This window comes from Podarcis muralis, chromosome 13 (assembly GCF_964188315.1).
Source record: "Podarcis muralis chromosome 13, rPodMur119.hap1.1, whole genome shotgun sequence".
Lineage (NCBI taxonomy): Eukaryota > Metazoa > Chordata > Lepidosauria > Squamata > Lacertidae > Podarcis > Podarcis muralis.
The window spans coordinates 27,229,936-27,358,146 of NC_135667.1; the positions used below are offsets into that span (position 1 = coordinate 27,229,936).

General features: G+C 44.7%; 8 protein-coding genes across 17 annotated transcripts; 5 read left to right on the plus strand and 3 right to left on the minus strand.

Moving 5' to 3' along the window:
* Positions 1 to 12,818: 12,818 nt before the first annotated feature.
* Positions 12,819 to 13,763, plus strand: LOC114582088 (olfactory receptor-like protein OLF3). Its single transcript, XM_028702866.2, has one exon. It carries the CDS (start codon positions 12,819 to 12,821, stop codon positions 13,761 to 13,763), a length of 945 nt encoding a protein of 314 aa, XP_028558699.2.
* A 1,886-nt stretch (positions 13,764 to 15,649) lies between these two features.
* Positions 15,650 to 21,551, minus strand: LOC114581777 (butyrophilin subfamily 1 member A1-like). 5 transcript variants are annotated; one of them, XM_028702341.2, is made up of 5 exons: positions 21,411 to 21,551; positions 20,790 to 21,267; positions 19,076 to 19,493; positions 17,592 to 17,702; positions 15,651 to 16,991 (listed from the first exon to the last, which is right to left on the minus strand). In XM_028702341.2, exons 3-5 carry the CDS (start codon positions 19,350 to 19,352, stop codon positions 16,483 to 16,485), a joined length of 897 nt encoding a protein of 298 aa, XP_028558174.2. In that variant the 5' UTR covers positions 19,353 to 19,493; positions 20,790 to 21,267; positions 21,411 to 21,551; the 3' UTR covers positions 15,651 to 16,482. The 5 variants fall into 5 exon arrangements, with proteins under 5 accessions (XP_077773363.1, XP_028558177.2, XP_028558174.2 ...); XM_077917237.1 differs by lacking the exon at positions 20,790 to 21,267 and having other exon boundaries at positions 15,650 to 16,991; positions 19,076 to 19,399; XM_028702344.2 differs by lacking the exon at positions 21,411 to 21,551 and having other exon boundaries at positions 15,650 to 16,991; positions 19,076 to 19,399; positions 20,790 to 21,401.
* A 1,892-nt stretch (positions 21,552 to 23,443) lies between these two features.
* Positions 23,444 to 31,578, minus strand: THAP7 (THAP domain containing 7). 3 transcript variants are annotated; one of them, XM_028702339.2, is made up of 5 exons: positions 31,459 to 31,578; positions 28,772 to 28,851; positions 26,735 to 26,827; positions 25,750 to 25,866; positions 23,444 to 25,401 (listed from the first exon to the last, which is right to left on the minus strand). In XM_028702339.2, the coding sequence occupies exons 2-5, from the start codon at positions 28,849 to 28,851 to the stop codon at positions 24,846 to 24,848; spliced, it is 846 nt and encodes a 281-aa protein (XP_028558172.1). In that variant the 5' UTR covers positions 31,459 to 31,578; the 3' UTR covers positions 23,444 to 24,845. The 3 variants fall into 3 exon arrangements, with proteins under 3 accessions (XP_028558172.1, XP_028558169.1, XP_028558170.1); XM_028702336.2 differs by having other exon boundaries at positions 26,675 to 26,827; positions 31,459 to 31,577; XM_028702337.2 differs by lacking the exon at positions 31,459 to 31,578 and adding an exon at positions 29,203 to 29,740 and having other exon boundaries at positions 26,675 to 26,827.
* On the plus strand, positions 31,283 to 45,436 carry LOC114581775 (vomeronasal type-2 receptor 26-like). The gene is made up of 5 exons (XM_028702335.2): positions 31,283 to 31,414; positions 40,011 to 40,302; positions 42,109 to 42,336; positions 42,998 to 43,124; positions 44,423 to 45,436. Exons 2-5 carry the CDS (start codon positions 40,141 to 40,143, stop codon positions 45,322 to 45,324), a joined length of 1,419 nt encoding a protein of 472 aa, XP_028558168.2. The 5' UTR covers positions 31,283 to 31,414; positions 40,011 to 40,140; the 3' UTR covers positions 45,325 to 45,436.
* A 6,978-nt stretch (positions 45,437 to 52,414) lies between these two features.
* On the plus strand, positions 52,415 to 70,478 carry HROB (homologous recombination factor with OB-fold). Its single transcript, XM_028703056.2, has 10 exons — positions 52,415 to 52,577; positions 53,148 to 53,198; positions 53,436 to 54,551; positions 56,390 to 56,473; positions 57,509 to 57,649; positions 58,605 to 58,713; positions 60,800 to 60,885; positions 61,841 to 61,990; positions 63,528 to 63,771; positions 69,779 to 70,478. The coding sequence occupies exons 1-10, from the start codon at positions 52,575 to 52,577 to the stop codon at positions 69,850 to 69,852; spliced, it is 2,058 nt and encodes a 685-aa protein (XP_028558889.2). The 5' UTR covers positions 52,415 to 52,574; the 3' UTR covers positions 69,853 to 70,478.
* Positions 70,479 to 73,130: 2,652 nt separating this feature from the next.
* Positions 73,131 to 80,072, plus strand: ASB16 (ankyrin repeat and SOCS box containing 16). Of its 2 annotated transcripts, XM_028702509.2 has the most exons (5): positions 73,133 to 73,591; positions 74,649 to 74,916; positions 76,022 to 76,514; positions 77,103 to 77,216; positions 79,486 to 80,072. In XM_028702509.2, exons 1-5 carry the CDS (start codon positions 73,276 to 73,278, stop codon positions 79,669 to 79,671), a joined length of 1,377 nt encoding a protein of 458 aa, XP_028558342.2. In that variant the 5' UTR covers positions 73,133 to 73,275; the 3' UTR covers positions 79,672 to 80,072. The 2 variants fall into 2 exon arrangements, with proteins under 2 accessions (XP_077773364.1, XP_028558342.2); XM_077917238.1 differs by lacking the exon at positions 77,103 to 77,216 and having other exon boundaries at positions 73,131 to 73,591.
* Positions 80,073 to 81,869: 1,797 nt separating this feature from the next.
* On the plus strand, positions 81,870 to 87,990 carry TMUB2 (transmembrane and ubiquitin like domain containing 2). 2 transcript variants are annotated; one of them, XM_028702510.2, is made up of 3 exons: positions 81,870 to 81,982; positions 84,088 to 84,740; positions 86,187 to 87,990. In XM_028702510.2, the coding sequence occupies exons 2-3, from the start codon at positions 84,193 to 84,195 to the stop codon at positions 86,539 to 86,541; spliced, it is 903 nt and encodes a 300-aa protein (XP_028558343.1). In that variant the 5' UTR covers positions 81,870 to 81,982; positions 84,088 to 84,192; the 3' UTR covers positions 86,542 to 87,990. The 2 variants fall into 2 exon arrangements, with proteins under 2 accessions (XP_028558343.1, XP_077773369.1); XM_077917243.1 differs by lacking the exon at positions 81,870 to 81,982 and adding an exon at positions 81,994 to 82,657 and having other exon boundaries at positions 84,092 to 84,740.
* Positions 87,991 to 89,324: 1,334 nt separating this feature from the next.
* Positions 89,325 to 117,120, minus strand: ATXN7L3 (ataxin 7 like 3). 2 transcript variants are annotated; one of them, XM_028701896.2, is made up of 13 exons: positions 116,768 to 117,120; positions 106,380 to 106,503; positions 104,617 to 104,749; positions 103,578 to 103,749; positions 102,448 to 102,545; positions 101,624 to 101,646; positions 100,413 to 100,458; positions 99,274 to 99,305; positions 98,967 to 99,035; positions 97,556 to 97,599; positions 95,043 to 95,081; positions 93,200 to 93,333; positions 89,325 to 92,764 (listed from the first exon to the last, which is right to left on the minus strand). In XM_028701896.2, exons 2-13 carry the CDS (start codon positions 106,428 to 106,430, stop codon positions 92,613 to 92,615), a joined length of 993 nt encoding a protein of 330 aa, XP_028557729.1. In that variant the 5' UTR covers positions 106,431 to 106,503; positions 116,768 to 117,120; the 3' UTR covers positions 89,325 to 92,612. The 2 variants fall into 2 exon arrangements, with proteins under 2 accessions (XP_028557729.1, XP_028557728.1); XM_028701895.2 differs by having other exon boundaries at positions 95,010 to 95,081; positions 116,768 to 117,118.
* Positions 117,121 to 128,211: the final 11,091 nt, after the last annotated feature.

The window sequence follows — 128,211 nt, forward strand, 5'->3', positions numbered from 1 at the left end:
GACCACTGGTCCTGCTAACTAGGGATCATGGAAGTTGTAGGCCAAAAACATCTGGAGGGCCGAGTTTGCAAATGCGTGATTTATGCACAAAGATGGAAATAAGAAACAGTCCCAACCAAGGAGGATTGGCAGATGAAATTGATGGACTATGCAGGGATGGCTAAACTCACATAAGGAAACAGGAAGAAAAAAATTCAGTAAAGAATGGGAAAATTTGTGGACTATTTGAAAAATTATTGCGAACAACTTAAATCATTAGCAGGCTTAGCATAAACTGAGCAGTTAAGATATAAATGAAATAGAATTTTTAGGTGAAAAACAAATTAATAAAGAATTAATTTGGATATGTAGCAGTAAAGATAAAATGTAAGGAGCCAAAGAGAGGAAATATAATCAAATTGTAGGTTTGTTCTCTTTCTTTCATCTGTAATTAAACTTGTATGTTTGTTGTAAAACTGAAAAACTATTTAAAGAAAATACACTGACAAATGAAGAGGAGGACACAGAGGAGTAGAGAAGGGGTATATTTTCAGCTATATTGGAAACCTAATATTGGAGTCATCCTCTTAAAAAGTATAACAGTAGGGATTTTCATCCATTTTTATTCATTCAGAATCAAATCAAATTCTGCTTTATCTTGGGGTAGGGTATGTGGCTTCCCACCACTATCTCCAGTGCCCCAGAATGACACAAGTTCTAGTGGCATTCTGGGAACGACCTTCTCAGCCATTATGTCATTTTTGTTAAGGTTCTGATCATGCCCATTGGGTACCATAGGTTGTGACCAATATTAATCATTTTCAGAATAGACCTATTGAAATGAATGCCGATCATTAATCTAGGTACATTATTTTCAATCAGTCTACTCTGAGGAGAACTTAGTTTAAGACAACCCCAAGTTATAGAAAACTATAATTATTGTCTTCCTCAATCACTGTGCATTTTTTATTTTATTTTTATTTTTTAATTCATTTTGTTTCTCAAGCAGTTGCTTGAGGTTGCTATTATGTTTCCAGTGGTACATAAACTCACAATCACAACTGCTTTTCATACTTAACACATTTCAACATGGTATAAATACAACTATTTCTTCACGAAAGGAATAAGTTGGTTTATTATTTTAACCAACAGAAATTAGAATCCAGACTAAAGTATCAAAATGAATACATGCCATCACCAATAAATAGAGGATTAAAATGCTAAAGCCATAAACGAACACAAAGCGTAATTGTATTTTGGCATACTTTGAAAACTAATATGATGTACAACTGTGCTAAAGAATTGGATGTTGCTTTAGTAATGCAGTAGGTACCAGAAGGCACAATTTCAGCAAGTGCTTGTTCAAGTTAATCTTTCTGTAAGAGATCTAACTAGATTTGAAAGATGTGCTCTAGAAGCTATTTTATGCCAAGTTTTAAAAGCATCTTCAATCTGTCAGTGTGCATCTTTTGGTGAAGAAAGTATTGATCTGACGTGTAAAGATCTTTCCTATTCTAATTGATTCAAGAGGGTTCTGGAAGCTTCCCTGTGTGATACAAACTAGTGCAAGCTGGAAGTTTCTAGCTGACACGTAAGTTTCTATTCTGCCTAGAAACAAGCAGAAGGTTCCTGATGTTTGGGTTCTTCCTTCAGAGAAGCTGAACAGCTGGTTTAAACTGATTCTATTATCTCTTCCACTCGTGGTCATGCTGACTATAATAAAAGGCCAGAAAGAGCCTGAGTTTCGCTTTCTATCTTTCTCTTTCCTTCTGGTGTGGTGTTCTGTACATAGTATGCTTAGTGTTAAGGTTTTAGTCTTATTATAAGTTGTTGTAAGTTTAGGTTAAGTCTGCTGCAACTGGATTTCTTATGGACAGTACCAATCCTGAATGTATGGATTTGTGACCATTAGGCGCATTTACCTTCAGTAGCAGTAGTAAAACTCTGCTGGATGGAATATTAATTGCCTGTGGTCTATTTTGGGGGAATCCTGCAAAGTGCTATGTCTTTTTTACTCTGCTAACTATACGCTGGAGTTCTGCTCTGGATCAATATGAGCAGAATTCATGACACAATCTTGACATTAAAACTATGGAGGTGGCCTAAGAGCAAGATATTTTTTGTTGGAAGAGAGGACTTAGCTAATGTTGCAGTGGACAAGCAACATTGTGAATGACCTTAACTTGTAACAATACAAACAAAACTAAATTTTAAACAATACCTTGCAATCATTTTGTGAATAAAAACAATAATAATTTATTATTTGTATCCCGCCCGTCTGGCTGGGCGGCTTCCAACAAAGATTAAAAATACATTAAAATGTAACACATTAAAAACTTCCCTGAACAGGGCTGCCTTCAGATATCTTCTAAATGTCAGGTAGTTGTTTATTTCTTTGACATCTGATGGGAGGGCATTCCACAGGGTGGGTGCCACTACTGATAAGGCCCTCTGCCTGGTTCCCTGTAGCTTTGCTTCTTGCAGTGAGGGAACCACCAGAAGGCCCTCAGAGGTGGACCTCAGTGTCTGGGCTGAATGATGGGGGTGGAGACGCTCATTCAGGTATACTGGGCCAAGGCCGTTTAGGGCTTTAAAGGTCAACACCAACACTTTGAATTGTGCTCAGAAGCACAATTCTTTACCTCTCAGTAGCTGCCTGGTGTTTACATCCAGTCTCATAACGATAATATAGCATTTGGGAAGAAAAATGAAGTCCGGTAATGCAATATTGGAGACTAAGGTGGAGAAGATCTCCACAGTCACCATATATTTTCCTTTGGCGCTGAAGTAGCAATGCAGAAACCACACACGGACACACTGGCGGAGGAAGGGGTGTGTGGTGAGTGTGGTCCACCCCTGGTGTCATCACTGAGGGGGGATGACATTGCCCCCCCGCCCCCCCTGGGACACTTACCCCGCCCCAGGTGTGCAGCTAGCTCCACCTCTGCGTGGACATAGGAAAAAACAACCCCAACCGCTCCCCCCCAAAAGACCCACATGCTGAAGGAGATAAACTTGAATCCCGATTGAGTCATACTTTGAACCAGTGCTTGGAAAGTTAATTTTTAAAATGAATTTTCCCCCATTCCCATTCTTCCCTCCAAAAAGGAATTCATTCCAGTTCAAGTTCACCCCCTCCAAAAAGGAACTAATCCTGCTCCAGTTCAATTCACAATTCAATTCACAATTCATCCATGTGGTCCTTGGCAGGTTTTTTTTCAGTCTTCAGAATTTTGCTAGCTGCTCTGCTAAATTACAAAATATACTTAAGAATATCAAGAAAGCATCAACACACACACACAGTGTAATGTGAACAATGGTTTTATTTGTTTTCCCCAACAATTGATCTTTAAGTTTAAAAAAATCACTTTTCAGAGAGATAATAATAATAATAATAATAATAATAATAATAATAATAATAATAATAATACCACCACCCCACCCATCTGGCTGGGTTTCTCCAGCCACTCTAGGCAGCTTACAGCATACATAAAGAATTGTAAAGCATCAGACATTAAAAATTTCCTGATACAGGGCTGCCTTCAGATGGCTTATAAAAGTCAGATAGTTGTTTATTTGGGAGGGTGTTCCACAGGGCAGGCACCACTACCGAAAAGGCCCTCCCTCGTTCCTTGTAACCTCATTTTTCACAGTGAAGGAACCACCAGAATGCCATTGGAGCTGGACATCAGTGAACTGAACGATGGGGCTGGAGACGCTCCTTCAGGTATACAGGGCCAAGGCCGTATTAAATGGTAAATACAATGGTCACAATCAAACACAGAGCTAAATCCGATGAAATTTTCTTAAGTTTTAACAAATTAAAACTTAAATTGCATTGAATTAAAAATTGTCCAAAGTTCCACTGCTAAAGGAATTTAATTCTTGTTCAGTTCACCAGGAAATTATAAGGTACTTTCAGGTGTAATTAATTTTGAATTATTCAGTTATTAGTTAATCTGCATTAGTTAATTCCTAGGACTAACTTGAATTCAGTGGGGCTAACTACTGAGTAGACATGTATGGGAATGTTCCATAACACAGGAGTAACATAATCTGGATCCAGCCCAATGAAATGTTTACATATGCATCATAAACTGTATATGTAAAAGGATATTTAACAGTTTATGTAAAAGCTTAAAAGATAAACCAAATAAAGGAATGGATAAGGAAGATCCCACAAGGTATCACAATGTCTCCAGGGGCTAAGGCTGCTGTGGTTTCTAACTTTTAAAACCCAAGATGCTTCATAGATAATTGCTCAGTGGGGAATAGGGAGGGCTCAATATAGCTCAAACATGAGAACCTGAACTTAAGTAACTTTTACCCAAAGTTCTTAAACGTTTCCCATGACTAAACGTTTTCTTACTTTTTGCAGGAAGATTACACAGCAGTGGAGGTAAGATGCATGGAAGAGATGGGACCCAATTTAGAAAACATCAGTCTTGTAGGGGTTTTTTTAGGATTATTTTTTCTCTATGTTTTTAGCTTGGAAGGACAAATAAAAGAGTCTCTCATGGTGAAAATGCTCCTAATTTTGAGAGCTAATTCCGAGAGCAGTAAGCTTCATTAAGCACCTGCCAAGGACCACAGTCATTTTATTTTAATATGTATTTTTTTAATAACTGCTGGTTTTACTTGCATTTTGAAAAATGTTTAGGTTGCCTTGTTTTAAACATCTGATTTATAAATCATTGTCATTTTCTTTGTAAACTGCTTAGGTTTTTTTAAAAATAATTAAGCAGTATATAATTCCTGTTTAATAAAGAAAAAAAACCACTCTCTTATCTTTTAAAACTGCCCTGGAAATCCTGATGAAGGCATGTATATAAATCTTTTAAAATAAAGCAAACATCTTGAATTCAATGGCAGTTAAATATGCCTAAATCTAGATCCAGCCAATTGCATTTTTGTGAAACTTTGTGAATTGCTGTTGCATAGCTATAACTCCCAAGTCAGTTTTTGCAATCCTTGTGAAGAATTTCACAGCTTTGCCTATACTACTAGAGGATATTGGTTTATTTTAATTTACTCCTAGAAATTTCAAGACCAGTTGTTAACAATCAACTTTAGGTGCTAACAAATGGCCTGTTTATAATTATTTGCTCTTGTCAGGAATGAGTATGGTTGCTCCCGAGGTAAACAGCCGACCTGCCTTTTACAGGTTTTATTGGTTGCAAAAACCATGTACAGTGCAGAAGTCCAAAATCCATGTCTGCCTCTATCACTAGCAGATTCTGAGAGTGGTTTCTTCCGGTTTCCCCTCTAGCACCAAAGCCGAGACAACCCCCTTCTCCTCCTCTTTTCCTTACGTTTAATTCCCTGGCGAAAACTATGCGACGGTAGCTGCACTTCAATCTCCCTTTCTGTTTGCCTGGGTGCAGCGCTGTGGCTCACCTGAGCCTGTGTGAGCCTTTGCCCCCCCCCCATCCGTTTCTCCTGAGGCTTCACCTTCACCAGTCTCTGGCGAGGTGCTTGTGCTTTCCTGCCTCCCTCCCCTCTCTTGATGGCAGTCCACTGGCAGCTCTCTTTTTTAAAAGTATTTTTATTAATTTTTTAACGTTCATTTTCAACAATTATTAAACATACTTTTATATCTTATGCAAATTTTTTTGACTTCCATCAATCACATCTGAAATTTTTCCAGTCTTTTCTCTTAATATACATTTCTTACATTCACTATTACATTTAAATCTCATAAATAATGTCTCTCTTTGCAATATTTCATATATTTCTCCTTACAAAACTTCTTCTAATCCTACTAGCGTAATTTATTGATTACAGTTGCTCTTCAAATAGTTTGGCTATTTCTTCCAATCTTCTGTAAATCTCCGGTCCCACAGGTTTCGAATCCTTCCTGTCATTTTATCCAATTCTGCGTAGTCCATTAATTTTGTCTGCCATTCTTCTTTCGTCGGTATTTTTTCTTGCTTCCATTTCTGAGCCAACAATACTCTTGCCGCTGTTGTTGCATATAAGAACAATTTTACATCCTGTCTATTAATATACTCACCTATAGTGCCAAGTAAAAATGCTTCTGGTTTTTAAAAAAATGTATATTTCAACATCTTTTTCATCTCATTATATATCACTTCCCAGAGGTTTTTTACTTTCTCACATTCCCACCACATATGATAAAATGTTCCTTCTTTTTCTTTGCATTTCCAACATTTATTATTTATCTTATACATTTTGGCTAATTCCACAGGTGTAATATACCATCTATACATCATTTTCATCATATTTTCTTTCAAGGCATTACAAGCTGTAAATTTTATTATTTCTTTCCACAACCTTTCCCATTCCTTAAGCTGTATGTCGTATCCGTAAAACTAACATTTTAGTCTTTCTTTTGTTTAATTTAAAACCTGCTACTTGTCCAAATTGTTCTATTTCTTCAGTAACCTATTTGTCTTTGTTTAATGGTTCTTGTATAGTTAGTACCAAGTCGTCTGCAAAGGCTTTCACTTTATGTTCTTTCCAGTCAACTGAAATTCCTTTTATTTTCTCATTTTCTCTGATTGTCCTTAGGAAGACTTCCAGTATCGATATGAATAGTAGCGGTGAAAGTGGACACCCTTGTCTTGTACCCTTCATAATTTCAATATTTTCAGTTATTATATTATTTACTATCAGTTTTGCTTTTTGATCAGAGTATATCACTTTTATACCTTTTATAAATGATTGTCCAATATCCATTAATTCCAAGTTCTTTATCATATATTCCCAAGCCTTTTCCGCATCTGCAAACATTAACATCGATTGTTTATCATTCCTTGCCATCAGATATTCAATTATGTTCACAATATTCCTTATATCATTTTTCATCTGACAGCCAGGAAGAAAACCTGCTTGATCTTTATGTATTATCTCATTCATTATTTTTTCAACCTATTTGCTAATATACTTGCAAATAATTTATAATCATTATTTAACAGTGAAATTGGCCTATAATTCTTCACTTGTAATAAATCAGAGTCTGGTTTGGGTATTAATTAAATATATGCTTCTTTCCATCACTTCTTTCATTGGTACAAGTAGGGTGTGCTTTCATTCTTTATAATATTTCACTGAAATGAATAATATACTGGGAGGGGAAAATATACCACAATCCTGGAAAGAAGCACTGATCACTCTAATCCCGAAACAGGGAGTGGAGTTGACAGACATGAAAAATCATAGACCAATCTCCCTGTTGAATACAGACTATAAAATCTATGCTGGGGTGATGGCTAATAGATTAAAAAAGACTCTAAACAAAATAATCAGCAGAGACCAGGCGGGCTTCTTACCGGATAGACATATAAAAGACAATACAAGAATAATAATTGACCTGTTGGAGTATGTGGAAATGAAACCAAGTAAAAAGATGGCCATGTTATTGGTTGAAAGCTTTTGATAGAGTATCATGGAATTTCCTACTGAAAACTTTCAAAGGTCTGGACATAGGGGAGAAAATAATTAATGGAATTAGGGCGATATATGATAACCAAAAAGCAAAATTGCTAATAAATAACGAGATCACAGAAGAGTTCAGCATCGAAAGGGGGACAAGACAGGGGTGCCCTCTCTCCCCACTTCTTTTTATTGCCACCTTGGAACCACTTTTAATAGCAATAAGAAAGGATAAAAACATAAGAGGAATTAACCTAGGAACTCGATACTACAAAATTAGAGCCTTTGCAGATGATGTAATTGTAACCACTGAAAACCCAGTGGAAAGTATCCAAAAAACGCTTGCACAACTGGAAGAATTTGGGAAGGTCTCTGGGTTCAAACTGAATAAAGGAAAATCCAAATTATTAACGAAAAATTTACATAAGTCAGAACAAGAGGAACTGGAAAATACAACAGGTTTAAAGGTAGCCAATAAGGTAAATTATTTGGGGGTTTGGATCACCAATAAGAATATAAACTTATATAAGGACAATTATGAGAAGAAGTGGAAGGAAATGAAACAAGAATTAGAGACTTGGGGGAAATTGAATTTGTCCCTGTGGGGGAGAATATCCACAGTTAAAATGATGGTACAGTGGTACCTTGCAAGACGAATGCCTTGCAAGACGGAAAACTCGCAAGACGAAAGGGTTTTTTGTTTTTTGAGCTGCTTCGCAAGACGATTTTCCCTATGGGCTTGCTTCGCAAGACGGAAATGTCTTGCAAGTTTGTTTCCTTTTTCTTAACACCATTAATACAGTTGCGACTTGACTTCGAGGAGCAACTCATAGCACGCGGTGTGGTAGCCTTTTTTGAGGTTTTTGAAGACTTTGGTGATTTTTGAAGCTTTTCCAAAACTTTTCCGACACCGTGCTTCGCAAGACGAAAAAAATCGGAAGACGAAAAAACTCGCGGAACAAATTAATTTCGTCTTGCGAGGCACCACTGTATTGCCAAAGATGATTTTTATGTTCCAAACAATACCTATAAATAGAGGCATAAAGTGTTTTAAGGAATGGCAGAAAGACCTTGCCAAGTTTATTTGGCAAGGGGAAAAACCACGCATAAAATTTAAGCTACTAACAGAGTTGAAGGAAAAAGGAGGCTTTGTGGTCCCTGACCTTAAACTGTACTTTGAGGCAGCGTGCTGGACATGGATTAAGGACTGGATATTAATTAAAAACACGGGAGTCCTAGATCTGGAGGGATGGGATATTTTGTACGGGTGGCATGGCTACATAGGCTATGACAAGGTTAAATCCCACAAAGGATTTTTAAATCATATTGTGAGAAGGGCATTATATGGAGAGGAGTAAAAAATCAGTAGTAACCAAAACACCATGGTGGCTGTCACCAATGGAATCTATGTCGGTTCACAGGATAAATATGAACTGCGATTGGCTAACATATAAGGATTTAGTAGAGGAAACAAGTAGTGATCCGAAAATAAAGGACCTAAGTGAATTGAAACAGAAGGGAATAACCTGGCTGGAGTATTATCAACTAAAAGCCGCCCTTGAAAAGGATAAAAAAACCAAAGGATTTGACAAAAAAATATCCTATCTGGAGAAGGATATTTTATATAATAATCAAAAGACACTTTCAAAAATATACAAACTACTTTTGAATTGGCAAAGAAAGGAGGAAGATATCAAAGAAATTACAGTAAAATGGGAGAGGGACCTGTGACATATGATCAAACCCAATATTTGGAATGAATTATGGACTAAAAATATAAAATTCACGGCTTGTTTCCTTATAAGGGAAAATCTTATGAAAATGTACTATAGGTGGTACCTGACCCCTGTAAAACTTGCAAAAATAAATAAATCAGACAATAACAAGTGCTGGCAATGTAAGGAACAGATAGGAACATACTACCATATGTGGTGGTCCTGTCTAGAGATACAAAGATTTTGGAACATGATTTATGAAGAGATAAAGAGATTGATAAAAACTACATTTAGCAAGAAACCGGAAGAATTTTTACTAGGAGTGGTTTCAGATAATATTCCCAAAAACAAAACTAGGCTATTTGTGTATGCAACGTCAGCAGCAAGGGTTATAGTGGCAAAACACTGGAAAGATAAAAATACACCCACTAAAGAGGAATGGGTAGTCAAATTGTGCGAGTACTTGGAGCTCACAAAGCTGACAGGTGCAATAAGAGATAAACCTAAAAAGTTGGTGAAAGAAGAATGGGAATGTTTAAATAATTATTTAGGGGACAAGGGCTCAGCAAGACAGATCTGGCTATGTTTAGAATGATACCGCATAGAGAAATGTTCCCTGATGCCAAGATGAGGGATTCCTCTGGAATGCAGATAGAGATAATTGATAAGAATAATGATCTGTTGTGAGCTTGACGGAAGTGTACAATAGATGAGCTTTCCTGCTTTGGCTCATCTTCCCTTTTCTTCTTCTTCTTTTTTTTTCTTTTATCTTCCCCATAGTTGCTTATGTTCTGTGTCATGTACTTCGATATTTTTTTAAGTTTTTTTAGTTTTTTTGTCATTGCTATTAAGGAATTTTCCTTTGTAATTTTGGTTGTCTATATTTATATGTACCTGTTTAAAGCAAAATAAAAGTTTAAAAATATTTCACTGTAAATTCCTCTATCTTCTTTGCATCTTCTTTTCCAGTTTTTTTAATACAATTGTTTATAAAAATTAACAAATCCTTTTCTGATTTTCTACTACTTTTCCGTCCAATATTATTTTATTTATTGTGCTTTGAGCTTTTCTTTTTTTAATTCGCCATGCCAACCATTTACCTGATTTATTGGCATATTCAAAATTCTTCGGTCTTGTAATGGGAATTGGGGTTGCTTGTGCGTAAACTCCAAACTGCTCCAAGCTGGTTGTACAGCTAAACCTTTCCCTGGTTTGACAGCCCTTACAACGCGACTGTCTCAGTCACTGGCAGAATCTGTCAGTGGGCGTTTCCTAAACTTCTTCCAACATAAGAATTCCTTGACTCCAAGTCTCCTCCTAGATTCTCTGCGCGGAAGCTTTCTGCGCAGTGTGGGCGTGCCAAGCGGAGGTCCTGTGCTCTCCCCGCTGATCTCACTGGAAGTGTCTCGGAGCCTTCCCTCCGAAGTACTCTCACCCTCCCCTTTCTTCCTGGTGTCACCTTGATTCCCTTCCCCAGCGGAAGCTCTCTCTCTCTCCTTGCTAGTTCCCTCCCCTGCATCATTGGGGCGACTTCCCTCTCCTCTTGTCTCTGATGGCAGTTCCCTGACAGGTCTCATTCTTTTTATATTCCATTCCACTTCTTGATTAATTATCATTGCAAATTGGCTTTGTAACATCTTAATGTTCTGATTAATTTTTCCATCTTTCGGATTTTTTATTAGCTTTTTTTCATTTTCCATAATCTGATTTAAAATCTCTTTTTTCCCTTTCTCTCTAAACTTTTTTTCTGATTATGTTTTGTTGTATAAAGAAACCTCGCATAACAGTTTTACTAGCGTCCCAAACAACATTCATTTGGGTTTCTTTATTACAATTATTTACAAAATACTCTGTTAGCATCCTCTGAGCCTCCTCATTTATTTTTTCATCTTCTAACAAATTTTCATTTAATCTCCATCGAAAAGTCTTTTCCTCTAATTCTTTTAATTCACACTTAATTGCATTGTGATCTGAAAGTATCTTTGGTTGGATTTCTATTTTTGTAACTCTAGGTGTTAGTTCACTGGATATCCACACAGTCAATTCTTGAAGCCGGTTGATTTGGTTCTGAAAAATACGTAAACTGCTTATCTAATGGGTGTCTCAGTTTCCAAACATCTATCAAATTGCAATTCTCTATCATAAAGAAAAAAAGTCTTTGGTAACTTCCCTTCTTTTATTTTCTCTTTTTTGCTTGACCTATCCATTTCCAACGAGACCACTCCATTCATATCTCCCATGATTATAATTTTTTGATCCATAAATTCAAACAGTTTTTCTTCCAAATCTTTATAAAATTCCATTTTACTGCCATTTGGTGCATAAATTCTGACAATTATCATTTTTTCACCTTGCCAGTTGACTTGTACTGCGATGATTCTGTCTTCATCTTTAAAGATCTGCTGAGCTTCTAATTTTTTACATACATCACCACTCCTCTCTTCTTACTTTTATCTGATGAGACAAACACATTTCTTAATTTTTTGTTGATTAATACACTACTGTGTTTCCTGGCTACATGAGTCTCTTGTAAACAAATAATGTCCAAATTCTTTTGTAACAAAAACTGTCCAATTCTATTCCTTTTAATTTTTTTATCATTTATGCCATTAACATTCCAAATCCATAATTTCAATGCCATTTTGGCCTTCTTTGGTAAGTAAAACTGTTAAAGTTCTTAAACCTGTCCTCCTCCTCCTCCTCCTCCTTCCTCTTCTTCTGATTTATTAATATCTACTCCCTCTGGCGTCACTGCTGCTGCCTCTTCTCCCTTTCCCAATTCTTTGTATCTTCTCAGAAATTTGTATGTCTCATCCACATTTTTTAATTTAAATTTCTTTTCTTTGTAATAAAATGAAACTCCTTCTGGAAATTCCCATTTAAATTCAATTCCATTTTTTCTCAAAATCTGAGTTAATGTCTTATATTGGTCGCGTTTTTTTAACAAGCGAAGTGGGACGTCTTTAAATATGATTGTGAATATTCCATCAATACATAATCTTTTTTATCTGTTTTTCTGCAAAATCAAATTTCTCATTTCTCTATCCTTAAATATAATCAAACAATCTCCTGGGAATTTTTTTTGCCTTTGTTGTCTTCGTTTTAATCCTGAGTGCATTTTGTATTGTTTTTGCCACATCTTCTACCTCCATATTTAGCCAATGCCTGTATTCATTGAGAATTGTAAGGTATTAAGCAGGGATGAGGAACCCGAAACGTCTAGATCCAGGGTAGGCAACCTAAGGCCCGTGGGCCGGGTGCGGCCCAATCTCCTTCTCAATCCGGCCCACGGGAATCAGTGTGTTTTTACATGAGTAGAATGTGTCCTTTTATTTAAAATGCATCTCTGGGTTATTTGTGGGGCCTGCCTATTATTTTTACATGAGTAGAATGTGTGCTTTTATTTAAAATACATTTCTGGGTTATTTGTGGGGCATAGGGATTTGTTCTTTTTTCTTCCAAAATATAGTCTGGCCCCCCACGTGGTCTGAGGGACGGTGGACCAGCCCACGGCTGGAAAAGGTTGCTGACCCCTGTTCTAGATGTTATTGGATTACAACTCCCACCATCCCTGACCACTGACCTTGCTGGCTGTGGCTGATGGGAACAGGAGTCCCACAACATCTGGAGGGTGACAAGTTCCATATCTTAGGTGTAAAACCATCCCTGTTCCAAAACTTCCCATTTCAATCCTGATTTCATTCTCTTAGCTCAAGCATTGTGTGTGTGATGGAGCAATACAATCAAACAATTGTCCTGGAGTTTGTGTTTCTGGGATTTTCCAAAGATCAAGACACCAACCTTTACCTCTTTGCAGCGGTCCTTTTCATGTACCTCATCACCCTGACAGGTAACACACTCATCATCGTGGCCATCCACATAGACCCACGGCTCAGCACACCCATGTACTTCTTCCTGAGCTATCTGTCCTTCCTGGACATCTGCTACACAACAAGTGTGGTGCCTCAGTTGTTAATCCATTTCCTGACCAGCTACAAGACCATCTCCTACAACAGGTGCATGGCTCAGCTCTATCTCTCATTCGCCTTCGGAAGCATTGAATTTATCCTCTTGGCAGCCATGGCTTATGACCGATATGTGGCTGTCTGTCATCCGTTGCATTACAAGGTCATCATGAGCAGGACAGTGTGTATGCAGTTGGTGCTAGCATCCTGGACAGCCGGATTTCTCAATGCTCTCCTGCATACGGTGTTCACTGTGCGCCTTCACTTCTGCAGCTCCAACATCATCAATCACTTTGCCTGTGAAGTCCTGGCTGTTATCAAGATTGCTTGTTCAGACACTTCCATCAATGAGATTCTGTTTCTGGTGACAGGGTCCATTGTGCTGGTGATCCCCTGTATTGTGGTCACACTTTCCTACGTCTATATAATCCGTGCTATCCTACGTATCCAGTCTTCAGGAGGTCGTCAGAGAGCCTTCTCCACATGTACCTCTCACCTGACCGTAGTCGCCCTCTGCTATGGCACAGCAATCTTTGCTTACATGAGCCCCAGATCCAACACTTCGCCCAACCAGGACAAGATGCTGGCTTTCTTCTATGCAGTCGTTACTCCGATGCTCAACCCTATAATCTACAGCCTAAGGAACAAGGAAGTCAAAGGAGCCCTGGCTAAAGCAAGAGGGAAAAATATCGTTTCTGAAAGGCATTGATCCATTTGTGAATTTGTATACGTCCAGTAAGGTGGCAGAGCAGATGGAGACATGCAATTTGCTTAATCACTTAATTATTCCACACAATGGACTTGCATAGAAACTGAATCTAGGAGGAAACATTGTTTTGATACAAGATGAACATTTAACATTGCCAAAAAAGAAACAAAAGCATTGAGGAAGTAATGGGCATGAAAAGGAGAGTCACTGAAAGTGTTGAGTGATCTTCCCACCTCAAAACAATTCACCTGCAACCCCAAGAGGAGTGGTTTGGAGTTTGATTTTGCCCCATTTAGCAGATTATCAGGTTAATCCAAATTTGCAGGGGAAACACATTGAGGTTGGTGCTGCTTGCGTGTAACATCTTATGGACTAGGTAAGCTAAAGGGGAATGTAAACAATAAATATGCCCCAAGGTATCTTCTCTATATCTCCTCTTTGCCATCTCTCTCACAGGCTCTTGCTACCTATCCTAACTCCTTCATCGGACACCTCTTGATTCCATACTTTTAAGTCATCAACAAGGAATGTCACAAAGGAGGCATTCCATTGTTACCTTGACAATCTACCTACCTGGACAAGTCCTCTGCTGTGTTGCCAAAAGGTTTTCTAATTCCCCCTGCCCGCCCTCTCAAATGTGGCAATTTATATATATTAAAGTCAAGAAGACAGTCATGGAAAATCATGGTGAACAGATGTTGGCTTAAGGAGATGGTTGACTTTAAGATTTAAAAAAAAAAAAAATTCAGAGGAAGAGAGTCTGAAATGAGGTGGTGGAGCATCCCTACAGTAAGAAGCCACAAAGGGAAAGGGAGATAGGCTGGGAATAGAGATGGTACCCTTATGCTGAACTAGAAGCTTGATACCTATAGAATATTTTGGATATTAACAAATCCAAAATAACTGTTGTGAATGGACTCAGTCCATTCACACATATTGTTAGCAGCAAAGCAGCTGCTTTTTCTCCCATGAGAGATGAGGTGTTGCTGAAGTAGGCATTTGAGAGTACTGAAACCACAAGCCAATATTGGAAGTGCAAAGGTGCATTGGAATCTCCCGTGTGTGCTAAAGAGCGGTGGAGCGAATATACCCATAAGCTACCCTCTTTTGCACTGGGGTGGGGAATATATGAGAGAAATACAGCAAATTGTCAGAGGCAAATCTCACAGAGTTGAATGGGACTTACTCCCAAGTAGGTGTGCTGCACCAACACTGACCAGGGCCACTTCTCAGTCATGTCACCCATCCTGACACCAAAATATAGCTTCTTTGTTTGCTGTATTGTTAGTTGAGGTGATGTTATTTTGAGAAGAGAATCACAGCAGCTGCCATTTGTTTTTCACACAAAGCCGCTTTCTGAGGTGGTTTTTCGATTTTTGAGAAACTCAAAATGGCTGCCTCCTTTGACACTCACCGGGGACCACCGTTGTGGTGGGCTGCAAATGAATATGTACAGAAAACCACACACCTTTACTGATTGGGCCAACTGTGCCTCTAAGCACTGTCCTTTTCTCCGAGAGATGCAATGTTAAATATCCCTCCAAAGAAAAGACAGATTGAATCAGACATGTGAAAAATATAAAATCACAGTGTTCTGTTCCACATAACCCTATTTTTAAACTTGAAGTATAAAAACAACAAGAACATTTTACACATTTGGATTTCTTCTCGTTTCATAGTAGAATGTCTTGCAAACCCCCTCAATGTTTTTTTTATTTCACAGCAGATAAAGAGGTTTAAAAGGCAACCCATGCCATTCTTTGGGGTGGAGGAATGAACAATGTAAGCATATTCATTTCTCATCAGAAACTTAGGAGACCCACCAAGCTCAATAGGACTTAATCTCAAGTAAACACGCCAAAGAAACAAATGTGTGTGAGGGGCCATTTCTTTTCTTTTCTTTTTTTGATAATTTTTTTTATTGCAAAGTAAATACATTAATACCAAGCCACACATAAAGAATACTATAAAGAGAAAGAAAAAAATGAAGAAAAGGGAGGAAGCAAAAAAGACAGTAAAAAGAATAAAGAAAAGTATAATATTTCAATACAATAAACACTATTTTACAAAATAATAATAGCAATAGACTTCCATCACCCTCACAACACTTAATTTCACATTTCATATTTTATCTGTATTTCAGTATTATTTTCATCTTAATATATAGATATGTATATATGTATGTTTCCCTTTTTCCATTCACGAGGTCATTCTAGACACAGCCTAATTTTTACATTAGAACCTTGTCTTTCTAAATAATCATTCAAACACTTCCATTCCTTCTTGACTGTATTCATTGGCTTTAGTCTTATTACATCCATCAATTTGAACAGCTCCAAATATTCACATAATTTACATAGCCATTCCTCTTTGGTCGGTACCAGGAACCAGCTGAGGTGCCATTTCACCAACTAATCTCTCCTTAAATTACCGGCTCAATTTCATAATTGGTTGGTGGATTCACTGTTTCTTGCCACATCTAAGGCTGTGTACACATTACTAGGTTGTCCTGATTCCTCAATTTGAATCCAGGCAGGTTTGGCGGGAAACGCATCAAATTGTGATTATTTCCTAAGAAACCACATATGGATTGTAACTAATGTTGTGTACACACTGCTCCCAAGCCAGTGATGAAAGCACACTGGTTGCGGAGCAAACAGGAACCGTGTACACAGCCCTAGTGCAGGATTGCAGCCTAAGTCATCTTCAAAATGTGCCCTTATGAGATTTTCAGGGGGATCTCAGTATCCCAGACCTGGAAAAAGGGAAACATCCTCTCAGAGAAAGGATAGTTGAAAGTATAGATAAGTTCCATGGAGTCGGCGTCATAAAAGGAGAGGATTTCAAAATCGTACTCCAGGAGTATCTTGATCCGTCGCGGGGATTTCCACAGTGAAAGGACAGTGGAAGGAGAGGTAGAGGCCATGTATTCTCCCTCAATCAGCTGCAGTGCCCAAAACCCCTCAGTAACTCTGATGCATTGGTACCATTTTCTCCCTATGGATTCCCGGACTGCCCCGATGGCCCATGCTTTGGCCTTGCCCACCTCTACCACCCATTCCATAGTCCCAGAGGTGATGCCTTCTGCTCCGAGGACACATGGCGAAAAATTGAAGCGCTCAGGGTTGTCAGGAAGAACCTGGGCCTGGCTGCCCAGGTACACACTTTTCCGGTCTTCAGAAAGGATGAGGGTAGGGAAGGCTGTCTTGGGATCCAGTATGACTTCCACTAAAAACAGAGACGGAGAATAGTTTGCAAACAACCTTACCAGCTGAAGAAATGACTTTCTACTCTAGGGGTTGAGAACCTTTGGCCCTCCAGATGTTGCTGAACTACAACTACCATCATCCCTGGTCATTGGCCGTGCTTCCTGAGGCTGATGGGAGTTGTAGTTCAGCAATTCCCAGAGGACCAACTGTTCCCTATACCTGTTCTACTGCTTTAGTGGTAACAGTTTCCAGAGCACAGACATCTCAAGGTGAAGAACAACGTTTTAGGAACAGTGAATGTTATTTAACGGTACCTTTGCTAACCAGAAAAAAACATGTACCATTTTCCTTCCTAGGATAAGTTCTAAAAACTAAACAAAAAACAACTTTGTAGATTTGGGCATAATTTCAGGTTGAACCCAGGAAAGCCTTCCTTGAAATATTACAGGTATATTTTTATGATAATTACAAACTCATATTCATAACTATATCATTGCTGTTAAGAAGAAGAAAAAGGCCCTGATAATTATAATATGGTAAGTGTAACTTAAAATTGCACATTATTTTCAAAATTACCATTCCAGAAGGCGTCTTCTTCTATTTGTCCCCGTAAACTAACCTTTCTTTTGAGTCCCACAAAACTTGTCAGTGATACTGGACAGCAACCTTTCTTCCCGTTTTCTTTTTTCTTCCCTCGTCGAGGCCGCTGCTTTTGTAGGCTGCAGGAAAACTGTTGTTTTTAAAAAAAGGATGCTCTTGTTAAAAATAAGTAAATAAAAGAAAGAAGATTTCCCATCCCCTTTTTGCTCCCCTTACACTGCATGTACAAGAACAGTGTCCGTTTGCGGAAGTCCCATCAATAAACTGATGCAAATAGGATCAGGGTCTGCATAGTATTGCAGTAGTTAGGGCTCCTCCAGACTTTGCATCATTGATATAGGGCTCATGGAATAGAAATGTGCAGTATAAAGTCTGAGGCTGTTCTGTGGGCAGAATTCCACCCATCATTGGAGGGCTGCAGTCACATAGAAATATCACAATAAGAAACTGCTGGAGACCCAATGTCACAGCTGGCATAGTCTTGGATCTGCCAGGGCCCCCAGCCCCCAGAAGCACATAACAAATATGGTGGTATGTAGCTGCCCATTGGCTAAGCCTCCATATGTGTTTGGACTTTTTCACAAGGCTAGTACAGTGGTACCTTGGGTTAAGAACTTAATTTGTTCTGGAGGTCCGTTCTTAACCTGAAACTGTTCTTAACCTGAGGTACCACTTTATCTAATGGGGCCTCCTGCTGCCACCGCGCGATTTCTGTTCTCATCCTGAAGGAAAGTTCTTAACCCGAGGTACTATTTCTGGGTTAGTGGCGTCGGTAACCCGAGGTACCACTGTACAGCTTCCTGCAACTGTGAGGCTCCATCATACAATATGGAGCAGGGAACAGCATGTGGCCGCTTTTTTAAAGGGCCAGGCAGCCACTGCTACTCACTAAGCCCTCGTCAGCTGCACTGAGGTAGTGGCAGTCCCAGTGATGTCGCCATGGGCAAGGAAGGGAGAATCTCTGCTGCCAGGGAGGCAAGGGAATAAAGCATGAGTTTGAGGTATCAGGGACAGTAGTGAGCTCACCAGGCGTGGAGGACAAGGGCTCCACTGCAAGTATGAGGCCCTTCAAGGACTGTTGCAGGCCCTATACTGCTGCATTGGAGAGACAGGTTTTCATCTTAGAATCACAGATTCATAGAGTTGGGAGGGACCCGCAGGGTCATCTTGTCCAACCCCCCTACAATGCAGGAATCTCAGCTAAAGAATCCATGAGAGATGGCCATCCATTGTTGCCCACCCAGGCACACAGCAGACGAGCGAAGACCGTTTGGTGCTCACAACCACACCATACATTTAAAGCACACGGATTCCGCCCAAAGAATTATGGGAGCCATAGTTCGTACCTCTGTGATGGTTGAACTGCAGTTCCCAGGATTCCATGGGCAAACTCTATGGGCATTTCTCAAGCATGTTTGATACATGGATGAAGCGCAGGATTCATAGCAAATTGGACAAGAGACGTACGAAGCCTGGAATGGTGGGGCTCCTTTGTTTACTTACACGCTGGCATCTCTTGTTTGACTTTTGCCGACAGATCCTTTCTATTTATTCGGTCGAGGATGTTGACTGTCATCTGCAATGCTTTTGCCTCCTCGTAGGCCCTGACCATGAGCCGTGCTATTTCAGTGAGGTCAGCCTTCTCGATCTTACAGTGCCGGATCGGCTTGTAGCCTTGCTCCAGTGGGTAGTCTTCGAGGTGCATCTTAAATCTCTTGAATTCCTCCTCTGTGAGCTCGTCCAAGTAGTCCACCAATTTGCAGCAGACACTGTTGGACATCTTGGCCCCTCCCAGTCAAAGGTTTACGGAAGGAGGAAAAATGGTCTCTAGGAGAAAGAAGGGGAGTCAATTCTCTTCTGATTGGATTGAAGAAGCAAAGATGGGGCTGACCAGTTTCTGCAAAGTGTCATGAGCTGTGAGCTGAAGGATGCACAATAATTTTACAGAACGATTTCAGTTTCATAAAAGGAGACTCCTCAACCCATTTATTATTATTATTATTATTAAGCAACTTAATGACAAAATGCAAACGGGAAATCAAAAGCCATTGAAAAGAATGAAACAACAAACAATACCACATTCCTAAAATGCTCATCCAAAAATATAGTAAGAGGGACAAGTTTCTGGAAAAAAGCATAATGTCAAGGGGAACCAGTGGTTGCAAATATCAGTTAAAAAAAGGTAAAGGGACCCCTGACCATTAGGTCCGGTCGTGACTGACTCTGGGGTTGCGGCACTCATCTCGCTTTATTGGCCGAGGGAGGCGGCGTACAGCTTCTGGGTCATGTGGCCAGCATTACTAAGCTGCTTCTGGCGAACCAGAGCAGCGCACGGAAACGCCGTTTACCTTCCCGCCGGAGCGGTACCTATTTATCTACTTGCACTTTGACGTGCTTTCGAACTGCTAGGTTGGCAGGAGCAGGGACCGAGCAACGGGAGCTCACTCCATCGCGGGGATTCGAACCGCCGACCTTCTGATCGGCAAGCCCTAGGCTCTGTGGTTTAACCCACAGCGCCACCCGTGTCCCAAATATCAGTTACCTCCCTCTAAATAAAGGTGAGCCCAACCTCACGCCAAAATGAATACTAAATAGGTAGGAGTCACATAATAAAAATAGATTGGCCCCATTCTGCTCAGTTTTCCTTTTGCTACAAAACAAATATGCTCCATCTCCACACAGCTCTGTTGAAGTGATGTCCTGCCTTTTCATGCTCTGTGAGTATCAAATATACCACAGAGTACTCCATTATGTGTGCATATTGGGTACATTCAGGTCAAGTTCCAAAGTCTGTTTGACAAAAACTTAGAGGGGAAGCTGTGATAATTACAGCAAAAGCAAGAAAAGAACTTTGCAGCAACTATGTCTGTCCGTATTCAGGAGTAAATTATATTGAATTCAATGGGGTTTTTTCTCCCAGGTAAGCGCAACAAATTTATTTTCTAGTGCAGAAGTTGTGTTGTGGGTGCCTATCCCACTTCCACCTGACACAGGTATATATATTGCATATTATAAACAGTATGTCACCCTGCTTCCATAGCCCTGGCTCAGGTTTGTTAATTATTCTGTAAACCCAGCCAAACCTGTTTGATCAGCGACGACGGGAGGACAAAAGAGACATGTATGTACAGAACAAGAAGCAAGGCGCCTTTCAAGTCAACAGCCCAGGCTCAACATTTAATTTGAGGGAGGGTTCAGAGTTTGGGGGAAAACTCACCGTTCCTTCCTTGCTGCGGTTGTCCTCTTTGGCATAGCACAGCAAATGAAAGTGAAAGTTCCGGGGAAGGTAAAACTCAATTCTGCCTCCCTCCCAAAGCTGAAAGTGTCGTCATAGCTTGCTTGTGCCGCGCAGACTTTGAACACTGTTGCTTCCTTCAAAGTTTACAGCTAAAAAAAGGTTAGAAACCTTTCTCAAAAAACGAGCTGCTCTGGCTCTATAGGAAAACAAGCATACATTAGATAGCCAGCTGCTTAAGAGGAAATAATCCTTGAGTAACTTTAACAGGAGCTCCATCTGCAGAGATCAATAAGGGAAGCTTTTCATGTCCTGGGGGTTCGTCAGCTGTTAAAGTAATAGGAGCAGGGGTCTTATACATTTTTTGAAATCTAAACCACACACATACACATATGCACATTCATTTTCTTGATGTTCTTCTCCTTTGCTGATTTTCAGTTTGGTAAGACTGTGATCCACTCTGCCAAAGAAGTGAAACAGGAAAGTATCTGAATACTGGGAGCCGGGGCTGTTATTTTCTTAGCGCCCTGGTAAAGAGTGTTAGAAATTTAATTAACTTATGAATAGAGCAGGGATCCTGGCAAAAGCTTTAGGGGTCCGTACCTGTTTCTTTGGTGCATCCCCCCCCCCCCTTTGGTCTGTCATTTTCCGCCACTCTTCTCAATAGCTTGGGATTTGAAGGATAAAGCTATCCAATTGTTGCATGCTGGGAATCCCAGTTCTCCTCCATTAAAGAAATCCCACCCTCGTCCTTCTCGTTACAGGCTCCTTTCCTGTGCTTGTGCTGCCCTCGTGTGGTCCCATTACTCTTCACTGTAGGTATTGAGTCTTTTTCAGTATAGGAGCACAAGGGGATGGGGAGGCGTGGATGGGGTAGCCTTTTCCTCTCATTCCATGGTCTCAACAAAAATGCCAACTGCCTTTAGGAAAGGGAGGGAAGCTCCCATCCCAATGCAATAGCTTTGGTGGGGGGGGAAAGGTGATTTTCAACAGGGCTATAGTATTGGGGGTGGAACAAGTTAAATCCCACTTCCCAGTGCACCACAGGCTCAACTAGACCATCCAGCAGCCAGGTTTTTTTTTAAAATGGGGGGAGTGGAGATTTATATTTCTTCATGTGACATCTTGTCATGTGTAGCATGGCCCATAAGTCTACACACTAAGAAGAAGAAGAAGAGTTTGGACTTGATATCCCGCCTTTCACTCCCTTTAAGGAGTCTCAAAGCGGCTAACATTCTCCTTTCCCTTCCTCCCCCACAACAAACACTCTGTGAGGTGAGTGGGGCTGGGAGACTTCAGAGAAGTGTGACTGGCCCAAGGTCACCCAGCAGCTGCATGTGGAGGAGCAGAGATGCGAACCCGGTTCCCCAGATTACGTGACTACCGCTCTTAACCACTACACCACACTGGTTCTACAATGAGCTCAGCTTTTTAGACTTAATGAGTATGAGTCAGCTAAAGTTGACCACTTTAAATTTCCATTGATTTTAGTGGTATTTAAGATTGGGTTTAATTCTGCCACTGGCATCCATACGAATTACGTGTTTCGCTCTGATGATTGTAGCTTGTTTAGCTTTGGTGCCTGTTGTAGACATGTGCTTCCTTTATAGGACCACGACACAGCACATGCCAATTTGCTAAAAAGTAAGTTTAGCAGGTAACCCAAAGTACTGTAGAGCTGGCAGTTAACAGATACAAGTCTTTTCTGCAGTTATAAGTAAACTGGGGGTGGGATTTCCCAGGCAGTCACAGCCACAGCCTATGAATGTGAGGTCACAATGGGTAGATGAGGTCACAAATCCAGTCTCTGGTGACGGTCATGTTGCCTATGGTGATTAATCAGGTTATCCCTGCATCCCATTGCTAAGGTGCAGTTGAGGTTGAAGGATTGAGGAGCAGGTTCACTTCACTCATTGTCTCAATGGCATTTCGGCACCAGGACATCTTCAGAGTACCGGTACTCATTTTCTCAAGGTGCATAGTATTGCTGAATAAGAAAGGAAGGATTCCTGTATATTTCCCATTCATATTTTATCCCATGTCTCTTTAGGTCTGTATCTTGTGCTTTACTATAGAATTAGGCTATGTAACAGCTTTATATAGCACTGTTTAAAGCAGGAATAGGGAACATGTGGCTGCTACTATCATCATCAATAAGATTTATATGCCACTTAATATACAAAATACCTAAGTGGTTTACATAAAGCATAGTAAGGTAAGAAAAATAAAAATGTATGTACAACATTTAAAACCAAAAATACAAAGAAATACATGAGTAAAAACAGAAAAGCTATCAATAAAGCATTCAGTTAAATATCAATAAATAATAGAACATGGTGAATCTGATGAGCCTGGGAATGCCAGCTTAAATAGATGGGTCTTCAGGAAGTGTTTAAAGTTTGAAACTCTTTCTGCCTCATGAACTGTGCATGGAAGCGTGTTTGACCACTGGCTATGTTGACAATAGCTGGAGTGGCACAGGTTCCCTGGTTTAAAAAATAAACCCAGCAGCAGGATTTTGGAGGTTCTCAGACAAGGCATCTCTGTGGGACCCCTTAACTTGAGTTCTCCACATTTTATGGTAGATCATTGCAGCTATTCTGTAGCCGGACATTTTATTCAGGACAACCAGAATATCAGTTGGAGTACCCCAGTATATTTATTTTGCTTCATAGTGTTAAATACAAATAAAAAGTACAAAAAAATTAAATAAGGGCTTAGAGCTCATCAGTTATTCCGGTGCCTTTTCATTCATTAGCCAGAAAACAATAGAAGGCAACAGCAATTTTATTTTTAGAGAGCAACTGGACAAAAGTCTGTCTGGGTGCTTTCCAGGAAAAAAGACTAGAGACTTAGGTTTTTTTTATTTAAAAAAACAGCTGAACATTCAGGAGAGAGGCCAGGAATATTTCTGAGGAGCCACATCCTTGTTCCACCCACCCTTAAGGGTTGTGATAGTCATGATAGGCATGTAAGTGGTTCTGTTCAGGCAGCTGAGTCCTTGACGGGTGCCAGCACAAAGTGAAATAACCTGCAACCGTTGCAAACTATAGAAATCATTTTGGTTCAAGCTGAAGACAGTTGCCCCAGTCCAACAAGAGATCCTTACAGGTAAGCAGCCTTCTGCATGCCACTAATGTGCATTTTAAAACTGTTTTCACTCCACTCTTTGAGCTGAAAAAGGCTCCGAGAGCAGGTTTCAATTATCAGTAATGAGACTCATGTTCACCCATGACCCTCCAGCATTTTGAATAAAACATTTTTGCAAAAGGCTATTTGAAGAGCACAGATGGTTGTGTTTATGAGTGCACATGAGAAACGCCCAACAAATGGTACTTATTGTTCCTGTCTTAGCGCTTCTGTCCTTTTCTTACATACACCAGGCCTAACTCAGCTGATAGGCGGACAGGTTTTGCTTCGCAGCAAGTCTAGCGGCCCAGACTTCACTTAAGCTTTTGGCTTACTTACTTAAAACCATCTGAGTGGTTTTACTGAACTGTTCCTCAAAAGATAGTGCCATCTCCAGCATGGCGAGTTTGCTCTTCTCCTGCTGATGCACATCACTCCACCATATATATTTTATGGATGAGCCTCAGTGGGATGAGGATGCCTTGGCCCACAGGATCTTAAGATCCTTGTAAACCTATAATTCATCAGAAAACAGGACAACCTTTATCCCATACACCCCCTAATTCAATCTCCTTGTGAGCAAGGCTGAGCCAAAACTTGCTAGAAACTGTATGATCCTTCCTATGCCTCAGGCAACACCATGCTGAAGGCCGCAGGTTGACAGCTGTTGCAAATCTGCTGTAAAAGGTGTCTTTCAGACGAGTAGGAAGCATCCATCATACAAAACAGTATTTATTTACAGGTACAGATTATATGCAAATGGTGATAGGGAAGGCGGCGAGTGCCAACCGGCCAGCCAAACTGGAGGACCCAGAGTTCTGGCGCACAGCTTAGCCGCAGGGACCATCACACAGCCTGAGGCTGAGAGTGCACCAAACAGGGAAAGGTCAGTTTTGGCCCGCCCCAAAGTTACTCAAGGTCATTGAGGAGCTGCAGTTCAAAGACCTGCAGGTGTTCCTTGAGCCGTCGATGTGCCTCGGCGCTGTGCGGCCGCCGCTCGCGCTGAAGCTCACAGATCCGAAGGCGGAGTCGCTGTTCTCGGCGCCGGCAGGCCTGGAGCTGCCGCTGCGCCTTCCCCAGAGCATCGAGGGCCGCCTCCGCTCGCCGCTTCCACAGCAAGGCACTGCCGACCTGGTAGCTGTGCTCGTTCTGGATGTAAGCCCCAGCTGGGGGAGGAAGGCGCAACATATAGAGAGAGAGGGAAACGGGGTGGGATGAATCCCCCACAGGCTCCGGGAGGGCCGGAGAAGGAGAAGCTTCTTCCTGGCCAGTAGCAGCGGGTGACTGTTCCAGGGGAATGTCTGACAGGGTGGCCAGGCTCTCTGACGCCGGCCCCGGGAGGTCAGGCTGGCTTCGAGGCTCGCCGCTGGTGGGAGCAGCCCCAGGGCTTGGCAGCTCTTGTGCAGGGAAGCAGGAGATGTCCATGCACAAAGGACTCGACTCCTCCTCCAGGCAAGGGCTGCAGCTGTAGGCAAGGAACAGAACCCTGGTCAGACAGGAACCGAGTGGGGAAGATCTGCCACACTTTTATGACAGGTATAGTGACAAGCAGAGGAGGACAAAATTGGACATGCCCTTGTTCCAGATGCTTCCCGAAATAACCCAAGCATGCCAGCATGGAGCAATAACTGTGGTCCAACTTCAACTGGAGGGCGGCAGCTTCCCTACCCCTGCAGTAAGGCAGCAATTCTCTGTGCACACTTCCGAAGAAGCAAGCCCCACTAAACATCATTAACATTCACAGGATGGTACAGGAAGGGAGGGAAGACCTTCCACGGAGCATGGCAAAAGAAGCCAGAAGGGCAGTACTCACCTCTGCTTCTGCTGACGTTTCGCGAGTTTCGAGTTGCCTAGCTTTGATTTTTGGCGCAGTTTGGTGTGAAGTTCAAATATTGTGGGAACAGCACCCTCTTTGAGCCGATGGTAGCCACTGCAAAAAGGAGCATCAACACTCATAAGCCATCATCTGAACTACAGACCTTGCAGCAAGACATCTCTTTTTGGGGAGCTGCTGGGTTCTGAGAGGTGCTAGCTGCACCTGCGGTTAGCCAGTTATATTTCTGCATTGCAATGGTTTCCCTCTAGATCTCTGCACATGCAACTGCATGTGCGGAGTCCCAAATAAACAGAATGAGCTTTGTAAGTAACACATGCTGCTTAAATTCTGATTTCTCTCCACAAATCTCAATGGAGATAATCCAGTGTGACCTCCACAATACAGCACTCCCACTTGCTTATTCTCCTAAGAAGATATAAAATTGCTTTATAAGGAGTCGGACCATTATTGCCCACTACTATTTGCTCTCAGTGATACTTAAGTAGTATGTATTGGGAAAAGCCTCTTCCTGAGTCCTTAAGATCCTCACACACCTTCATTACTTTATCAAACTGATCTAACAGGTCTTGGTGACTTGGGTATGTCTAGGTTTATCTACATCTACACAGCATCTACACATTGGATTCTGCCCTCACCCCCCAAAAAAGTATTTAAATTGAAAGCTGGTCACCCTGAATAAACCACAGAGCGGGTCTTCCATGACAGCTTTCTGGCCATCAACAATTGTTCCCCCCACCCCGCCGGCCTTTAAGTCATTTCTAGCTCCCTTCTCCACCCCCTCTGCAAGCAGCACCTTTGCCAATGGCAAATGTATAATCTAAGACATTGTATAATCTAAGACATATCCACCTGTTTTAATTCTGCTTAACTGTTCATGCCCTTTCATATTCCAGTGACCTACCTGGTGCCCACCAGTTCGAAGCAACTCTTCTCAAAGTGCTTGGAGCAAAAGTAAACATACTTGGAAGCAGGGTCCCAAAGACCCTGGCCGCTCATGTCCTTCCTCCGACAATTCTCCAACCACATCGCTCGCCGGGGGTTGTCCTTTGGAAGTCTAGGAGCACACACAGGAGGTGAGTCAGGCAAGGATGAGTAGCAGAGTGCAGCAAAACAATGGAGGCCTTCTTCCCAGGCACAAGGACATTTGTCTAAAAATGTCATCCCAGGAGCTTCCCTGTCATGTGGACTTATGTGCATCATAGAGCAAAAGTATGATTTGATTGCATGGAATAACAATTGCTCTGAGTGAGTTGCTTAATGTCAAACTGAGTCTGACTGATCCCTTGGGACTCCAGATCCTTGGCTAACATAAGAGTCTTTCCCAGGCTGGAAAAAGAACTACAGCATCATTCTAGCCCTTTAACGCTAGGAGACACTACAAGGATATCTGAATTACTATTTCCAAAGATTATGGCTGTTCTGCCAACAGTATCACTGCGGTGCAAAAGGAAAGTAAGTGTAGCTAGGTAAAATATTCCATAGTTTTTGGTGAAGCCACCCTACAACTTGCCCTTCCCATTCACATTTCATGCCAACAAACCCCTATCTTGAACACTTTTTTTGGTGAGGGAGAGGGCAGGACATGATTGTTACTTTAAAAAAGAAGTATGCATATTACAGCTTCTGTTTGTGCGAAATCTGCTTAAGGTACCATAAAAAGGCACTGTGAACTTCAGAAATGATAACAGGGAAATACAGTGGTACCTTGGTTCTCAAACACCTTGGTACTCAAACACCGAAAACCCTGAAGTAAGTGTTCCGATTTTTGAATATTTTTCGGAAGCTGAACATCTGGTGCGGCTGTCGGCTATTGTTTCTGGGGCACCTGCACCAATCAGAAGTTGCGCCTTGGTTTTTGAACATTTTGGAAGTCAAACAGACTTCCGGAATGGATAAAATTTGGTGCTTTTGTTTTTGCTATGTATTTTGCATTTTTGTTTTTTAGGCTTTTTCAGTTAATTTGTTTTTGTTACTGTGTGGAACCCAGTTTAGCTACTGATTGATTGACTGTGTGACTGCGGAAGTGGATAAAAGCCCCCCATCCAAACAATGACTATCATCAGTGCAGGTAAGAAAAAAAACTAATTTTAATTTTTATCATCTACAATACTGTCTTATTTATTTTATAGTATAGTGCGTTGATTATTGCTTTCATTTTATGGATCAATGATCTTGTTAGATAGTAAAATTCATGTTAAATTGCTGTTTTAGGGGTTGTTTTTAAAAGTCTGGAACAGATTACTCTGTTTTGCACTACTTTCTATGGGAAAGCACGCCTTGGTTTTGGAACGGACTTCCGGAACGGATTAAGTTTGAGAACCAAGGTACCATTGTAATGGAAAGATCTTCAACTAGTCAAAGGAGTGACAGCAGGAATCTGGTAGGTTTTCTTAGCCTTTCCTCTGCCTTGTGACAGCTCTAACTTTGGATCAATGGCTACACACACACACACTTTATTTTCTGCCATGAGCTCCTCAAGGAAGGGTGGGACAGAAATATAAGAAGAAATACTAATATCCCCAGGAGACGCGGGTGGCGCTGTGGGTTAAACCACTGAGCCTAGGGCTTGCCGATCAGAAGGTCAGCGGTTTGAATCCCCACGACGGAGTGAGCTCCCATTGCTTGGTCCCTGCTCCTGCCAACCTAGCAGTTCGAAAGCACGTCAAAGTGCAAGTAGATAAATAGGTATCGTTCTGGCAGGAAGGTAAACGGCGTTTCCGTGTGCTGCTCTGGTTCGCCAGAAGCGGCTTAGTCAAGCTGGCCACATGACCCGGAAACTGTCTGCGGACAAACGCCGGCTCCCACGGCCCATAGAGCGAGATGAGCGCCGCAACCCCAGAGTCGGTCACGACTGGACCTAATGGTCAGGTGTCCCTTTACCTTTACTAATATCCCCAACGTGATATTCCTGCAGACTAGTACCAGCCAGCCCTCAATTCAAAATGGGCACCATTTTAAAAGGGAGATTGGGTGGGCCCAGAATAGCATCAACTCTCACCGATGGAAGGAAATGCCTCGGTTGCGTGTCTCAGGAGTGTCACGGGTGCAGCAGCCAGTGGCAGAACAGTGGCGGGGCATCTATAAGAAAAGAGAGGAACTTTAAGACCCACACTATCCTGAAGACTCAGGGTAAGCTATAGAAGCTATTATATTTGTATTTTAAGAGGAAGGGGCATGCTGGGTATTCAGAAGCCCCAAGAGCTGACTAAGTGTGCTAAGAAAGTCCCAAAGTTCTGCAACAAGTTATCATAATTCGTTGCCAAAAGCATCTGAATTCTATAAGCTGCATAAATTATTCTAATCAGTACAATTTATTCGCATAATCTGCTAGTTTGTCTTTTTTAGGCAGAGGTTAAGACAAGGAGCTATATAGGGAAGCGAAGTCCCACCCCACAATATAACTACTGGAAATCATCTTCATCCACCCACCTGGTTTATGAGATTTCACCAGCATCGCAGACAAAACTTAAAGCCCACCATCACAAGACATCTAAGATTCTGAAGAAGCAGGATCCCTTGCACAGGAACACAGTAAGTTTTTCAGTCTGGCATGGAATACACACAAGCTGACTCTCAAGTCATGTAGGTTCTTCCTTTTGTTATACTTGATGAGCACCTACTCTCTGTTTGCATCTGTTTCAATTATTTTTCAAGGTACCAGAAATAACGAGGGGGAGGGAAAAAGGAAAAGCCCCCTCATATTTTCTGGGCCTCTGTATCTCTCATTGTAGAACAGCAGAAACAGCAAGGCAGCACATAACATCCTTATAACACTAAAGCAATATCCCAGAAACCATTTAAGTAAATACACTTAGGGTTTGGACAGCTAAAAGCAGAGCAACCATCTTCAGGAATTGGCATAAGGCAGCGCAAGCCATGTATCCTTTGGAAGAAGATTACTGAAGCTCTCGTCAGAGATTACTGAATCTCTTGTAAGGGTTTGGGGTTGTGGGGGGAGACAAAGCATCAGACCAAAATGTTCAAAAACCAAACTAGGAATCTGAAGCGAAGAGAAAATTACTTGCACAAAGCAATATAAAATTATGAATGCTGAGGAGGAAAGGATACTAGAACAGGGTCACCTAATAAAACTGATTTGGCAGTAGGCCAAGGACAGGGAAAGGAACGTGCTTCTGCACACGGCAGATCAATGCAGTGAATTCAATACCCAGATGTGATAACTTAGTACTTAGTACTTTAAAAAGAAAAGAGCATTGAACATGTTCATGGAGAAGACCATCAACTGCTATAAGTGGATATTATTCTTCCACAGCCTCTTACATCCATATTTGGATGTACACCTCTTCCAAGTTCTCTCCAGCATTCTCTGTTGTTTGCTTCCTGCTGTTAGTTTTAGATTGTCCACCCATTGTATATGTGGCCATACCCTTCGACTTTTGAAACTGAAGGCTTCCAGTTACCAGATATTGACACAAAGCAACAGGGAATGAGAGTTGCTTTCATCCACTGCTGGGAAGCATGGGGCATTCCAGAGGATCTACTTGGCCAATGATGCATCAGTATGCTGGCCTAAATAGATCCAATGTAACATGGTAGCTGAAGTATAAGCTCTCAGAGATCTTAACTCTCCAGTTTTTGGCTTAGGCATTATTTTCATTTGCACGGCATTTCATTTTATGATGCTAGGGCTGAATTTTCTTCCCTCGCAGCCAAGTTGGCTCACATTTGGATGTTGCAGATATCACTTAGGTTGCACTAGAGGCAAGGTGGTGCCCAACAACAACGGAATCCAGACAAGGATACAAATAGGAATACGGAGAGCAGAAGCTGATGCTGAGAAAATACAGCGGTACGAGATAGGAATGAGAAAACACTGCTCTTAAGTGAAACAGAGAGAGGCCTAGACAGAAGGTTTCATACATCTCACAGCCATTCAGCTCATTCAGCTGCTGATCTCCTAAGGGGTTATTTATTTTTAAAACCTGTATCCCACCCATCCCCCTGGGGGTTCATGCCTCCGGCGCTCTTCCACTTTCGCCACTCACTTCAACCCTCACAAACAACACAGTGAGGTGGGTGGCTAGTTCAAGGTCACCCTAACCAGCTTCAGAGCCAAATAGTGGGGGAATGAAGCCAGGATTCCCACCCCACACAACTCCCCCCCCCCCCACACCCCAAGGTCCTAGTCTGACCCTTTTAATACCAGCCCACAGGCAGCTGAAAACAGACTGGCGACGCCCTTACATTCACACGCTTTCACCCACCCGACCGTGGAAGTCCTAACGTGCATCAGTAATTGGGGGCCAGCGGAGGGCAAGGAAAGGCATGGAGGGTTTGGGAGGTTTTTTTGCCAATTACGCCCATTATTCCGGGTTAGCTAATATGGAATGAAATGGGAAGAACGTTTGAGTGACAGGAACTGAGGACCATCCCAAAGGGACGGGGAAGGGAATGTCATGAGCCGCCTCCTGCCCCCCCCCCCGCAAGGAAAGGGACATTCCAGAGTTTGAAATGACTGGGGGGGGATGTGCAGAGCAAAAGGGGCGGGGCCACAGCAGGTCTCCATCTCTCTCTCCCCCCCCCACCGGGAAAGGAGGAAAAGCGGCCAAAATGCCCCTCCTCCCCCTGCCCACCGCCGAGAACGGAGACGCAGAGGAAGGGCTCGGGGCGGAGAAGTCGGGTGAGCGGGTCACTAATTTTTATTTTATTGGTTTCTCTCCTCACCTCCCCACTCCCATTGCTCGGGGCACCGCCGTCGCGGCTTCGAAGCTGACAGGGGGAATCTCAGCACCTTCTCGCGAGAATAGGTGCGCGAGCAAGCGAGGACCTAGAGATAGGAAAAAGTAAAGAGAGCCCCCTCGGCGGCGGCCATTTCCGCTCTCGAATCCCATTCGCTCAGGCGTTCAGAATGCAAGGATTGCTTCCCCCGTAGAGCAAAGAGCCAACGCAAGAGATCACAACGCTTTTATGAAAAGCATTTTAGTCTGCAATCCTAGACGTCTTTGCCCGAGGGTAGGACAACCTAGGGGGTTGCGTCTTGTGCATTACAGGAAGTTCAGGCTGCGCGCTTTTCTCACCTTTTCCTATCTCTAGGGAGCGAGATTGCAGCTCCTACGTATCACCTGACCAATCCCCCTCTCGCCATTCTAGGCGCTTGTGGTGTTGCTTCCGGGCAGCCTGGCGCAACGTAACCTCCCGCCTCCCTCCTCCCAACCCCACCCTCAGTCATTACAGCCAATCAAAGACCGCCCCCTTCAGATCAAATGCGGGTTCTAAAAGAAAAGAAAAAAGCATAACGGATTGCGTGCGCATGAAAAGGCGGGTACCGTCGCCCCCTGGGCCAATCACAAGCGCGCCAAAGCACCCCGGCAGGAGGCGCGCGAGCCTGGGGGCCAACTGTCAGTGGGCCGGTTTGCTTTTAAAGCGGTTCTGTCCATTTAGACAAGGCAGCCTTTGCCCAAAAGTTCACAAGCTGATAGACATGACACCAAAAGAGGGGAAGAGAGAAAGAAGCAGACTCGAGTGACAGTTATTAAAGTTAGAGAGCAAGTTCCTATCTACCAATTTCGCATGGGTCCCTCTACCTATGGAATATGCAGAAATGGCGAAACTTACCGCGAGAATAAGAAATCAAGATAACAGACTTTTTATAAAAGAGTAGAAATTATTGAATATTTACAGATAAATTGCAAACAGATAAAAACATTAGCAGGATTATTGTAATAACCTGCAGTTTCATAAGAGTATATATTTAAAGTAGATAATTAAATGGGCAAATTAAATGAATTTGGATATGCAGAAGATATTAAAACAAATTTCAGGAACTGCAGAAAGAGGGGAAAGGAAGTCAAACTTCGAAATGTTAAATTGATTGTAAAACTAATGAAATGTATAAGCTTGAAAAGTATAAATAAAAACTTTTTTTTAAAAAAAAGCGACTCCTACCTATCCAGAAGGTCCCTATCCCTGCTCTTGCATTCCCTCCCTTTAAGCTATGTAAAGGGCCACAGACAAGAATATTGTTATGGGTACATGGGCTTCTTAGCCATGTTCAGATTTTTTACTGCAGTTTTTGCTAGGGGAAAATATGTTTACAACTTCAATGAAGCCAAATTTATCACCCTCAGCATGTTATTATTTTGTAGTGTTTGGATATATTCTAGCTTTTTTATTCTTCCCCCACTCTACTGGAACTGAACAAATATGCCATGCTTTCTTCAGAATTTATGGTTGGGGTATTATAGTTTCAGTGGTGTACAAACTCATTATCTTGAGTATTGCCTCTTTTAACGGGCCTCTTTCAATCGGACTTGAGGTGTGTTGAGTCAGTCTGTGATTAAAAATGAAAAGTTCTGCATTGTCAGCTTCAACAAACTTTGAACTTCCAGAAGTTAAACAGTGGTGAGATAAAAATATTCTTGTGTAACCCATCTCAATACAATGGTACCTCTGGTTGCAAATGGGGTCTGTTCCGGAGGCCCATTCGCAACCTGAAAAGAACGCAACCCACGCCTGCGTGTGCACGGGTCACGATTTGCCGCTTCTGCACATTCGTGTGATGTCATTTTGTGTGTCTGTGCATGCGCAAGCGGTGAAACCCAGAAGTAACCCTCTCCGGTACTTCTGGGTTGCCACGGGACGCAACCTGAAAACGCACAACCTGAAGCAAACGTAACATGAGGTATGACTGTATATGGAGAAGGAACCAGGGATACCATCTTGTCCTCAGGACTGAGGGTGCCTACCACTGCAACGCGGATGTGCGACATCACACGCATATGTACAGGCGTGTGTGTCATCGCACATCCACATGGTGATCTCTCTTCCTCCTCTCTGCAAGCAGGATCCAACACCCCCACCCCCCACCCCGGGAAAGGATGCCTTGCTGGCTGGGTGCAGAGGATGGAGCTGAACTCTCTCAGAGGCAGTGCCACTGACGCTGCCGGGTTTTCTCATTGACTTTGTGGGTGCCCAGCCCCCACAATTATAGTATTGTGCCTCCCTGGAGTTGGCTGCTATGCAAGGAACTTTTGGGTTTACTACTACTAACTGCCCTTTTGGTAAAAATGCGGAATTTCTTCAGTTTTAAAAATATCAGCTTCCACTTCCTTCCCAGGAAAGAGGAGGAGTATTGAAAGAAACTAGACCAGAAGGCCTGATCCCAGCAATTAAGTCTTTGAAAACATTTAAGATATGGGATGTGGCAGTAGACAAGGAAATATAGGGAGAGAAGAAAATTATTTCCTTGATCCTGGCAATCTAAATTATCCTAAACATGAAAATTGTGAAATTAGAATGCTCTCCTTCTCGCACTATACCATATTCAACTATATGATCATAAAGCAGTTTCAGCCTGGTGCCAATCCTGAGCCCTCCTCCTCCTCTGATCACTCTTGGCAAGAAATATTGTCTTCCATGAACACAGTCTTAACAGTGAGTCCATAAGTGACTGGAGGCCAGTTCTGGATCCACAAGTCCTTCCACTGTGGGGATGTAGGTTTTCTGGCAGGAGTTGATCATGGTGAGGGTTTGTCAAATGTGCCTTACTCTTGCTGTTTCTCCTTTTGCCCTGAGCTCGTGCTTATTCTAAGTCCATGACACGCTTGGTAAAGGATGTTCTCCAGTTGGAGATGAAGATAATTCCACTACCGAGCTTCAGGAGGAGGGGGGGTTGCGGGGCTCACGACCCCGCCCACACTCCCGCGGGGCTGTCGCCAGCCTCGCGGGAACCAGGGGATTCCCTTGAGTCACATCCCCCCGCAGCGCCAGCCAATCGGCTGGCGGCGGGGGCGGGCCTACTAGAGGCCACTTAAGGTCGGGGCAGCCCTGGGCTCGCCCCTTTTCTCCCTCGCAGCCGACGTGGTTTATTCTAAGTCCATGACACGCTTGGTAAAGGATGTTCTCCAGTTGGAGATGAAGATAATCAGTAGAGTTGGGGCGATAACACATCCCTGTTTAATGTCTGATCCCACTGTGAATGGTTGACTTTGAGAACCATTGTTATCCGCGATTGCTGCTGTCATGTTATCGTGGAGGAGCCAAAGGATATTCACAAATTTATCTGGGCAGCTGTTTTTCAGAAGGATAGCCCGCAGGGCAGTACAATTTACAGTATCAAAGGCCTTAGACAGGTAGAAAAACACCATGATTTTGTTCTCTGCATTTTTCTTGAAGCTGTCAAGCAGGGAAATTCATACCCACTGTCCCCTAGAACGTCGAAAACCATTTTGGGATTCAGGAAGTGTGTCCTCAGATAAAGGTAGGAGACAGTTTGCTAAGATCCTTACAATAATTTTGCTGGCTGTGGCTAAGAAAGAGATGCTTCAATAATTTCCACAATCTGTTCTATAACCTTTTTAAAAAAGATTGATAATTTTGGCATCTCTAAAGTCTCCTGGCATCTCCCAGATTTTTTTGATGAGCTTGTGAAGTTGTTGGGTAAGCTCAATTCTGCCCACTTTGAAGACTTTGGCAGGTATCCCATCAGGTCTGCTGGCTGTGTTGTTTTTCATTTGGTTAATAGCTGTACACAAATCTCCAGATTTGGAGATACAGCAAGTTTTGGAGATACATGCAACACTAGCATGCTGGGGTAAGATTTGAGGTAGATGGGAAAGGTGGAATGAGTTTCCTCTCCTACCCTTAAAGACCACCACGTTTCTTGTTCCAGGGCAGCTGTTATCTTGAACATTATCACTCTTTTTAGAAGGAAAGGTGTATTGCAGTATTTTGAGCAAAAAACACGATGGACTAAAAAAATAATGAGTGAAAATATAACCTGTGCATCAGAACTTGAAAGATGAAGAAAAAGGTGACCAGCAGACTTAGACTTGAAAGATTAGCAAAATGATGACATACGGGTCAGAACTCCAAAAAAAGAACGAAAAAATAACCTGTGGGTGAGGACACCAAAGCAAAATTTTTTTAAAAAAATGACAATTTTGGTGATATTCTAAAGTATTTGGCTATCCTTTGTTCCTGAGTACCAAATGGCTGTGGAGATCTTCTCCACTGTGGCTTCCAGTACTGGCTTACTAGGTTACATGTTTGTTTGCAAATGCTACATTATTGTGTGAGATCTACTGTAAATCTAGTCAATCAATAAATATTCTAAAGTATTGTAGAGTCTGCAATTTCTGCCATAATATTCTTCTCTATTGAGGTGGTGAGTAAATGGACATAACTTACAAATTAGCATGGATCATCATTGTCACTTTCTTCACTTCTATCCACAAATCAGAGGACATTTGTGTGATATATTACCCAAAATAAAAGATAATGGATTAAAAAATGTTAGTTGAGTGAATCTCTCCAGGTTCTCCAGTAATATATTTTGGCAGGGACATTTGGACTTCCATTTTTGGCTCTCCATTTGATTTATCCTACCCCAAGTTCATGTGTCACATTAGCAGACACTGGCATTTCCCCCTCATTCATCTGCAAGGCACAAAAATGCCAGGATATCATGTGACTATTTAGTGGTACCTAACATCTGGCAGACAAATATAGAAAAACCCTGCTACAGCAAGCTAACTTCAGAATTGTCGAATTGTTCCTTAATCCACCAACCCAACCAGCAGATCCTTTTCTTTTATTTTTTTTGTAGAAAGAACTTACAAAGCTACCCAGTCCAAGTGTTTTGTTATTTCAACCTGTTAATAGTCTGATAAATCTCTTCCTTCAAAATATCTCTATTCATTTTGGTCTAATGTGTCCCACTTATACATTTTACATTAGATATGTCCTCACCTCAATGTTTCATCAAGCTATTGAGTTTTAGTAATGATAAATTCCCAAATAGGGAATTTATTTTTGCATTATCATAAGTAACACTCCCATCTTTTTGTATCAGTGAATAGATTTTTTTAGACATCTGCTTCCCCTTTATCACATGTGCTAAACATTTGAATGCTCATATAATGATTCATATACTAGCATATAGGGAGAAATTCGATTCAATTCTCATTTAAAGATGAAACTTCTCACCAGCGAAACAATATGTGAACCAAAACAGCCATCAATTGAAATCTGAAGTTCTAAAAATTTTGCAGTGCAGTTCAAGCAACTCTCATTGAAGGGTTGTGTGAAAGAAACATTCCTACAGGAAAGCTATCTGTGTTCTTTCCTTGACAGGAACCTAAGGGAGATGTTTGTTTCTCTAAAGTTTTATTGAAGATGGCATTAAGATATATTGAAATTATTCTATCCCCTGTGGCAAACTGTAAGTGTTCCTTAAAAGTTTTGGCCAAGAATGAGAATTGATTGGAATTAGGAGCATATTGTAGCACCCTGCTTGTGGTTAACGCTTAGCTGGAATGAAATATTCAACGCAGCAATAGAGAAATTAAAATAATAATTTATTTGTCAGACAAATAAATGAGAGGCACAGTGGTATATGGTTACCAAGCTCTGGCCTGGCCTCCTGCCATTATGGCCAGCACTTATATTCCCTCAGCCCAGCTCCCTTGCTCCTCCTTTGGCTGCCTCTGTCCAATCAGCCTGGTTGAAATTCCTATTGGCTGCCTGCTATATCCAATCCTAAAAGATACACCCATATCCTCCTGTCCTTATATGGAACACAAAGAGCTATATATTGTTACATCTATAAATGACAAATAAGTAGTAATATATCTTACATGTGTCTCAACAAGGAATCTTAATTACCAGCTCACCTCTTGCCCTCCTTGCCCTATTGCCTTCTAAAACAAATGGTTAATCTTAAATTTTTATCTTAAACATATGTCAAGGATCTTGAGTTCACATCAACATTGAAAGATCTCCTTCATTTGAAGGTTTCTAAACAAATGCCTGACAACTATATATCAGGAGTGCTCGCTGGCGTCTCCTGTCTGGCAGGGGGGCTAGGCTGGTGGCTGACTTAATTTCAGGATAAATACAACTCTTACAACTATATGAAATAAGAATCTAGCATTTCTTAAATCCTTTGCATAATTACATTTAAGCCAACATATTTAATACATAACATAGGTAGCCTTTTAAAAGGAATAAGGCCTTTGTAAAGTAAAAAAGGAACTCAGTAAAAAACAGCTTCAAAAGAAGCCTCTTCAGTTTACACCCCCCCTTCAGCCAGCTGCTTTTCCCATTAGCTCTTCCCAACATTTATTGCCCTTTAACTCTCTCAGTTTAAGAAAGAAACAGCTTTAGAAAAGACTTCCCAAAAATGCTCTCTTTCTGCCAGCTAGATGCTTCTCCATTGCTCTTGGCCTTTTTAACCTTAGGAAGAAGATCTGGCTCATTTTACTGGGAGGCACATTGGTATTATTTTACTATTTACTCATTCCTAATTATGTTTATCTCTGCTTTTTTTATCTTCTGTAACATGTAGGGTCAGTGTCGCTCTCAGCCTGTAATTCCCCCTTTTACGACTTTGAGAATTGTTTTCTGCTATAAATCAAGGGGCCCCTTGTCTAGGAGGAAAACATTGCCAAGGTTCTCTAAGCAGCTGGTCTTCTGCCTGGCATGAAACATTTGAAAATCTTTAAGCTCTCTCTTTAATATACAAGCCCTGATCAAACATTAATAAAATGCAGACTTATGATTAGATGCCTCAATATATCCTATATGGTCCTGAAAACTGAATGTAAGATTAGAAAAAATTGAGAAATGGAGCAAAATCATAATGGAGAGATTCACCTATCCCTATCAGGCAGACATACTTCCACCCTGACTCAGTCCCAAGGCCCAGGATTTATACTTTTGTTTGTCCCATTACAGCATATTCTCTATACACTTCATCTGTTCCACAACAACTACTTATTATGGTTAAGATATGACAAGTATTCCCCCCCACCCCGTTCTTCCAACACACCTGCTGCTTCAGATTGGATAACCGATCATTAACTCCCCTATAATTACTGTATCAATCTCAAGATGACTGAATGTGTTTTTCATGAGGCCCCAGTGCATTTCCAGAGACCACTACTAGATATCTAAATGCAAATGCAACCCCCACTGTCTCTGGCATTTCAAGTAAGAGAGGAAAGCCAGATTCTGTAAGTCTAATCTCAGATCTTTTCTTGATTTTGTAACCAAGCTCCCAGGAATTCATCTCTTGCTTAGGTAGCATGTAGTACCATTCAAGATAACCTGCTTTGTGACTGATCCGAAGACCAATGTTGTAAATGGAATACAGGGCTCTCTGTCTAGAAGGAAGATGAGCATGATATTTTTTGTGATGCTAGTGCTCTTGTTGCTTCCATGGATGATATGTAATGGGAAAATGATCAGTACGTGCACCATCAGTGACCCATTCCATATTCCGCACAAGTATTATCAGCCAGGTGACCTGATCATTGGTGGACTTACTTCTCATCTCTTTCCTTCTCTTAACTCGGAAGACTTCAAGAAATACCACACCTTCCAGCAATTACTTAACGTATTGTAAGGACTTTATTTGATGCTCATTAATATCCAGATCCTAACCCTGTTTACCGGTGTTTCCATGTGCTGCTCTGGTTTTGCCAGAAGCGGCTTAGTCATGCTGGCCACATGACCCTGAAAAACTGTCTGTGGAAACGGACAAACACCGTCTCCCTCAGCCTTTAAAGTGAGATGAGCACCGCAACCCCAGAGTCGTTCGCGACTGGGCTTAATTGTCAGGGGTCCCTTTACCTTTTAACCCTGTTTACACAGAAATGAAGACAAATACTCTTTAATGCAGTTTGAAGCAGAGACTGCTCTCATTTAAAGATGAACCTATGTTTTTAACAGTAATGAAACAATAAGCAAACCAGAACCCAGCTATGCCTTGAACTTCAAACTTTTCCAAATTTTGCAGTGCAGTTCTCCAGTCAAGTAATGCATACTAGGGTAAAGTGTACATAACAATGCATATTTTAGTGAAATAACATTTAAAAATGCATTATATCTGCAGACATCACTTTGCAAAATGTATACACTGGGCAGAACTGCATACAAAAATATGAATATTAGGAGAAATTTGCACTAAAATGCTGGTGGCCTTTTTTTTTTTTTAAATCACAAACTGATATCAGAATGTAAACTTAAGATTGGAAAAATGAGAAACAGAGAGAAATAAAAACTGACAGATCCACCCATATTTATATCTTTGCCTGCCAAAAATTGAGTATTGGTTTGAATCAGGAACATGTATCCTATATGCGATTGAAAACAGAATTTAAGATTTGGGGGGGGGGGGGGGAGAGAGAAATGGAGAGAAACCCAAACAGACAGATTCACCCATCTCTATGTCACACAATGCCTGGTAACTCAATATCAAGTAACTCTCATTGCAGGGTTGTGCCAAAGAACTACCAGCATATTCTGGCATTGGTATTTGCTGTCAAGGAGATCAATGAGAATCCTGAGATCTTGCCAAATGTCACCTTGGGATTTCACATCTACGATAGTTATTACATTGAAAGGATGACCTATCGGGCAACTCTGGAGCTTCTATTCACACAGCAGAAATTTGTTCCCAACTACAAGTGTGACACTCAGAAAAGTCTGTTGGCTGTCATTGGGGGACTTGATTTTGAAACCTCTCTCCATATGGCAGCCGTCCTGGGTGTTTACAAGACTCCACAGGTAAGATACAGGTAACTTCATGAGTCATTTGCATTTTCCTTTTCTACCCAGAAAAGTTTTCCGGTTCTGAGAGACAAAGATCACGTTCACACAATACAGTTAAAGCACTATTATTCCACCTTAACACTCAGAATCCGGAGAACTGTAGCTTGTTAAGCATGCTGAGAATTGTTAGGAGACCTGTTACAGAGCTACAATTCCAGCACTCTTAACAAATCTCCAGTAAATTTTAAACATCATTTATTACGGCCGTAGGCCCATACAGGTAAAAACAACACATAAATAACAGTAAACATTATTGGTTACATGAAATATTTCACAAGCCACAAATCCACTATGCTAGGACCACACTCCACTCTTACAAAAGCTGAAGCTGATGACACTCTCAGGAATATCTTTGCATTCGAGATGCACAGATTTTGCAGTGATGCCATCAAATCAACTTGCTCCATCCTGGATACTTTGGCCTAGCAGGAGAAGTTAATCCCAATCGCAATTGCCCTTTCACTGCAGATGCATGTAGCAATTCTCTCTATTACATTGACATAATATGCTTCCTTATTTATTTTTAGCTCAGTTATGGCTCCTTTGCTCCAGAAGACAGTGATCAAGTCCAGTCTACTCCCTTCTACCGGATGGTTCCAAACGAAGCCCATCAATACACTGGCATTGCTCAGTTGCTTCTGCACTTTGGATGGACGTGGGTTGGGTTTATCGCTATAGAGGGAGAGAGCGGGGAGAGATTTTTGCAGTCCATGCAACTTCTGCTTTCCCAGAGAGGCATCTGCTTTGCTTTCTCAGAGAGAACTCCAAAAAACACATATTGGAGAGTTTTATTTTCTTTAAGTCTCAAGTGGCTCCAAATCTACAAAGTTATTGCGGGGAGCAAAGCCAGTGCTGTTGTTGTCTTTGGAGAAACCAAGTCCATGCTTTGTTTACGAACAATGCTCATCATAGGTGAAATAACAAATGGCGCAAATACACCAGTAGGAAAGGTGTGGATTATGACTGCTCAGCTGGAGTTTACAGAATTCTTCTACCAAATGACCTTAAGAATGGAAGCCTTCCACGGTTCCATCTCCTTCAGGGTTCATTCAAAAGAGGTTCAAGGATTCAGAACATTTCTTCAGCTCTTAAATCCTCTGGGGACCAATGAAGACATTTTTCTCAAGTTGTTCTGGGAACGAGCATTCAGATGTTCATTTCCAAGCTCTAAGACAAAGAAGCAGGTTTATAAAATCTGCACTGGAAAGGAGAAGCTTGAAGATCTCCCTTCATCTGGCTTTGAGACGAGCATGACTGGCCACAGCTACAGCATCTACAATGCAGTCTCTGTTGTAGCACATGCTTTACATGCCATTTTCCAAACCAGGTACAAACGCAGAACTATGGAAGACAAAGGGAGGTGGGTGCTTCGAAATCTGCAGCCTTGGCAGGTAATATCTTTCTTGAGACTCAGCTCTATTGATATAAGCAGAGGAATGACAACCCAGGGGCATATAGAACAGTGCCTTTATAGGAAGCTACCCTATACTAAATAGGATCTTTAAGAACATCATATTCAGTATTGTTCACACTTACTGTGACTTTCCTGCATTCCAGGAAAAAGTCACTTGCAGCCCTACCCAGAGATGCTTGGGTTTGGAGACTAGCACTTGTTTATTTTCTCATTCATCTTTCAGCTGCCAACAAAAGCTTCAATCTGCCAAGTTCCCTCCCCTGGAAATAATTGTGTGTGGAAAAGATCTGAGAGATGTTCGAGTTTTAATCAATTGTTCCTGTCCTTCTGTTCCTCTTTCTACTCAGCTCCACCCCTTTCTTAGGAGTGTCTCATTTAACAACAGCGTGGGAGAAACGGTGTCTTTTGGTGAGAGTCTGGAATTGAAGAACGGATTCGATATTACCAATTTTGTCATTTTTCCAAATAAATCCTTCCTGAGAGTCAAGTTTGGAAAAATAGATTTGGAGGCTCCCACAGGCAAGGAATTTTCAGTTGATGATGGAAAAATGGTGTGGCACAGAAGCTTTAAGCAGGTGGGGCACAACTGCGATTTCCAGGCTCTATAGGGAAATTGAATATTATTGCACCACTAATAAAACAGAGCAAATGGATAGCAGTCTTGGTGCACTTCTTGCATAACTCAAATCCTGAACCCGTAATTATGGAAGCCTAGAACACCATGTTTCCATATATGAAAATTATCCCTATGTATTAGTCTATAAATCTGTAAATTTAATGCTTATATTAAAAAAGCATAACACTGTTATAAGCCACTCTGCGTTCAACTGGCTGTGCATGCATACACCTGCAACATCACATGCCTCTATATCATTAAATGATTAGTAAGCATTAGGCTACAAATGATGTAAAATTAGTATTTTTATGAAACAGTACACAATTTTGACGCTGCATTACTAAAAGTCTGGGTTTTGTCCCATTGGCAACGGAGACCATCAGCAACTCTTAATCCTGTCTAAAACCTTATCATGTACAGTACAAGCTACTTTATATCCATACAGTATTTGATAGGAATGCAGCCAATGTATTCCAACCATTTAACAGTCAATCAAACCTCAACCACCCAAAAAACCTGAAACAAGTTTCTCAAAAAAACCCCACCCAACACACCTTGAGTTTGCATCTGTTATTTTATTCTCGGTGATAAACTATTCGTGTGTTTATTCAAATGGACAGGTTCCACCCCTTTCTACATGTAACCCAAAATGCCCTCCTGGCTCCAGCAAGAAAAAGAAGGAGGGGGAGAAATTCTGCTGCTATGATTGTTCTCCATGCCCTCAAGGCAAGATTTCATCCCAGAAGGGTAAGAGACAAGAACTACTTCAAAGATAGTACACATTGTAACATACGTAAGGAGACGGTTTCAGCAAAAAATGAACCAATCATTGATGCCAGTGTTCTTTCTATAATAGCTGAAGCTCAGAAGCTTGAGGCTTTCAATGATAATAATTGTATAAATTTTCATATCTTATTGGAGCAACACTCAGAAACCCAACTAGTATCTTTTTATGATATTCCTTCTGATTCTAAGTTAGAAGCCATCTTTCCCCACCCTAGTGATGTGATCTGCATGGGACTCCTATTGATGATCAATCAGAGGTTACCACTGACTTTGAATGGTGTTGGTCTCTTTTGGCAGCATTTCTACACTTTATCTAAACTTTTTCAGAAATCGAAATTTCGCCCTCATTTTCTGGTGTGTTATGCAGCAGGAGATAACTGAGGATGGGTCCGTAAGATAACTTACACAGGAATGCATCCAGTGCATTTGGACAGGACTTACTAATATTATTATTAATTATTCAATGTATGAATCGCCTTTTAAGAAGATTTCTTAGGTGAATGAACAATTTAAAATAGCACATAGGAAATATAAAAGCATACAAATTCCATAGTTAACAAACAATAATGCAAGCTGGTGAGCACACAAAGCATACCCAACCTACAAGTGTCTTCTCCCACAACCATGACTTCATCACTACAAAATAATCTACACCTTCAACTCAATCCCAGGAACAATGACATCAACATTCAAATGCCTGGGGAAACAAAAATGTTTTTGCTTAGCACCAAAGTCATGTCAAAGTTGGCCCCAAGTGAATCTCTCTGGGGAGAGCATTCCATAAATGAGGGACACCATTGAAAAGCCCCTTTCCCCTGATGCCACCTTCCAAACCTCTTTCAGAGGATACATAAGGAGGAGGGTCTCTGATGGGGACCTAAACATCTGGATAGCCTGATATGGGAGAGGAAGAGAAGCTTGCAATCAAGCAGTTGATAGAACTCTGCCCTAAATGTATCTCCCACTTTATGATTAATGCATGGGAGATTGAATATATGTCTGAAGGAGCCACTCCACTACAAATGTTCTTAAATCTTCAAACATCATTGTCTCCACAGCAATCTATACAACAGATGATGGCCCCTGTGAAGTTAGCATAACATAGGCAGACAACCCAGCAAATTATGCTGATTTCTGGTCCAAAGGTCATAGTGTATTTGTTCTGTCTAGGAATCCTTTTGGTACTCCAGTTTAATGTTAGGATGTCATAGACAGTTTCTGTCCGGCACACCCAGAACCTGCATCTCTTCTTTTTCCAGACATGGACAATTGCGACAGATGTAGTGAAGATCGATATCCAGACAAAGGCCAATCACAATGCATTCCAAAGGCAATAATCTTCCTGTCTATAAAAGAGCATCTAGGGATGAGCTTGGCTTCCTTGGCTCTTTCTCTCTCTCTGCTCACAATGTTGGTTCTAGCCATCTTTATTAAAAACCAGGACACGCCAATCGTCAGAGCCAACAATCGGGATCGAACCTACGCTCTCCTCACTTCCCTCCTGCTCTGCTTTCTCTGCCCTTTGCTCTTCCTCAGCCCACCAGAAAGAGTGATCTGCCTTCTCCGACAAGTTGCTTTTGCTGTCATTTTCACAGTGACCGTTTCTTGTGTGCTGGCCAAAACCATCACCGTGGTTCTGGCCTTCATGGCCACTAAACCAGGATCCATAATGAGGAAATGGGTGGGGAAAAGACTGGCAGGCACCATTGTGTTTTCTTGTTCTCTTATCCAAGCAGGTATTTGCACTGTGTGGCTGATAACCTCTCCCTCATTCCCCCAGCTTGACATGCACTCCATGGTGGGAGAAATGATACTGGAATGTAATGAAGGGTCCGTCGCCATGTTTTACTGTGTTCTTGGTTACATGGGCTTCCTGGCTATGGTCAGCTTTGTTGTGGCATTTTTAGCTCGGAAACTGCCAGACAGCTTTAATGAGACCAAATTTATAACCTTCAGCATGTTAGTGTTTTGTAGTGTCTGGATATCCTTTGTTCCAGTTTACTTGAGCACCAAAGGAAAATACATGGTGGCTGTGGAGATCTTCTCCATCTTGGCCTCTAGTTCTGGCTTGCTGGGTTCCATCTTTGCTCCCAAATGCTACATTATTGTGCTGAGGCCCTATTTGAACAGTAAGGAGCAGTTAATAAAGAGGAAATTCTAACATATTCCAAGACCTGCAATTTCTGCCATCATGCTTGCCTCCAGTGAGATGTTAATACTGTTGATGTGGTGGACAAATGAACATGTCTTACAAATAAACATGGATGACCTTAGTCATTTTATTTACTTTCTCTCAACAAACAAATTAGGACAGTTGTGTGATATATTATTCAGAATGAAATATAATGGATTAAAAATGTTAGTTGAGTGAAACTTCAGTGTTCACCACTGTATGGAGTTCCAGTTTTGGTTTTTCATTTGATTTAGCCCACCCCAAGGTTATTTGTCACAATAGCAGGCATGGACATTTTCCATTCCTTTATTTCCATGGCATAAATATGCCAGAATATCAAGTGACTATATAGTGGTACCTACCACACGGTGGAGTATGCAAAGAATACCGCTATGGCAAGCTAAATATTCAGAGTTATTCTTTAATCCACAGCTCTACACTCTAGCGCCTTCCTGGGCTGCATAGCGCCTCTCCCACAATAATACATTGTTGAAGTGTCACTGCTCCACTCCAGCATTTAAATAGACACCAGAGGAACATCTTATTAAAACCTCTTACTGAAGAACAGAACAGGACCCATATATTTATGGGAAGGCTTCAATTGGCCTTGAGGTGTCTGTGTATCTTTAGTTGAGCAATTGATTAAAAAATGAAAAACACTGCATTGTCAGCTCCAACAAACTCTGAACTTCCAGAATCTACACAAATTTTGAGATTAAAAAATATTGCTGAGTAATTTATTTCAATGTCTGGAGAAGGAACTCATGGGTTTACATTGAAGATCAAGCTGCCCTTTTTCATAGAGATCCAGGATCCAGGGGCATCTTGCCCATAGAGGCAAGTGGCGCAGGGTGCCAGGCCGCCAAGTTCTGGAGGGCGCCAGGGAAGAGGTGGAGGCTGGACACGGCGGTGCCTCCCGGCATCAGCTCCCCGCCTTCGCCCACCTCTCTGAAGCAGCACTATGCCCAGAGCCTCCGCCTCTTCCCCGCCAGAGGAGCCGCCCTCCAGCCGCTGCCCGCCTCCTCCAGCCCCGCAAAGCTGCCGGCAGCACCGTAAAAAGCTCGGCAACTCTGGGAAACCGGGGGGGGGGGATCTTTGCACCATGGCGCCGGATATACTTAAGAAGGGCCTGCCAGGATCTATTCAGTTTTTAAATTTTCCTTTCAGGAAAGGAGTATTGAAAGAAACTGGATCAGAATGTCTAGCAAATAAGTTTTTGAAAGCATTTAAGTTATGAAATGTTGAATTGATTGTTCCAATGTGGCAGTGGAGAGGAAAATATAGGGAGAGAGGAAAGCAGGAGGGGACAGATCCCTGAGCCAAAGAGGTAAGTAATACAGGTGCTTTGGTTGCCTGGTATGATGACCTCTGCCAATCCTCTTGAGCACATTGGAGTAAGGTTTGAGCCAGATGGGATTTGGGGAAATGTCTTCTCGTATCCCTAAACACTATCACAAGTCTCTTGCTTCAGAGTGCTGGTATCCCAAACAGGCAGCACCAGTGTTTTTAGCAGCAGATTTACTGCTAAAATATTACGGTATTTGAACAAAAATGTGGTATGTGGGTCAGGATGCCAAAAAATGACCGAAAGCATAACCAGATCAGGTCTCCAAAAAATGACCATAAATTTGACCCATGGGTCAGACCGCTGAAAAATAACAAAAAACATGACCGGGGGTTAGCAGCTGAAAGATGACCAAAATTGTGTGCTCAGAGTTCAGGACTCTAAAAATTGACCAAGCTCTCCAATCTGTTAATATCATCATATTGAATCCTGATTCTGCCTTCTGCAGCATTAGATTCCCCTCCCAGTTTGGTGCCATCTGCAAATTTGATGAGCATCCTCTCAATTCCTTCATCCAAGTCATTGAATGGGCCCAGGACAGAACCCTGCAGCACCTCACCTGTCACAATTTTCCAAAATGATGATGAACTGTTAGTAAGTCCTAAATGAGTTTAAAAATGCATTAACTTTCTGTTGCAACCTTTTATTTAGAAAGTGATCAGGGCATGCTGCTGCCCAACCACAGCCACACTACACTAATAGATTTTACAAATGATTTCTATGATTGTCAGCTCTCACTTCCATCCTAAAAGGGCAGGGGCTAACATTGTTGTGAAGGTGGGAGGGGGATGATTAACAAAATCAATCCTCCTGGCAAACTGGGAATATCACCTCACTCACCCAAGTTTAGGATATTCCACCATTCTTCAGCAGAGTTTCTTTTTCTTTGAGCAAAATTAGTGGCTCACATAAATGTGAACTAAGCTTTGATAATAAAGAAAACTGTAACAAAATAACACAATGAGAGAAACTAAATACAACAACATGGGGCAAGTCTGAGGCAAGAAACAAGAAGAGGCAGTTGGTCCCTCTTAACTGACACTCTTAACAGAACACACACTGAAGGGAGGGGCTGATTCCACAGCAAAACACACAAGCCCCGCCCACCAGATACCAAGCACTCTACTATTCAAATTAGGCTCCATTACAAAAATAGCTTCAAAGCCAACCTGGATGTTCAAAGCCCACCCCCGCATCACAATATGCCTGTCCAATATTGAACACAATATGTTCAAGTGGAGGCCCTTTTCTTCACTTTTCTCTACTACCAACCTTACTGTATGCTTGTGAAACAGGGACCATTTATAAACGCCATCTCCAACTCCATGAAAGATTCCATCAACGATGTCTCCGAAAAAATTTACACATCACTTGGGAAGACAGGCAAACTAATGCCAAGTGTACTGGAAGAAGCAAAGATCACCAGTGTCGAAGCAATGATTCTTCAACATCAACTTTGTTGGACTGGTCATGTTGTGTGGATGAAGGGCAGGGGGACAGGAGAGAGGGACTGGGGTGGCAAAGCTTATTTAGTATATGCTTGGGTTTTTTCTGTCAGCGTCACCTGGGGAAGTTCTCTTTCTATACGCTTGTTATGTTTCTTTGGTGGTGAGAGAGGTTGGGGTGGCCTAGGGTGTGGTTGATCGTCTTTGGCTGGCTGGAGTGGGATTTGTTTGTGCGTGGGTGAGGGGGGTGGTTGGGTTAAGTTAGCCATATGGAATCGTATGCTGTCGGTGGATTATGAGCTCTTTCTAGTGTTAGTGGGCATTGTTATCTTGGAAGATGTTCAGTAGGGCCAGTTCTGGGATGACTTCTAGTACTTGTTTAGTTACCATATTTTTTCGTGTATAAGACCACCCCATGTATAAGACGCCCCATGTATTTTTGGGGACTCCAAATTAAGAAAACACCCCTCAGCACTACCCGCGTATAAGACGAGCCCCAATTTTAAACCTAATTTTTTGGTTTAAAACCCTATCTTATACACGAAAAAATACGGTATTTTGCTTATTTCTGGTATGACTGTGCACACTCCTTTTCTGACTGGGTCCTTGATTACTTGGTTTGGTGGGATCTGCTGGTTCAGACACAGCATATGTCTGAGAAGGCCCCACAAGGGATCATGGAGATGAGTGCGAGGGGAAAAACTGTTGTGACATTGATTTCTTTAGCAACTTGGAAGGGCTGTGGTGGGATCCAGAAACGGCAACCTGGAGCCCCACTGACCACTTAACTGCTCTCTTCTCCATGAGCTTGGGAGCTTTTTCTGAGACGCTTGCGGGGTATTATGGGATCCTTTGTCTTTTGAGCATCTTTATCAAGATGCTAACAGATCTGCCTGCCTTTGATCAGTTGTGCTTCAAGGGAAGCTCACCAGTCCTCTGATTCTTTAATATTTTTCAGCCCAGACAGATGTTAACCAAAGGATCTCACAATAGTCATCTCCTTGCAGGAGCAAGGAAGCATGGGAGAATCAGATGCACCACAAGAGCATCTTGGATGGGATGGCTTTCAAAGAGGGCTAGACAATTGCATGGAGGAGAGGCCTATCAAAGGCAACTAGCTGTGATGGCTATGCTCAGCTTCTGAACCCCTTCCTTCCCTCTGTCCCAGTACCTAAGGGTTGTCATGTGTCTCCAGGGATTTGGCCAGAACAAAGTATATGTTGGGGAAAGGCTCCCTCCCTGCAAAGAAAATGGAACAATCAGCAGGCACCTGGCTCCCAGCCATGCTAGCAGCAGTCTGGTGCATAAGGGTGGGGGACACAGGAAGGAAGCATTCCTATAGTATAAGGCACTCAATTGGCATTGCACCTACCTGAACTCTGAGCCTTTCCCTCCTTGTTCTGGCCTGCCTATCTCCTTAGGAAGATGCAAGCTCTTGCTAGAAGCCACTGGTGGGAAGAGTGTTCCTATGATTTCCAAATGTTTCAGAAGCATCTTTTTGTTCCTTTAGTTGCTTGATAGAATCATAGCATGGCAGGGTTGGAAGGGATCCCAAGGGTCATCTAGCCCAACCCCTGGCAATGCAAGGATCCTGCCCACAGCCAGGACTGGCTGGGCTCCAAACTCCAGCATTCTGGTTACCATTGCAATTCCGCATGGTGTGAAGAAAGGGGAGAGGGAAATGTGTTGCTTACACTTTCATAACACTGATATGAGATCCACACCATGAAGCCCTTTCAATAACTAAAGTCTAAAGGGCTGTCACATGGAGGATAGGGCAAGCTTGCTTTCTCCTGCTCCAGAGGCCCTTAGGGCCTGAAGCAGTGACTCTCCTTCCTTGGAGGTTTTTAAGCAGCGCTTGGATGGCCATCGGCCATGGATCATCTAGTTGAGATTCCTGCATTGGGACTAGATGACCCTCGGGTCCTTTCCGACTCTACAATTCTATGATGCTATGTTTTAAAGCTTCTCTGAGTTATTCAAGCCCCTTCGCCATGGTAAGGCAGTGTTCTCGAAGCTACAAGCATGAGTTTGACCAAACTGCGGGAGGCAGTGGAAGACAGGAGTGCCTGGCGTGCTCTGGTCCATGGGGTCACGAAGAGTCGGACACGACTAAACAACTAAACAATAACATGTTTTAAAGAGCATCCAATGTGCCTTTAAAGCACATGACTTCCACTGAAATGATTTGTGCCATTGTGACTTCCCTCTCACAGACCTACAATCCCCAGAACCCCTAACAAACTGCAATTCCCAGGATCACTTGGGGGAAGACACCTGGTTTTTAGAACATGGATGGAGAGCCTGCAGTTTGCTCACCCCCAATTCCTAGGAACCAGGAATGGGAAGCTCAAATGCTTCTAACAGTATGGTTATAGGGAGCAGCATGTATAAAATATTGAATGTAATAGGGCTATTAAGGTAATTATATCAGAATTATTATGGGACTGTTAAGGAGGGAGGGAGAGGGAAAGGGAGAGTGTGGAATTCTGGTGGTGAGTGATGATTGTATGAGGATTTGAAAGGGAGTTTGAATGTGAGGCAGTTGAGAGTGAGTTGAGAGCAGTGGGTTCTGGAGGGGCTGGTTGGGCAACTAACTATTCAGTTTAGGATCAGTAGTCTAGTCGTCATTTTTGTAATAAAGCAGCATATAAGATAAAGAGAATCTGAGGCCATAAGCTCAGGTACACATGTCATCCTACGATCATTTAGTAAATCATCCATACAGTCTCCTTTAGTGAGGGTGCAGTACCTAGGATCTGGACCAAGCATTGATATATATTTTTTGCTCTTTTTATAGGTTCATAGGTTTATGTTCTGGTTCTAATGATGTAATAGGGGTGGGGGCTCTTTAAATACTGGGGGCTGCCACACACTCCTTTTCTTCTTTAAAAGAAACAATGATTTCCCCTCGTTTTCAAAAGCACATGCATTGTCTCTTTCTTCAGGTTCTTCAGTCACATTTGTTGTGAGACATTGGTGTTATATGCAGCACAGTGGTACCTCGGTTTAAGAACAGTCCGGTTTAAGAACAATTTGGTTTACAAACTCCGCAAAACCAGAAATAGTGTCTTGGTTTAAGAACTTTACCTTAGTCTAAGAATGGAATCCGAACAGTGGAATGGCACTGGGAGCGGCAGGCCTCGTTAGGGAAAGCGCGCCTCGGTTTAAGAACGGTTTTGGTTTAAGAATGGATGTCCGGAACGGATTAAGTTCGTAAACTGAGGTACCACTGTATAGGGTTGGGAAGAAAAGAGGGGATGCCTGATTATAGTCTTCCAAAGCAACTACTCTATTCCGAACTTTAAAATGGAGAGCGTAATTCTGGTGGTCAACAAGAGAGGTTCAAATACTTTCTTCAAGGCAAATCTAAAAAAATGTAGTATAAACACCGACAATTGGGAAACACTGGCCTGCAAGCGCTCCAAATGGAGAACAGCCTTTACCAAAGGTGTCATGGGCTTTGAAGACGCTCGAACTCAGGATGCAAAGGAGAAACGCACTAAGAGGAAGGCACTCTTTGCAAACCCTCACCGTGATCAACTCCCGTCCGGAAACCTATGTCCCCACTGTGGAAGGACATGTGGACCCAGAATTGGCCTCCACAGTCACTTATGAACTCACTGTTAAGACCGTGTTCATGGAAGACAATCTTACTGGCTACGAGTGATCGCCAAAGAAGTACGTGCTACTCAGTGAAAGAAAAAAACTTTTGATATGCTCCGAGGCACAGTGCTTCACTTACTCCAGAGCTGCACTTTGATATTTAAAAGATACACCTTGGCCCACGTTAAAGCTTAATCTGATGACATAGAGTCCAAACTGCTTAACACTAAAGGTAACTTTTAGAAACGAGCTCGACCTCTTCCCAACGGTCTTATTTACGTCCGTGTGGGGAGAAACACTCTGACAGAGAACGGACACGAGCCGCGGAAGCTTGGCGCCTGCGCGCTAAAGACAAACGAGGTTATTTTAACAAGCGGGCAAAAACGTGGAAGATCCCCTCCTTGCCTAAAACGAGAGCAGGCGCTCTACTACGCTTACGTTGTCTCCCCGCCCACAAAAGGGCAAACGCTTCGTTTCCTTGACTGCGTAACCGCCTAGAGTTTTCGCCCACTCAGCCCCCGCTTACGTAGTAGAAGAGCGCCGTATTATGACGACGGGGCGGGGGCTGAGTGGGCGAAAGCTCTAGGCGCTTGCGTAGTCAAGGAAACGAAGCGTTTGCCCTTTTGTGGGCAGGGAGAGAACGAGCTATTGCGCAGATGCAATGAAGAAGGGCGGAGTCGGAGGGCGGCTCGTCATCTTTGAGGCGGCCAGTTCGAATGCAGAGCTCGGTGAGCGGAGGTGCGGGCCTGGATGCTGGCCTTCCCTCTCTCGCTGCATCCCTGCGTCGTCCTTGTTTCTTCACACCGTATTAACCCTGGAGTTTTGGTTCTTCTGCCTCCACGATGGTAAAAGAGGGGCAGGAGGGACTGGGGAGGAGGGCAGTCCAGAGGGAGGACAAATGCCTTATAAAAACATAGCCACAGCCCGTGCAGCAGGACTGTAGCCCGTGACATTGTAGCCCATAATAAGAGGGTTGGCCTGTAAAGGGCCACAGGGCTCTCTTGTGTTTGCTGCAGCAGACTGACGAGGCTATTACACTCCCCCCAAACCCCGGGAAACATTGTTTCAACACAGTGCAAGATATAGTAATAAAAAACGTTAAATAAATCAGGCAGTCTTTTGAATACCTCAAAACTTCTTTGTGGGTGGAAGATAATCAGGTTAAAAAAAAGGGCAAGCCTGTTATGTATGTATTTGTTTAGAATGCTTGGATTCTCCTTTTTTCAGCCCAGAGAGACACTTGAAGTGGTGTACCAAAACAACAACAACAACAACAATTTAAAAAACCTCCAAATCCCACTCAGGCTTGTGCTGGAACAAAAACTGCATGTAGCTAGAATAATTCAGATAGTATAAGTTCAGGCAGTATACAATTTTTTTTTAGTTATTATTTCTCTCCCCCCCCCCCCCAACAGGCCTGTGGTCTACAGAAGCTGTTTGCTGTGGAGGCAGACTTTGAAGATGAGGTAAGAGAATATTTGTGAATCTGGGTGTGGTGGAGAGGACAAAGGTTTCTACTTACTTGTCGAAGGGTACTTTGGATGACTTCAGATGGACCTGTGATGGAAGAACTCTGTTGGCCAAATGGCAAACAGAAGATACCTTTAAGCCAACCATGGGCTCTCAGGCTCAGAATTCTCACGTAGTACAAAGCTGAGGGATGGCACCTCATGACAAGTATTCTATTTCTCTGTTCTTGGTAGGATTTTCTGTCAGCTGTGAATGATGTCGAGAAGCAAGCCCTGGATCCACCTACAGATAGCTCAAGATGTCTTAGACCCCTCTCAACTGGATTGAGAGCCCCCAGCACCACCATTCCGGTCTCTGAGGGGCCAAGGGTGACCATGTCCCCAGTCTTGCAGGTGCAAAACTGCTCCAGACTAAGGTTTGGAGAAGGTAATGTCAAAAGCAACCAGAAGACTCCTCTGGTGACCAGCTTCACAGTTCAGAAGGACCTGGCACCCACTGCAACTGAATGTAAATCGAGCGGCACTTCAGGAACAAGGTTCAGATTTGTGAAGCAGCCTCCAGCTAAGATCCCCACTGGGGGTGCCCACTGCGATGAGGAAATTGACAATGAGCTTGTATTGGCTGCGTGCATGGATCTGGAAGAGTCTGATACACAGTCGTATCCGGGATCCTTCAGGTCCAACTGTGTGTCCTGGGAGCAAATGCGAGATAATAGTGTAGCAACAGCGAAGAAACCACGAGTGGTAGATTCGCTGGCATTGACTGACTCTTTTGGGTCAGAGACCTCACAGTTGCAAAGGACTTGGAAACAACCCGTGGTAGAGGTCATCAGCCATCTCCAGCCGGCAGAGACTTCTCCGAAGTTGCCGTTGAGGCCTCCTGCTGTAGACTCTTCCTTGTCTCAGTCTCGCCTAGGGTTGAGTAGCAGCACATGTGCCCTTTCAAACTCCAGCTGCCAGGTGCTCAGGCCTTTCCAGGCATCTCTGCAAAAACCCACTGCCGCATCCAACAGCCCATGCTTGCCTCTGGTTAGACCCTGCTCTTCTTTTCAGTCAGCAAGTACCCCAACAAGGCCGCACAAAGCATGGATGCCCAATCAGAGCTGCTCTGTGTCCAGAACGGCCAATTGTGGTGCGCAGCTGCTTTCTGCATATGGTCCCCCAGCAACCTCTATGGAGACTTCACCTGCCAACCCTAAAGTTACCGGAAACCTCCAGTCACCTGTGGTCACCAATCACCTTGTCCGTTTGGTCACAGCAGCCAACAAGATGCCAGAGCCAGTGACCCAAGTTCCTTTGCGGGCTAAGATGCGGCGCTTCCCGGGACCTGCTGGCATTCTGCCACATCAAGTAAGAGGAACAGCATGATAATAGGGCAATCTTTATGTTGGGGATGGGAAGTGTATGGCTGTCCAGATAGTAACTACAGCTACCTTTGGCTCTAACCATTGGCCATGTTGCCTGGGGCTGAGGGGAGGTGCAGTTCAGCAGCATCTGGAGAGTCACAGGTTAGCCACCCCTGCTGTATGTACAAAGGAGTGAGGATACTTTGGAAGTACCATACTTTTCAATGTATGACTAGGTTTTTTACTCTAAAATAGTGTTTAAACCACAGAGCCTAGGGCTTGCCGATCAGAAGGTTGGCTATTCGAATCCCCACAGCGGGGTGAGCTCCTGTTGCTCAGTCCCTGTTCCTGCCAACCTAGCAGTTTGAAAGCACGTCAAAGTGCAAGTAGATAAATAGGTACCGCTCTGGCGGGAAGGTAAATGGCGTTTCTGTGTGCTGCTCTGGTTCACCAGAAGAGGCTTAGTCATGCTGGCCACATGACCCAGAAGCTGTACGCCGGCTCCCTCGGCCAGTAAGGCGATTTGAGCACCGCAACCCCAGAGTCGTCTGTGACTGGACCTAACGGCTAGGGGTCCCTTTACCTTAATGTTTAAAAACAGGGGTCGTCTTATACACAGGGGTCATCTTCCCCCGTTTTCATAAATTTGAGTCCCCCAAAATAGGGGGCGTGTTATACACGGGGGAGTGTTATACACAGAAAAATACGGTATATGTGTGTTGTGAAATATTATTACCTTATTTCCTCCACTCCACCCACAGTTGCTATGTCACAAAAGGGGCATAAAAGCTGCCATCCTCCCTAAGTTTTCTCTGCTCCAAAATGCTATATGGTTATCCTAGTGATGGGGATTACTAATTATCTCCCTATATGGATTCACTGAATGCTTCTTGGGGTGCCTGCAGGTGATATAACTTTTTTTGCTCTGCTTTGCTGATACAAATGCTCTGTGGTGGCTTAGAAAAACAATGCTAATGAAATTAATAATATAGAAAAAGGATAAAATATTAAATTGAAACCTCAGTTAAATATTTTTGCTGAAATATTCCGCATCCAAAAATCACTAAAAAGTGACCTCTGACTGGGACTGAAGGGAAATTGAATATAGAAAGAAAACTTGTACATTCTCTCCTGACTTGGGACATAGCTTTGACTCAGGGAGGACAGGAAGTCAAGCTAATAATTTTAGTCTATGCCAATGGTTTCTATTAATAACAACAACAACAACAACAACAACAACAACAACAACAACAACAACAACAACAACAACAACTTTATTATTTATACCCAGCCCATCTGGCTGGGTTTCCCCAGCCACTATGGGCAGCTCCCAACAGAATATAAAAACATGATAAAATGTCAAACATTAAAAACTTCCCTAAACAGGGCTGCCTTCAGATGTCTCCTAAAAGTCAGATAGTCGTTTATTTCCTTGACATATGATGGTAGGGCATTCCACAGGGCGGGCACCACTACCGAGAAAGCCCTCTGCCTGGTTCCCTGTAACCTCACTTCTCGCAGTGAGGGAGCTGCCAGAAGGCCCTCGGAGCTGGACCTCAGTGTCCGGATAGAACGATGGGGGTGGAGACGCTCCTTCAGGTATACTGGGCCGAGGCCATTTAGGGCTTTAGGTAGGGTTGTGTAACTGCCTTGGGAGCACAGAATTGGGCCCAGACTACCACATTCAGCACTCTGAGAATCTCAGCTTTCATTTTTTAAATGCGGCTGGGTGGGAGGGAGGGATCTACCTACCTTTGGATATCTTACTTTAAGGTGAGTCCGTAACTCTGGCAAGAATTTGTGTTCATTAGATTTTCTTCCTTTCCTTGTTCCATAAAATAGCCAGATGGGAAAAACTTGGAAGAGATTCTCATTACAACTCCACAGACACCAACTCATGGGGCTCTAGCGAAGCTGCGGACGGAGGTAATTCATGGTTCTACTCTTCCCTTTCTTAATAGAAGAAGTCACGCTGCAGAGGGGGATTGGAAATTCTGCATTGCCTCTGAGAACCCAGCTGTGATGCTAAGCACACGATTACAAACCCTGTTGGGTGTCTCTTCATTTAATGGGATATGAATTTCATTGGAACCAAACTTCATGGGAATGGGAGATTTAGCCCCTGCCTTTCGCAGTCCTGATGCCAATAAAGAGTTCCTTACCGTGTAACTACTGTATTAATGGTGATGGTCGCTCCCATTGGTGCCACAGGGTGTTGCTAGCCAAGCTGGGGGGGGGGGGGTAACTTTTATCAGGCTCAACCACAGGAAGGGAATGGTTAAATCTCACCCCTCCATACACTGTAGTCCTAGTAAAAATTGGTGCCCTGTACTGGCTATTAATTTTTTTTAACCCCAGCTCTGAAGCAGCGGTGCAGAATGACCTTCACAGGAGAAAACTGCAAGTTTCCATCCCTTCTTTGTATTTCAAAAAAGAAAAAACTAACTCATCTGTGGAAAATCTTGAAATCTTTAGTCTAGTACTTCCAGGCGTCACTTGGTTATTCTTATTGCACAGATAAGGTCAATATTAAGGATGATGAATTGCAGAAACTCACCTCATGAGCCAGAGCAGTCCTGGAAACAACATTTAACAAGCCTTGTCAGGGAAGGGTTCAGGTAGCTTTAAAAGATGCCTCTGAGCATGTGCTGAGTAACCCAAACCAGCCCTTGCATGTCTTGGACTACAGCAAGTTTTTCATACGTCTGGTCGTGGAGACACTTTCTTGTTCTGCTTCAATAGAGATGTTTCTTCTAACTAGACTTTTATATATTTTAATGTGTGTGAGAGAGGGTGAGGTGGTGAGGAGGAGATTCTGGAGTGAGCAGAGGAAGGAGCATAAGCAATATGGCCTTCACAAAAAAGCTCCCATAGATAATGTTGTCTCCAAATGACTAAGTGCTTTACCCGAAGGTAAGGTGAAAAGTAAGCTTTAACCTGGAATTGTGTGTGCGACTCTAGGAGATGCCTCCTTCCCAGCAGCCAATAGAAGACGAATTTGGAAGAGGCCCTTGGGCTGCCATGAAAACGGAGCTGGGATTGGACGAGAGAGATCCGTCCTGCTTCCTTAGGACATACAGCGTTGTTATGGTGCTCCGTAAGGTAAAGGCTGAGTTTGGTTTTGCAGGTGGGAAAATTCCACTTCACTTGAAGAAGAATCTCATCTTGAAGTGCAAATGCCAAAGATGATAAAATGGTTGGGCCTGGAAGCAAGGAGGTATTGCAGTATTACTGGAGCCATGGATAACCTTATCAGTAATCTGGATGGGATATATACTGTGATCCATCTGCAAGGGTACAGTATACATATAAACATATTTTCTAAAGAACATACAGAAGTTCCTCCATAACACCTTGGAAGTGTTGGTGACTAGTATTCACTCTAAATCCAGCCCAGGGAAGGCCAACATCTGCTCCACGCAGCTGGGAATAACTGTCCACACCTCTGGTAGGACCACTTGCACCAGGTTTGCATGCACTGGTGAACAAAGGTGGGGTGGGGCAATCCGCCCCAGGTGCCATCGGGGGGGGGGGTGCCATCGTGGTTACCCCCAGGACGTTTGCTGCACACACCCCGGGACGTGCACTGCTTGCCACGCACCTCCCTGACACGCACCATGCCCCCGGATGTATGCCAGAGCCGGAGCAGGTAGCTTCGCCACTGCATGAGGCCTAGTCTGGTAAGAAGGTAAAAATGGCGGGTTGCTAGGCAACTCCCACATGCCTCTCCCTCCTGCCTCTTTTCCTGCTGCGCATCAAGTGATAAGTGAGGTGTGGGCGGTTGCTTGATGTTCACCTGTCATCCTCTCCACCAACCTTGAGCCACCAGGAAGCGAGCTACGAGGCCTCTTTGGCCAGCTGTCCTTTCGCTGTGTGTCACTGTACAACAAAGGGCAGAAAGAAAGCTATATTAGAAGGCCTCTTCCATATCCTTCGCTGCTCTTGCGATCAGGCACCTTTTTCTCAAATCTCAAAAGTTAATACAATCCTGATTCAGATTTGCTACCCAGACTTCCCACAAATAGCGTGTTTCCCTTGCTCGTTCTCTTTCACGCAGGCAGCCCTGAAGCAGCTCCCAAAGAACAAGGTTCCTAACATGGCCGTAATGATTAAGTCAGTAATGCAGACCAACGTTGACGCGGGTGTCGTGTTCAAAGACCCTACTGGTAAGGATGAAAAGAGTTCAGTGTAGTGACTTACTTATTCTGCATGCATTATTGGTGGGGTGTTTTTGCTTTGCCTGTGGTGTCTGGGCAAACCTTGTTTGTTAATGACCACCGTCTGACTCATTTCTGGATGCTTGAATTGATTCCTACTAAATATGTTACAGTCCTTTAGGCACATTGTGCTACTGGGAATTGTTGCAGGGGCTTCCACTAGCTTAACAATAGAGCTTGTATATAGCCCTGAGCAAATCTGTGTGTTTTGCTGACCCCTTGTGTTGATGGTGAAGGATGGAGAGGGAGAGTGCTGCCTTTTCGTTAGATTGAGGGAAAGGGACTGGATAGTTGTGACATGGGGTTTCCCCCAGAAAAACTTATTTGGAGCCAGCAGAGAATTGGACAAATGTTTCAAATTCTTAAGTAAAATGTTTTAGGTGCTTAAACAAAATTTGTGAATAGGTATTGGGTGGGAGAATTGCCTAGACAGGCTGGCTTCTCAACCCAGAAGTGAAGAAAGAAAAAAGGCAATGGCTGGAGGGAGTTAGTTTTCAATGGACTGCTCAAATATTGATTAAGCTTTTTTCCCTTTGCTATTGGAAATATGTAAAGGGAAAAAAGCTTAATCAATATTTGAGCAGTCCATTGAAAACTAACTCCCTCCAGCCATTGCCTTTTTTTCTTTCTTCACTTCTGGGTTGAGAAGCCAGCCTGTCTAGGCAATTCTCCCACCCAATACCTATTCACACCCAATACCCTTTGCTATTGGAAATATGTATGTTGGGACGCGGGTGGCGCTGTGGGTTAAAGCCTCAGCGCCTAGGACTTGCCGATCGAAAGGTCGGAGGTTCGAATCCCAGCGGCGGGGTGCGCTCCCGTTGTTCGGTCCCAGCGCCTGCCAACCTAGCAGTTCGAAAGCACCCCCAGGTGCAAGTAGATAAATAGGGACCGCTTACTAGCAGGAAGGTAAACGGCGTTCCATGTGCTGCGCTGGCACGCCAGATGCAGCTTGTCACACTGGCCACGTGACCCGGAAGTGTCTGCGGACAGCGCTGGCCCCCGGCCTATAGAGTGAGATGGGCGCACAACCCTAGAGTCTGTCAAGACTGGCCCGTATGGGCAGGGGTACCTTTACCTTTACCTTTATTGGAAATATGTATGTAAAACATATTTGCATTGACCATAACAAAAAAATAAGACTGGGTAAAAAGCAACTTGCACCGAACAAAAACACAAACAAAACAAAAAAATTACAAACACAATTTAATTCTTGGCATTTCCAGTTACAATTGATATTGGCAGTAATCTTTTTGTTCATTTTTCAGCTTTGACTCCCATTGGTACCTCTGGCTCTCCAGATGTTGCTGAACTCCCACTCCCATCATCCCTAACCATTGGCCATGCCGGCTGGGTCTGATGGGAGATGTAGTTCAGCAAACATCTGGAGGGACAAAGGTTCCTCACCCGGTTTAAATCCAACATCTGCCAGGGAACAAGCAGTCCAGCAAATATTGAGGCAAGTTCTCAGTTGAGCTAGTCCCACAAATGCACATGGAGTTTCCAGACTGACATTTTGGCACCAATTTTTTGTGGGCATAGTTTGAAACCTTGGTGCTCTATGCTACCAGGTAATACTAACAGGGCATTAAAAAAAAAAAGTAGGCCATTTGGGATGGTTTGCTTTTTAACTCTCAAGCATAAACATTCACTGCAAGCCTCTCCAGTATAGTTTGTTTTAGTTGCCACTCCCTACACAGCCACATTCTTGACTTCCTAGGATATGTTTTCATTTGACCATCACAAGGAATAAACAGGCAACACTGAAGTTGTCCTTAGAAGTCCCAAGCCTAGGTGGGGCTGATATGTGCATTTGCCTGGGACTAATTGTTCTTTGCTCCAGGTCACTGGCAAATTATGTGGCTGGTATTGAGTGCTTGGGACCCTTCCTTCGCTGGGCTCTCCCTCCCATCTCTGTGTTCCTGTATAAAGGGCAGTGAGAGCTATTGGTGTGTGACGCTCATGTGTTTCCGCTTTGACTTCACTGTATACTTAGTGCTCCTGTACCTGATTGGTTTGGCCTTCTGTCATGCAGGAGAAATGCAGGGCACAATACATCGCCTGTTGCTGGAGGAGAAACAGAGTGAATTTAAGGCTGGTTCAGTCCTTCTGCTAAAGCAGGTACTAGAAAACAAGAAATCAAGGGCTGGGTGAGCTTTCATTTCCATGCAAAAAAATTATAGCGAATAACTGGCATTTAAGACCTTCTGCTACAGGGGATCCAGAGACATTTTTGAGTGATAGTTCTGCTTGTTTGTGCCCCTGCTGGTGCAGTTATCACCTCCAGATTAACACAAGTTAACAAAAACAAGTTACCCCTTCTAGTTTTGTGTCAAATAGATGCAACCAATGTCAGTTGAAAGCAGAACTGACAAGTCAGGAACCATCTACCAAAGACTGTCCATTCAATGGTGGAATGTTCCTCCTTCTACTCCCAGAGAGCTTTCTTTACTATTATCTGGGTGCTCTTTAATGAGGTCCATGAGAATATGTAGAAAGGTGTCTTTTCTTAGAATTCTTTGCCCTAGAGACTCACTTAGTCCATCTTACTTCTGGAGATTGTATGCGTCACTTTTATTCAAACCTCTTGCACTCTTTAGATGAGCTGGTCCAGGACACCAATTAAATAATATTATCTCCCTCCTTCTTTTTAGAAGCTGGGTTGTATATTTCATTCTTTGGTTGTGAACTACCCCTTTCCAGCAATGGAACATCTGCCCCTCTATTGTTGTTTTTATTTTTTATTTACTTTATTTTTTACTCTTTGGGGGGGGGGGGGAATCAATAAGAACTAAGGTGTGCCTTTGCTGGGGGAAAAAATCCCCTCTTCCTGTTCCCTCCTCTTATGTGAGGACAGGATATAGTGCTAAGAGTTAGTATAACAAAGAGAGTCAAGTGTTACTTCATCTGGAAAGACTTTCAGCTAACTTTTGGAGAGCAAAGCTTTGCAGGGATAAGTCTGAGCAACTTCAGCCTGCGCAAAGACCATTTAGGAGATGTGCACACAGTGGCACAAAGTATAGTCAATTGTGCCATGTACCATAGGCAGTATTGATACCTATCTTGGGTTTCACAGGTGGGTGTGTTCTCCCCATCCTATCGCAACCACTACCTCAATGTGACACCCAGTAATTTGGTGAAGATATATCCTCCGGGATTCAGCAGTGAGAAGACCCCTCAGTTATGCCGAGAGATTGAGGGAGGAATGCAGATGGAGCCACCACAGGTAAGGAGCAGGCTCTCCTTGGCACAATTGCTAGGATATAGGAGAGGCTGTGTGTACTCTGGATACTTAAAAAAAAAAAAGGTGTATGGAGGCACTTGTTCTTAATTACTGGGAGGCTGCATTTCATTAAGATTGGCAGCCATATGCAATGTATTAACTGTTAAAATGTGGGGTGGGGGGTGGCACTGGCTTTGCATAGGTCCCTTCCTCCTCCCACACCTAGCAAATTCTTTGTAATAGTTTAACTTGGAAAAATTGCCTAAATTCCTATTTTCCTTAGTTTACATAGGTGAGTTTTGAAGTGTATCTTGATGCAGTATTTCCACCAAGTGCTGATTTCTTTCTTGCTCTCTCTTTTAAAACTTTGTCAGCAAATTCTGTAAAATGGGAATAGCAGCTGCTAAGGTGAAATGCATGAGCAAATGCTTGAATGTTAACAAAACGTTCAAGATGAAAGTAAAAAAAAGAAAGCAACAGGACAGCTCCCTCTTCTCAAACATGCCGTGCTCAGGTCTGTCCAAAGTCAGGATGGATATGGAGAATGAGGAAGCAGCCATTGCTGCCTTGGTTAATTCTTATGCAGCTAAGGGCCTGCTCTGTGAGAGGAAATTGAAGGAGTAAGGAGGAGGACACTGAGAAACCAGTCTTCTATCAGCTCAGACCACTAGTAATCTAGATCAGACTTAACTACTCTACAGTGACAGGAACTGGCTCCCCAGGGTTGCAGAGACGTATCTTGCCCTGCCTGAAGATGCTGGGGATTGGACCTGAAGCCCTTTTTTACACTTAAAGTATATGCACTGACCCTGAGTTACGCCACACGAGGGAATTGGCTTGAGTGAGTGAGATAGACAAGGGATTCCACTACACCCATCAGTAGATGATCATTCTGTTCCAGTTGTAATCACTGTTCATAGACTCGTAGAGTTGGAAGAGACCCCAAGGGTTATCTAGTCGCACCCCTGCAATGCATACTTCTTCCTTCTGATTCTCTTCCCAAATCAAATCTTCCTTCTGAAGTTTAGGCCGTGTGCGATCACATGGAGAAGTCATGCTACTTCACTAGTAGAGCACATGATCTTTTACTGAGAATATCTCTGGCTGAGCCTCTGCCTATACTAGCATATCAAGGACCCAAACTCCATGCTAGATCTCACCTGCTTCAGACCTCGGAGAGCTTTAACTCAGGTGTGGGCAACCTTTGGCCCTCCAGACATTGCTGATCTGCAACTCCCATCATTCCTGTCCATTGGCTTTGCTTGCGAAGGCTGTTGAGAATTGTAGTTCAGCAACATCCCAAAGTCCAAAGGTCCATACACCTGTTTTAACTGAGCAGTGCAGACCAGGGTTGGGGTGCTCCTTGTGATGATGTTGGACTCCCAAATCTTACAGGGCTGTACTAGATTTGTTGGTGTCCTTATAATAAGGCAGCTCCATTTATCCTTTCCTGTAATTGATATCAGGAGCCAGTTATGATATGGGACTGTGGCTTGGTGATCAAAGTATGAAGGATGCTAAACTCAAACATTCTCTGCAGCCTCTTGGAAACTTGCAAGTGCAGCCTGTGCCGGAATTCCAGCAGGATCCTCCCACCAACGCCCCCGTTGCCATGACTACAACAGACAACAGGAACAAAGGAGGACATGAGATGGATAAGGACCGCTGTCAGCAAGTATCAGCATTGGATAAAGGGTCATCATCAACATCAATTCCAGGGGTCTCTGGAGCAGGCAAATCAGTTTTGCACTTTCCATCCTCAAAGGCTGAAACAACTGATTTGGGTAAATAGAACTCTTAAGTAGCAATGGACTAATAATGCCTTTCTGTCTCTCTTTTCCCACTGCCTCCTCCAGAACAAGGAAAATAGGATGGGGAACCTGTGGCTCTCCATTTGTTGTTGGGTTCCCTTCAGTTCCAGCCAGCATGGCCAATGCTCTGGAAAGATAACCAGCAAGATGGACTATAGAAAAGTCCTACTGAGCCAGGTGCAGCTTACAGGACTACATGTTGCCAACCTCCCCGCTGCTCCCCAAGCACTTAATGACTTTTGGATCAGCAGATGGCATGCAGAGCCCTGTGTGTAACCATTCAGGGGCCACACATAGAGCACTGCATCCCACCTGCTGATTTGAGAGTGTGCGGCAAAAGTGGATACAGTGGTACCTCGCAATACGAATGCCTCACAAGACAAAAAACTCGCTAGACGAAAGGGTTTTTTGTTTTTTGAGCTGCTTCGCAAGACGATTTCCCCTATGGGCTTTGTGATGGGATGATGAGCTGCTTGTGCGTAAAAGCGTAGTCCCTCAGAGTCTGTGCACGTTCACAAACCTCTGTCTGTGACGGAGCCCCTCAGACATGGCTGCTCTAGTCACTTGCAGATTCCGACAGTGGTTGCTTTCGGAATCGTTTCCAGCATAAAAGCTCCTTAACGGAAACACGTCTTCTGGACTCACGGCGTGACAGTTTCCGGCGAGGCGTGGGTCTCCCTATGGGAGCTTCAGATACCTCCCCACTGTTCTCGCTGGAAGCGTCTCTGAGCCCTCCCTCCTGCTCGCATTCCCTCAGAGATCCACTCCTCCCCCGGCTGGTTCCTGCTTCAGCTGTTGAGTCTCTCCCAGCCTCCCTGAGCCCCTCCACCACCTGTTCCTCCGATGGCAGTTCCCTGACATCCACCTCCCCTCCAGGGCCCCCTTCACCCCCTCCCGTTTCCTCTCCTCTGAGAGGTGAGGAGGTAAAACCCCAAAAGGAATCTTCTTCATCTTCAGACGTCTCGAACATTTCCCTCCATCGGTCGCCGTCCCGGCTCGCTGAATCCTCCTCCTCCTCGGACTCTGTGAACCCCTCCAACTCCTCTTCTTCGTCGGTGGTGGCAAAGTATTCCCTCCGGAACCTCGCTACAGGCTGAGGCTTGCGTGGGAACCTCTGATGAAAAGTTTCTATTAAAACCTCGTCATTGACATCCTCTGCCCTGACCCAGGTGTTTTCCGACTCCGGTTCCCCTTCCCACATTACCAAATACTCTACTTGATCTCCCTTCCACCTGGAATCGAGGATCTCCGCTACATGGTAGCTTTGTTCCCTTTCCTCCATTGCTGGTCCCCGAGTGACCCTCCCTTCTCTGTCCCCTTTATACAGTGACAGCAATGACCTGTGGAAAACTGGGTGCAGCTTCATGTGGTTCGGTAACCGGAGTCTGAAAGCCACTGGGTTGACCTGTTGTGTGATTTCAAATGGGCCCAATCTTTTGGGTCTTAACTTTTTACAACCCCCTTTGAAGGGTAACCCTTGGGTTGACAGCCACACTTGGTCCCCCACCCTAATGGTTTCACCTTCTCTCCTGTGTTTGTCTGCCTGCCTCTTATATTCCTCCTTGGCCCTGTCTAAGTTAAGTTGGAGCTGGCGATGGATCGCTTCCATTTCTTCTACGAACTGTTTGGCAGCTGGAACGCTCCATCTCTCCCCCTCCCCTCCTGGGAAAGCCCTGGGATGGCACCCGTAATTAGCCAAAAAGGGGCTCATCCCCGTGGACACGTTCTCCGCATTGTTGTAGGCAAATTCCGCCAATGCCAACTTCTCCACCCAATCATTCTCTCTGTCATTGACATAACACCTCAAATATTGCTGGAGGATGCCATTGGCTCTTTCCGCCTGCCCATTGGTCTCAGGATGCCGGGCAGTCGAGAAATTAACCTCTACCTGCAGTAATCTCATGAGCTTCCTCCAGAACCTGGAAGTAAATTGTTTCCCTCGGTCAGAAACCACCCTCAAGGGGGCGCCATGCAACCTAAACACATTTTCTACAAACAATTTAGCTGTTTCTTCTGCCGTGACAGCATGTGAGCAGGCTATAAAGTGTGCCATTTTGGTTAACAGGTCTACCACAACCATGATGGCTGTTTTCCCTCTGGACCTTGGCAGATCAGTCATAAAATCTATGGCCACTGCTTCCCATGGTCTTTCTGGTGTGGGTAGCGGTTCTAATAACCCTGCCGGCGCCCGCCTTTCCCCTTTGGCTCGCTGGCATTGGTCACAACTCCTCACATACTCCCGCACGTCTTCCCTGACCTTGGGCCACCAAAATTCCCTGGTCACCAGCCACATGGTTCTGTGTTGCCCAAAATGCCCCGCTGTGGGGCTATCGTGCAGCTGCTTGAGTACCTTCCCCCTCAACTCTCCTTCAGGTTTTTGTCAATAAACTCTCTTAGCACCTGTATCTCTCTGTCTGACATGGCATACAACTTGCCTACAGGGAGCTGTGCCCCAGGCAGTAAATTGATTTGACAATCAAAGGGTCTATGCGGTGGTAATTGGTCAGCTTCCCTTTCGCTGAACACGTCGCTGAGATCTGCATATTGTCGTGGTACCTTCACTTTCTCCGTTACTTCCGTCCCTGCTAGGGTAGCTTGGGCTCCTGCTGAACCCTTTCCCTCCTTGCAGTGTTCTAAGCAATGTGCGGAGCCAAAGGAAACCACTCTCTGATGCCAGCCCACCAGCGGATCATGTAACGCCAGCCAGCTCATCCCCAAAATAATGGGAGCCCCTCCCAAGGTGGCCACATTAAACGCTATCAGTTCTGTGTGCCTTGCCACCTTCATTATCATTGGGACGGTCTGCAAGCTGACTTCTCCTCCCAACAGTTCCCTGCCATCGATCGTGGTCACCTGCAGGGGATTGCTTAAAGGGATCGTCCGTATCTGGTGTTCAGCTGCAAACTCTTTGCTCATGAAATTGCAGGAGCTGCCTGAGTCCAACAGCGCCTTTATCTTTAGAGGGTATCCGTTTTGCAACTCTAGTGACACTTCTATCACTAGGGCAGGTTTAGGAGGTTCTGGCGTGGGCACTTTCACTGCTCTTTGGCCTGGCTGCTGTGCCCCGACGGTGGCAGCCAGGCGTTGGCTTTTACTTGCTCCGGTATTTCCTCCACTCCTCCCTCCACAGCCCCCACCATCCCTTGCCATTCCTTCCTCTGGGGGCATACTCTGGCAAAGTGACCTGGCTGTTGGCAGAGATAGCATTTCCGGGCGCCTTTTCCCTCCTTCTTCCCCCCTTCACTGGGCTTTGAAACTGCGCGCGCGCGCGCTGTTCCGATTTCCATCGGCTCTGCCGGCGGGAAAGCTGGCTCTGGAATGTCTGGAATGCGGAACTCCTTGCAACGTTCCCCCTTCCCTTCCCGCCTCTCCAAAGCTCTCGCCTCCTGGCGCGCTCCTATGGTCAGCGCAGATTTGGTCAGCTGATCCATAGAATCCGCCCTGGGCCCCCGGGAAAGCTCATCTTTCACCGCCGAAGCAAGACCTTCTTCAAAAAGCATTTGAATGGGTTCCGCCGATAAGTCCCACCCCAATCTGTGCACCAGCATGGTGAATTCAGTCCAGTACTCACGGACAGATCGGCTTCCCTGCTTGCAAGCCATTAGCTGTCTGCGCACCACTCCCTTCTCAATATCGCTGGAAAACATGAGATCCATTGCACGAAAGAACTTCATTGTGTCCTTTAGGATGTCATTATGCGTTGCCATCAGGGGCCGAACCCAGTCCCGCGCCCCCTTTTCAAGATGCCCAATCACGAAAGCCACTCGCGATTCCTCGTCAGGGAATTCCTCAAACTGCACATTGAGAGCATATTGCATCTCTGTTCTAAAGGCATGGTAGTCCTTGGGGTCCCCCCCAAACTTCTGCACCAATCCTGGTACCTTTCTGGTGAACTGGGTGGTTTTCCCCTTCTTGTCTGCATCCTGTGCCCTTCTCTCCTCAAGCCTCGCCGTCTGCAGCGCCAGTTGGATCTCCAACGCTCGGTACCTTTCTTCCAAGCTTGGACCAGCTCCAACCCCTGCTCCTCCGGTTCCGGCTGGGTCACTCATGATGCCTTTTCCTGCACCAGCAGCTTACAAAGACTGTCGGAATGCTGTGATGGGATGATGAGCTGCTTGTGCGTAAAAACGTAGTCCCTCAGAGTCTGTGCACGTTCACAAACCTCTGTCTGTGACGGAGCCCCTCAGACATGGCTGCTCTAGTCACTTGCAGATTCCGACAGTGGTTGCTTTCGGAATCGTTTCCAGCATAAAAGCTCCTTAACGGAAACACGTCTTCTGGACTCACGGCGTGACAGTTTCCGGCGAGGCGTGGGTCTCCCTATGGGAGCTTCAGATACCTCCCCACTGTTCTCGCTGGAAGCGTCTCTGAGCCCTCCCTCCTGCTCGCATTCCCTCAGAGATCCACTCCTCCCCCGGCTGGTTCCTGCTTCAGCTGTTGAGTCTCTCCCAGCCTCCCTGAGCCCCTCCACCACCTGTTCCTCCGATGGCAGTTCCCTGACAGGCTTGCTTCGCAAGACGGAAACGTCTTGCAAGTTTGTTTCCTTTTTCTTAACACCGTTAATACAGTTGCGACTTGACTTCGAGGAGCAACTCATAGAACGCGGTGTGGTAGCCTTTTTTGAGGTTTTTAAAGACTTTGGTGATTTTTGAAGCTTTTCCAAAACTTTCCCGACACCGTGCTTCGCAAGACGAAAAAAATTGCAAGACGACAAAACTCGTGGAACGAATTAATTTCGTATTGTGAGGCACCACTGTATGTTGTTCAACGATAGAATAAGGTACAGTGGTGCCTCGCAAGACGAAAAGAATCCCTTCCGCGATTCTCTTCGTCTAGCGGTTTTTTCGTCTTGCAAAGCAAGCCCATTGACAGCTTAGCGGATTAGCGCTACAGCGGTCTAGCGGCTTTTCGCGATCAGCTGTTAAGCGGGTTATCAGCGGAACAGCTGATAGGCGGCTTAGGAAAAGGGGGGGGAACCCGCGGGGACGCGCAAGATTTTTTCGTCTTGCGAAGCAACCCCATAGGGAAATTCGTTTTGCGAAGCACCTCCAAAACGGAAAACCCTTTCGTCTAGCGGGTTTTCCGTCTTGCGAGGCGTTCGTCTTGCGGGGCACCACTGTACTTGGCATGCCGGGGACTGAACTTAACTTTTGAAAAACGGGCAAGCTAGCCCTCCTTGTCCGGGGAGAGCTTTGATAAGCAGCATCTGGCAACAGCTTTGAAAGCAGAGAGAGATCGGCCAGGGCTTTTGGTGCTGCCAAGGGGTGAAGCTGCATGCCTCTGTGCTGCTCCTTTGCCCTTCCTCATGACTACTGCTGTCTACCTGCATTCCTGCCCACTCAGCCCGGTTCCTTCCCAGAAAATTCCAAATACTTTGGAAAACCTGAAACATGGAAGCAGGTCAAATGTATGAAACGCAGATGCAAAGTAGAAAATGTTTGGCCATGGAAAGAGGCGCTTCCTAGGATATTCACAGCTGAGTAGGGACATAAGCATGTTGGGCCTCGGCTAAAACAACGGTGCTACTGGGCTATATTTGCTTAGAATGCAGGTTGGCAGAGACACTGCATAGATGGGGCCATGTCACCTGAACCAGTGATAATTCTACCCACCCTGGCACTGTTTGCTTTATATATATAATGACAATAATTGATCCCCACCCCACCCCAAAAAAGTGGGGGTGGTGCAGAGATTATCAGAATATGAATTCCTCACTGGTTGTGAAATGTTGTGTTTGCACTCTGTGTCTGAAGCATAGACTGGACTAAGCCCTGACCAGAGCCTTGCTCACTGAGTCTAAATGAGTCTGCAATATTTTCTTTCCGCTCCCTTTATTCTCAGTTGCACAGCTTTCCCACAGGCTGAAGAGAATGGGGCAGCCCCTGATCTTTGGAGAATCTTGTGTGCAAATAGGAACCCGTGCTGGGGTGATTTATTTCCTGTTTTGCAGCCTGAATAACTTTTCATGCTTCCTATGCAGATGACCTGGACCAGCTTCTTGGAGAACTACCTGATGACTTTTTCTCCAACTTTGATGCCCAAAGCAATCTATGATAGCTCACTGATGCTCCAATAAGAGGACCTGCTGTCATAGAACCATGGCTATTGTCCTGAGCCCTGCACAGACTTTTTTGCCCAGTGAGGCTGACTCCCTTGCACATATCTTTGAGATTTTTGCCTTCAGCATCTTTATCAACATTGGTTGTGATTGGAGGAAAGAAGCTCCTTCATAAGGCAGATAACAAATCTGATGGAATTGGACAGAAACGGGAGCCCCAGCAGGAATAGCACTGGACATTAAGCTCCTGCTACTAATTTTACTGCAGCCTGCCATTTGTTTAAAGGCACAGCCTTCCAAGCAACAAGATATCTGGCAGTGCACACCCAGCATCACACCTTGCTCCAGGCCTACTTCTGCCTGCGCGGGGCGCTTTGCCTGGATGTTTAAACCAGCCAGAACGGTCGTTTAGCACGTTAAGCAGCTGTCGTTCCCTTCCGATTTGAAACACTATCTCTCCTGATGCCTGCTTCGGTACTCAGTCACAAACCATGTCAGGGGCAACATGCAAATAATCTTGTAAATAACCTTGTAAATAATATGCGGATGGAAGCAGTTAGCAAAATATGTGAAGTTGACTTTTGCCGATAGAACCTTGCGAAAAAGATGTTTGTGAAAGGAAGGTCTTGAGCGTGTTGTATCTTTTTATTTAATCCTTACCTTTTGTTCCTTTGCAATTGACATTTTGATTGACCGTGGGTTTTAAAGGGAGTGTGTGCATAATATGTTTTATACATATTAACTTAGAGATCTGGCTCCAGAAAGGCAAGTAACCTTCTCTGCCAGGTAGCTCATGCCAATTTGAACTCTGGATGTCGTAGCAGCCATTCCTAGTACTGAGGCACTTATATGCACACTGGTTACTTCACACAAGCAGGGATGGGGAGTCTGTGATCCTCCTGTTGTTGGACTCCACTTCCCATCAGCCCCAGCCCCCTTGGCAAATGGTCATTGATTGGCTAATGGACGGAAGCTCTTGGACTGGAGGACCACAAGCCTCCCAACCCCGCTACCTCTCAATTTTCAGAGTTGGCGCCGTATACCCATTGCATGATTGCACTTCTCTACATATTGAAGTGAGGAGCATCCCCTGTTCATGTAGAGCTGCTTGGATACATAAAATCACCTCCATATACTACATGGATAATGTGGGTCTGAGATGTTGAAGCTGGATAAACCCAGCTTGTCTCCTTGGGAAATTTAGAGCAAAACAGAATGCTGGCAATAAAGAACCAGAAACAGCAAAAATGGAATGCCTTTTTCTTCCCATAAAGTGCTGCAGTCAATGCTGTGGTAGTTTGACCAGTTGCGTCAATGTATGTGATCAAATTTCATAAATTTATTCAAATGACAAAAACGTGTGTTGGAACTGGTTGTCCACTTGCACTTTTTGGAGATGGTCTTATAAGTGTATAATAAGAAATGTGTGTCATTGCTGCTGTTATCCCCTGCAAGATTAAATGTTTAACTATGCTTATAGAACTATAATATGGTGGCATGCAGAGAACAACTCACTGTCAGATTGGTTGGAGGAAAAAAATACAGCCCCTGGAGCCTTTTTTTCAAACAGATATTTCAGTTAATCACAAATAAAAAGGGGGGAAACTATGCATAAAATAGCACATACAGATGGGAAAACGATACGATGGAAGAAAAAAATGTACACTAACTACTGTTTGCGCACAAGCTTCAAGAAAAGCTGACTGAATGTCACCCTATTTATTTTTATTTAAAATACTGCTAATGATTGTGAATATCAAAAGTGGTGTACAAAAGGTAAAAATGGTGCCATGAATAATAAACGTAAAAGGATACAGCAAAGTGGTTTCTAACTGCTACATTGAAGGCTTTGGTAAACAGGAACATCTTTAGAAAGAAAGCTTTAAATGTGTAGTGTAGATGCTGCCAGAAAGAAAGCAGGCGGCAACCATCTCCGACTCTTGGCAAGTCTCCTGGGGACAGGACATTGTCCTCTTTGTGCTCATGTTGGTACCCAGCCAACTCAAATTGGGATAAGGTTTGCAAATCATTAGACCAGTGTTACGGGGCGAGTTCTAGCATTCAAATGCCATATGCTTAGCTGCCCCCGTTATACACATGAGAATCTTCATAGGTTGGTGGTAGAGGTTCCAAATAGGCCAGTGCTGGATTTAGGGCGGTGAGGACAATTCCCACACACGGTGCCGAGCCGAAGGGGACGCAAAATTGAGAAGATCTATAATTCAGAAGATCTCTTTGGGGGCACCAAATTATCAAAGACTGCCTCTGAATTGGCAAGCAGACAGACACTTAAAATCAGGATAGGGAGCTTGTGGCCCTCCAGATTCTAACCAGCATCAGCTAGCATAACCAATGGTTAGAGGTGGGAGTTTTAAACAATAAAAGCTGGATTGCACAGCTAAAGGAAGCAACAAGGAATGAGAGCCGTAGTGGATGGGCAATGAAATTCAGTGAAGTGGCAACATTACTTTCCCATGGTATAGGCAGGAGGCAGTTTGCAAAACAAATCCTTAGACAGCTGACTCGTCATGTCTTTGGCAGCATCTACACTACACATTTAAAGCAGTATCGTGCCACTTTAAACAGCTGTAAAAAGGTAAAGCACCCCTGACAGTTAAGTCCAGTCACGACTGACTTTGGGGTTGCGGCGCTCATCTCGCTTTACTGGCCGAGGGAGCCAACGTTTGTCTGCAGACAGCTTCCGGGTCATGTGGCCAGCATGACTAAGCTGCTTCTGGCGAAACCAGAGCAGCGCACGGAAATGCCGTTTACCTTCCCACCGGAGCGGTACCTATTTATCTACTTGCACTTTTGACGTGCTTTCGAACTGCTAGGTTGGCAGGAGCTGGGACTGAGCAACGGGAGCTCACCCCGTCACAGGGATTCAAACCGCTGACCTTCTGAGCCCTAGGCTCAGAGGTTTAGACCACAGAGGGAAGAATCCCCCTTTCCAGTGTGTGCTCTGAATTCCCCCCTCCCATATTAATACTTATTTTTCAGACAGCAGACTTTGCTTACAAGATAACTTGGGGGGCTAGGGAGGAAGGCTTAAATACTTAAAACTTGGTGATTGCCATCCTCATTTTGTTCCTTTATCACTGTACTCTTCTCAGCTTTCTTCTACGGATCCACCAACAAGTTAATTGCACGGAGATCCAGAAAGGAAAATTGACACTGCAGAGAGACTGAGAGTATTTTTGCTGTCATGATGACTATTCCTTTCTATTTATAGACACAGCAAAGCTTGGGTGTTCGTCCAATAAACAGATGTGCCCATTGGTGACACCGCGTCGTAACCATACCTTTTAAAATTGCAGTTGGGAGCAGGTGCTCCTTTCCTAAACAGCTTACAGGTCGGGGGTGGATGAATTAGGCCTGTGTGGATAAACTTTGGCTGCCTTCTCCTCTCGCGTGCAAGAATGTCAAAGGAAACTTTCACGTTCACTTCTTCCACCCTTCGCTCCCTGCGTCTGCAGCAAGAAATGCTAGAATGGGAAGACCGGCGGAGAGCTGCGTCTCGCCAGTCTGTGAGTCGGAGGTACCAGCCTAGTTTGGGGAGCCTCTCTGCACTCCCCAAACCTGCACGACGCCCACAGTATTGCCGGGATCCTGCTGTTCACAATGCCCTGTACACAGGAGACCTTCCAAGAGTCCGGAGCATTTTTAAGGATGAATCTACTGCCAACTTGATTGTGGAGACCCTCAGTGAGGAGCTGGTGTGGTCTGCCGAAATGGGTAAGAAGGGGTTGTCCATAGTGGAAAGAAGATCACTTGGATTGGTCACTGGCGTTTTAGATTTTGACTCATTTCTGTGGGGGTGGGAGACTTTTCAAGGCTTGGGTTCTGGCAGGACGACAAGTTGGAGCACAGGAATTTTGGTCCCACTGGGGAAAGATTCAGCATTGCAGGGTCTGTTTTTAGGATTTCTTTTTAGTTTAGAAGGGTGTGGGGAGAGAATTTAGAAAAAGAACATGATAGAGGCATATAAAACGAATAACCTGCATGCACTCACTGTCTTGAAAACAGTTTCTCTGCCCTTTAAATGCCCAGCAATTAAAAAAGAAAAAAAACAGGAAAAGTGAATAGCCAGAAATGTAGTTGTAATCACAAAAATGTGGCCACTTCAGTAAAAGTGGTTAGTTTGGAATCCCCTTATGAAAAGGGGTATTCTTTGTAAACAGAGCCTTCTGTCACATTGCTTTTATTGCAACATAGGTATTTTGACATGGAACCAGTAGCAACTTCGGCAGAAAATGTTTGCTATTTTCTCTCTGCCGTCAACAAATTGCGACACTTTTAAGAGCAATAGCCTCCAACTTCCTCAGACTTGAGGCCCACGTTAATCCACAACCTGCAACACATTGCCCAGATTTAAGTAGTTTCAGGGCAAACAGCAGTATTATTTCACGCTCACTCGCTTGCACGGAATTTCTGATCACTAATGGTTACCCAGGCTAGTGCTTAAATTCAAGAGCTGGTCTACCATGAGGCTATTGCTTTGGGAAAGCTCCCCAGCGGAGAAGGACGGAGAAAGTCGTACTGTGCTGTTTGCTCCCATCCCCAGAGAATCATGGAATTCTGTGCGTCTAAATATTTATTAAGGTATTTGTTTTGCTCATTGGCTATCGTGGCTGATAGTTCTATCGTCAGATTTTGTGGCAGCCTAGTTATGCGCTGTGGGAAGGATTTTCTGTTTGTTTGCCCTGAACCTATTGCAAATCCATTTAACTGGTGGTATTAAGCTGCCGCTTCTCAGTTTCTGATCCTCCTGCCCAATAACCTTCTTCTGCAGGGCTGTGGGTGCTGACCCCCCAGAAGAAGCACACTTCTCCATTGTGCATCACAGCGGCCAGAGGCTACCAGGATTGTGTGAAGCACCTGCTGCTGCAAGGGGCCGAGGTTGATGCTGTCGTTGGTGGGAAAGCCGCCATTCACGAAAGCTGTGCCAACCACCGCGCAGAGTGCACCCGCTTGCTCCTGAGCTACAGCGCAAACCCCAACCTTCTTTCGGAGGATGGACTGGCCCCTCTGCATCTCTGCACCACTCAGGAGTCTTTGCCGTATGTCTGGGAAATTGGGAAGGGGTGTGTTTTTGTGGATTGAAGTGTTGCAGCAATAAGGCGACAGCAGAATAGCGGCAAAGTAATTAGCCAAATAGGACTAACGATTAGCCTCTATTAAACTAACAATTAGCCTTCCTGGTGGACTTGGCAGGGGGCTCCTTAATTCAACTGCAAAAGTGCCTTTCTCCCATGCTAAATTAAATGTAGATTGTACTACCTCAATAAATTATGCAGAGCGTGGTGTTAAATATTACAATCCTTGGGCAATTCTGAAGCAAGAACCACCGATTTTAATCTTGTTTTGCATAATTGCTTTTGTTTATTCTGTTCCCTACTGTTTTCTGGTCCTGCTAGTCATGGGGGTAGAGAGCATGTTTGCAGGGCAGTGGAACCCCAATCACTGGCACCTTTCTCCAGCTACGCTTCGTAAGAAAGCTGTATTCTTCTGTTAATGAAAAGTGTCCAGTTGAGCTGGGGTGAATGTAGCCAATGAACACACCAGGGTGGAAAACCATGGCAGAAGGCACAGATTAGGTTAATACCCAACTCTCCACAACTCTGAAGAGTGCACAACACATATTTATACAGTTCTGGTACAGTGTTACACGTGAAGGACGCGTGATCATGTGCTTCAACAGAATACCTTGCATTCAGTCTTCCTGTTGGTCTTGGAGTTCGATTCCCAGACTCCTGTCGCTCTCCCAGACATTACTGACACTACCAGGAAATTTCCAACTGCAAGGTCTGTTGCAATTGGGCAGCTTGACTTTTGCTTCTAAAAACACCTTGTGGACAGCTAAATGGGTCATGCTAAGTAGGCCATATCGTTTGCAAGCATATCTAACTGGGGGGGAGAGAAGCCATTGTTATGGACACACTTAGGCCAAAAGGGTCCCTCTAGCCCCTTCACTTCCAGTTGTAGGGTCATGTCCTATATGCGTCCTGATTCTTTTAAAACAAAAACAACAACAACAGAGTGGCAGAAGACTGTGTTCACTGCTGCTTCCCCAGATAAATATTGTCCAAGCTTCCTGCACCCACCCATGGGTTGGATCGTGTGATGGTTGCCAAATTCCCCACAGCTACTCCTTGTGCTTTACAGATGCGCCCAGCTGCTCCTGGAGTACGGAGCTCTGGTCAACCAGAATACAAGAGACCACCGTGCTTCCCCATTGCACGTGGCTGCAAAGCACGGCCTGGATGACCACGCGAAGCTCTACCTCTGCTATGGAGCAAAGGTTGCCCACAGGAACCGAGAGGGAGAGACAGCCCTCAACGCGGCCTGTGCCAATGCAGACAGGCCTGAGGAGGCTGGCCGCTACTACCGGGTGGTGAAGCGGCTGCTGGAAGGTGGGGCCGACGTCCGGATAGCTGGCCGGAAGAACCATACGCCCCTGCACAATGCCTGCAGCAACTGCCACATCCGCATTGTGGAGCTTCTGCTGCAGCACGGGGCACAGGTCAACGTTAGAAACTGTGCCGGCTACACACCTGTGGATTGTGCCCTGCAAGCAGTGGAAGATTACCTGGAGGGGCAACCTGAGAGGCTTATAGCCACCTTGCTCGACCATGGTGCTGCTTCTATCAATCCCAAGGTAAGGGTCGCCACCTCTATAAGCTGCTGGCTGTCCTGGGTACTGGGGAACCTTTTTGTACATTCAACCCAATAGGAGGAGAAGGCAGGGCTGGCCACACCATTAAGCAGCTTTGGGGTAGCAAAGAGGTGCTGGAGGGCGGAGTTGTTTGTAGGGTGTGGTCTGCCCTGCGCCTCTTAAGTTACCTTGTTGTCCTCTTGTATGATGGAAGACACTCTCTGTCAGCACAGTATGTAGTAAATTTAACCTATGTATGTGGAAAACAAAGTGGGTGGGAGTCATTTAGTCCCTGGGTAGGCGGCAACATGGTTTTGGTTGGTCCTTAGGCGGTGGGGAGGAGAACATTTGTCTGTGGCAGCCTTGGCCAACCTGGTGCCCTCCAGATGTTCTGGACTACAGTTCCGTAAGTCATGTCTGTAAATAAAAGGAAAGGAATGATATGAGAGAATCAAGGTTTGGTGGGGCCTGGAGATGAAAGAAGGGGTCCCTGGGAGTAGGAGCAGAACTGAATCTACCTCTTCTTTTCTTTCCAGTATGCTCACACATGCATTTTATCTCTCTCTCTCTGCTTGGTAATTTTGCCTTCAGATGCTAAAATTTTGTGCCTTGTCACCTCAAGCTATGGAAGTTGTTCTAAATTCCTATGACCGGATCCCACCCTGTGATTCTTGGGTGGATTCTGTGCCTCTTGAAGTGTGGCAGGTAAATTCCTCCAATCCAATGTAATGCAACACAAAAACAAACACATATACACATACTTATGCAATCACAAGGCTTGCTGTTTTGTCCTGCAAAATGGGAGATGGTGTATCAAACAATGAATCTTGGGAACAGTGCATCTTGGGAAGAAGGTGAGACTACAGCTCTGCTTCCCTGACAGCTAGTTTTCTATATTTGGAGACTACATTTTTGTATGGCGAAGTGCAAATGCAAGCTCATCTACCATTTGTAAGATCCAGTCCTCATTTTTCTCCTTCTAACTCAGTACTTTCTGCCACCTAACATTTCTTTGACTACTTTCATATTTATCCCTGATCTATCCTTAAAATTCCTGAATTGGGCACCTGACATGTGTGTTTGTGTGTGTCCATCCCCATATGTCCATCCCCTTGGCTGTACTGCAGAACTTTGCTTTCCTAAAGAAAGAACTTTGGCACACTAATAAAATGTGCAGTAGTAGTCAAGCGGGTGTGGCATGGTCCATGGTGGCAATGGATATGATATATGAACATGGAAGTCCATGCAAACTGCAGCTCAGATTCAGTGTGGTGGCCTATGACAAGCTGTTGTCTCTAAGCAAAGGGACCACTCAACTAACCTGGTTAGCACCCACTCAACCATATCCAACTAAATTCTATTTAACAGGCCCTCTAAGATTAATGACCCTAAATTAGTCATGCCCATTCATTTCAGTTATCTGAACATTGGGTACAATCTATTATGCCATCTGAAAGTTCATGGAATGCCATTGTTGGGTCAGTTCTCCCTGTGGTGGTCAAAATGTGTCCAGGCTCTAAATGAGGGCTCTCATGATGGTGGAGAACATGCCAACCTAAACATGTCTACCTGAACTAGCATGTTAGGCTAGAACACACCTCCCTAGTGTGGTGGTTCTCTGTGGAAGTTTATTAAAAAACAAAACAAAAAACAAGCATTCCATCTTGTGAACTTGTAGCCAGCCATAGATGAACAGGTTTAGTTTCACACAGGATGCTTATAAACCTTGGAATTCAGAGTGGAAGTTCTAAAATGACAAACTCTTTTGACTGCCCAAGCCAAGACAGGTCAGGACTCATGTGACATCAGAGCAACAAACCCATGACATTCTGAAGGGCCATTATTCTTCTACGAACCAATGACGAGAGAGAGATGGGTCAAATAGCAGCAGAGACTTGCAAAAGGGAAGAGGAAAGAGTAAGGCTCTCTGGGAGGTTTGAGTGGTACCCTTTGCCTGTCCTGCTGATGCACTGATAGGTGTGTTTCTGGGCTAGCATTATTCCCGTTACAGAATTCCTAGTGCTAATTATGTGAAATGTGTGGAGTGCAAAGTGCTCCGAAAATACTAAGCATAATTAAAATATCTCCAAAGTTTGGAAAAATTTGTAGTAGTCCGTTTTATTTTATTTTCTATAATTATACTAAGGTAAAGGTAAAAAGGTAAAGGACCCGTGGACGGTTAAGTCCAGTGAAAGGCGACGATGGGGTTGCGGCATTCATTTCGCTTTCAAGCCAAGGGAGCTGGTGTTTGTCCAGACAGCTTTCTGGGTCATGTGGCCAGCATGATCAAACCACTTCTGGTGCAACAGAACACAGCGACAAAAACCAGAGTGCACGGAAACACCGTTTACCTTTCCGCCACAGCGGTATCTATTTATCTATTTGCACTAGCATGCTTTCAAACTTCTAGGTAGGCAGGAGCTGGGACAGAGCAACAGGGGCTCACCCCGTATGCCCTATGGGATAATATGATTTTGTATGGCATGCCTGCCTGGTTGCTTCTGCTACTACAGGGACAGGGAACCTGTGGCCCTCCAGATATTGCAGTTCCTATCGGCCTCAGCCAAGGCTCAGGGAGAAGAATGAGAGGATTATGTTTGTGGTGGTCAGTGGAGGCTGATTTGTCTTAAGACTCAGAAGGCAGAGAGGCCAGCACAGAGTGGACCCAGGGCTAATAACAGGCAGAGCCAACTAATTCTAGGTTTGTGCCTATCCTCCTCACTGCTGACTTCTATAGTGACAACACCAAGACTAAGGAGGAGGGAGTTGACTGGTAGGGTCACTTCCCTAGGCTGGTTGTAAGCAAGAAGGCAGGCTGGTGGGAAGTGCCTGAGGGCAGACTGCAGTTGGTGGGGCAGTACCCAATTTGCCTCCATGGACCAGCCTGCTGGTGTGGGGTGTGTGTGTGTGTGTGTGTGTGTGTGTGTGTGTGTGCGTTCAATGCCTCATTTTACTTTTCTTTGCATTTGGACAGGAGCATCAGGTGTTCTACGATTCAGCCGTCTACCTGGTGAATCAGCCCCGCCCTCTGCAACATCTGGCCCGTTGTGCTGTGCGGAAGCAACTGGGGCCGCAATGCCATCAGGGCATTGCTCAGTTGAAACTGCCATCTTCTCTGCAAGACTACCTACATCTCCCACTGGAGGGCTATCTCCAGTGATGAGGAATGTATATACTGGCCTCAAGAAGATAGAAGTAAAAAATTCAGAATGACATACTTATTTTTCCAAGTGGCCATTTCTCCAAATTTATGAGAAGCTGCTCGTTAAGCACTATTAATAAGGTTGTGGTGAAATGTAAAATTGTCTGGGAATGGTATATTCAGCAGCCATCTGCTCTCTCATCTTGAAGTGGTCAAGGATCAGCCTAGAACCTGGGGCCTGAATGAGCACTTGGGCACCTGACACTTTAAATCTAAATTATTTTAATTATATTTTAACACATTTATATTTATGTCTGAAAATGGCTGACAATTGCCCCACGATGTACTGCTAGGCCCCTTCACCATATAATCTTTGACTGCACTAATACTGATTAGTATTAAACTGATTATTTCCTTTATTTAGCTTGTGTCTGCTTTTATCTGTTTTCTCTTATCAAAATGTTAGTCAAAGATGCCCTTTGAATCTAGCAAAATCTCTTGCTGCAATGTTCCAGCTCCTGCCCGCAACACCATGTCGTAGACATCATCATTGTTATTAACCTGCCTATCTATTTATATAACCTGCCTCTTTTAATCAACTATTTTGTATTAAAATATATTAAAGGCTGCTATCACAGCAAACTTTTAAACAATAAAAAATACTGAATGACAATGCAATCAAAAACAGAATAAAAATAAGAGAAGAGCCCATTTCAAAAGACAGTGCCACGTAATACCCTGCTGGAAAAGCTCACCAAAAGGCATGCAGCGGTGAGACGCATGTGCCCTTCCTTGGGCAAAGTCTTTTATTGAATACAATGAAAAGGAGATATATTGCTTCTGTAGCAGATGGAGGATACCTTGCTCTGGATACCAATATGACTTCGCTCAGTGGCTTAATGCAGATGTTAAGCAGTGAGAGATGCAAAATGGAGCCATGTGGAACACCATAGCATAACTCCTGGAGGATTGTTGCCATCAACAATAGAAGTGGCCATCAACCTAGAAAGGGAACTGTTGCAACATGGTCTAGTGTGCATGCCCCCTGCCACTATGCCCTAATATTCATTCCAGGACGGTGGTTCCCAATTAGCTAAGTACTGCAGACCCCGTTTTTCAAAAGCCAAGCCATGGACCCCCTACTTTTGAAAATTTTGATATAGCTATGGTGGTTTTTGTTATGCAAATGGTGCCACAAACTGGTGTGTATGTGTGTGTGGTGTTACGTACACCCCTTGAGGTCCATGGATCCCCAATTAGGAACCACTAGGATAAAAGGACTCATAATATCAAAGACTGTCAAAAGTTTTAGGAGAGTTAACAGAGTTGAACTCCCCTTCTCTATCTCTGTCTCCATCAGGGCAACCAAAGATGTTTCAGTACCAAACTGAGGCCAAAAACCAGACTGAAATGCAAGCCCCCCAGACAATGGCCATCATCTAAAATACCTGGAGTTGCAGCAACAAACTCCCGTGAACAGGATGGCCTACCATCAAAAGGAGAATTTGCATATGCTTATATATATGTATATGTATATATACACATTTATAAATAATTACTGTAAGTTAAATAAATATACCTTATTTCTTCCTATTGTCAGACGAGTATAACCTCACTGCGTAATTTCAGAAACGTAGGAAACATAACTTCAGAGATAATACAGAATCTTTTCTTTCACGATTTGTGAGTTTTTATGTGGAATGGGACCAGGGTGTGCTAGAAGAAGCGGACAGTGTTACAAGTGTCTAATGGGCCCCAACAGCTGCTTTTGTGTTGTGGGGAGGGAAACAAATTTTACAATGTTCTGATAACGTTTCGGAAACCTCCCCCTCCTAATAAAGTCCCTCTATTATCCTCTTACGCGTGGAGGCTGGGCAGTGAAGCTGGTGGACTGCGCCCAGCAAAGAGTGACCTGAAACAGCCTTGCAGGGCGATCTCTTAACATTGCAGTTAAAAACCCCGATTTCTCCGATTTCCCCCCTTGGGTGGAAAGGTGTGGGGGTGGGCAGGATAAAAATACTCAGACATGCGCATATATATCAATTTATATGGTGCTGTCTGTTCTGTTCACTGGAAAACGAAAGGCATCCCCTCTCACGCTTTTGGAGAAAAACCACATTTCATAGCTGGAGAGTACTGTATATAAAATGATAAATGTACGCAATACTCCTTGGACGCCTAATATAGACGTCACCCATTCCCTTCCACAGCCGCTGCTATGGCAACCGCGGCCTTCCATCCTGGCAACCTCGCGCGCCTCGAAGTGACGCGAGCAGCGGGCGTTAGTGACGTAACCGTTTCCTCTGGGGAAGAAAGGGCTCTCGGGCAGGTGAGTGACAGGTTCCCGGCGGGCCCCCAGCTTGACGCTCCGGGGCCGACACCCCTTTGAAGCGGGCCCTTCCGCTTCTCCCCCCCGGGAAGTCCCTCGGCACCTCCCGGTTGCGCTCCCCGCTCTGCTGCTGTCCTTTCGGCCGGACCTCCTTCCCCTCGGCGCCTCTCCGCCCTTGCCTTCGCTTTCCAGCCCGCGGAAATGTCGGAACTTTCCGCCCCTCTTCCGGCAGCGTTTCCTCTGCCCCGGCACCTTTCCTTTTCGTTTGCACGCTGCTTTTTGGCCCCGCTTCCTCCTCGCCCTGCCTCCTTTCTGTCACCTCTCGCGGCCCTGAAGCTGCTTCCCTTTGTACTGGCGAGGCTCCACGTCCCTTCCCCAAGCAACACCCCCCCCCCCGCCTGGTGGGCTCTTGGTTTTGTTTTTAACTTGGGAAGCAAAACTCATGGCGAAGCCTAAGAAGGAGAACGGAATGGAGAAGGAAACCTTGCGGGGGGGGGGCATCGGGCAGGGGCAATGCCCATAGAAGTTAATAACCAGGAGACAGACGGTTGCTGAAACTTGGGACCGGATCAAAGGTGATGGGGAACATCAGAGCAAGGCTAAAAGACAGGAGTTGAGGGACAGGCTCCTTGAAGGCTTCGTAGAAGGAAGAAGCAGGAACCCAGCAAAAGGCAGGTTGAGGCACTTGGGCAAAACAGAAAAGCTCTCAGCTAGCATACACTTCCTTGGGGGCCAAGGAGGACATGGAAATCACCTGTGCTATATCGTGCAAATAGGAGGACTACATGGAGTGCTTATGTCATGCCAAGTTGTTGGTTCCTTGCTCCCTTATCAATGGAAACTTAATGTGCCCCAGTTTTTTGTTTACTGTGGCTACTTCCCCAGCAGGCCATCAGAGTCAATGGCAGGAGGCTAATTCTTGCCTGTCACATGTATTTTTTCCATCATTGGATAAGGGGGTGGTCTGGGTCAATCTTAAAAATCCTAATGAGATAGAGGGGAGTATATTTCTGCCACTCCCCACCCCCGCCCCTTTTAATGTCAACTGGACAAGAGGAAATTAAAGATATTTTTTCTGGCATGGAGATAAGTAGTGGAAATTGCTTCACTTGCTTAGTTTCTGTACATTGGGTTGCTATTATAAGGTCAGTAACAAAGCTGAGACTGAAGAAAGCATACTCAATCATAGCTGTCTCTTTCCCCCAAGTAATCTGCTTTCTTCACCGTATTGACGTTATAAGACGTTATAGATCAAAAGTACTGTCTTGAATTGGCTGAAAATCTATTGAAAACCAGGACAACCAGCACAGAATAATGTAATGTACTTCTGTGAACTAATCTTCCCCAGGCGCTTCCATGAAGACATAGTTTTGCGTCACAAACTGGTTCTGCAAATGGAAACTTCTCTTAACCTGGAGGCAGTTTTATTTTTTAATATTGGACAGGGAGGCTAGCAGGCAAGAGGATGTGAAGGTCTTAGGTTACAATCTAGTGGAATAACCAAGGCTTCAGCCTACAAGCTTTGGCTTCTATTACAAATATTAGATCTAAATCCCACTTGGTAAGTAAGAAACAAATAAACCTAGTCCCTATAAGTATGTCCTTAAGTCATATAAATTTTGGCTGCTTGATATCTTACTCCTGATAACATGTACCAAGCTGATAAATTAAAAAAAGATTTGTTGGAATACAAAGAAACAGGTCTTCAGAAATCTGATGATTTGTTGGAAAGATAGTGTGCATCAGCATCCAATCTTAACTGCTCTGTTTTCTAGATCCTCTTTCTCACTAAGTATCATCAATCCATCTTTGTACAGATTGTAAAGTATTTTGTACATTGTCTTGTTTATCCTTGCAACACCCTTTCATTCCCATTTTACCACTGGAGAACTGAGGCTGAGATAGCAACTTGCCCAAGGCTCCTTGAGGTCATGACTGAGGTAGGGGCTAAATCTCATGGGACTAGGCTGAGAACTATGAATTGTGCCCCTCTGACTTTGATGCCTGTTTTATTTAACATTCAGAGAAACAGGAAAACTGAAAACAGCGGGTAAAGCCAGGGGTAAAAACCACTGTCTCTCTTTCTCCTTAATTAAAAACTGCAGTGAGACATGGGACTGAAATCCTAATCAGATGCCATCTGAATTTCCCTCTGCTGTCAAGGCCAGAACTGCTATCCTTGTTGCTCCCCCGTTCTCTAAAGCTAAGAGATGGAGCCCCTTGAAGTGACCATCATTGAAGGTGTGGGGGATGAAGTCACTGTTGTGGCTGGCGTCGTGGTCCTTATCATGGCCTTGGTCCTGGCCTGGCTTTCCACATATGTGGCGGATGGTGGCAGCCATCTTCTGGGAACGGTTGTGGCTACTGGAGATTCAGCAGTGATCCACTTGAGCCCCATCGAACGCTACGTGGGGAACTCGGTGTCAGAACAGTCGGAGCCCCAAGGTGCTGCAGAAGGGGCTGAAGAGAAGGCAGAAGAGGGTCCTGCTTCTGATGCAGGTCCTGCAGTTGAGCAAGGAGACAGCAGCAGTAGCTCAGATGCTACCTTAGACCGTCTGTTGGACATTCAGGGCCTGTCCCAAAGGACCTTTTCTATTGCTGCTGATTCCCAAGAGAACCAGAGAGTTCCACAAGCTGTGCCTGTCATGGAGGAGAGTGAACCAAACCCAGGATTTATCAAGGTGCGCCTCAAATTCCTCAATGACACAGAGGAGGTGGCCATTGTGAAGCCAGAAGACACCATTGGCATCCTCAAGAGGTGAGTGGTGTTGAATATGAATAAAATATGCACACGTCCAAAGTGTTGTGTCCACATATTAACAGTGAGTAACATGCAACCTGGTTTTTTTGCAGTTAAAGCAAGTAAGTAAAATGGTTTGTCTCATATGTTGTCAACAGTACTAAACAACTGAAAGCCAAAAGAAATACTTGCACAAGTACATCATCTATACATGTGTTCAAACCATTGATAAGAAAAGGTTTGATAAACAGGATGCAACATCTCAAAATCTTTAGTCACTGATCATTAAAATGTGCATAAAAAAAACCTTTAGCACAAGTTACAAGAAAGAAGATTCCAACTAAACATCAGGAATAGCTTTCTGACATAAGAGCTGTCTGACAGTGGGACGGACTCCCTTGGGAGGTTGTGGATTCTCCTTCATGGGAGGTTTTTAAACAGAGATCATATGGCCATCTGTCATGAATGCTTTAGTTCAGATTCCTGCACTGCAGGGGGTTGGACTAGATGACCCTGCGGGTCCCTTCCATCTCTACAGTTCTATGATTCTACTGTAATCTGAATGACACAATACAATGAGAAAGAATAATGTAGAGGATCATGCAGGTAAATGCTGTCTTGGATACTTATGGCTGACATTTTTTTGTATACTTTCTTCAGTATTGTGAAATAAGTTTTAGTTTTGCACATAAAGAAGTTCTGTCCAAAGGAGACTAGTGGAGGGTGGTTCTGGCATACTGATTATAAGGAACCAATGCATTATATGCAGCTGCGAGCAGCGCTAGCAGATGAACCCTATTCACTTTGAGTGGCATGAAGCATGTTGCACAGCAGTCTGCTGAGCTGAATCATTCACCTGACCTTTAAAAAACAGCACTACACATTTGAAGGTGGGGGTGGGAGATGAACAAAAAATGTTTCCAAAGAGTGGGAAAGCTTCAAAGAAAGCTTTTCAGGTAGGTGGGTGGGTAGGTAAATAGCAAGAGTTGTGTGTAGTTTATTAGCCGACAAAGTGGTTGGGGTGGAGGTTTATTCCTCTTAAAACTTTGAGACCTCCAAGCGCACTCACAGCAGTGCAAGACTTCTGTGCACCGACTACCAGCCCAGCAGCACTTCTTGGAATACCCCTGGGGTGATGTGAGCCATGGGCGCTCCAGGAAGTGCTGCCAGGCTACTAGGATCCAGCATGCAGAAATCCCCCCCCCCCCCCGTTTCATGCACCCCACCAACTTCCACATCCCCTATGAGAACTGCTACTTGTGAACACATTTATTTATAGGGTAGCGAGGTATGTTGTTGCTTATTTTGAAGCGGCCTTACCCCACAACATCATGCCCTGCAGGTATTTTGTACTACAACTCTCCTCAGTCTCCGCCACACCCATTTAAAAGCAGTCCCATCAGTATTCCCTCCCTCTCTCTCTCTTTGACCTAGATGTTCATTTCCTTGTTTTTCTCTCCAAAGCAAGTACTTCCCAGGCCGGGAGAATCAGATGAAGTTTATCTACCAGGGCCAGCTTCTTCAGGACCAGGCACGGACTCTTCGCTCTCTCAATATCCTGGACAATTGCGTAATCCACTGTCATCTGTCTCAGACTGCTACCTCCGCCATGCCTGACCCAGTGGTTGCACCATCGGAAGCTGGCGGTATTACTTTGAGCATGGGCAACCTGATGATTCCCATTTTTGTGGTGATGCTGGCGGTCATCTGGTATTTCCGTATCAACTACCGGCAGTTATTCACAGCCCCGGCCACCATTTCCTTGGTTGGGGCGACTGTCTTTTTTAGTTTCCTTGTTTTCGGGATGTATGGACGATGAGCAGCCATGGGGAAGGAGGGAGTGGCCTTAGCTGCCAAATCTTGAGTGCTCTCTGTTTCGTACTTCCACTCATTCATACCCTGTGAGGGACATATAAAGCTCTTATCCAGAATTCTCCGCTGATGGAGGTTAGAGCTCCACAAAACCTTTGAGTTGAAAAATTGTACTTAATTTCTACATTTTCTATCGCTACAGCATTTGGGTATCTTTGAAGAGTGATGCTAGAAGAGGGGAACGAGACAAGTATAGAAGAGAGCAGGGCCACAGGTGTTTGCTCTGATCTCCCCCTACTCTCAGGATAGAATCCTTTCAGCTGTCAGAAGCATTGCCTTGCTGTCGTCCGGTTTCTAGGCCTCGAAGAGAGATTTGGCTGCAACGTTCTCCTCCACAGCTACTAGGACTTGGAACTTGGTGATGATTATCGTAGAGAACCCATTTGTACTGAAGTACAGTTCCTGTCCCTTATGCTCTTAAGACTTCTGAGCCCCGCAATAGAGGAAACGGGCTCTCCACCTAAGCATTTGCCTGTTTAGTTTGCTGCTGCTACTGCTTTGGAAAGCATGAATGGAATGATCTTTGGGCTCATGCTTCTCTCCATTTCACCGCCACTAATTACATGGTAGTTACACAGTGACACACTGTGAACTAGTGAGACACCTGCCTTCTCCCCTCCCACCTTGCCAAGATACATGCACCTTGAACTGTTCTGAAGACACCTGCCCACTTCTTACTGTATGGACTCCATTGAGATGCTCACACTACCCCTGTGCTGTAGAAAAGAAGAGCCCTCTCCAAAGAGGGCCATTTGCATGTGCACACTCTGCAAGGATTATGATCCAGAATGCCATTAGTAACCAAGATGCTTGCATGGTTTGCCTCTTAACTGTCTACAGGAAGAATATTGGCAGCACTTGGGGGTTAACCAGGTTGACTTACAAGTATTGAAACCACATGTATCTCCTTGGAATTCACCGTCATTGGCTGAGAGGGCTTCAGATAGAAGACAGGCAAGCTGAATTTCCCTTGTCTTCTGTGTCAGAGGTGATGATTTGACATCAAAGACATAAAAGACCAGGACTAGTAAATGTAATCACTACACCCCTCTCCGCTAGGTTGTAGGCGACTTCTCTTTGAGCTTGCTAAAGTATTTTAAATCCCACAACTTGTCTCTTAAGTGGAGGGAGTTGGGGGAGCTAATTAAATTTCAGGCCTCATGGTTGCTAACCTAAGTTGGAACTGAATAACCAACTTCAGATATTTCCGATGGTAATTATCAGTGCCAAGTAATTTCCCACTTCTCCTCAAAATCAATCTCTAGTATTTGTACCACTGATCCAGCTTTTAAAATCAAGGCATTTATTAAAAGTTGTCAGAAATCATTCTTTTAAGTTAAACCTGCTCTTGACATCCACTGTGTGAAATGTATTATAAAAATCCATGCAGATTTTATGTTGTTGTGTTTTCTTCTGTGGAGTTTGTTCAAATCTGCTTGAAGAGGAAGGAAAATAAAAACAGGCATCTGAGTAACTACCCGTGACAATTAAGCATCGCCTCTAAATGACTAGGCAGGGAAGCTTTTTGTAAATTGGGAGAGGTTGGACTCTTCCCCCTGCCCCCTCCCCCAGTCTTTGGTGTGCTACATACGTACGTCCAGTTATTTACTTGCTTAAAAGGGCTTTTGCTGGAGCTGGGAAGTTTCCATACCCAAATTTTATATACTCTATATTCTCTTCATATATAGGTTTTTCACACCACCAAATTCGGAACAGCTTTGCTACATGATCTACACCAGGCATGCCCAACTCCCAAGAGACTGCTATCTACTCCCACTATAAAAAAATGGCAGTGATCTACCCCATTGGATTGACCAAAGTTGTTGAGCTTATGGACATCCCTGATCTACAGTCTAAAACAGGGGTGCCTAACTTGTGGTTCTCTACCTGCTTGCTTCCTATCAGTCCCAGCTAGCATGGCCAGCACTCAGAGGTGATGGGAGTAATCTTGCAACACTCAACCAGAACTAGCCTCACAGCAAGATTGTGTGCTCTATGTAGACTCAAAATTTTGTTTCAAAAAAAGCTAAACATTCTGGGAGTTGGACAGCACTCTGAGTTAGCACCTACATGCTTGCTCCTGCGATTTACTCTAGCTTTTGAGAGGGAGCAGGAGCTTTGTAGCGCACTCATCTCTTCCCCAACCCTGCAAAGCTTTTGCTCTGTAGCTTCTTGAGATTTCACAATGTGCTTATGCCTGCCTTTTGACAATTACGTAGATTATTTTAGACTCACACACTCACACTCAAGTCTTTCAGGTGCTGTCCAAAATTGCATTTTTGTAAATGCAAAAAGCCCTCTGGTTTCAACAGAAGATCTGATTCAACACTAGCTCTCAAGATGAGGATTGAGTAGGCATTGAAAGCAACAATTTAACAGAACTAACAGCAGCCATGGACTGCAGAAAGATCAAACCTATCCATTCTGAAGGAAATCAACCGTGAGTGCTCAGTGGAAGGACAGATCCTGAAGCTGAGGCTCAAATACTTTGGCCACCTCATGAGAAGAGAAGGCTCTCTGAAAAAAACTCTGATGTTGGGAAAGATTGAGGGCAAAAGCAGAAGGGCACAAAAGAGGACGAGATGGTTGGACAGTGTTCTCGAAGCAACCAACATGAATTTGACCAAACTCCGGGAGGCAGTGGAAGACTGGTGTGCTCTGGTCCATGGGGTCACGAAGAGTCGGACAAGACTAATTGACTAAACAACAAAGAACAGCCTGAGGCTCAAATACCAAGCAGAGTTGCAGTTTATTTACACAGGCATTCCGCAATCCATGGATGGGCAGAAAAAAAATACAGATTTGACAGGGTTGTTTTTTTAAAAAAATCTAGCTACCTACCTGTACAAGCTGAGATTACATACACAAAACAAGTTTTAAAAAATAATTCAGAGACCACAGTACAGTACTTACTCCAATGATTTCTGCACATGTTCAAAGATATCACACAGGTGCAGTTTGTACATCATCATCAACAAATTAAAAACCTCCCAACAGTCCACTCATGATAGAATACACGGGTTTGTTTTTTCTTCTTCAAGTGAAACAGGCCTACCTTAAAAAAATTAAAGGGTGCAAGTGCAGATACAGAGCCATATATAAAAAGACCTAGGTCTTCCCCCACCCTACCCCTCCCTCAATTAATGTTCAAAATTCCCCAGATGCAACACTTCCTAGGTTATCTGCAACATGATCCCAAAGGGTTCAGTTGCAACCATGGAGGCTGAGCAGGGGTCTTCCTTTCCCCTCAATCTGGCCACTTTTGCGCCGCTTCAGTTTTACAGGTACATAATTTTAATGGGGTAGCAACTGGTTGCCAGGCATAGAGAAGGTAACTGATCCTGGTTTGAATAAAAGTCTACCTCTTCTTCTTCCTTACTATTTCTCCCTGGAAAGATATGATTCGGTTCAACTAGTTAAGTCAGAAGCGGGTGCAAGGCTGATCATTGCCTGCATAGCACAGGCTGTCAAGTCATGTTTTCAAAAACATTTGCTAAAGCACAACATGAAGCATAGGTTTCTAATGATGATGAGGGAGTGCAGACTGCCATAGAAGAAAACAGGTGACCTTTAAAAGAAAAAGAAAAAAGGTTGGTCGCAGTGCAGGATCCATCCCTTCAAGACAAAAGAACTGTACGATTCAGCTGTTAGAGCTCCAAGTCATGTTATTTACCTTTAAATAACATGGGAGTTCTTGCTCCATGTGGAGCAAAAGCTACCTCATCCTCTGAACAGTCCCTGCATACCTTGTACCTTTTGCCTAGGGAAGCAAAGTGAAGAGGAGCAAGGGGGTGGGGAAAGAGAGAGAAAACTAGAAATGGTGTTAACTTGCTGAGTAGAGTAGGCTACCTCTACTTCCAGACATCATCAGCCTCACACTCCTGCTCAGTGACTGCAGGTTCAGCATCCATGCTGCATTGTAGGGAAACATGGCTGCCACAATTTGGGCCCTCACAGGCAGGAAAAGTGTGAGAAACTAAGGATAAAGCAGGAAGACATAAGGCTCTTCGGAGACCCTCCATACAAACAGCTGAACATCTGAAAAGCTTTCTGTTTCGGGACTGTAGGAAGTGATTGCTCAGAGAAGCCTCTCCTTACAGAACTGAGCCCATGAATTTTAGCCGTGGCAAAGGCGGACTTTCATCTGCAACCCGACTGGCTTTTTCAGCTGCTATGAGAATGGAGGAAAAGGTTCGAAAGGCTCAGTCCTGAAAAACCAGCATCAGCAGCAGACATCGCTGTGCTGAAGCAGGCATGTGCGTAGCTGCAACAGAACAGATTTATGGGAGGAAAAATCTTAGTCTCTCCCTCCCCCCCCCCCAAAACACACACACATATTTGCATTCTCTGGAATAGAGGAAAGGGACGAAGAATACACGAGAAATTCCCTTTAAGTGTGTTCAGAAGCTGGGGGTGGCAGGGCTGGGCTTGCACAAAGCTTATTGGACAGCACATGCGCTTTTCTAAGTCTTGTCAAAATTCCAGAAAAGAGAGAAGCAGGGAGACACAATGAAAACCAGCAACACTCCACCTTCCAGAATCAACTTTGCAATTTCAAGTTTCCATCTAGGACCACCATGATTTCTGGCGTTTTAAAAACTGCACCTGCTTACAGAAGGAATAGAATTCAGGCCAGGATTGAGGTGGAAGGGAGGTTTATATAGATGGGGAGAGAGCGGTGGAAGTACTCACTTAAGAGTATACATCCTCCCTCTCATCTCTTCTACTGCCCCACCCAGGCACACTTAGATTGGCTCTAATACTCCAGCAAGGTTATGTTTAGATTCATCGACCCACACAGGCCACAGTAGGGAAGGCAGCGCTGCCCCTCCTGTGCTTGACCTTCATTAACATCTTCTGAGGGATGTTAAATTGCAGAGCCATATTTTTTTAATTAAAAAAAGCAACAACCAACTATTCTAAATTTACAGCCAATTTTTAGGGCTGTACGGAGATTCATACCTGCATACGGAGTATGTATAAAGCATTGCAAATCTTATGGTATTGGCTCACCAGGGCTGGGCAAAACGTAGATTTGTGCCCAGTATAGGAAGAGTTAGGAAGCAAACAGCTGCACCAGCTTCCTGACATGCATCGCCGGGAGAGACTGCCCACATCATCAAAGCCATTCATCATGTTGCTTCATACACAGTCTTGGAAATGCCATTTGGCAGGGAAGCAGACACCGTTTGGCAGTAGTGACAGCAGCAACACAACACCAAACCTCTCTTCGGCCTCCATCCCAGTTTGCTCAGGTTGTGCGGACGTCTGAGGACTGCTCTCTGCAGCAAGAACATTATTCCTGCTTAGGGGGGCAAGAGGGATACAGCAGCCACGGAGACAGCCTTTTGAACAACGGAGCGCCGCCGCAGCAGCTCAGAGGCAGGTTCACGATCTGGTGCCCCCTTCGCACGACGGAAAGGAGGCTCCGTTTTGGAGCAGAGGCTCTCGAGAAGGAAGGGCAGGCACTGAAGCGCAACAGACATTCTCCATTTCCCCCCAGAGACCCTTTAATTCTCTCGCAAACCAGGCCGAAAAGGCTGCACACACACCACCCCGCCCAGTCAGTCTCCAGGGCTGCGAAGCGATACAATGCCACCGTATATATAGTCATGATTGAACATCCACTAACATCACAATAAATAGACGTGTTGAAACGGGGAGGGGGGTGGGGTGGGGGAGGAAAGAGAATAGCGACTCCCTGGCTGACGGAGTCACTCATCTTCAAGGCCCCGCCTCAAAACACCACCCCCTGCTTTTCCCCGGAAGAGGTGGGTGCCCACTGCACCAAAAGCAGTCCGGTCCTTTCGTTCTCACATCCAGTGGACACAAAGGGCTGTGCAATGTGTGCTGGAGGCTTGGGAGGAAAAGGGAGACATGCAGCCAACTCTCTTCACAGTTCATAAAAAGGTGTGCCTGAGAGGAGACAGTCCTGCTCCTTTCCCGCAAACTGGGTTGGACGGGGTTCCGGGGCACCTCCCCTCCTCCCTGTTTTCTTTATCCTCATCCCAGCATTATTCAATTGATGTCGTCATAAAGGCTGGGGGTGGGAGGTGCAAGCTGCTTCGGCTTCAGTTTCTTCTTGCTGGAGCTCATTCCTGGAGCACCTCCTACCAGGCTCATGTGCGGTTTCTTCTTTTTGGTTTTCCGGGACTCTGAGTTGTTTGTACCTGAGGTGGAGAAGAAGGCAAGTGCCCGTTAAGCCTCTGGTATATTTCATAGACACTTTCCTCTGTTGACAACACTTTGTGCAGTGGTACCTCGGGTTACATACGCTTTAGGTTACATATGCTTCAGGTTACATATGCTTCAGGTTACAGACTCCGCTAACCCAGAAGTAGTACCTCGGGTTAAGAACTTTGCCCCAGGATGAGAACAGAAATCATGTGGCAGCACGGGAGGCCCCATTTGCGAAAGCACGCCTCAGGTTAAGAACGGACCTCCAGAACGAATTAAGTTCGTAACCCGATATACCACTGTAAGAGATTCTTGGGGAAGATTGTTTTAGAAAAGGCACAAAGAACATGCCGTCCCAGCACTAATGGCAGCCCAGTCCATCACCAACTTAGGCCGTGCTCTAACTGGGCACCCCGTCCGATTCTTACTTGCTTTCGATGAGGCCGAGTCAGAAGGCGAGATATCTGAAGATCCGTCCCACTGCAGTCTATTCATGAGGGCTTGACTTTCTGCCACGTCAAAACTGTCGTTCTCCACACTTCCTTCCGCCTCAGGAAGTGAGCTAGGAAAAGGGGCAGATGTATGAGAAGGGGTGAAGGAGCAAGATGACCCCCCCCCCTCCAGCTGCTTCTGCAGCTTCTCGGCTGAGGTTTTAAAGCCATGTCAAGAGTAAAAAGGAAACAAGGCAGCGTCACAAAGCTAAACACTCCACTCCTCCTCCTTGCCTTCGCATCCAATTTGACCGCTCTCTCCAGAGAAAAGGATTCTGCAAAACCTTTGCAAAACATTCAGGACTTCGAGCCACATAATACTCAAGATCACTTTGCAGATGAGATAACTCCCAACGTTAGCATTCCAGGCCCCCTAATTATTGGCTGCAGACAGAAGTAACGCAGCATTATGGGTGTGACTTCAAGGAGATAGCTAGCTTAGATGGCTTTGCTTTTTTTTTAAGGATTAGAATGACTTCATGGATAACTGATCTTATAGATGGCTTTTAACCCTTATAGCCAAATGGAACCTCCATGTGTAAGAGCAGTATATTTTCTGAATACCAGGTACTATGGGAGTGAATTTTTTTGTCCCCAGGGTCACCTGACTGGTCACTCCTGGAAACAGACTAGACCAGGCATAGGGAAGCTGTGGACCTCTAGATGTTGTTGGACCACCATTTGCCCTGTCCCTGACCACAGTCCACGCTGACTGAGACTGATAGGAGGTGGGAATCTAGTGATATCTAGAGGACCCTAAAGGTTCCCAATCCTTGAACTAGACCAAAATGGCAAAATCTTCTGATTTACACTTCAAGACTCTTAACAAAGTTGTCATACCAAGATTAGGACTGACACAGGGCTGGTCCCCACCATGTCCAACTTTTACAGGCAAAATGGAGATTTTTAAATTTGCAATAATGATCGAGGACTGGAGGGTCCCTAGGTATTAACTGATACAGAGTAATGGGGATGTGATCTAATGTTGTGCAGTGCATTAAAACAAAATTGTCTAGCTGACTGAGAAAGCAAGTTGTAAGATGTGTGGGCAGCATGGGGTGGAATGGCAGAAGCTTGAGTGGATAGAGGCTGAGGATGACTTGCTGATGGTAAGGCTTCAGGGCAACTTCTTGGCTTTCCACTCATGTGCAAACAGAAGGGAAGTTATGACAAAAAGGAAGAGAGAAAGGGGGAGAGATAGCGCATGCATGCATGCAAGGGGCGTTCAGGTGAGTAATGTATACAGAATCTGGGTGCCCTCAATGCATGCTGTGTATTGAAGCACACTAGCCAATGAAGGAGGAGACACGTTTGCGAGAGCTGCTGCTGGATCAGGATAGCTTCCATCCAGGCAGCAAATCCCAGGCAAGACAAAATGAATTCTGTGCTTTCAAAGGAACACAAAATGCTGCACTGAGTGTGGGTTTACTAAGAAAGGAGACAAAAAACCACCTGCAAGCTTCGCAGCTGCAAAACTACAACCGAAAGAGAGCAGGATAGCCAAGTAAGGTTTCTCCCAGTCCTGCCGCCTCCCCTTGACCACCTATGCAGAATTATGCTAATCAGCTACAGAAAGATTCTCAATTTATGTCAGTTGAAGAATTCAGCTTTTTTTTTTTACAAAAGCAAGCACAGTCCTTCTCCAGAATCCTTCCAGCTGAACTTAAGTGTTAATCACATGACACTTTTTTGGGGGGGGAGGGTTCCCTACACCACACCTGCCCTGCCTCCATCCCATCACACTTACGCAGAAGGTCCCAGGAGGTAGACTCTGACTGACCTCCGCTGTTCATCCGTGTGTTGGGGGCAGCGCAAAGACCTGCAGGAAAAACAGGGAAAGTCAGGGATGAGGCACAAGCTGAGAAACACAGGTTTTCCTGTTCCTAAACGGATTGATATTCATTCCAGAAATGGATAAAGCGTAGTGACTGCCTTGGAATCTTTTCCGTGTTCCTGCAGTATTTCGTTCCAAAACTGTTTCTGTGGGTCTTTGGACTGCGGTAAAGAATGTTTGCGCTGTTCTGGAAAGGGAGTAACTAAGCCAGTGACATGCAGGGCTCATTCATGTGCTCATTCATTCAGGGCTCATTCATTACATGCAATCAGGAGCATCCTTTAAAAAAAGATAGGCCCCTTGGTCCAGTAATAAACCCAGGACTGCATATTTTGCACAAGAGTTCAAATTTGGGAAGTGGGCACTGATTTCAGTGACTTTCTGGACCTCAGCTGTCTTTCATTAAAAGCAAGTTGGTAGCTCTCATGGCTGCAAAACAAGAGACTTGCAAGTGTGGGGCAATCTCAGTTGACGCCTCAGAAGCCAGAGCGAGGATGCTGACCAGGATTTCTAATCATAAAGACATGGGGCTTCCACAACCTCTCCATGGCAGTGTGATGGAAATGGAGAATCTGTGGCCTCCCAGATGTTTTTTCTTCTATAAACCCTGACCATTAGTCATGTTGATTGGGGCTGATGGGAGCTGGAGTCCACCGTCTGGAGGATAATAGGTTTCCCACCAGTGTTATGCAAAAATTAAAAAAATTAAATTAAAAATAAGTCACAGAGCTTAATTTCATAATTTATACAAGCTGCCCAATTTTTATCACAGAATTTGAATGGATTTTTAAATATAAAAAGCATGGGGTATACACAATCCTGCATACTCTACACTGAGCGCAGAAAGCTACACATGCGGACCATCAACACTGCCTGTCAAATGCATGGGTCTGCGGATCTGTACACTCCTGTATGATATTCAGACTTCCCTCTCTTCTCTGATAAGGTTTTAGCCATAGTGTACAATTATGTCTTACACCAACATTTGCCAACCCATTAGTGTTCAGGCTGACAAGAGAAGCGAAGGCAAAACTTTCATGGTAGAAGAAACTTTCATGGAAACACAAGCTGGTGGACAACTCCCAGTCTCTTCACCAGGGTTAAGGTATCAGAAGCAGCACACAAGCACTGGGCTTAAATGGATACCAATGAGCCCAATTAACCATCAACTGGGAGCATAAACGGCAGACCAGCAAGCACTATGGTGGGCACTTGGCAACTGAACACATGGCACCCATTACCATCTGGGAAGGAAGTTATCCATCACCCCGACAGGCAGTCAAGTCCAATGCCAACATCCTTCCACAGCCAGTCATAATTCTGGGGAGATTGGGAGGTGGTGGTGGTGGTGGTGGTAACACTGGGCTTAATTTGCTGGTTACAGGAATCATACAGGTTTTTTTTCAGCAGTTCCTGCACAGCTTCCAGTGGTCTGAATCTGTCCTATGACAATGACTAAGGCAGGATTGTAAGCAACTGTTTGCTGGGCGACGTGTGGTAACTTAAACTAATAATAATAATAATAATAATAATAATGCCCCACCCATCTGGCTGGGTTTCCCCAGCCACTGTGGGCAGCTCCCAACAGAATATTATGATTAATAATAATAAAGCGATAAAACATCAAACATTAAAACTTCCCTAAACAGGGCTGCCTTCAGATGTCTTCTAAAAGTCAGATAATTGTTTATTTCCTTGACATATCATGGGAGAACATTCCACAGGGCGGGCACCACCACCGAGAAGGCCCTCTGCCTGGTTCCCTGTAACCTCACTTCTCGTAGTGAGGGAACCACCATAAGGCCCTCAGAGCTGGAACTCAGTGTCCAGGTTGAACGATGTGGGTGGTGACGTTCCTTCAGGTATACTGGCCCAAGGCCATTTAGGGCTTTAAAGGTCAGCACCAACACTTTGAATTGTGCTCAGAAATGTACTGGGAGCCAATGTAGGTCTTTCAGGACCAGTGTTATATGGTCTCAGCGGCCACTCCCAGTCTCTTCCAAGCAAGCAGACAAAGAAACCTCCGCAAACTCATTAAGAGCTAGTTCCCTTTTAAGCTACTGATAAATGACCAGCAAAAAAAGGTGCATTGTGACAGGCAAACCAGCAACAGCAAGTTGCAAGGGTATATTGAAGAGTCGGGAAGATTTCCACTTCCACCTTCGGCCTGTGCAAGCAGTTTGCGAGCTAATCCAACAGGAAATACACACACACCCCAACCTGGCTTTCAGGACATGTTTTGGCCCTGAGCGTAAATTCTGAGTCAACGGCAGCGAACGGATCGTGGTGTGGGTGTTCTTTCAGATCCATCGCAGTTAACCTGGACTTCCTCCCAGCCACCCCAAGCAGGCAGTCGTGAATACCTCCCACTCTCCTTGTGACCTGGGAACGGTTGCACCGGCAGAGGAACGGAAAGAGGTTATGGGGCTCAAGAAAGTAGAAGGAAGGGCTGCTCTCACCGTGTACACATCTTCTTGGTGTGCTCAGATATCACCCCACATTGCTACGGAGAAGGAAATATACGGCGTCAACAAATTAAAAGCGTGTAGCAGCGAACAAATCAAAGTCCACCAAGTATGACAGAAGTGGGCTGGCCCCTTTCAGCCAAGCATGATACCACTAATGCTCTAACTGTATGGTATAATAGAACTGGGGAATAAGGAATTTATTAGCTGTTCCCTGCAAACCAAACGTGCCCACCTCTCAGAGGAGGCTACCTATTTCACCTCTGCTTATCTTGTCACTCTGGCCTTTCCTAATCAAGGTGGCACTCAAAACAGTGTCTCACGCAAATGTATTGGGGGGCGGGAAGGGAGCTCTGATGGAAGGCGATTCTTACTTTTACACATTCTGGAAAGTAAACGGGGGGAGGGGGTTGTAAGAATAATTTTTGCCACCAGAAATTGAGGAGCAACATTCTAAATGCAGGTAGAGTTCTCAGAAATGCCATGAGGACAGCCGGGATAAAAACAAAAGTTACAGTGGCTCCAAGAGGGGCTGGAGGAGGATAGAAAGTTATTGGGAATGTGGAGGCGGGTGAGCCAATATGGCCTACCTGGAAGCAAGGGAACTCATGAGGTGGCCCTGTGAGGCATGGGAGGCTCAAGGAAGCTATGAACAACCCTACTTGGGAGGTGGAGAAGAGAGACGTGGAGGAACGTTCCCACTCAGAGTAGGGGAAAGGTAAGAGAGTAAAGCCATGATCCCTGGCAAGCTCGATACCACTCCATGGGATAAAAACAAGGAAACCTGAGAGGACCCACACCAAGGCCTAGGCAGCAGCTCACAGAGTGCATCAATATATATTCCTGCGCACACAGCTTTCTTTCACACCTCCGTCAGCCACCGTCATCTCCACATTGCTAGTCAAGGCCTTTGCGGCAACCTTCGCAGACTTTTAAGAGTCGGAAGGGACCCTAAGGGCCACCTAGTCCAACCCCCTGCAATGCAGGAATATGCACTGTCCCATACGGGGATTGAACCTGCAACCTGTTTATCAGCCCCGTGCTCTAAACCAACTGAGCTATCCAGGCTGACCTTGTGCTTCAAAACCTAACCCTACAGAGCCTTGCCTGTGCTGCCTCCTCTGCTGTTCCTGTTCCGCACACCCTAACAAACAAGTCAGTTGGGGCTAAATAAATATTAAAGGTAAGTATTTCATTGCAAATAGCTAATCTATCCGCCGAACACACCGTGGGACTTGGCTAAGAGATGTCACGGGCCCTCCGGCTATCACTGACTTGGATGCTGTGATTTCACAAAAGAGGTTCTGGTAGGAAGCCATAGTAAGCAAGTCTTTTTATTGCAGTCAACGACCAACAGCAAAGAAGAGCACGAGAGCAAGAGGCAGAAGCAAATTCTGGTACTCACCGTAGTGAGCAAAGTACGGAGCTCCTCAGGGCCCAGCGTTTCATAGTTGATTCCAGCAGAGTTGTTATACTATTGAAACAGAATACACACAGACCAAGGCACTTTAGAGGTTACACAAATAAGAGCGATTGCTTTTTGGGCCCAATTCTCCAAGGGCATTCTCTATTCACAGTGGCTCCCATACTGCGGCCCTTGAAAGTCCACTCAGACCCCAGTGGACAGCTACGCAGAACAGCTCTATGGTCTCCTGAAGTCCTCTGAAGCGGGACACGAGAAGTGAAGAGCTACAGAGACAAGCTAAACTCACCTTAAATGGGTCCGAGTTACCACTCAGTTCCCCTAGGGAAGGGGAAAAAGAAAAAGAAAAAAAGAGGATGCATATTAATAGTGATGTCTGGCCTCCACCTTAGGAAATGCACAAAACAAGAACTTGGGATGCAAAACCATGAATTTCATTTGTATATTTCAGGCATGTCCAACTCCTAAGAGACTGCGATCTACTCCCACTGTAAAAAAAAACCCATTGGATTGACCAACCTTGTTGAGCTTTCTTGGGGGAGCCTTCAGCAAAGTTGTTGACTGGTTGGACATGCCTGGTATATTTTATCTTTGTATAGTAACACACACACAAGCACAACGTAATATGCATCCAGCGCAGTTGAAAAGCTCACTTTGTTCCAAGGGCGCAGAAACTATCAACCACCAGATGTTGCTGGTCTACAATTCTCAATGTAACTGACCATTGGCCATGCGAGCTGTGGCTGGTGGATGTCAGAGTACAGTGACATCTGGAAGGCCACAAAGTTCCCCTCTCCCCATTTTACTCTCCCGGCAGCACTGAGAGCTTATTAGGAAGGAACGCAAGGGCAAGTGATGAGTTGAGGGATAGGCTGAGTGTCATAGGATCATACAGTTGGAAGGGACCGCAAGGGTCACCCAGTCCAACTCCCTGCAACACAGGAATATTTCGCCCAATGTGAGGCTCGAACTCACAACCCTAAGATTAGGAGTCTCATGTTCTACCAACTGAGCTATCAGGCATCTCCAAGCAGGTTCCCCATTCTGCATTGTGGTCTCAGAGCTGCCCTGCATAATACCTGTTCCCAAGTATTTTTTGCAACACCCTCTTTCCACTGGCTCCATCTGCATCTGGTCTAAAGAACTGCTACACACATAATCATCATCCCAGATAGCCACATATGTGGTGTATTAGGCCCCATTTGAAAGTTCCAAATTATGTGTGTGTGTTTTAAAAAACCCTCTCTCCCAACCTGTCAGACCAATTTAAAGGCCATCCATACTATGCCTTTCCCTGTCAACCCCAATCTACTTGGATGCCAGATTTTAATTAACACAGAGAAGTTATGCTTAAGGAGCCCAGGAAATGCTGCTGTAGTATGTAAGGAGGGAATGAGCGAAGAGAACCGACACACATAATGCACTCACCATTTTTATGTTTCAGGGACTTGGATCGTCGGGGCGAGTTGGGATTCTGAAACAAAAGGAGAAGAGCAGCAAAGGGTCATTTTAAAAAAAACACACCTGACTGCTAACCTTGAAAAGTGACATCAGACGGGACTATGGAACTTTGCTTCAATATACGATGACGGCTCCGAGACTTTTATATGCAGAAAGATGGAAGGACCCATTGTTACCAGCAACGGAAGTATGGCTGTTAAAATAACGGACTTAGTGGAGATGGCGAAACTGACATGTTTAATCAGGGAAAAGTTGTTGCTAACATTTGTTAAAAGATTGGAAAGCTCCCATAGGCTTTTGGAGTGAAAAAGAACAAGAAATAATGACATTTGGAGTTGAGGATTGAAGATAATACTTGTTTATGGAAAGTGGCTTTGCTAGGTATTATATTGGAGTGGGTGAAGTGAATATTGTTTATATATAGCTGACAGATGAAGAATCAGAAGTCCCTTACCTTCTGAATTTTATTTCTCTCTCTCTCTTTCTTAACCTCTTTTCTATTTCTATTTCTTTATTCATTTTCTCCCTCCCCTTCTCTTTATGCTTTTACTATATTTAAAGTCTTAGTTTGGAAAAAAAAAAGAAGAAAGAAAGAGGGGGAAATATGTTTCGATATTAAATTATGTATTTTTCTCTATAAACCCTAATAAAATTTATTTTTTAAAAAAAGGAAAAGAAAAGTGACATCAGAGGAAGGTAGTGGTCAAATGGCCAAAGTTATCGAGCCCCAAAAGCCGAGCACTCCTTGCCATAACCAACAGAACAGGTGCGCTGTCTAGCAGTAAAAAATTAGAAAGAAGCATCCAGGTACACAGAAGTATATTTACAGGATCTTTGTGCAATAGAGTTGGGGACCAGAATCACTCAACAAGCTGCTGGAGGGCATCCTCCTGAAAAGCTGCCAATCAGAACAAGTGTGAGTAAAATCTACCACCAGGCCATTCCAAAGGATGCAGCGCTCTCCATCAACAGCCTCCCCCAACCCTCCCAAGATTTGGCAAGCAACATTCGGCATATAGGTTAAGATCGAGAAAGTTGAGGGAAACCAGCAGGTCTGCTCACATGCACAAGGGATGTGTGTCTTTCAAGTTTTCTCCTGTACTGATCGCTCTTTGCAAAAAAAGTTAGAAAAGGTACATCTCATTTAACTGTGCCAGTATGCATAAGGATAGTCTTACCTTATCTGATTTTCTCTTTTTTGCTAGGAAGGAAAAGAGACGAGACTATTTTAACAAAACACCCCAAGAACAAAGCACAGTCTCTGTTAGCTCAAGGGGTAGTTCTGGCAAATGCTTTTCGCAAAACCTTCCAGCGTTTCCCAAACTTGGGTTTCCATCTGTTTCTGGAATACAATTCCCATTGTTCCTGACCACCGGTCCTGCTAGCTAGAGATGATGTGAGTTGTAGTCCAAAAACAGCTGGAGACCTCAAGTTTGGGAAACACTGTAGACAGAATGCTGCACAATGATATTCTAAGTCAAATGATGATATTCATCAACATGATAAAGCCTTGGCCTACCAATCTGGGGAAAAAAAGAACAAACCCAATTCTGTCTAGTGTTTCCAGGCTATTTCCCCTGTCCTGTGCTTTCTTTATAAAGCCAAACACCTGATGCAAATGGACAACTTTTGAAGTGGGCTACATGCTCCCACAGGCCAGAGATGCCTATGGGGAACCTGTGGCCATCCAGATGTTGCTAGACTTCAACTCCCATCAGCCCTAACATGGTCCATTGTCAGGGATGGCAGGAGTTGTGGTTCAGCAACATCTGCATCTGTTAGACCGGTCCCTCATCTAAAACCTTATCTGCCCACCTAAAGGAATTTATTTTGTTCCATCTGTAAGTCATTCCCGTTTTCGTCAAGTTACGGTTTGGTTTATCCGTATTATTTGAACACCCTTTCCTTTGAGGTCTTATTGTTGTAAGCCAGAAAACAGTACAGAATATGCTATTTATAAACAGAATAAATAATACGCCGCCAAACCCCTTCCTTGTCTTACCTTTCTTCTCGGATCCATAAGACCAGTCATTATCATTTATATCGTCATTGTCTTCTTGGTCACTCTCGGATTTGTTCATGTTGTTACTGCTTGCTATCCTATAGCAAAAGAAACAGGAAGGAAAAAAAGAAAGTGAGCTAGACAGCTTTGCGGTGGGAGGAGGAAAAGTCTGAGAAGCCGTTTCAAATGGCAAATATGACACTTAATGGTGATTAACTTCCTCTGAAAGTTACATGGCCATGTCTGAAGGCCGACTCGTAACTAACAGGGATGCCTGTGCTCCCACCACTGGCTTCCTCTGCAAAGTACAGGCATAAGGCTGTGCTCCATGACACATTCCCAGTTCCCACAAAGAGGTGAAGCCCCCAAGCAAGACTGGCAAATATGTACATGAACTGAGCACGTGGCCCTAGAAGCTGCTCCCTCACCCATGCCAACAAGGCAAGGGGGTTCTTGCCGAAAAAGGGAATTTTAAAAAGGGGTCCCTGTTGGTGGAAAGTTTGAAAACCCTGCTATTAGGATACAGTGTAATGGAGCAAGCAGAGTCAAGGCCAAAGACACACTTTCTTCTGATTTGTCACCAGCAGCAGGTTCTTAAATATGCCATTGCAATTATAACACTTCGTGAGCATTTACAGCAATTCACACAAAACCCCTCAGGACTCCCTTTCAATATCCCTTTGAATTCTGTGTAATGATGTAATGATCCCCATATGGAAGACCGGGGATGGGGAGAAGAAGAAAAGAAGGGTCAGGACAGAGAACAGCAGCTTTACCAAGGCCATTTGGACTTGGGAAGGCCAGGGGCAGAGGCAAGATTTGAACCCTCTCTTAGCCACAACTCCAGACCAGACCAGACCAGGCAATTGCTAGCGTTGATCTGGGCTGTATTTTCCAGCCATGCCACATAAGCTTCTTAGCGGCGCAGAATTTAGGTTCAGCACGGCAAAGACATCAAAAAATTGTTTTAAGCACAGGAGATGCACAACCTGGTATGAACCGGAAGCCAAAAGTTCACCCGTTTTTGGCATTTGTTCCTTCTTCCAGAAATCCTACCCTCGGCCTTCTCACCCGAAACACCATTTTGAGAGGTCTGGTTTTCAGGCAAGGCTCCGATTCTTAGACCTCACCTCCTATTGGCAATGCGGCTGCTGTTCCGGCCCATGCCAAGGCACTTCTCCAAGTGTGGGGCGAAGCGGGAGGCGGCAATGCTTCGGCTGCAGTTTGGGCAAACACATTCCTTGTTCTTCCACTGGTTGTAGACCTGGCCAAAGATATCCAGTCCCGGCTGATCTACAATTTCTGGGAGTAGGGAAGAAATGGGAGATGGTTCATCAAGTGGGAGGGTGGGGAGGGACTGGCTGAATCCAAAGGAGTGGTGGGGGGCACCAGCTGGGGAACCCCACTAATTCACCAAACCACTCTTCTTAAATCCTGCAGTCTCAAGTAAAAGATTTCCCAGGCGACTTTAAGCTCATCCTGCCACCAAGCTCCCCTCATGCAACTTCCTTGCAGCACGGAACCTATTGCCTCTGTAGCAATTCGTTCTGCAGGCACTATTCTGCAGTTCCCCTGCTCTTTGTATGTGCCACGCTGTGGTCTGGATTTAACCACCCTCCCTTTCCCCAAGCATAAAATTCTGCAGCCCACCATTATGAGTGGCTTCTTAAATCACTCACTTTAGAAGGCGGGGGCGGGGGAGAGAGAGAAAAAAAAGTAACTTTAAAAAAAGGAAAATGAACCTTTGGCAGCTGTGCTGGCATTAAATATATGCTTGAGCACAAATTTAATCAAGGAATCGGATTAGAGTCAGGGGTCAGCAAACTTTTTCAGCAGGGGGCGGGTCCACTGTCCCTAAGACCTTGTGGGGGGGGGCGGACTATATTTTTTCGGGGAAATGAATAAATTCCCATGCCCCACAAATAACCCAGAGATGCATTTTAAATAAAAGCACACATTCTACTCATGTAAAAACACGCTGATTCCCGGACCGTCTGCGGGACGGATTAAGAAGGCAATCGGGCCGGATCCGGCCCCTGGGCCTTAGTTTGCCTACCCATGGATTAGACTCAAGGCATTAAAACAAAGAAGCACCCTTTAAAAATCTATGCTGGATTTCTGGTAAGGGGCAATGGGGTGGGGGAATGATTGGCTGCATCACATACTTACCAAAGTCCTTCATACTCTCAGGATCTGTGTCATCCAAAAAGAAATAGCCACATTTGACAGCCCGGTGGACCTCAAAGCACAAGCCCAGGCAGGCATCCTCAATCAAGTCTGTATAGATATCATGAGCCACAGCCTAGGAAGCAAGAAGACCAAGAACAAGAACAAGACCAGTGAGAGCCGTAGAGAACAAGAGCAAGGTTGAACAGGGAGCAGCACCCATTTCCCATGGTTTAAGCCTCAGAATCTGATTCCAGTCCAGAGTTAGGCACCCAGAACACACTCTGGAATTGTAGAGTTGGAAGGGGCCACAAGGGTCATCTAGTCCAACCTCCTGAAATGCAGGAATCTTTCGCCCAGCATGGGGCTCGAACCCACGACCCTGGGATTAAGAGTTTCAGGCTCTACCGACCAAGCTATCCAGCCAAATTAATGTACACTGCTCCATCCTGCTAAGAGGATTTCCACTAGCCATGTCCCCCCTCACTCCCCAACTCTGTTCTCAAGAATACAAGCAGCATCTACAATCCAAACACTGCCTGGAAGACTTCAATCGTTCTTCGTGGCTTTTTTTTTAAAGGCAGACCAACCGCTGTCTCAGACATGATAAAGTGAAGGGGAAGGTGTCGGACAGGATATGCAAGTGGCTTGCACTTCCACACCCCAGGACACACAAGTCATTTGAACCAGTCGTAAAAGGTCACCCAGAATTGCCTACACTGCAGTACAATCCTAGTTAAGTCTACTCAGAGGTAAACCACGGAAACAAGAGTGAGTGAGTGATTCTAAATTCCCGGGGCACCAAGTCAAAAGAAATGGCAGCAAGGCTGTGAAATTGTAACCATGTAAAATGAATCAATATTCCTAATAGATGTCAGAATAGGTTGTGCTTCCAACACACAATCAATACAAAGGATGAAGTCGCTTTATTAAAAGGGGGAAGGAATTCCAATTTCTAATATCCTTCCAGCAACTCTCATGATGGAAAGGCTCTGGGGCTAAAGTCCTGGCTTGCATGAAGAGTTTGGATTTGGATTTGATATCCCACTTTATCACTACCCTAATAATAATAATAATTTATTATTTGTACCCCGCCCATCTGGCTGGGTTTCCCCAGCCACTCTGGGCGGCTTCCATAGAAACCAAAAAACACTAAAATATCATACATTAAAAACTTCCCTGAACAGGGCTGCCTTAAGATGTCTTCTGAATGTCAGGTAGTTGTTTATCGTTTTGACATCTGATGGGAGGGCATTCCACAGGGCGGGCGCCACTACCGAAAAGGCCCTCTGCCTGGTTCCCTGTAGCTTTGCTTCTCGCAATGAGGGAACCGCCAGAAGGCCCTCGGCGCTGGACCTCAGCGTCCGGGCAGAACGATGGGGGTAGAGACGCTCCTTCAGGTATACTGGGCCGAGGCCGTTTAGGCCCTAAGAAGTCTCAAAGCGGCTAACATTCTCCCTTCCCTTCCTCCCCCACAACAAACACTCTGTGAGGTGAGTGAAGCTGAGAGACTTCAGAGAAGTGTGACTGGCCCAAGGTCACCCAGCAGCTGCATGTGGAGGAGCGGGGAAGCGAACCCGGTTCCCCAGATTACGAGTCTACCGCTCTTAACCACTACACCACACTGGCGTGAACTTCTGTACCTAGGAGAACAGGTCCTCCACCTCAGGCTTTTCATGAACCCATCAATTTCTGCCTGCCTTTGATGGCACTGCTCCCTCCAAATCCTTGTAAGAAGCCTTTCATCCTCAAGGGAAGCAACTTACCTCCAACTTGCTGTTATCCAGGCCCGACAAAGTCATTTCCTCCATTTTCATTTGCAAAAGCTATTGGAGAAGATGCGGAGAACGCAACATAGCAGAGGCCAGGCTGAAATGGGAAGGGATCCCCCTGCGAAGACAAGACAGGATTCGGTGGTCAGGCTGCAATCTCCATTCAAGCCGGAGGATGGGCTTGCAGGTTGGAAAAGAGAACAGTGATGTGAATTCTAAACAACAATATATTAATTTAGAAGCACCTACACACTAAACCACGGCTCTGGAGAGAGAGAAAAAGAAACAATGCTTTTAGCTGGTGCAGCAGACACCATTCCCAGTGTATTCCCTTCTGTTTGAAAGAGAATGGAGAATGCTTCTTTGAAGATGGCACCTGCCTTCTGTAGTTTATGTAAGCCACATTATTATTATAATTCTTATTATTATTATCATCATCATCATTATCATCTACTGCCTAATTGAGGACACCTCTGAAATTGTCAAAAAAGTTTAATTGATTAATCTAATGCAACAACCAACTAAACATTGCAGCCTCGGTAAGCAGATTAAATAATTTGCTAGCAAGTATATTATATAAGCATATTATAAGCATATATTATAGTATATGCATATTATAAAAGCAACTTTTCCCCCCATTTTCCATCTGGGAGCTTAAAAACCGCACCTATATCATGTAGAACTGTTTAACAGCAGCCTGACTCTAGAAATAGGAACAAAACAGAGCCACTGTTAAGCCGGTTTGTTTGAAGAGGCAAGGAACAAATCTAAATAATAGTGATGGCCATAGCTTTCTGACCTGGTCTGTACAGTTTCTTTCCCCCTTTGCAGCGTCTGCCTGATATCCTTGTCCCCCTTTGCCTCGCAACCTCCTTACCTGCAAGGCTGCTGCAGCTCCTCCCATGGTTCCAGGAGGGACACTGGGCATATCATAACCACATGCCACCACACAACCTCCAGCCACACCATGGTGTGACTCAATTTGTTGTGTGTGTACCATTCTCTCTCCCCTTTCCCTGGCAGCCAGCAGCATTCGCCATATCCAGCTCCCTGTGCCACAATAACCTTCTGCATTGTGACTGGACTGCTTCCAATCCCTGGCCCTTTTGCTGCATTCCCCTCTCCTTTCCAATAAGAGCATTTAAGTGTTCATATAATGCCCAAACTCTTCAAGCGTTTAATCTTCTTGCAACCCATACAAGAGCTCTGCAAGGCAAGTCAACACTTACCACCCGCACACTGCAGATTAGGGACTGGGAGAGAGTGGCTTGCCTGAAGCTACCTTGTTAATCCATTCCGGAAGTCCGTTCTTAAACCAAAGCATTCTTAAACCAAGGCGTGCTTTCCCATAGCAGCGGGGGACTCAATTTACAAACGGAACACACTCAACAGAAAGCGGAACATGTTCTGCTTCCAAGGCAAAGTTCACAAACCAAAACACCTACTTCCAGTTTGCAGCGTTCTTAATCCAAGATGTTCATAAACTAAACTGTTCTTAAACCAAGGTACCAGTGTATATTGGGTTAGGTAATGGAGTTTCCATGCGCTGCTCTGGTTCGCCAGAAGCAGTTTAGTCATGCTGGCCACATGATCCAGAAGCTGTCTGCAGACAAACGCCAGCTCCCTCGGCCTATAGAGCGAGATGAGCGCAAAACCCCAGAGTCGTCCACGACTGGACCTAATGGTCAGGGGTACCTTTACCATTATTTAAGCTACTACAAGACCTGATGTCAGGAGCGAGCCAGCAACACAACACATGAAGCTAACTCTTTATTAGAAGAAGCAGGGTCTGCTCAGGAGAGCAAGACCTAATGAGCACAGCAACGTTTCTCGGTAGGTCTTGCTCCTATGAGGCAGCTGTGGAGACTGAAGGTCCCCACCTTCCCACAGCTGCCTATGTCTCCTCCTTTCCCAGGTCCTACCCAAGCAATCTGAGACTACGCCGGTATGCCTGTCTTTGCTTCTCCTGCCTCACACCTCCCCTGGTTCTGGGAGACGATGGAGGAGGGGAGCTTGTTGCAGCAGGAGGGTCACACACTCTGGTTCCTTCACCAGCCTGACTCATCTCTGCTTCTTGGCCTCCCTCCTCTGCTGCTTCTGATTCTGGACTTCTTTCTGCCATAGACTCTTCCTGCTCACTAAACCCTGTTACCTCTTCAGTTTCCGACACCTCCTCCTCACAGTCTTCTCCCTCTGACCACCACCTCTCTCCCATCGCCCCACCACCAATCCCCTGGGTCTGAACTTTCATCCCTTTGGGGTTCCCCAGCTGGTACCTCCCACCACTCCTCTGTTTCTAACCAGTCCATGACACCCGGTTGTTTTTGCTGTACCGCATAGCATTACCCATCTAGAACTGAATCTGCTGCTCAGTCGCTTCTCTGGCTCCTTCACCAGGCACTGAACACACACTTTCAAGCTTGCTTCTACCGCCATAAATGCTAGAGGGTTTGGTGTTTTGGGGGCTTTTTTAAGATGACATGAAAAGCTGAGATTTTCAAGATGCTGCATATAACGAGCATCACATTCCACAATTGCTTCTCCTACCACAGAACTGGGACATGCACAAAACCCGGCAATAAATCCAAAGGCTGAGTTGAAACAGATTAAAGAGAGCAGGGCTGTGAGGAGCACAGGCAAGGCAGAGAACACAGAATATAGTTCTGAATATGGCCGAGAATCTCAGTTTCACATTTTTAATTTTATTTTAACAGGCAACCTATCGCTGGAGAGGCTTCTAACCCTTGTGGTTATGTGTCTTGATAGCAACAATGCCTGCTGGAATCTCAGCAGCAGAGAGCACGATTAGTAAGATTCAGTGCTTGGGGATGGGGTTTCGGGGTCTTTGCACCCTCCATGACTAGCAAAACCAGATTAAGTTATGCCAAGCGGCAAGAATGAGAAAGTAAAGTTATGCAAATCGGCATGATTCCTAAGGACACAAAATCCAACTTAATGGTTTAGCACACAGCACCTGCTACCTCAACCCAGGATTATCCCCAAGTCAGCTTGCACCACCAGGCTGTAGTGAGTCATGAGCAGACGGCTTTGCCACCAAACAATAGAGGGACACTTATTCCCCTGGTCCAGGTTTGAGCTAGACTGTCTAATCTCTGCCTCCAAAAACAGTTGTCTTAAGTGGGAGTAAATCCCACTCACCAAATCTTGCCCACGAAAGCTTCACTCAATTGCAGCCTCCACAATCCCCCCTAAGACTGCATCCCTAGCTGCAGCTATGAACTGATCTAGCAATGCAAAGGAGGGGGAGAGAAGAGAAGTGCATACGAGGGAGAAAAGAAAGCACATCTCCCACTGCCTCCAATGGACAAGGGTCCTACACAAAGCAGAAAGCAAACTGGCTGACACCACCCCAAAACTGCCTGTGTTCTTTGTATCAAAAAACGCTGGCACCGTTAACAGATTGTGACATACAAGACGAATGCATGCAAAGGAGAAAATTGACAGATTAAAGCAATGCTGTCTACCCAATGCAGGGAGGACCAAGGAGGAGGGAAAGACAGAAATCTGAAAATAGTCAAGACTCCATTCCTGGGCCACTGCCTTCCCAGTCACCTCCCTGATCCATCATCAAGCCCCTCCTCCTTCTACAAAAGACAAGACAGGAGAAGGGTTCATTAAGAGGATGCAGGCAAAAGTCCCCATCAATGAGAGCAACAGTCCGTCCATAGCAATTCTCCCTGTGTGTTGGACCCACGGCCATTTCCAGGATCCAGAAGTTCCTGCTGACTCACCCTCTCCTGCCGAGAATGTCCAGGCCCTCAAGGAAAGCCACAGCCTGTGTCGGTAAAATGAATACAGGGAGGCAACCAGGGAAAGGGAAGAGTGCTTGGAAGATGGAGCCGCCACACTGCTGGCTCAATTCGGAGGTGGGGGAAAGAATCTATGTATTAGTGATACAGACAAAAAAGCTGCTCTAAAATATCCAAACATGAAGAAGGAATCTGTGCAGCTCAAAAGTTTATTTCCTATAATTTAAAGACTATCTGGTCCAAGGGGGGGGGGGGCTTTTCAATTTGTTCTATCCTTGTACTCAGGCTGGTATTTTGTTATATAGTATTTATAGGTGTGTTGAGAGAGAGAGAGCATGAGAATGAATCTCCTAGCTGTGCCAGGCACCTAGAAATTTGACACCAACATGAACAAAATCAAGAACTGAAAAATGTGTGTGTATAATTCTACTCTTTTCTGAGTCTGGTGCTTCTCTTTTTCCATTTTTTAGGGGTCTTGACATCTGAAAGTTTGCAATCTTTTTTATCAATGCTGCAGTCATAACTAAAAAGGAAACCAGACTCTCGGAAGGAATTTTAAAACATTCCAATTTACCGAGGCATTTGATCGGCAGAAGATAGTGGCAACCCTGAAATCTGTGCTTGAGAGAATGTTTACACACGCGCACACATGACGTGTTTGCTGCTCTGAGCTCTTTGGGAGTAATGGCAGGATATATGACAGACAGACAGGCAAATTGCTGCATGCACATGTAAAATGCATGCAAACCTATATCCCCTTTCAAACACCAAATCTAACTAGGGGTGTAGAAGTAACCTCTTCTCAAGTGGCCATCTTCAGCTGGGATACCTACAGAGGCAAGTAGACTGGTACCATGGTTCCGCTCTTTAAATCACATCTCACTTGTCTTCCTCTCTTGCCATATTCCCTATTGAAGCAAGGACCAGAGGCTGCCATCCGCCACCGAAGGGAAAGCCAGATATGGAAGGTTTGGCATAATACAGGGAGGGTGGGGGAAGCTAGCTGACAAAGAATGGGCCAGCTTGCAGGGGCTGCCAATAACTTGAGGCTCTTCCTAGTCCCCTATTGTTGGGAGAAGGGCTACTTCGACACCAGACACAGGCTTCATTAGCCTAACAATGGGCAAACAAAATCCAGACACTATGGGAGCCTCCTTTCCTCCAATGCCTCCCTGCGGCCAGCCATCTGGAATCAGAAGGATACCCCCCACCCTGTCTAGACCAGAAGCCAAAGGGGGAGTTGGTCCCAACAGGAAAGGGACTTTTTTTTTAGGGGAACCATCAGCAGGAAGCACAGCAATATAAGGAAAGGGAGACCTAGAAGAACTGTTCTCACCGACCACTTCAGCCCCTCAACCTCAGACCATAACCTTTGAGGGCTTGCAAGGAAGGAAGGAAGGAATACGGGGGTTTATCAGTTTTCATTGGCTATCTATTTCAGACATGTCTTGACATACCGTAGCCCACTCCAAACCTTAGATGTGAGGCTGGCTTGCCTATTTCGTATAGCTTCCCCTGAACCTCCCATAACTTTCTCCTCCACCAGGCCTCTCAGCCAACTCTCAAGCCCCATCACACGGTCTTCCTCTGCTCCCTGACTCAGCACTCCCAACCCATTCTGCAAAGCTGTTTCTCCTCTCACCTCGATACCCTTCCCCATTTTGCTGCACTCCTGTGTCAATTGAGTGCCTCTCTGCACGTTGTTGTTTAGTCGTTTAGTCGTGTCCGACTCTTCGTGACCCCATGGACCAGAGCACGCCAGGCACCTCTGTCCTCCACTACCTCCCGCAGTTTGGTCAAACTCATGCTGGTAACCTCGAAAACACTATCCAACCATCTCGTCCTCAGTCGCCCCCTTCTCCTTGTGCCCTCCATCTTTCCCAGCATCAGTGTCTTCTCCAGGGAGTCTTCTCTTCTCATGAGGTGGCCAAAGTACTGGAGCCTCAGCTTCACGATCTGTCCTTCCAGTGAGCACTCAGGACTGATTTCCTTCAGAATGGATGTGTTTGATCTTCTTGCGGTCCATGGGACTCTCAAGAGTCTTCTCCAGCACCATAATTCAAAAGCATCAATTCTTCGGCGATCAACTTTCTTTATGGTCCAGCTCTCACTTCCATACATCACTACTGGGAAAACCATGGCTTTAACTATACGGACCTTTGTTGGCAATGTGACGTCTCTACTTCTCAAGATGCTGTCTAGGCCTGTCATTGCCCTTCTCCTCTCTGCACACGTGCCACCATATCAACCCCAATACATCCCATACTCCCAATTTAGAATGCACTGTCAGAACACTCCAATTTCTGCCTCCCTTAACTTAAACCCTTGAGAGCAGCCCTTCCTGAACTTGGGTCCTCAGATGTTGTTGGACTACAACTCCCACCATCCCTAAACAGGGCCAATGGTCAGGGATGATGGGAGTTGTAGTCCAGCACCTGGGGAACCAAGACTGGGAAAGGTTTCTCTAAGTAAGTGTTTCCTAATCGGGGGACATGTGGCCCCCTGGAGGGGGCTCAGAATATTCCATGGGGGCCATGGGTGGAAAATGTGTAAATCGGGGACCACAGCACACGGTTAGGGGGCCACAAAGAGAAGTGAAAAGGGGGGGGAAATCCTTTTTTTATTTTAAAAAAATCCTGATTGGCTGGTTATCTACTTGGCCAATCACAAGTGGATAAGGAAGCAGCCCCCCAGGGCCTAATGCTCCTATTTGCCACGTGCATTTTCTTGGAGCAATCCTGGCTTGTTTCCGGCGGGAGAGGGCAATTGCTGAGGCTCCCATTTTGACCAGAAGAGCTCGCAATCCAGAGCCTCCAGATCAGGTAAGTGCGGTGGTTGGTGGCAATGGGTAAGGCTGGGTGAGCCAGAGCTGCTTGTTGCTGCCACTAGTTCTGGGCCCGGGGGCAGCCTGGGCCTGACTCTGCAAGGTGCAGGGTGCGATCCACTCCAGCACCTAGTAGATCAGTGTCTTCGGATGTTGCTGAGGGTCGCAGGGCCCATCGGCAGTGTCAGCCCAGCTCTGCAAAGTGCGGGGAGAAATCCACCCCAGCGCCTAGCTGAGCAGGGCCGCCTGGTGCTGCTGACTTGCATCAAGTAAATAACTAAGTACCTACTCAGAAGAAAGTAGCACTGAGTTCAGTGGGTCTTACCCCTGGTAAGGGGGGGCAGGGGGGGAACTGTCATGTTTTATCTAGGCAGCCAGGACTCCTCCAGAAGACAAGATCTCTTTGCACCAGGTCAGTGAGGGCTGACCTCAGTAGCTTTCCCCCTATGCGTCAAATAACTGTTGTTTATTTTTTATAATACATGGAAGATGGAGGTTCCAGACTCTCCTTCCTTGAAGCGGAGGCTGGATGGCCATCTGTCATGGATACTTCAGCTGAGTTTCCTACATTGCAGGGGGGTGCACTAGAAAGATGACCCTTGTGGCCCCTTCCCGTTCCATAATTCTATGTTTTTCTGCTTCAACAACATTTCATTATGTTGCTATCATTTTATGTATAATTGTACTTTGTATAAATTATAACAATTTTTAAACAAAACCTGTTCTATTTACAAACAAAACATTTAAATAGCTACCTTTCTACCAGTAGGCTGGGGGGCCATGGGGGTAGCCAGGAGTTTTTTTGGGGCCAGAACCTCATATTTGTATGGATTTTTACACACACGTATTTTTCGCTCTATAAGACGCACCAGACCATAAGACGCACCTAGTTTTTGGAGGAGGAAAACAAGGAAAAAAATATTCTGAATCCCAGAAGCCAGAACAGCAAGAGGGATCGCTGCGCAGCGAAAGCAGCGATCCCTCTTGCTGTTCTGGCTACTGGGATAGCTGCGCAGCCTGCATTCGCTCCATAAGACGCACACACATTTCCCCTTACTTTTTAGGAGGGGAAAAGTGAGTCTTACAGAGCAAAAAATATGGTATTTGGGGGAGGGTAGCTGCCTCCCTGCGCCCCTGGCCACGCCTAAGGGGAATGGCACAGGAAGGAAACAAGGTCGCAAGTGAGCCACGGTCGGAAATAGGTTGGAAAAGGTTGCTCGAAGCCATAGAACCCATGACCAATTCTGATCCTGAAAAGTTGTGTCTCCACAACGTGATTAAACAAAGTGACTGTTTCATTAGGAAACTGTTCTTCCCCGCTCCCTTAAGCAGGGTATAATTTGGGAGCATGACACAGACCCAGAAGCATTTTCGTGGTAGAGAAGGGCTCAGGCACAAATCCCCACTGCAGAACAAAATTCTCTCTCACCTGGATGTCCTAATCCCCGATACATGTGGTGGGCAGGCTGCCATTACTCAACACAGCAATATAGTTTCTTTCTTCCTGCTGGAATTTGTGTTGTGTACAATATGAGTGCTTTCTGTTATTTTCTTTGGTATATTGTTTGCCCTTTGCTATATATATTTTATAAAACAATAGTAATAAGCTAAATGTGCACTTAAAAAAGCACCCAGTGAGAGTAATGCACTCTAGGTCTGCTCAGAGGCACCCTTTTGTGCTTTTTACTTCCCATATTCTGGAAACAGGTTCTGGGAGTGAGATCCGCTTGAAATCATACCTGGCAAAACAACTGAGTTAGTGGTGGGATGGACACGTTCCAATACACACACACACACACACACACACAAACTTTTTTACATGCACCTGGTGAAGACTCAGCCCATCTGAGTTTCTGAAGACAACGGTACTTTGTGGGCCATCTTGTCCAAACTACAAGAGTTGTCATTTTGGATCAGAGTTTCCCAACTCTGTTTTGTGAACTACAATTCCCATCATCCCTGGCCACTAGTCCTGCTAGCTAGGGATGATGGGAGTTGTAGTCCAAAAACAGCCAGAGACACAAGTTTGGGAAACAGTGCTTTAGATCAAGCCCACATTCTAGGTCTCTCACTGCCTTTACATCACACAGGCACCAAAGCATACCCCTCTTTTCCTGCCTCTTTTTACCTACCAGTAAGGCAGCAGCACAGACTACCTTGGAAAGTGGTGGGCTCTCCTTCAATGCAGATTTTAAAGCAGAGGTTGAATGGCCACTGGTCATGAATTCTTTAGCTGCAATTCCTGCAATGCAGGGGATTGGACTAGGTGATCCATGGGGTCCCTTCCAACTCTATGATTCTACCATGAACTCACATCTTTACTCCTGCTACTACGTTTCCCCCGGGAGTCTCCTCCTATCATGGCCAGTTCATCTTAACCTTTTAATCCTATCTTCAGCACACCCACACACCCAAAAACAGACCTGGGCCTGACCCCTGCCAAAGCATATAACTTCTCTGCCCAGTCTCCTTCCTTCAACCACAATGTTGTCAACCCCACTGTTTCAAACTCAATATCCCCCACACCCTATTTAATTGCTGCATTCTCATTAACTTCCTCTCCCGCCCCACTTATTTACTTTCTAATCCCTTCCTTAAGACTTATAGCTGCTTTCCCAATCTTTCTCTTCCCCTGCCCCACCCTGAATACCACCACACCTTTCTCCCCTCTGCAACATAACTTAACTGCTTATTTCACTTGCTAGCCCCTCAAACCCACTTTAAGCACTCCATCCCACAAGTCAACTTGCCAGCCACATCCCATAGCTGACTCTCTTTCCACCCCCAGAAAAACCCAGACTCACTTTAACATCCTCCTCTTCTCTGCTTGCTCAACAACTGCCATACCAGAGCAATGGTACCTGAAATCCAGCAGCAGCTGGGCAGATACCCTTGAAGCTCACAAGCAGGGCATGAGGGAAGCAGCCCTTGCCCATTGGATGCCCCCCAGCATCTGGTATCCAGGGGTACCATGCCAATGCACATGGAGGTCTGGATCAAAGTATAGTTAGCTGGATGATTACAATTTATAACTTATGCCTCCCACGTCTTTCAAGGAGCTTAGGGCAGCACACGTGCTTCTCTTTCTCCCCTTTTATCTGCACAACAACTGTGTTAAGGGAGGGTGGCAGGCCCAAGGTCACCCAGTGGCAAGTTTCACGGCTGAGGGGTAGATTCGAACCTGGGTCTCACTGGTCTAACAGCCCAACCACTGCCCCACACTGGCTCTCAGCAGATCTCATCTATCAGGAATTTCCCTAATCCTTTCTGAGAGAGCAAAGGGGGGGGGGGGGGAGAGAAAAAGTGTCCCGCTGGATCAGGTCAAAGGTCTGTCCAGCCCAGCACCCTGCATCCAGCCAGATGCTTCTGGGAAAGGCATGGATGCAACAGCCCTCGCTATTGTTTTGCTCCCTGACAGAGATACACTGAATGTGAACATTTGGGGACGAGAAGAAATAAAGACTCTGTTGAGCCATCCAGTTTAACAACTGCTCCTCCATGGAGTCATCTTAATTTCCGTTTAAAGCCATGCAAACTAAGAAGGCGCACCTTAATCCCCCTCCAAAAAAAATAAAAATAAAACCCCGAACCCCTTCCATTTGCTCCCAGCGCCCCACACTTGTTTACCCTCCCCAACCTCTCCTACACCCCCCTCCTTCCTCCACCCCACCCTTTCCTCACTGCGCACCCCTAACTCCTCCCACAGCACCCCCACATAGGCACACACAGGGATTTGCAAGGAGAGGGGCTGGAGGCAAGCAGCATCCCACCCCACCCCATGGACTTACCCCACGCACAGGCAGGCAGGCAGGAAGAGGAGGAGGAGGAGGAGTCCCCTCACCACCGGGTCCCCCTTCCCCGATTGCCCGTGCCTGCCCCCCAGGCGGCCTGCCGGGCCCCAGGCGAAGCAGCCATGCCCCCTCCCCGCCGGGCCCCAGCTCAGCGCAAGGCCCCCGGCAGGAGGAAGGGGACACAGGGACGGCGGCAGTGGGCAGGGCGCTCCGGCCTAGCACGTCCACCTCCTTCTCCGCAGCGGCAGCGGCGGCGGCGGCAGCACCAACATTGGCGGCGGCGGCGGCGGCGGCAGCAGCAATAAGGGAAGGGAAAGGCGGGTTGGGGGGGGGGGAGAGGCACCTTTTGCAATAGGCGCGCAACCTAGCTTGTTGGCTCCGGCAAGGGGGCGGGACCTGCCGGAGGACAGGGGAGAGGGAGGCGGGTGAGCCGCAGCGCCCAATGCGGGAGCTCGGAGCGGCGCAGAAAGGCCAATCGGCGCGGCCTCCTGCTCCTCCTACTGCCCCCTCTCGCCCGCCTCTCCCTCCCTCTCTATCTCTCGTCATTCAAGGTTGTGCGCGAGGAGCTGGTGCTGCTGCTGGCGGCTACCTTGTCGTTCGGGTGCCACGGACTGGCCGAAGGGGCGCAGCGCTCTGGCCACTCGTCTTCAGTGCCTGCGCTAAATCAACGCAGGGACACATCATCGGCATTATTAATATTGTTTTAAAGCACCTCTGAGCAGGTGCAGAGAGCTGTTTGCAGAGAGAGGGAGTCACTCACTACTGCGGGGCTCGGACATTATTTTCAGACTTTCAACTCTGGAACCCATAAAGTAGGAATAGTGCCCCTGAGCGAGCAATGGCAGGATGAGAGGGATTTCTGTTTCCAGGCTTGTGTCTTGGCATGTCTCCTATTCTTTCTCTCCCCAATTCACCCCAAATTGAGTGCTGCTGTCCCGCTCGATCGAAATGTCCCAACCTCTAGCTCCATCTCCCTAACAGCACACGCATTTGGATGGGTGCCAGTTTAAGGGTCAAGCTTCTGAAATCCAAGCCCCACATTGAAAAATGCCAGTCCATAACGTCTTTATAGAATGTCACTTCTCTGCTTGGGTGGGTGGATATAACAGTCGTGATAATAACATGTCGGAAATCAGGTTCTGTAGAACTTGGTTTTCGTCATCTTAAAGAATTTGTAGAAAATTTAAGTGTGCTAATATTGACAGGTTAGACTGCTTTCTCCAAGCTCACAGATTTTGTGTGCTGTCACAGAAAAAATAATATGCGGCTTTTAATAATTACTTAGGGTACAAAAGGTTTTTCTAACAATCAGAAACCAACTTTTCTTATTTTATTTTAAAGGGGTAATTGTTATGTATTGCTTCTCTGAAAAATTACCAGAACAACATACAACATTGGCATAGAAATAAAAATCAAGTATTACAGTAGGATATTTAGTCCTTTGCACTGTGTACTGGGCAGAACCATACAGTTGTGAAGATGGCAGTTTAAGAGGGCCTTGCTCCAGTTATGGAACAGTCAAGTCCTCCTCCTACCTGTCTGCTGCTTTGCATCTTCTTACTGGCAGAATACTCATAGCTGGTCAAGTGTGGTATGGTGGCCCCACGTTTTGGTGTGGGGCCTTTGTCAAGGTCTGGAAGGGAAGTTTTCAAGTAGTACAAGAACATGATAGACTAAGCCTCCATTCCAAACCAACAATAAAGTGGGCTTTTTGGAGCTTTTGTGGCTAATTTTAGCCAGTAAAAGCAGTGCCCAATGGGTAATCTTTCATAACCCAACATGGTCTTATAAAGGCTAATATGTACAAAGATTTGCCCAGTGCCAACCAATAAGGCTAAACTTTGGTCCCTGACAGTCCTGGTGACCATATACTCTCACAGTTAAACCCCACTTTTGGTTTAGATTACTCTTCAGCTCTATCCAGCCACCACTCCTCCCATTTGGTGTCACCAAAACGCACCTTTTTCCAATATAAAGATTTCCTTCCTTCTTCTGACCTTCAAACACCTCTGCTTATTTCCAGTTTGGGTCTTCTCTCCCACAGATATATTGGTGGCAATGATGCTCTGAAAGCAGGGAGGTTGTTCTGCCTGGCAATGGTTGCTAGGCAGCCCCAGTTTAGTTTTCTTCTAAAGAGCATCATTCTAAACGGAGCATCATGGAATGTGTCAGTCTTCCTCCTTCCAACATTCCAACATGTTCACAACTTTGGCACACAAAAGGCTTCCTTTCTAATTGCAGCTACTCTATGCGAACGAATCCTAAACAGGATTATTTAGAAGTTGTTTACCTAGTAAATTGCCTTTGGGATGTCTTTAAAAGAATGTTCATATGTTGCTAGAGCTGGAATTCCTCAGACCACTTCCTCTGGATCTCTCAAAGCTAAATATATGTGTGTGCCTGTAGCTTGACACTAGTGCAACATAAAATGCATAACAATGAGCAATGATGCCCAAACTACTTGCTATGTGCAAGTGCATGTAATGATAGCTTGCTGGTTTTAGATGAGGAAAACAGAAGATGATATTGAGCGGTAAGGTAGTGGATGTGGTGGTTTGGTGTGTGAAGGCGATGACTGTTTCTCTGCTCTAATATCCCTCAATAGCTTTGCCAGTGCGTTAAAAGCATGTAACAGACAGCTGCTGGAGGAGGGATTTTGGAACTGGCAAAGAAGCAAGTAGGGAAAGGATAAAGTGCCCCTCCCCCAGCAGATTCCCTGATTTTAGTTGCCTCCACCCAAGGGGCTTTTCCAATTCCCTACAATTTACATTTCCCTACAATATGTTATCATTCTCCCCCTGCCTGCAGCTTATCACTAACTTAATAAACAACAGCCTGTTTCAAATCAGTGCAACACAGGCTACTGTAAAGGCAGACAGCATGTGGTTAAGAGCCTTCACATTGGCGGAAGGGCCTATGTACTCAGGCAGTAGTCCGTGGAGTAAGGTTACTACCCCTACCTAGCATTTAGAGTCATCATTTAATATTCAAGCCACATCATCTGCATTTATCTTGCTGAAATCCTCACAGCGGAGGGGAACCTGTGGCCTTCCACAAGTTGTCGGACTCTGGCTCCCATCAACCTCAGCCACAGTTGTCTGCTCTTCCGTTCCTTGCTTAATTTTAAACCACCACTACCCAACAGTAGCTGTTCAAAACTAGTTGAGTAAAACAGGCCCAGATAGGATTTGCCCATCATCTCCAAGTGCTCAGATTCTAAGACTAGTGGAAAGGGGTTGAGTATACAAGGAAAATAGACTCCTGTTTCTATTTTAGTTGTAAGCCATTTTTTAGTCCTTCCAGGGAAAGAGGAGGAATATAAATAAATGTAATAATACCAAAATGCTTGAATTTAAACTGTAATGTGTGACTATTCAGAAGGGGGGGGGGAGAGAAGGTATTTTACTCATTCTTAGACACACCCTTTTGATTATAACCCTACTTGTTCCAGGGCTGAATTCTGGCACTGATAGTAGTTTACACCTAGGCCTCAAGCTTGCATGCTAGGCATTGTTAAATTTTCAGAATGGAGCAGCAGCAGCATGCATTTAGCCTGGTCTCAAACGTGTCACAGATGCAGCTCTATGGTGTTAAAATGTGCCGCTACTTTCGCAGACCCTTCAAGTGTCCCTGTCTTCCAGTGACAGTCCTGGATTTACAGAAATTGCCCCAGTTTCTGATTTGATCCCAAAATGTCCCACTTTCCCATAGGACGTCCCTATTTTCATCAGATAAATGTTGGAGGGTATGGGAGTTATGTGACCCCCAAGCCAAGGAGATAAGTAACAATACAACCTTTAGAAGACATCTGAAGGCAGCCTTGTATAGGGAAGTTTTAAAAAAAATGTTTCATGTTTTATTATGCTTTTACATATGTTGGAAGTGGCTGGGGAACCCAGTCAAATGGGCAGGGTAGCAGTAGTAGTAGTAATAATAGAATGTGATGTCCCTATTTTCATCGGATAAATGATGGAGAGTATGCTATTGGGCTGCATCAACTATCATCCCTGACCACCAGGTCAAGCAAGGAATGAGAAAGCAATCAACATAATAGCGGGCAGGCAGTTAGAGCAAACGTTCCTACAAGGAGACCTTACAATGTTTGGAGCTAACTAGTCCGGAAAAGAAGGGGGACGGACCATAAAAGAGGTATATAAATTTATGCTGTATGGTGGAAGAATCAGGATAGGCAAAAGGGAACACATCTTCACACACCACATAATTAAAACTTTGAAATTTGCTTCCACAAGATGTGGTGATGGACACAACTTCGCTCCATGATAGGGAACAACATGGGGGAGGGGGCTATTGCCCTCATTCCCTGCTTGTAATTCTCCTGTAGGCATCTGGTTGGTCACTTTGGGAAACAGAGGGGTGGACTTTGCAAGCCTTTGGTCTTATGCAACAAGACTCTTCGTATGTCTTAAAAGTGGCTCTGCTTAAAAGTTTCTCTAGGAGAGCAGGACTTGTTTGGTGGCACTGGGTGCGGAGTTTCTGGGGTGCCACAGCCCGTGCCGCAACCATGAAATCCAATGGTCAGCAGTGGAGGGGGGCTGTATTTTGGTGTCACACGGCATGCCAATGAAAGTTGAGACACCAAGATTCTCCACTGCTCTGCTCCCAATTTTCCTGCATCAGCAATAGCCCCTGCTGCTCAGTGTGATTGCCCTGGAAGTTATAGTTCTAGCTGCTTATTTTACCTGAGTCCATGGGTTGGAGCAGCTGTGGCATTTAAGTTATGAATCCCATGTGATTATTGCCACTGATAATTTTGTAAAATTGATGCCACGGGAGCCAAGCGGTGAGCAAACCTCTTTTAATACTGTGCCATTCTTTCTGCAGCTGATCTCAAAATGGCTGCCATCCTAGGTATCTGTTCTCTCCCAATTCCATTTTCTTTCACACACCCATTCACAGCACACTTTGGTTTTCAGTTATCATAAAGGGAGAACTCTGGCTTTTGGTCACACTGAAAGAGGCATGAAGAATGAAAGAGCTATTTGCTGTTGATGAAAGTACAGTGGTACCTCAGGTTACATACGCTTCAGGTTACAGACTCCGCTAACCCAGAAATAGTGCTTCAGGTTAAGAACTTTGCTTCAGGATGAGAACAGAAACCGGGCTCTGGTGGCGCGGCAGCAGCAGCAGGAGGCCCCATTAGCTAAAGTGGTGCTTCAGGTTAAGAACAGTTTCAGGTTAAGTACGGACCTCCGGAACGAATTAAGTACTTAACCTGAGGTACCACTGTAGCTGTAGAGCAGCGTTTCCAAAACTTCTGTCTCTGGCTGTTTTTGGACTACAACTCCCACCATCCCTAGCTAGCAGGACCAGTGGTCAGGGATGATAGGAATTGTAGTTCAAAACAGATACCCAAGTTTGGGAAACACAGCTATAGAGTATAAGGAGGCAGTGGACCTTGAAACTGAGGCTGATGGAAGTCCAATATCATCTGGTGGGCCATAGGTTCTCCACCTCTGCAGTAACTGTTAAAATAACTAGGAATGTTTCAGGCAAAGACGGAAACTGAAGGCCCTAGTAGGCTGCAACATTCAGATAATGTACATTCAGTGATTATTTCTAAGAGTGGATGAGTCTTTAAAGCGACTTGGGCCATAGTCCAGAGAGCTACTTGCCTGGATTTCAATTCAAAATTGTCTAGCCCATCTTTCTCAGAACAGGCTTTAGGCCTACTTACCTGCCTTGCGCTCAAGTACCTTTTGCAAAGAAAAAAATAGTAGCCAAGACATTAACTGGGTAGGCTTGCTTACTCAGAAGTAGGTGCCACTGAATTTACTCCCCAAATTAAGTGTGTGTACAATTGCAGTCTGGGTTTAAATATTCATACAACCATAAAGCTCGCTTCATGGCCTTGGGCAAGTCACACCCTCTGTCTCTTAGCCTAACCTATTTCAGTGTGTTGCGAGGGATATATCTTTGGTTTATTGCCTCCGAGTGCCTTAGAAGCGTTGATACAAATGTTGCCTTGCTGCCTGGATTAGTCTGAAGTTCTAATTTCAGGTACAGTATTTCAGAGATGCAACAGATTGCATTCGAGGAAGGCAATATCCAGGTCCACAGCTCTACTGGACCACAAAAAAGTGCAAAATAGTAATAGCACTTAGTATATCCACCAGTGAGAGCTGGACCATAAAGAAGGCTGATCGCCGAAGAATTGATGCTTTTGAATTATGGTGCTGGAGGAGACTCTTGAGAGTCCCATGGACTGCAAGAAGATCAAACGCATCCATTCTTAAGGAAATCAGACCTGAGTGCTCACTGGAAGGACAGATCGTGAAGTTGAGGCTCCAATACTTTGGCCACCTCATGAGAAGAGAAGACTCCCTGGAAAAGACCCTGATGTTGGGAAAGATGGAGGGCACAAGGAGAAGGGGACGACAGAGGATGAGATGGTTGGATAGTGTTCTCGAAGCTACAAACATGAGTCTAACCAAACTGCGGGAGGCGGTGGAAGACAGGAGTGCCTGGCGTGCTCTGGTCCATGGGGTCACGAAGAGTCGGACACGACTAAACGACTAAACAACAACAACAACAACATATCCACCAGTAATGAAAGATATGGTCAACTTGAACAGAGCAACCCATATAAACAGCCTCAAATCCTCTTTTCCCTGCAAGTTCTTTTTAATGTTCCAAGTAATGACATGAGAACAAAGGCTTTGTTTTTGCTCTTTATTATACAAAAGGGAAAAAAAAAAAAGGAGGGGAGGGAGATCCACAGTTTTAAGTCTATTTAGACTTGAGGCTGAAGTTCTTGCCATGTTGGTGCAAATAGCAAAAACTTCTAAGGAAACCAAAAGCATCCTGAGCTTGCCAAGTCCCATTTAGTAATAGAAACCGAAATCCAGTACATTTTAATATTTTTTGGCATTTTAAAGTTTTTTTAAATCTACAAAAACACTTTAAATATTAGAAAAAAAATGATTCCTTTTTCACAAGAACTTCTATCTGGAATATCACATTTTGTCAACAGTGCAAAAATGCACTCAGTCCCACCTTCTTACAGTACAATCTGTCTCCCTCCCTAACCCCTGGTAACATTTTTTTTCTTTTTTTAAAAAGACATCAGTACTGTAAGAAATTTACTTTAAAGAACAAGGTTTTTTTAAGTTTTTTTTTTTTTACTTAAAAAACACATCTACTAAAATACAACAGAGCTGGTACATTCAGCAAAATCAAACCAGGTGTTTCACTTTAGAAGGATGAGAGAGAGGAGAAAAGGGGGAAGGAAGATTGACTGACGGAATCAGAAATAGAGAGTTCAGGAGCATCAGAGGGGTTGATGTGTGACAAATGTGCATGACTGGGCACATCCTATCAGAATTCAGACATGGCAATGAAAAGCAAAGTTAATGTGGAGAAATCTAGCTTGATGTGGCAATGGCTGAAGTGTTTCTTTCAGGTTTCTAGTGGGTAGGATCTGTTAAGAGACTTCCTGAACCTGATGCCCTCAAGTCAGTCCCGGTTTGCCAGGCCTTTGGAGAAGGCACCAAGGTGGGGAAGGCTGCATTAGAACAGAAAGTGTTGCATACACTGCCTGGTTATTGTATGCAATCCTTCTCCCCCTGCCGCTGATATTTTGCGTAATTTACTTCTATGTGTGGCCACATTTGCTGCATCAGAACAAATGCCTCCATTCCACAAATGATAACCAACTTCCTTGAGGTGAGAAAGGTACATCTAAATGGATGCATCCTACATTTTCATTGGGTCATCTCATTTCTGGCAAAGTTCTGACAAACATCTTATGAGGCGACAAGGTTTTCCCTACACCAGCAGAGACAAAATTGGGAAAGGCCTGAAAATTATATAAAAAGGGAGTCCAAAAATGTTAAGGTTTTGGTTCTCGCCTACCTCCACAAAAGATGTGTGCATGTGTGAATCAGAGTACACATTATACCAGCCACAAGTTCACTAAGAAATAACTCAACAGAAGAGGTGTTAACTGATTAAAATACACTTACCAAAGGGTCACTTAAAAGGGATGGAGTTTCAGCTTCCACTGCCTTCAAGGAAGGTGAGGCAATTACATGTAAAAACTCCACATGATTTGGGGATCCATAGCCATGATGCCCCCTTAGCACGGTTCTGTATGGGCCTTCCCTGTGCAAAAGCATTTATTGGTAGCTTCCATGCAGTTCACGTAATGAGAAAAACGTAGCACCAAACGGGCAGAGGGCAAGGAGGAGGCAACAAGGTGTTACCTGAAACATACACAACTTGCCACACTTCTTCACAAGTCTGAAAACCCCCCCCCCCCCACGTCAGGATTCTCTTGCAGAATGAGGTACAATGACAACAACCGATAACAACTTCTAGCTTTGAGGAACACCTATTGGTTCTAAAGGAAGATTACGCCCAACCACATAATCTGGAGACAGTACTTACCCCCATGCCGGGCTCCCTGTAGTTTGGTGCCTTGCTTGAAAAGGCTCTTAACCCATGTGATAGCCTCTTCATTTGCATGGCAGTGAGGCTTCCCTCTTGATCAAAGATTACTGGCGTGGGAATTGTGCATATCAAGGGACCAGCACATGGGTGAAGACCCATGTAAATGAGATGTTGGGTCAAGTAAACCCCTACATAGTAAGCATTTTTAAATGTAATACTTATCTTTTATACACCAGTTCAAGGTCACTGACAGGTTGCAGGCAAGGATTTATAGAATAACCCGAAGAACTTCAGGAATGAGAACGTGTTGGTGATCATACAGACTTAAAAAGCAAACGTTGAACGGATTACTTACGATTTTACATGTTGCCACTCTTTTCTTGTATTTCTTGTAAATGGTTACTTATCATCATCATCATAAAGCTCCACTGTTGTTTAGCTTTAGGAAGACATTCAAACCTGAGTTACTGCCTCTCTGGGCTTAAGAGAGCAGCAGGGCCGCCATCACATTAGCAGTCCTACCAGGCACATGGGCTAGGGTCGAAGCCGGGGGCAGGCAAAATGCTATGCCAAGCTGGACCAGCATCACACCCAGTGCTATCCACTGATGGCAGTGTGGCCAACTTAGCCCCTCCCTTGGAATGTCCCTTTTCAGTGGCAGCACTTCTACCTACCAATCCAAACCCTTGCCCCACCCAAAAGGGGTGGATTACACCCTACATCATTTAGTGATTCTTCCCGAGTAGCATTTCTATCGACTTCAACGGTTTTAGTTTTGATTACATGTACTTAATAATATCTTTTCAAGTCTGCAAGATCTTTGGAGGTTTTTCAAGTGTACTGAATCCACAAAAAACTAATAACCGTTTGAGTACTATTCAAGGGCACAAAAATACCCATTTTCATGTGTACTGTACATTAATTGATTTCCTATATTCTCAGGTAAGTTTCTTTTTCCCTGAAAAGCTTTTGCTCTAAATGATCTGGTGTTATTCAGTAAATCCCTGCTTGGATGTGTTACTGGTATTTTATACCAAGCCAGAAAAGCCAAAGGGCTATTGAGATCGACCGCTTGTCCAAAGACAACATACTTCTGTTGCTTTGCCTCCAAGAGTTCAACCCAAAGCAACCCAGACCAATATGTACCAAAAACATAAACAAACAAACAAAAAAGACAGAGGAAAATCTTGACTTGTCTGAACTATTCCCACAACAACTGCATACACACAAACACACACTCCCATACGTGACGGTGCACTTCTCTTCATAAACAAGACTGATGTGCTTTGCAATATGTCAATGCTCATGGAAGTAAGTTGTTCATCCCAATGAAAGTACAGTGGAAAACTGCACTTCTCAAGGTATGTTATGGGAACATTTGCATGTTATTCAGTCAAGTCATTCCCACAATGCAAAATACTCTTTCCTAAATTAATACAGCCACCAAGAGCCACTCAAGATTTCAATGGAGCCAGGTTTACACAGGTTCCAGTGGTGCCTGTAATCAGGTGTGTATATAAGTTTAATATCAATCCTGTGACTAGTTTTGACAGTTTGCTACCCAAGATGATGTGGGTGTTTTTTTTTAAAAAAAACCTAGAAATGCTAGCATAGGTAGGGAAAGTTCCAATGCTTGAAACCTGCAGGTCCTCCCAAGGCATTTTGCAATAGTGGGAGACTTTTGTATATATTTGAGATGCTGGTTCAAAATAAGATTATTTAGCAACTGGACTCTTCCCAGTGATGGAACGGAGGTACAGCACACTTCCAAAGGGCAACTGTGGGGCCAAGATGCTCAAAGAGAAGGAATACATTTGGCACAGCAAGACATTGCAAGAGACAGTGAATTGATAGAGAAAAGCAGACTAAATGGGAAATACTGCTGTTAAGTTTTTTTATCCTGTAAATCGGATTTGACTAACCTGTGGCTTTCCTGATGTAGCTGAATTCCAACTCCCATCAACCCCAGGCAGCATGGCCAACGATCAGGGATGATGAGAGCTGTGGTCCAGCATCTGGAAGGGTCTTCAGTGCCCTTTGTAACTCCCTCTCTCGACTGCATTCTCAAATGGTCCCGCTTCCCTCCAGGGGAGTATCTGCAGTGCTAGAAGCCAAGTCTTTCTTTAGAAGACCATGTTTCCTTCATGAGGTTTCCAGACTTACCCAAGAGATCGGCAAAGCACAAGCCATGTGTTCAATTTCCACAAGGGGGGAGGGATAAAAAGGGTGTGTGTGTACTTTTTCTGGTGGGTATGCTTAAAAATAAAAATCCAAAGTATATTTCAAGGGGAAACAATGAATTCTGTAAACTACAATGCATTTGAAGTTTGTTTTGTAAAATTCTCATTTTGCTTGTCAACAGAAGACACAGGGTGCTATGAAGGACACTGAAGAGCCAAGATATAGTACAGAACCAGCTTGCAGGCCAAATTGGGGCTACAAGCCACTAGTCGCAGGATCTGGCCTTAAAAATGAGAAATTCCTTGTCATATTATTAGAGCAGGTAATCGTCCAAAGAATGTAAAAATAAAGGCTACTCAGGGGTGCATGCTCTCATAAACTAAATTATGTTTTGCATGTAAAATATTAAAGAAACAGAAGGACAGGAAACACAGATGGGAAGAAGCAAAAGGAGCCTTGCCTAAATACCACCTGTCCAATTAGATAGCAAGATGCAACATACCAGCTTGTTTTTCTGAGAAAATCACCAATGCCAATTTAATTTGTACTGATCTAGTACTGATCTAGTTGTACTGATCTAGTTTGGACTAAACTAGACTATGCTAAACTGTGTATCAACATTATGCGAACAAGTCTCAGGCTCATGCATCCGCCCCCTTCCTCTTTCTTGCACTGTGAGATTAGAAACTCTCTTCTCTGTTTGCAATAAACCATGGTTTAATATTATGGCAAATCTTAACTATGGTTTAGGGAAACAAGCCAGGATCACAGACCATGATTTCCAATTGTGGCTTGTTTCCGTAAAGCAAAGTTAAACCAGTTTGTCCACATTTGGACACAACAAGTAACCA

Excerpts from the sequence above, each read along its gene's own strand:
- LOC114582088 (XM_028702866.2), top strand. The coding sequence starts at position 12,819 with ATGGAGCAATACAATCAAACAATTGTCCTGGAGTTTGTGTTTCTGGGA.
- LOC114581777 (XM_077917237.1), bottom strand. The coding sequence starts at position 19,352 with ATGTCCAACAGTGTCTGCTGCAAATTGGTGGACTACTTGGACGAGCTC. Across the intron at positions 17,703-19,075 it reads CAAACAAGAGATGCCAGCGT|TTTTCCTGCAGCCTACAAAA; the intron begins GTAAGTAAACAA and ends TAAAAACAACAG. Across the intron at positions 16,992-17,591 it reads TTGTGGGACTCAAAAGAAAG|TGGAAGTCATACTGGATCCC; the intron begins GTTAGTTTACGG and ends CTCTGTTTTTAG.
- THAP7 (XM_028702336.2), bottom strand. The coding sequence starts at position 28,851 with ATGCCCCGCCACTGTTCTGCCACTGGCTGCTGCACCCGTGACACTCCT. Across the intron at positions 26,828-28,771 it reads CGAGGCATTTCCTTCCATCG|ACTTCCAAAGGACAACCCCC; the intron begins GTGAGAGTTGAT and ends GTGTGCTCCTAG. Across the intron at positions 25,867-26,674 it reads TTCGAACTGGTGGGCACCAG|TGGCTACCATCGGCTCAAAG; the intron begins GTAGGTCACTGG and ends TCCTTTTTGCAG.
- LOC114581775 (XM_028702335.2), top strand. The coding sequence starts at position 40,141 with ATGACCTATCGGGCAACTCTGGAGCTTCTATTCACACAGCAGAAATTT. Across the intron at positions 42,337-42,997 it reads GGCACAGAAGCTTTAAGCAG|GTTCCACCCCTTTCTACATG; the intron begins GTGGGGCACAAC and ends TCAAATGGACAG. Across the intron at positions 43,125-44,422 it reads CAAGATTTCATCCCAGAAGG|ACATGGACAATTGCGACAGA; the intron begins GTAAGAGACAAG and ends TTCTTTTTCCAG.
- HROB (XM_028703056.2), top strand. Across the intron at positions 60,886-61,840 it reads CAGTCCTTCTGCTAAAGCAG|GTGGGTGTGTTCTCCCCATC; the intron begins GTACTAGAAAAC and ends TGGGTTTCACAG. Across the intron at positions 61,991-63,527 it reads TGCAGATGGAGCCACCACAG|CCTCTTGGAAACTTGCAAGT; the intron begins GTAAGGAGCAGG and ends CATTCTCTGCAG.
- ASB16 (XM_028702509.2), top strand. The coding sequence starts at position 73,276 with ATGTCAAAGGAAACTTTCACGTTCACTTCTTCCACCCTTCGCTCCCTG. Across the intron at positions 73,592-74,648 it reads GGTGTGGTCTGCCGAAATGG|GGCTGTGGGTGCTGACCCCC; the intron begins GTAAGAAGGGGT and ends CTTCTTCTGCAG. Across the intron at positions 76,515-77,102 it reads CTGCTTCTATCAATCCCAAG|ATGCTAAAATTTTGTGCCTT; the intron begins GTAAGGGTCGCC and ends TTTTGCCTTCAG.
- TMUB2 (XM_028702510.2), top strand. The coding sequence starts at position 84,193 with ATGGAGCCCCTTGAAGTGACCATCATTGAAGGTGTGGGGGATGAAGTC. Across the intron at positions 84,741-86,186 it reads ACCATTGGCATCCTCAAGAG|CAAGTACTTCCCAGGCCGGG; the intron begins GTGAGTGGTGTT and ends TTCTCTCCAAAG.
- ATXN7L3 (XM_028701895.2), bottom strand. The coding sequence starts at position 106,430 with ATGAAAATGGAGGAAATGACTTTGTCGGGCCTGGATAACAGCAAGTTG. Across the intron at positions 100,459-101,623 it reads AAAAGAGAAAATCAGATAAG|AATCCCAACTCGCCCCGACG; the intron begins GTAAGACTATCC and ends CTTTTGTTTCAG. Across the intron at positions 99,306-100,412 it reads GTCCCTGAAACATAAAAATG|GGGAACTGAGTGGTAACTCG; the intron begins GTGAGTGCATTA and ends CCCCTTCCCTAG.